General features: G+C 46.4%; 1 protein-coding gene across 6 annotated transcripts; it reads left to right on the forward strand.

The window, feature by feature from the left end:
* Positions 1–28,944: 28,944 nt before the first annotated feature.
* CNKSR3 (CNKSR family member 3) lies at positions 28,945–100,884 on the forward strand. Of its 6 annotated transcripts, none has more exons than XM_045573032.1 (13): positions 28,955–29,325; positions 54,758–55,059; positions 70,379–70,542; positions 77,920–78,122; positions 78,650–78,737; positions 82,065–82,106; positions 84,616–84,735; positions 87,611–87,670; positions 92,446–92,514; positions 92,789–92,935; positions 94,101–94,225; positions 95,773–95,981; positions 96,460–96,852. In XM_045573032.1, exons 2-13 carry the CDS (start codon positions 55,035–55,037, stop codon positions 96,840–96,842), a joined length of 1,635 nt encoding a protein of 544 aa, XP_045428988.1. In that variant the 5' UTR covers positions 28,955–29,325; positions 54,758–55,034; the 3' UTR covers positions 96,843–96,852. The 6 variants fall into 6 exon arrangements, with proteins under 6 accessions (XP_045428990.1, XP_036269736.1, XP_045428988.1 ...); XM_045573033.1 differs by lacking the exon at positions 54,758–55,059 and adding an exon at positions 60,387–60,622; XM_036413842.2 differs by lacking the exon at positions 54,758–55,059 and adding an exon at positions 99,661–100,884 and having other exon boundaries at positions 28,978–29,325; positions 96,460–96,549.
* Positions 100,885–144,179: the final 43,295 nt, after the last annotated feature.

Here is a 144,179-nt window from a genome sequence, read left to right on the forward strand (position 1 = left end):
ACCTCAATCAGAACAATAATTACACTTCTTTTTCTCTGATTTGCTAAACATATAGATGGTCAGGATATTTATAGGACATTTTCCCCCTACCCCCAAAAAATATATATCGTAATAAATATAGGCTCAGTTGCCAGTTTGAACCCTGGAAGAAATTTCCTAATGATACCTGTCCCTTCTCTTCTCCCAGAAAAATGCTTTTGGTGCAGCCCCAGGCCTAGGGATGCGCTGAGTCTCCCAGGGCATTCCAGCAGTAACTGGACTCAGGAGTGTCAGGTGCCCTCCGTTACTGAAACATTCTCTCGTCACCCAAGCCTGTTTGAGAGGCGGAAGCCTGTGTTTTGGGTTTCTCTCCCAACCCATTGGATTGCTCTCCCCACAGTAAGGAGGCCAAGTTCATGCTTGCTAGGGTGTTACAGCTCTTCAGGATTACACATTAATCCGCACAATTAACTTAAAGCGACTTCCTTCTTTTAATTGTGCTGAGGCATCTGAAGAATTTGATGGTAAGGCAGGCGTTATGTTTATTCTCAAAACAGACATGGCTAAGACGCTTATGTTAGCACAGGCTTAATAACTCCGAAAAGCCGTGGTTTAATATGAAATTATATCACCACGCACATCTTAACGCAGGTAGAAGCTCCGGCTTCTCACAAGGAGCGAAAGGAGTCATTCCCCTGGGGCGAGGGCATGGCTAAGATGAACACAGAAATGACATCATCGGACTTTGGGCAATTGACCCCATGCATAATGTATGCTGCATCCTTAATGAGGGGGAGAGTTATCTGGTGTCTTTCACCGTGGGAAGAAAAGACACAGGTTTAAGTAGAACTAAATGCAGATTAGGTTCCATCTTAGAACTTTGCCTTTTAGAACTGGACTCAAAGAAGCAGTAGTCTGCACATGAGTGGGCTCAGGGAAGATCTGAAACTGCCCACCTTTCCCCATTCTTTACCTCCACGTGATAATCTAGACATCACTAAATGTGTGGATGCTGGGACAAAGAGGGCTGCTGAGGTCGAGCACCCCAGAATCTCTGCAGAGAGAGTCAGCATGTAATACAGCAGAAATGGGGGAGGTTCTGCACGTGTACGGGCGGCTGTAAAGTTAAAATGTGGCTCACAAGCAAAGTGCAGCCTTGTTTTTCCCCAATATGCACTTCGCTCAGGAAGAGAAAGGCATAGGAGGGTGTGGGGAAAAAGTGGAAGGCGAGGCAGGAGCCGGGTCTAATCCCAGCTCACTGTTAACTGGCTCTATGACTTTGGGCATAAAATGGAAGCACTGTAGACATTTTAAAACTTACGTAGCTGTGGAACTTAAAGAAATAAATTGAATTCTCTTTAAAGAGGTGTAGGACAGTGGGAGAATCGCTGGTTTGGGCAGCAGAGAGGTTGGGATCTGAATCTTGGCTCTGTGCCTGGATTTCTGAGCTGTCCAGGCAAGTTAGTTATGTCTTAGAGATCCCATGTCTTCACTCATCAGTAATAACAGCCACCTCATAGCGTCACCTGCGAATTAATGATGTGATAGTTGTAGTGCAACCAGATCGTTGCCTGAACCAGTAAGATTGTCCTTATCTGTATAAAGGGCAGGCTGGGAAACATGATCGCCAAGGTCTTGTACAATTTAGACAAAATTCTCTGTAATGTTACCAGCAACTCTTTTGCCCCATCGTCATCTCTTCCTTACTTCAGACTTTGCAAGAACATCAACCTCTTTCCACTGCTTTGGAAACCTATTTCAGTCTCCATGAGCTGGGACCACCTTGTACCCAGCGGTCCAATCAAACGCAATGTCCTTCTAGTCCATTGGGGTCCTTCAACACATTCGTTTCTTTCCCATGTCCCCTTCCAGGAAGAACTACAGTTTAGACAACGATCGTCTCTTCATGGTATTGCAATGACCCTTTGAACTACTTCCTGACCTCCAGACTTGCACATCCTGCTTTATCAATGGGTAACCATGAATGCACTCCAGGTGTGTTCATCTCCTGGGTCGTCATGGAAGCTGGGCGGGGCCTGGGGCCCCCTCTCTCTGTTCCCCTTTGTGCCTGATAGTGTTACCATTTTCTGTGTGTGCTGCTGGTGCAACAATTCTCTGTACTGCAGCCAACGAGATCTTTTCAAGAAAATGTATAATAGGTTTACAGTGGTCAGCTTAGTTAGGATCAATCAACATTCCTAGCCAGCTGGGTCAAGTTCACTTTGGCAGCTTTAATTTATATGAGACTTGCCAGGGCTATCTTGAGAAAATATTTTCCAAATTCTTTTAATTCTTTTTTTTTTTTTTTTTGCATACCAGCAAGTTAGCTTAGAGAAGTGGGCTTATGGAATTCTTCCACGGTAAGAGGAGAGAGAGATTTCCCCCTCATTAGAGATGGAATCGGCAAAGAGCAGGGCAGGGCATGGGAAGAAAAGGGAAAGTCCACCTGCTTTCTGGTCCCGGGGCTGGTGGGGAGGGAGACACAGGGTGTTTGTGTGATGGGGAGGGAGAGGAAGAAGAGCCAAAAGTCCGCCCTGAGTATCAAGAGAGTGGGGGCCCACTCGATCAGTGAGATAGATCCATCCAAGAGCAAGGAGGGGAGCTATGACCACAGCATCCTGGGTGCAGCCTCAGAAAAACATGGCCGTGTGGATACTTTCTGGGGCTCAGCCTCAATCCCCGTGTGGAAACGAAGCTGTCAGCCGCGGGGCCTTCTGAGGCACTCGGTTCAGGGAAGAAGTGGGGGGAGACGGCACGGAGCCTGCTGGTCCTGACCCAGCCGAGAGGACCCGGTCACAGTCCCACCCACGCTGGTATGACCGGGATCTCTGGGCCATTCTGTGTTGATATGAGAGGCCCAGTGTCTCCCCCAAACCTCAAAACCCACCTATCCCATGGCTCTGGGGAATGAGGAAAGAGATTCTATGGACAGTAACCCCACAGGGTGATCTGATCATAAATGCCGAATTGGGCCGGTCATGGTGGGTTAGTTACCCCTTAGGCTTGTAACTTTTTAGCAAAAGGCTCATCTTTGCTTTAAGCAAGACCTGTCCATTATTTCTGTGCAATAACCACCCTCCAGAGGGCACGTGATCTTGTTAACTCTTGTAATTCAATTCCCACCTTGCTTTCTCCCTCCTCCTTGTAATCTTCCTTAATGCCTCTCCTTAATTTCAAATGTATAAAAGAAAGTGCAAACCTGTTATTCTCCAGAGCACTTGAGATCCTTCTTCCCAGCATAAGTTGCCAGTTTGGCCCAGGTAAACTCTTAGGAAAATCCTCCACAGGTTTGGACCATTTCTACATCGACAAGCTGGAGACGATTTTAAGAAAGAAGCAGGAGAGGGGAGGGCGGCGGAGAGGCTGAGCAGGTCTTTCCGAAAGGCACTTGGCGTTCCCTAACTGGTCTTTGTAAGTTATGGCCTGGACTATGCTTTCAACAGACTTGAACATTTAACTTAATTCATTTTTCTATTAACCAGACTTAGAGAAAAGACCAAAGGAAAGAAATGACATTTTCTGGCAGATCTCCGTTGGAGTGTGTGAAACATCTTTGCACACTAACCATGTTGGTAGTGGTGCAGAATACAAAATTCTCAGTTGCCCTTTTTCACCCTCCACCCTTTTTCGTCTGCCTCTAATGTTTCACAAAGTCAGTGGACCGCAGAAGACAATATTTTGAAGTTCCAAATTTGGGCAACTGATTGAATGAGCCTACAGTTAACCCCTGAGGTTGGAGAGCATTTGGAATTGGGAACATGATTATGAGCTATGTTTGGGCAAGTGTAACTTGATGTGACTGTGGATTATCAACATGAAGGTATGTTTGGGAAGTTGGGGATATATTCTTGGAGCTTAAGCAGGAGATTGGGATGGGTGGTGTAGACAGAAGTCTCCAAGGTCAGTGATACGTAAGTGAAGCTACTGAGTTGGTTAAGATCTCAGGGGATGAATAGTAAAAACATCTACTGAAGGAAAGGACCCATGAAAAAGACTGAGAAAATGGTGAAAGTGGACATCCTTGTCTTGCTTCTGATTGTAAGGAAAATGCTTTTAGCTTTTCACCATTGATTATGATGTTAGCTGTGGGTTTGTTGTATGCAGCCTTTATTATGTTGAGATATTTTCCCTTTATTTCTACTATACTGAGAGTTTTTATCATAAAGGATACTAGATTTTATCAAATTTTTTTTTCTTCTGCATGTATGTAAGTGATCATATGATTTTTATCTCTCATTATTGTTTATGTGGTATGTATGTCACATAAACAGATCTTAAACCAACTCTAATTGAAAAAAATCAACAACACCACAAAAACAAGAAATGGAAAAAACTGAGAAAGAAGAATATTAGTTGAGTGGCCAGTTGGGTTTGGCCACCAGGAAGACACAGTGAAGTTTTAATAAAGTGATGGGGGTCCGAGGTCAAGCTGTAGTCACCGAGGTGTGACTGGAAGAAAGGGAGAAACTTCTTTCAAGAAAATCCGTGGTGGAGTGCAGCTATGGAGCCAGAGGAGTTCACATGGGAAAGAAGGCATGTCTTAGGGAGAGAGACATGAGTTTGTATGTAAGCTGAGAGGAATAAGCCAATGGGTTAAATGCATTCCTCCAGAAAATATTTATTGGAAAACTCTTCTGTGCTAGACACCGTTCCTAGGGACTGTGGAAGGTGAGGGAACTGTGACTGAAACCCTGAGCCCTGGGGTGGGGTGGGAGACAGACATAAACTCTGAACATACCTAATATCGTCCTATGTTGGCAAATGCTATGCACAAAAGAGTTGGGTCACGTGGAGGGGCCACCTGACTAGAAGCTAGGCCTCTCTGTGTGGACACTTGCACTGAGGCCCACCTGGGGAGAAGGGAGTGGCCACACCAATGTGCCGGCGAGCAGCCATCCCTGCTGGTGTTTCGGGAAGAGATGAGCGTTTGAGTGAGTGGACTGAGGAAAGAGGTCCTCCCTGCCCAATGTGGGCAGACATCATCCAATCCATCGGGGACCAAGGGGACCAACGGGGAAGGGAGGGTGACTTTTTCCACTAGGTCTGAGCCCTGGTCTGAGTCCAAAGACCGCAGAACCAGAAACTCAAATGTCTGGTAGCTGGAAAAGATGGTGTCCCAGCTCAAGAAGAGAGAACAAGAATGCACTCTCACAGACACATCCAGAAATGTTTTACCCTAAAATGAACCATTGCAGGAGGGTTAAGGGAAGACTGGTTTGGAATAAAAGGGAAGTCATGGGGGTGGTTGATAAAGAAGCCACCGGAAGCGATGGCAGGATGGGAATAAGCACAGGTGTGTGTGTGTATATAAGATTGGATAGGGATGCTTTTATTTATTTTATTTTTCCAGCTTTATGGAGGTATAATTGACAAATGAAATTGTACTGTACTTAAGTGTACAAAGTGATATGCATACCTCATGAAAGGATCCTCATTGGAGCTAGTTAACACGTCACCTCACGTATTTACTTTTTCTGTTTTTCCTTCCCCTGCACCCAGAGAACATTTATGTTCTACTCAGCAGATTTCAATTTTAAACACGGTGTTGTCAACTGCGGGATGTTTCTTTTGAGACATGAGGAGGAACCTATCGTTGGAGACATGTTCCATGACTTTGGTGGATTTCTGAACCTCTCTGAGCCTTTTTTAAAGGTGGGATTAAATCAGCTCCTGGGCGATCAGGGCGGGAGGGATGCCTGGCACCGTGGCAGGTAGGTAGCGAGTAGGCTGTGCTATGGGGAGAGAGAAAGACTGCCCGGGGAAGAGGAAGCTGGAGCGATTCCCTCCCTCCTGAAGCTCTGTCTTGGTGCAGAGGAGAGGGAATTCTCAGAGAGCACTGCCTGTGGGGAGGAGTGGGTTCAGGGATAACAGCCTGCTCAGAGGAGAGGGATAATATTTAGAGAGCTGCCACTGAGGAGGCTGGGAGGGGTCGGGAACCATGGCTTCTAAGGTCCTTGCTAACTCTGCTCAGCGATAGTTTTCCCCCCTGAAGTATTTTTTTAAGCCAATGGTTCCATCCAGAACTGAAGTCTCTCTGTACTGAGTCCAAGAAAAACAGAAGTCGTATTACAATCACAATAAGACTGGACGGGAAGCGGTACCCAGGGGAGCCGTCCTGGCATATGCTGGGGAGGAGGCCTGGCTAAGTGATGCTGTCCTCCCCTGTCCCTCCCCCAAACTCACCTGGATCTGGTTCAGCCTGAAGACTCAAAAACTGATCTTACCTTGGGAGTGATAGCATGGGGGTGGGGGAGGGGGTGCAGGGTGGGAAGGGAGGTCAGCCTGTGCCCATTTACTTCCAGGTTCAATGCATATGTGGGTTTCCTTTACGGAGAACCATGGGCTCTGGTTACTTCCAATAAGAAAAGTGAGGAATAGTCACTATATACAATGTTTGATATAAAATTTATATGGCTCAGGGTCCAATTAGGTTATATTTTTATGGATTTAAATACCCAGTTCATTTTTTTTCATTTAAAAACATAGCTTGAAAGCCTATAATATTCTTACCCTAAAATATTACTTACAGTTTGTACTATTTTTTTAGCTCCCTTTGCTTGACAAATATATGAAATATTACCATTAAGATATTGTGCTTTTGTTTTTTTTAATGTCCACTATCTTTGGATGAAATCATTAAGTGAATTAAATATCTTTTGTACTTTTTGTTTTCTGTATATAATAAAATAAAATAAAATGTACAAATATTTTCATGGAACTATTAACATGAGAAGTTAATTTAATTCTTTGTGATCCTGATTTCACAGTCTTTCTTTTCTATAAATTGCTGTAGTTTGTTTTAATGAAACAACTTGTAAAATTTCCTGAAGTACTGTTATTTTTCCTTCCTTTCCTTTTTCTCACATACTTTCAAATTTAATTAAAAGCTTGCAACATTTTTATTTTGGTATCGAACTGTTAAGGTTCTTATCCTTTAAAAAGCTTTCTTTCACAGAAATGTGAAATCCAGAATGAATTTGTGGCCTGAGACTTGTGTTTAAATTAGAAGACAGAATTTATTGCTGATGGGTAAGAAAAAGATCTTCACCCATGTAGCTTTCTTTGGCCTTTCTTGAAAAATGACCTTTTCCTGTTTAAATAGCCATTATTGGGAGAGTCATAAGAAGAGACAAGACACTTTATGGGCCTTAACGATGCTGTCTCTCTGATTTAAGGTCCAAGAAACCCGTCAACACTCCGAATATTGATGTCCTAGACAGAATCTTGGTTTGCAATTAGGACCAGAGGTCAGTGTCCTGGTGGCCCTCGGCCTGTGTAGTCCCGCTCACTGGCACTGTGACTCTCCTGGAAGTCCAGGTGGTTTCACTTTCTGGACGGTTCCTCAGTTTCAGGGAGGCTGTAGGTAGATGTTTTGTGTAGTAGATGTCTAATGGCGCAAAGCATGGAATCCCATGTCTATAAACATATATCACCTGAGCACACCTTGAAAAGCAACTGAATTTTCCAATTGCCAATGCTCTAACCTACATTATAATACTATTTGCTTTAAGTGTATTCATTTTTTTTTTTCTTGCTATTTTTGGATTGTGGTCAAATCCACAGAGTAAACTATGCAAATATTAATTCAGATTGAACATGTATACATGTTAGAGTTCCAAACTATCCAGTGCGTTTGATCAATTTCCTTCTTTTGTTTAGTTTCGTGGTTTATTCTTTAAATTCTGCTTTAATGATCACAACTTAAATATAGTTTGACATTTGAACAAAGAAAGCAATTTGTTATTTTAAAGGACACTAGAGGACCGGTGCACAAAATTTGTGCTGGGTGGGGTGTCCCTCAACTCAGCCTGCACACTCTCCAATCTGGGACACCTTGAGCAGGCCTAAACAGGCAGTTGGACATCCCTTTCACAATCCAGAACTGCTGGCTCCCTACTGCTCGCCTGCCTGCCTACCTGATTGCCCCTAACCACTTCTGCCTGCCAGCCTGATCACCCCCTAACTACTCCCCTGCCAGTCTGATCAACACTTAACTGCTCCTCTGCTGGCCCAATTGCCCCTCACTGCTCTCCCTTGCCAGCCTGGTCACGCTTAACTGCCCCCTTCCCTGCTGCCAGCCTGATCACCCCTAACTGTCCTCCCTTGCAGGCCTGATCACCCCTAACTGAGCAATGACCTCTCAGTTTCCTTTAAGCCTTATGATGATGATTTAGTGCAGTGATTATCAAAGTGTGCTTTGGGAACAGGTCACGGTCCCTAACCGCCTCTCAGGTGCTCTACAATGTCAAAATTATTTTCAGGATAAAACAAAGATGTTATTTGTCTTCTTCACAGTGGAGTTTTCCAGAGGCTGCATGTGTGTGATGTAGCAACATACTGAATGCAGACACAGATAAGGAGCCAGCTGTCTTTGGCTAAGCCAGACATTGAGACATCTGCAAAAATGTAAAACAATGTCATTCTTCTTATAAAGTCTTTTTTTTTTTGGTATGGTTGCTTTTTTATTTAAAAATATGTTGTTTCATTTAACATTATTATTACTATTTTAAATGAATTTATAAAGAAATATTTCACAATTTTCTTAGTTTTAGTTTCTAGTATGGGTAAACAATGGTAGATACACCTCACACAAAACCATACGAGAGCCTTCTGGGGTTCTTGATCATTTTTAAGAGTATATAGAGGTCCTAAGACTAAAAAGTTTGAGAACCACTAAGTCACTTAGAAACATGTTCATTGTATTGTTAGAGTCTGGTGCACAAATGTGCGCACAGGTGGGGTCCCTTGACCTGCCTGGTAATTGGGGCCCATGGGAGCCAGCTGGCCAGGGATAGGGACCCTGGGAGGTTGGCTAGCCACAGGAGGTTGGCTGTGGGAGCACACTGACCACCAGGAGTAGTGTTGAGCATCTGCCCCCAGTGGTTAGTGTGCATGATAGCACTGGTGATTCGGTCATTTAGATTTTTATATATATAGATAAATAACATGAACCTGGTTCAGCTTGTAGACCTGAATGTGGACGGTCACAGGGCGAGAAAGTAAGAAGCAATGAGCAAGAAAAGTTCATGAGAAGAGCAACTACCTTCTGACTGCTAAGAGTGGGCCAAGAACATTGTGTCACCTACAAACAACAGGCTTTCTATCCCATTTGAAAACCGAATGAACCTTTTTTTGTTTGTTTGTTTGTTTTAAACTTAGAAAAGACCAGGATGAGCAGGGAAGCTGTTAGCGACTTAATCAGCTCTGTTAGAATACTTCACAGGTGACCCTGAGATAAAACAACAGAACTCACCCTCTCCAGGAGAAAGCAAGCCCCCTGAGCTTTCCCATAGACACAACATTTGATGCCAGATATCAGCATGGGTGAAGGGTTTGACATTCCATTGGGTAATATGACTAACATATCACATATCCAACCACCACGATGTATACTTTAAATATCTTACAATTTTATATGTCAGTTATACCCCAGGAAAGCTAAAAATTTTTAATTGTTTTTTAATATAGATGCTAATAATGTCTATCACACAGGATTATTAGGGTTAAAGGAGAACACTTGATCTCTAAACAAACCTAGCTTATTATTGTTATTAACCACCTACAAGTCACATCAGTGTAGAATATTCCTCCCGGGCATGCTCCATGCTAGGTGGGGGTGTCCAGGGTGGCCTTTGTCTCCTGTGTGTTGCGTTACAAGTCCATGGTTTTACATGGCTGGATGGAAATGCTGGCCGAGAGTCAACACGGCACTTAAGATGGGCTCTCTCATATCTTCCTCACTCCTCTCCTTCAACACACATGATCCATATGCAAGCATTCCGGGAAGCCTTAATCTCAATGGGTGCTTTTATTCCTATATGACTGTCCCTGAGCTTTGGCCTCCCTTCCCCTTCAATTGTTATCTCCTTACCCTCCCACCATTGGGACCCACAGCCCCCGACTTCCTGCTCACTATGTGGGACCTGGTGACTAGGAGGATGGGGAGAGGAATTGAGACAGGGTATGGATTGAAGGACATAGGGAGGACTTTGGTGTGGATATAGGAGGTATAGGAGGAATGCCATAGAAGGCAAAGGAATCCCAGGTACTTACACTACACGTGGCTAGATTTGGTGCTGATGGTTTCAGAAAGCAATGGTAAGTGTGCCAGGGAACATTCTGGACTGAGTACAAATAATCCAAAGCAAGAAATCAAGAAGCTGTGTTTTCTTTTTGGTAAAAAATATTATCATAATTATAGCAATTTATGTAAAATTTGTAAACATTTGTGCTTAGTTTCCATGCATCTCTGTGGTGATTGTGTTCATGACTGGGTCTGTGTGAGCTCACCTGTACTGTTTTCTTTGGCAATGCCGGCACGTAGCTAGGTGTTCATGTGTGACCATGCAGTGTGGTCCTTGTGGCTCTGCCCTAAGCAAGACCAACAAAGGCCACAGCACACAGCTGAGCCTGCAGGGCTGTCACAGAGGCAGCCCCTGGTCAACCTGCATGTGTGTGTATGTGCATGCGCGTGTGTGTGTGTGTGTGTGTGTGTGTGTGTTTCTCCTTCTCCGTGTCTCCCATCTCTCCCTTTTAATGCCCACTTCACTTTAAAGAAGAGCAAAGGTGGAAGTCTCGACTACTTGCCCACAACAACTGCATCTGGAGCAGTGACTGAAGAGTTACTTAATGGCAGTAGCAAACTAAAACATTCAAACAGAAGGCCCCGTGTGATGTTTAGCTATAAAGAAATCCAGAGAGATTGTCCTGATTTTACGTCTGTTTCCCCAATCTTTCATGCTATTGCAATAAACAACATTGGCATAAATTAAACTTTATTTCTTTTTGGAGGGTGTACAGAGACAATGACCTAATTTTTTATAAATCATCTTCCAGGAAAAAGAAAAACATGGAGAAATAATTTTCTCCTATTAATTTATGTGACAAGTTAAGAGCCAGGGGGAAATAGAAAAATAAATAAATCTAGCCTTTATTTCAAAGGCATTACCATATAGGACAAGGGTCAGGCGGCCGTGAGCCCTGTCATTATGATAGAAGGAGCTGGATGGCCTTTGACCATTAACAATGCACCAGGAAATTATAGGACACAATTTTATATTTTCATTAAGATGGTATGCTTAAAAGAAAGAAGAGGAGGGCAAAAATGTTTTTATTTCAAAATAGAGAGATGGCAAACACTAAAATTCCAGTTTTAACAGAATAGCAATGAAGATGCTTTTACTATTTGTTGAAAGAAGAATGCTGATACTTGGCCCCTTTACCCAATGTTAGGACTATAGGACTGTATATATTAGATGATAAAATCACACGCACAGTATGTTCTAGAGCCACATGTGTCAAACACAAGGCCTGCGGGCCAAATCTGTCCCGCCAGGCCTTGCAATGTGGCCCGCACCGCGCTGTCATCACTGCACTCCGCTGCGTTTCCATCACAATGACAGTTTATGACTGTTCAGTAAACCATTCAGCCTGCGATTTAGGCTGGATTTTAGATTTTGGCCCCTTCTCTGATTGAGTTCGACACCCCTATTCTAGACTTAGGTCTAGGAAGAATTTTAAGTCAAGAAGGCACAACCTCCTATAGTGATCACAACCTTCCAAAAGCACAAATATCTTAGAGTGAGCCCCATAATCATGGGACCTACCCGATTAATGACCCAGGGACAGAGAAATACTCCCACTAAATACATTTTCAATGAGGACTGGAAGACAAAAGCAAAGTTGTCTTTTTATAAATATGTCCTAATTTTCATTGTTTTTAAATAAACTGGCTAGAGATGAAATAAAAATTTCTCATGATGATATGAATCTGTCCACTTGAAACATACATAAATTAATATTTTTACATCTAACACAATATTTTAGGGAAAAAATAATTTCAAAATTGTTGTCTCCTTGTTGCTAAACACTGGGAACCAGGTTTGGCTCCTTGGTGATTCCTGATGCAGATGGCTGCTGTGGAAGTTCACTCTGATGTCTTTATTCCTCACAGACCTGGGCCTCTTCTTTGGCTTTTACAGTCCTTCCCTGTGAGGGTGAGAGTTTCTTATGCTCTTAAGGCCAAGGACTCCATCTTACTCATCTATAGAGGCGTTGCCCATATTACATGGCACACAGTGCTGTACTTTCAATTCTGAATAACAATTTGTTAAATGAATTTTCTTTCATAAGTTGTGTTGAGTGATTGTCACTCACAAATCTGATGTGCTAATAGTATCCTATACCGTTGATGAGGAAACTGAGGTTCAAAGAGATTGAGTCACAATGCAAGGTCTCAAAGGAGGAGCTGAAGCAACATTCACACCAAGGCAGGGTCACTCCAGAGCCTGTGCTCTTACTGACTTAACAATAGGCCTGTCGCACGGATTCATTCAACTGAAATACATGGAGTGCCTGCTGTGCGCCAAACTCCATTCCAGATGGTGGCGGTAGAGCCGAGACCAGACAGCCAGGCCTGGACACCCACGGAGCTTGCACTCTAGTGTGGAGAGTCTGGAAGTGTATGGGGTGCAGGGGGAGGGAGAGAAAGAGTGGAATTACCCAATTATTTGGTGGCTCTAGGTTTAACCAGTTAAGGAAGGGCCAACTGTTTTCCAAAACAGGCGCACACTTTCGCATTCCATTAATAAAACTCTACGTCTTTGTCAACCTTTGTTCTTATCCAACTTTTTAAAATTATTGTGATAGGTCTCATTTTTAACTCCTGAGAGTCTTACTGCTAAACCACAACCATTCTCTTATCAAAAATCAACCAAATTAAGAAAAAAAGAAAGAAAGTCCTGATGATGGAGCCCTAATTAAACTTAATGCAGCAGCAGGACTTCCCTGAGTTTCCATGGGGAAAGGGTTGCTCAGGCACGCAGTGCCCATGATGCCCACCGGCTATTTTGAGGCTAGTTCCCAGTGGGGGTTTGAGATTATCAATGGGGCAACTTTTCACTCCAAGACCCTCCCTCACGTATCTTCCTCCCTGTTCTGTCCGTGCAGGACCAAGTAAAACAGGAACTGTTACACAGTCAACAGAAAGCCAACTGAGAGGTATGAGTTTGTTTTCTTTCTTTTCTATAAGTTTACATTTTACAAGGGTCCTGTTTCATTAAGATGAAAGTAGATACCTGTGCCTTAGATCTTGGCCAGAAAAAGAAAGTCACCTTTTTTTTTTTTTTTTAAAGTGGCTTAAATCAGATTTGGGGTCATTTTTAAATGAAAGAAATGTAAAATAACACATTATTTTATGTTGGGAATATATTTTACATCATAAATGCAATTTTTACTCTTTAAAGGTCAAGTGCCAACTTTGGGGAATATTGAATATTTATTTTTAAAACCTGGCCTAAAACAAATAAACTGTGTAACAAGAAGGGGTGGATCCATTTAGCCATTAGATTGTGTACAGTACAAAATATAACTGTAATATCTAAAACCCCAGCATAGCAATATCAGCCAATACCGACTCCCTCAGAAAAAATTGCTCCAGGCAAAACTGTAGATCTGTCATAGAAACGAACTGACTATACATTTGGACTTGCCCGTTCTTCTTGGTTATGGTTAAAGAAGAGCCTTTAACTCAATAAAACACCAAGCATATTGTATTCGGGCTTAAGAAAAGAGCAAAGTGGGATTAAAACCATGGCTTCATGCCATTTAACTACGAAAGAGCATCAATAAAATGCAGCTGAAAAGCTCTTACCTGAAGAATTGTTTAGAGATAATGGTCATAATTTTTTTCCCCGTGATTTTTTTCACTCAGTGCTTCGATCATACAACTTTTTTTTTTCCCCCCCTCTTTGGAAGCTCTTTTTGTCTCCCAGTTAAATAAATAAGGTTTGTTTTGAGAATGGTTTCCCTGCGAAGGTACTACTGGGAAGCCTATATGCATTCAGCATAGTCAAGTTCCTCTACATTTTCCTTCAGCAAGATAGAATTGAGAGGGCAGGCGGGGCAAGAGGGCAGATGGGGTGAGAGGGCAGGGTGGGGCGGGTCCAGCTCCAGGTAACTGGACCCTAGGCCTAACCCAACCAATCAGGTCAGCCAAGGTAGCGGCACCACCCTCCCTATAAAACCCATTGATATGTTAAGTTCTTCCTCTTTCTTGCCCATGCCTCCTTGGTGTAGGTGAGACTGGGCTCGGACTAGTCTGAAATAAATACAGGCTTTCTACAATTGCATCGGATTCGGCTCCCTGGTAGTCTTTGGGGTTGATGACACTTGGGCACAACAGAATCTTACCTTCCTTTTCCAACAACACCTGTGAATTTCAACACGATACTACATTAATATCGTACTAAAATAAGTTTTGTCTTTCATTGAAGATCTTCCAAAACTTGGTTCCATTAGTGCAACACGTCCTGGCCTCATCCCTTCCAAGGTTGGGGAATATAAAGCATTGACTTTCACTTCCAAGAAGGTTAAAGTAAGAAGGCGCAGGATTTTCTTTGCAGAAAAGACCTTGGTGGTCTAGATCTCTAGTTCTCAAAATGTGGTGCGCAGACCACCTGCAGACTTATCAACAATGCAAACTAGCATTTGTTCAGAGGTCAGGGTCAGAGAATCATGAAGTTCCTGAGCTATGGATAATCTTAAATTCTAATTTAATCTAATAAACCCTTCTATTTTTGTAGAGAAGTAAGCAGAAGGGAAGAGAGGTGGTTTTCATTGCGTGATTCTAAAGTGTCATTAGATGACTATAGTAATGCAGTTACAACAGTGATCTGCTCATTGAGGGGCCATTTAAACGTTTAGATTGTTCTGTCAGCTTTTGAGTGCATCTTCTTATCTGTCTGTCCAACTTCGTGCCAGACTTCCATAATCATACTTCTGTGCCACACACCTGTCCTCGGCCGCTCCCCCCTGCACCCGGCTCAGAGGTCCATTGTTCCTGCAGCCTCCGGCAGAGTCCCCAGCTTGAGGCCAGCTGGTCTGATTGACCTTTTGCCCTTCTATGCTTGAATGGGCTTCATTAGGCCTTGTTGTTTCTGTATTGGGTTTGGAATCATCTATTTTTAGTAAACCTCTTGTTTGTCGATTATTGAGCTCCGCTAGGATGGATTTGTCAGTTCCGACTCCTCTGGTTTTGATTCTGTGTGTGTTCCAGTCCCAAATGCATGACACTTCCTGCTTAACCTAATGTGCATATGATTATTTCCTGCCTGCTTTCCATTCCATCATTTGGGTTTGGTCCTTGATGGCCACTTCACAGGTGTCCGTCAGAGCTTCAGCTGCTACTTCTTGGTGCCTAAGAAATCTGAAGACTCCTAACCTCAATAATGTAGGGTTTTTTGTTTGTTTTTTTTTTTTTAATAGATTTTATTGATTTTTTTACAGAGAGGAAGAGAGAGAGGGGGATAGAGAGTTAGAAACATCGATGAGAGAGAAACATCGATCAGCTGCCTCTTGCACACCCCCTACTGGGGATGTGCCCACAACCAAGGTACATGCCCTTGACTGGAATAGAACCCGGGATCTCTCAGTCTGCAGGCAGACACTCTATTCACTGAGCCAAACCGGTTTTGGCAATAATGTAGGGTTTTATACGAGAAGCAAATCACTTGGCTTGGTGAGTAGTGGACAACATAGAAATATCACTCTCTGGTCCGTGTGAGAAACACTGTCCTCTAGCAAAGATGGGTCTGGTCAAGACAGCATTCTTAAAGGGTGTCCTTCTTCTCCTTGAGTCTTTTCACATCACCTTCCCTCCACCTGTGTGTCTGCCTCAGTGTCCAAATGTATCCTCTTTATAAGAACACCAGCCATATTGGAGTAGTGCCTACTCTAATGACATAATTTAAGCTTGATTATGTCAAGCCCTGACATCCAAATAAGGTTACCTTCTGAGTTACTGGGGGCTAGAACTCCAGCATGTTTTCAGTTGTGGGTCACAATTCTCCCTTCCCAGGCAGGACTTCTGGGATCCCAGCTCCTTAGAATATGGTCTACAAGAGGCTATGTGGGTTCCAGATGGTTGTGTCCTCCTGGCTCCATAAATGCCTTCCTCTCATAGGGACAGCCAGACCCAGGGGAGGGCCACAGGGGCCTAGTCTGGCAGTATGGTACTCTATAATGGAACGCATGTAATTAGAAACTGCAACAAACTCTGCCCTGCCCTGTCCTCCAGCCTTCAGCACTTCAGAGTGAGCTGGGCTCTGACATACTGCCCAGCTTCTACAGCCATCTGCCCAAAGGCTTTCTTTGGCCCTAGCAGCCCGCCCTGTGCCAGGGAATTCACACACCCCTGGAAGCAGCTCTCAACACAGGCCTGAGGGCTGTCGGGACATAAATGGCTCAGGTCCCACCCTCTCTCCTTGTGAGAAATAATCCTGAAGGAAGGGTAAATGTGTTTGTCAATATCAAAGACTTTCCCCTCCATGTTTAAATTTCACTTAAGAGATATCTGTTTAATGTGAAAAAATTAGCACTGAATTGTCATATGCATTTTTTTCATTATGTGTTTTATGAATGGTCTGTCTCCGCCACCTTAAAAAGCAAGCTCCAAAAAGATAGACTTCGTGTCTCTTTGGTTGACTGCTGTATGCCCAAGTCAACACAGGGCCAGGTGTGCACACGTGAGCAGTGCTGTGGGGATGTGGAGTATGAGAGAGCAGAAAATGGCAGTGCTCATGGGGCATGCTTATCATCATCACCATCATCATCACCATCATCATCATCACCATCATCATCACCATCATCCCCATCATCATCATCACCATCATAATCGTCATCATCATCACCATCATTTTACATTTGTATTATTATTGTATGACTTCACATTTGTATTAGGAAGAGAAGTTCTAATTCCCTATGATGCTGCATTTTAGCATCTTGTTTTGCTTTACCATAATTTTCCTTCCCCTCTCCCCTCCACGCCCCCCCCCCCCCCCCCCCGCCCAGTATTATGATTATTTGAGAGCTGCTTGTACCTGAGTCATGATGTTTATTGGTATTTAAATTTCCAAGGGAGAAATGTGGTTGGTGCCTGCCTAGGCCACATCATAGTTACCACTGGCCGCACACACACACCTTAACCTCCTCTCCGCTGTCTTCTCTTTCAAACATAAACTCCCGCTGACGAGCAAACATAAGCTCATCCAACAACTCTAATTCTTTCCCCAGGCACCAATAATTCATAAAGAATCCATCATCACTTTTCTATTAAAGGTGGAATCCCCATCTGCAGTCTTTTTTTATGTAACTGACTTATTTATGTGCTATCGTTTTTCTCTGTTCATTCTCCTTTTCTCTTTTCATTTTCCAGGATTATTTCCTTCAGGACACGTAAACCAATCTGGTTTTAGCTCAAACACATGATACAAGAACTTTTCTCCTTCTGAAGTGCTTATCTACTTTCAATTTCACTGAACTCCCAGAGTTCCCATCTCTACACGATTCAGCCTGAAAGCTGAATTAATATACAATTCCCCCAATCTCCTAACGAAGGATGAGTGTGATGGATCTTTTCTGCTACAGTAGCATTTTATGGGGTGGGTTATATTTTCTTTTAGAAAATATCTAATGTTTAAACACAGAACTTCATTCACCTCACCTAAAACAATAGGAGCTTGTGGTGGACACTCAACTCCTCGTCGAATGGATAATCACAGGCGTTTTAAAGCTGTCTTGGCCCTGATGGTTAAAACACAGCCTAGTCATTTACTAAGCATTTCTTTAAAGTCCTGGGAGTGCAAAGAAAGTCCGAGGACACAATGACTGCCATGGAAAAGCACAGAGGAATTGTATCACTTGGACAAAGGGTCAGTTTAGCAGAGAAGGATGTAGCTGGACATGGGTGGAAAATAATTAGATTGATTATATGGATCCTTAGATGCAAACAGGAGAACTGCCAGAACAAAGAAGACCAGATCTCTCTCTCTGTGTTACACGGAGGACAGACAGCCCAGCTTGCGGTGTGGAAAGTGAACACTGGACTATTGATTTTGGCTCTCCGAAGACTTACCACATTGTACTCATGTTACAGCCTCTCAACATTTTCAAGTTATCAATCGAGTTAGTCACATGCTTGTGGGAACTCTTAGTCCACTCTCCCACACCAGATTCTGGGGTGTGTGTGTGTGTGTGTGTGTGTGTGTGTTGTTTGGTTATTATTTTGAATTTTGTTTAACTTTCCATAGAATTCTCTCTTCTCATTTGTTTATTGGTTAACACGATTTGGAAATTTTATCTTTAGCGGAGTCTTTTCCTTTTGCCAACAAATAGATTTCACAGCTACTGGGTCTACATGGTAAAATTATTTTAACATTACTATAAGCAGTATTAAGGTTTAGCCCCTTTTATGATGTTTATTTAGTTTACTACTAATGAAACAATAGTTGAAAGAGTTTTTTATCCTCCATTCTTTTGTTTGTTAATCTATGCCAGAAATGTTTTCCCATTGGTTTTTAGGGAGAGTGGAAGACAGAGGGAAAGACAGAGAGAAACATCAGTGTGAGAGAAACACAAGGACCTGAGCCAGGGAGGAGCCTGCAACTAAGGTACATGCCCTTGACTGGAATCAAACCCAGGACCCTTTGGTCCACAGGCCGACACTATCCACTGAGCCAAACTGGCTAGGCTATCCTCCACTCTTTATCTGATAGAGATTATGATAAATTCACAAAATGATTTGTACATTCAAAAAATGTTTATTTGAGCACCTACCCTGTGCCACGCATAGTTTTTGATGGTAAGTGCAAAACAACAAAAACACAAATATTTTTTTCTTGTAGTCCACACATTCTAATGGGATGTGATTGTCAACAGATAAATTAATAACATTTGAATAGTGACATATACATTTAGGTGATAGAAACCTTTTTATTTATTTTATTTTTAAAAATCTTTATTGTTGAAAGTATTATATATGTCCATTTCCCCCGTGCTGCGCCAGCACAGCCAAGGGTTCCTGAGGGAGAGCCGGTGAAGGATGAAGAAAAAACAGACAGAGAATAAGCGGGATCTAGGTGAATCTTCTATGCTTGGATGAGGCCACAGAACAGATCCTGACTGCAAAGCTGATGCTTTATTTATAGTCAGGGGTAAACAAGGTAATTTACAATGTTCTTATAAGTGTCACTTGTTTTACTTGCTGCACCTCCCACAGCCCATTAACTACCCAGGAAAAAATCTAGGAAGCAGTTACAAGATCAAGCTTAATTATGCTTAGAGGGCTGTGCCCTCCAAGCTGGGGCTTGTTTGCAACTTTGCCAGTAGGTCAGTCCAAGGGTTAACCCTATAACCGCTCCCTACACCCCACCTCCCCCCCGAAATCTTAATGTAGAAATGGTTCAAATTCCTATATTAGTTATCTATTGCTGTAGAACTTACCCACTCTCCCCCCCCCCTCCCCCCGCAAACCAATTTAGTAGCTAAAAACAGCTGATTATTATCTCACCCATTTCCCACAAGTCAGGATCCAGGATCAGTTTAGCTAACGGTCCGGCTCAGGGTCTCTCATGAGATTATACTTAAGATGCTGGCCAAGGCAGCAGTTATCTGAAGACTCCCCAGGACCGAAGCATTGCTTCCCAGGTGGCTGACTCCCATGGCTGGCAAATTGGCGCTGGTCTTTGGCTGAGGCCTCAATTCCTCAGACTTGGATGACTCTGCGGGGCTGCTTGAGTGTTCTCACAACATGGTGACTGGTCTCCTCCACAGGAAGTGATCCAAGAGAAACAGGCAAAAGCTGCATGTCCTTTAAAACATTGTCTCAAAGTCACACATCCCCACCTCTGCCATATTCTGTTAGAAGCAAGTCACTCAAGGGGAGGGAAATTAAGCTCTACTCTTATTTTCAAAAAATTATATTATTGTTGGGAGTATTACAGATATCCCTCATCTCCCCCTCCCCCCCTTTTTGCCCTTCCTCCATCTGGCTCCCACCCCACCTCATTCCTCGCCCTGTCTATTGTCTGTGTCCAAAGGTTATGCATATTTGCATAGAAATTCTTTGCTTAATCTCTGCCTGCAAGCTCTACTCTTGAAGGGGAGATATCAAAGAATTTGCAGATGTTTTGAAAAACCATTCTTATTACTCTCATACATTGAAAAACATATTGAACAAATAAAAGGGTGCATTTCAAAGATATTTCAAAATCAGTTATGCCATGTTTTATGTATATTGTTTGTTAATATATAATGCCTTATTTTACAGCTACTTTTTTATTGTTTATTAGCATTGTTTTTGAACGAAGAATCATTAAATATTAGGTTTCTTGAGCTTGTCTCTTTTCTTACTGCTCTGGTTTCTATGCTACTATGTTGTCAACACTGTTTAGGGTTCCATTCAAGAAAATATTTGATATTTAAAAACATTTTTTTGGGTATTAGTTGATGAATTTAAGATCACTTATTATTACTTTACTTTGGCAATGAACATGATTTGTCTAATGACAGGGAGACTTGAATTACATGGCTCATGGCTCAGAAGTAAAAGAAATTACACCCCCCCCCCCCTTTCTCAAATAAGTTCCTTTTGGTGGGCCACCTATAATCTATATAGGAACATAGTTCCTGTGGAAGTAGGCTTCTGTACACAAATGCTGTGTGATGGAATGAAAAGTTAACATCGTGGTCAGCTACATGTCAGCCGGGAAACGTGGTGAGAAATTGCATATGGCTACTCAGAGGACATCCATTCCATGCAGACATGTGAGTGAAGGAGTAATGCTTTGGCTCGTTGGCTATCCTATTTGTGTACTGGACTGGAACACGTGAGAAGTTCCCCCTTTGGGGCCTAGGTGTGATGAGCGTTCCAGGGCCTGCCTCTCAGTGACCAAAACGGTAAATGTGGAATTCATCCTGTTCAGCTTTCCTCCGCGACTGGACTTCCCCTCCGGGCAGTCTTCCATGGAAGCCTTCAGGGAGCTTTCAAGGTATGGCAGCCGGACTGGAGATGACAGTGATTTAGCCGCTGGACCCTTGATGATGAATGGTTCCTGTCAACTCTCAAGGCCCCCTTTTCCCAGAAGGGAGTGCTTTTAAGTTTCTTAGTAAATTAATTAGTAACTGGAGATGGCACCATTCTTTGAACTGTTCCCACTTTACAGCAAATAAAGTGCCAGCAGATGAAGAAATCAGCAAAAGGTATATACATGGAGTGGCCAGATTATTATGATTTCTGAACGCATAATTTGCCACTCAGTGTGTGTGTGTGTGTGTGTGTGTGTGTGTGTGTTAGAGGCCTGGTGCATGAATTTATGCATGGGTGGGGTCCAGCCAGCCTGGCCAGGGGGAGGGGACATGGGTGGTTGGCCAGCCTGCCTGCTAGTCGAACTCCTGGTAGAGGGGACAATTTGCATATTAGTCTTTTTTTTTTTATATAGGATATACACCGAGTGGCCAGATTATTATGTGTTCAGAGATCATCATCATCTGGCCACTCAGTGTATATAAGATAATCACTTAAATTTCAGGCCTTGTCAGTCATGTGGAGACTTCATCTCTACTCCTGGATGCTGAGCCTACAAAGAGCCGTTGGTGGAGCCAGCTGTTAAAGGGAAAAGGGGACTGGGAGAGGTGCTTTCTCTCCCATTGCATCGTGGGAAGGTCAGTGCCCAATACCTGAGACGTTTCGGCTCGCACGGAGAGGTGGACTGCAGGGGTGGAAAAAGACATCAGATTTTATCCAGTGGGTGCAAAATGAAAACAAAGCAACTAGTGCCGATTAGAGTCCGTTTGTATCTGAAAATTATTTTGGGCCGGAGGAGACAGACCTCAGATGTATTTATGCTGATTTTTTAAAAGTACATTTCTTTATTGTTTTCAGAGAGTAAGGGAGAAGGAGAGAGAGATAGAAACTTTAATGATGAGAGAGAATCATTGATTGGCTGCCTCCCACCTGCCCCCTACTGGGGATCAAGCCTATAACCCGGGCATGTGCCTTTGGCTAGAATCGACCCTGGGACCCTTCAGTCCGCAGGCTGACTCTCTATCCATCCAGCCAAGCCGGCTAGGGCTGTGCTGATTTTTAAACAACGGTAAGCAGCGTTGCAATAGTTAACTTGACAATGACATAGAGTTGGAAGAAACTTTATAGATTGTTTGTTTTTGACCCCAGAGACATGAAATGAATCCGTGAATCACTGCTTAGTGAAGGGATGTGGGCACAACGAGGACTAGACTTTCTGGAAAAACAAACCCACAAATTTTGGATTTTTACTCTTTGTATAATAGTCATTTAATTATAGGTCATTTTGTGGATATGTTTTCATTTGATGGGGTGGGGAGGAGAAACAAGAGTCACAGAACTAAAGAGAATATACTTGTAAAAACAATCCAGTGAAATTAACTTTCCAACAATGGTTGCCCGTGAGATCTTCTCCGTGGGGAAAGGCAAGGTGAAGGTTGTTGGAAGTGAGCTAGCAGCTTGGATTCAATGATCATGGGGCCCCTTACTTCCTCCAGGTGGCATTTCTTTCCTGGGGAGCCATGCCCTCAAGAAGGAGCCAGAGCTGGCTTCTGATGGCTGGTAATAGTAATGAGTAGCCCTAACCGGTATGGCTCAGTGGATAGAGCATCAGCTTGCAGACTGGAGAGTCCCGGGTTCAAATCCAGTCAAAGGCATGCACCTTGGTTGCGGGCACACCCCCAGTAGGAGGCGTGTAAGAGGCAGCTGATGGATGTTTCTCTCTCATGGATGTTTCTCACTCTGTATCCCTCTCCCTTCCTCTCTATAAAAATAATTAAAATATATTTTAAAAATAATAATAATGAGTGCTTCTCTGTGCATGTGATATTTTTATTTATTTTATGCTAACACTGCCCTACATGAAACCCTCAGATTGACAACCAAAGTCTGATTTGTGACCATTGCATAGTGATAGCCTCTGACAAGTGGAATAACGCCATTTTATATTAAAATCTATAAACAATGCACAGCCTTGGATCTTCTCCTTTTTTCTTTTCTTTTATTAAAATATATTTTTATTGATTTCAGAGAGGAAGGAAGAGGGAGAGAGAGAGACAGAAAGATCCATAATGAGAGAGAATCATGGGTCAGCTCTTCCTGCAAGTCCACCTCTGGGGGATCAAGCCCACAAACTCAGGCATGTGTCCTCAACGGACATCAAACCTGGGACCAATGCTCTATCCACTGAGCCAAACGAGCTAGGGCTCTTCTTTCTCTTCCCCAATTACTGTCCCATGTCCCGTTTTCAAATGCAATGTCAGCGAGTGAGGCTATACAACCATGGCGAACCCCATGGGCTCAGCAGACACAGAGAGGACTCCCTCACGTTCCTCAAGCAAAACTGCCTCCTCCCTCTTCTGCACTCAACAGCCGATGTCTCATGACCAGAAAGGGGAATTGTGAAGCTGGAAGGACTAGTAAAGTTCCTGTGAACCTGATTTTTGCGTAGATAGTCCCTCAGAGGCTGACTTGGTCAAGGTTACATGGCTCGCTAAGAGACTGTGACAGTACAGTTAGTGGGGCTCCAAGAGAACAGGAATTCTCTGAGCAAAGGACCTAGTGAACATGGAGTTGTCTAGCCACCAGACGTGGGCACACGTGGGGAGGGGGCGATACCGAAGATGATTCCTGGCTGCCCACCTGTTCAGGCTGGGTCCTCACAGGCGAGGCCAGCACCCCAAGTCTATTTCCCCTTGTTTCCTGCTCCGCAGGGCGTCCCTGTGTGGCAGCCCCAGGAGATGTCACGTGGAGCAGGACAGGCCTGAGGCCTGCCGGCTCCCCTCCCCAATGCTCTACGCGGGTACCCTCTGGCTTCACCATACCCAGCAGCAGGAATTTCCTGGGACTCGGGGATCACAGCTTAAGCACGGCAGGGCTTTCTGTTGGCCTCCAAATGGAGGTTCCTCAGCTTCTGGAACCTTCCTCACTACATCCCACAACTGCGCCTCTGGGACGAGGCTCAGGAGGAGAAAAAAGTGCAAAAGGAAAAAGGAATGGGTAGACCCCCCCCCCCCTTCCCCTTTCTCTGTAACTAAAAATAAAACTTATATGGAACTAAATGGAAACACGAGATTGGATCTGGGAGTTTTTTCCAGAGTGGAATGAACTCGGTAAAACAATGACCGTGACCATCATTGGTGAGCTGGTTGTGGGTTTCAACAGCCATTCTGCTGACTTTTTGGCAACAAGTGTGCGTTTTCCTGTTCCATGAGGCCTCTGGGAGTGCTCTTAGAGTCCTATGGAATCATCTAACTGCCTGCAGGAAAAGCCTGATTGGTATTAATTTTCGTCCCTTCCCTTTGATGTTGACGCGGACTGAAACGCTTCCTGCTTTTCTCATATGTTCGTTTTCTTACCACCTTTCCCTCCCACGCCAGATGATTGTAGCATTTCCAAGTACAAGGGTGTCGTGGAAAATGAAGGAATAGGGTCCCGTTACAGGCTCACATGTCTAAGGGTCCCAAGTGGGAGGCATAAATGTGCTTTTAGTGGAAAATCTGGATGTGTTGATTAGCAGGGGCTGGAGAATTAAAATACCCTCGATAGAATAAAACTAGAAGAACGTTCCTTCTCTGCGTGCAATTGCAGCTCAATAACGAAGAGCAAACTTTAAATGGAACCCCAAGTTCATTAATGGTGCTGAATTATAGTTTGGCGCATTTGTATGCCTTTATTGGATTTGATTTAAAGTGGCATTATAAAATATTTCTGTTGTGCCAAACTCAAATTCGAAAAACACAACATGATCTTGATGCTCTTCTTGTTAACGCTTTAGAGAATTCTGTAAAATTTGAGCTTGGTGTGTTCGCGATCTGCCTTTTACTTCTCCTGCTACAAGTGTGCTTTGCTAACGAAATGGTGGTTTTATGTTGAGATGTAGGATGACCTCCATCAATCCTCCCCTTTTTTTCCCCCCTGTCTGTTATCATCAGCCTGCAACTTGGGTCTGAAACAAAAGTCGTGGAGTCTGAAGCTCTCGGCATTACGTGTGCTTATTGGGAGCTGAGTCCCACAGAGTTAGGTGGGGGCCGCCAGAAGGACCAGCGGGATGGCCCGCTGTTTTCCTCGGACCCTCTGCAATGTGATAGTGGGAACAAACGTCTCCTGAGCTCCACTTGTTTGAGATTGCCTCGTAGGACGACTCTCCAAAAACACGGTGATACATCCTGGGAAATGGGATTCACTGGTGTCAAGGTTGCTCTTCCGTGTGAGAAGAGTTTAATCAACGTCTCTAAGTCTGACGTAAAAGAGGTGAGGTTTGTGCATGTTTACTACCCACTTGACATTGAACTCTTGAGTTACTGATAGGGTTCATAAAAAACAAAAAAAAAAGCCAAATATCAGCTTTCCAACTGTAGGATGACTTCATTAAAGGGACTGAATGATCAAAAGAAGCCGAATAAGCAGGGCAACGCCTGTGAGACTTAAGGAAACAAACAAACAAAAAATGAGGACTTACTGCCTTAATTATCTGATGGGAAGCCTGGCACGTTTAGGAAGGAAATTACATTACCACGGTGTGAAGAATTCAGACCAAACGGAATTAAGTGGAAGACAGGATCGTCAGCAGCCTGGATAACGTAGTTAGCCAGTGCCTTTGCAGTGAGGTGATGTCATAGATAAGAATGAGTATTTCTCAAGATAAAAGATAACACAAGAGACACGCATGAGGCAATGATATGGGAGGGGAATATTACATACCTTTGTATGTTCTGAAAATGGTAAAAAAACAACAACCATGTGATGGGAAGAAAATTATAATCTTAGATTGTGAGATATTTGGAGCACCTTGCTTAACTTGCTCATTTTTTTTCTTTCATTTTGGAAACCATTGTTTTGACTGGGGAAGGAGACTGGGTCTTTACAGATGACAAATTTATTTAAAAGTTTGCTCCTATGTTTATCAAACAAATTCATCATAACACGAATAAAAAAATGCTCCATCCCTAGTTCTCAAATAAACAAATAATTACATATGAACCGGCTTCGGACGAGAATATCATCCATCCTTAAATCCCCTTGTCTAGGTCAGAAAGCAAACACCCCATCACCCCTCCAAAACCACAGGGTGCCTTTTGGTTCCTAAGGGCTCCTTGTGTGTGTGTGCAGAATCCTCATTGGGCCTAGGTGAGTGTCTTACAAGGAAATCGTTCATGGATTGAATAAATGACCTAAACTAAGGTGACCAGACGTCCCGCTTTTGGCGGGACAGTCCCGATTCTTTCCAGAAATTGGGACTTTTTTTTTTAAAACGCCACGGGACGAGGGACAAATTGTTAGAAATTGGGACTGTCCCGCCAAAAGCAGGACGTCTGGTCACCTTATCTGAACACATCAGAAGACACAATGTCAGAAGAAAGCAGGATGTTGGCAAGAGAAATCCGGGAGGCCCAGGCTTAGTGTCAGCTCTTCTGCGAGGCCCGCCTGACTTACGAAAGGATTGGTGCCGCGCCTGGTGAAGTGCCAGGAACCGTGGTAAACACCCCGGTGCCACGGAGGTGTGCTCCTGAAGAAGAGGGCACAGCTGTGGTTTGGGAACGCGCTCCCAGATACAATAGAACCCCCTTGCCGCAGAGGACAGCTAGCTAGCAGAGAAGACGCAGCAAAGCTATAAAGGGTCGTTCTTTTTTTTCTTTTTCTTTTTTTTTTTTTTTAACATATTTTTATTGATTTTTTACAGATAGAAAGGGAGAGGGACAGAAAGTCAGAAACATCGATGAGAGAGAAACATCGACCAGCTGCCTCCTGCACATCCCCCACTGGGGATGTGCCCGCAACAACTGTACACGCCCTTGACCGGAACTGACCTTTGAGTCTGCAGACCGATGCTCTGCCAACCCGGTTCTGATCGTCTGTGTCCACATGAATGTCCTCAGATTCTGCCTTGACGCCCGCCGTGGCTTTGGACGCCTTCACGTTTGCCTCTCCGCCAAGAAGGCAGGCCTCCCTGCCACGTTCACAGGCTCACAGCTGTAATTAAGGAAGAAGGCCTCATTTAAATAGTCATCAGCCTCTAGGACTGGAAGTGTAAACAGCACGCTAATTCGTTTAGATGGTTAATTGGTGTTCGGTGAGAGATCTTAGCATGGCCTCCCTCTTCAGCTAGGCTGTGTTTGTGTCCTGAGCGCAGGCAGAGTGTATTGACCCAATGGGATGACAGTTAGCGAACTTTTGCTTGACTACCGGGAGTTTTAGCTGTAAATGCCCCAGGAATGACTAATGGAAATGCACTTAGAAACATTGTGAAAACATCAGGTAAAATTCTATGGCAAAGTCATTAACAGTTGACCCCTCTTCGTAATCACAGGGACCATATGGCCCAATTTATTCGTGTTTTTCCCAAAGTAAGTATTGCTAGATTTCCCTTTCATATTCAGTAATATCTTGATCTGGATAAATTATGTGGTTACTTGAATCCTCATCCTCATCACTGAGACACAACACATAGTGACTGCTGTAACTAAAAACGTTACCCCCCCCCACCCCCGTCGGGATCCAATGACAAGTGTCAAGATCCTTCTCCCTACTTATTGCCATAAAGATACCTAACAACTGATGCTATTAAGTTAAAAACAACAACACTTTTTTTTAAAGGACAACTGCTCTACCAGGAATTCTATCATCACCTTTGCCAAGTTTCTTGGTCTGCCAATAACTCTTGTTAAAAATAAAAATCATTGTATTCGATAGCTGCATACCTGTGTTGTTGTGGTTTCTCAGTCCTATAGATACGTTTCTGATATTTTACTTTTCAAAATGCTTCTTCTTCCTGTATAATGTATCTCACCACACCATACAGCGGCTGCGAGGCCTGCTGCTGGCCAGCTTTCCAGCATGTGCGTCCACACAGACCTGTACAAACAGTGCGTATCACACTAGTTCAACACACATTCAAGGAGAGCAGAGGTTGGCACATAGGAGGCCTTCACAGGTATTTATTGAATAAGAACCAGCCCCACCTTTCCGTTCGTACTAGGTGCTACCAGCTAGGTGGTGGGAGTGGGGGAGGAGAGGAAGCTCTGTATCAGGCAGGTCTGCCCTCCAAGGGTTAACAGGGGCCCGGTAAGGAGTGCACGGATTAGCCACAGTTGCATGTTAGAATCATTAAGCAGGAGGCAGAACTCACTGGGGCTGCAGAGGAGATTTGGGGGTGGGGGTGGGGGTGCAATTGAAGGAAGAAAAAGTAAACATGACACTTCAGGATTTTCCCTCAGATCAGGGCAGCTCTGGCCCCAGACTGAGACTCACAGATGTGGAAGGACCCTCCTCATGTCGGTCGCTGACACTGTGCACATGCTACTTTTTTTTTTTTTTTTTTTGAGGGGTGGGAGGAATTGGCTGACAAAGTCCCTTCATCATGCGTGACTAATCCAAAAGTGCATGAGCTCACTTTGCAAATACGAATATTATAATCCAGCAATCAATCTATAACCAGTAGCGTTCAAAGGGAAGTGAGTTGACACTGGCCGCTGCTATCCAAAACATAAAGCAAAAAATAACTTTACCGTAAGACATTTAAAACAAGGGAGGCCTCCTTGCAGAGCAATAGCCACACAAAGCTTTCCAAACGCGCGGGACGTGCGGATCCCGCTTCTGTTTGTGTTGCGTGTGTCGTTGCTCCCACCGAGGCAGATGGCGCAGCTGCCCGCGCACCGCGCCCCCCTGCAGCCCGCGCTCTCGGGGTGCCCGCCCCCCGCCCCCCGGAAAGGAAAGTTCCGGGACCCGGAGCGCCGGGCTGGAGAGGGAAAGTAACCGGAGCCGGCGTTTCGGGCGGGCCCTCCCCGCCCCCGAGTTTCGCTGGGCCGGGCCCCGCCTCCCCTTTTATTCCCGGGCCCGCGGCCGGAGCTGCAACTTTGTAACCCGAGCGCCGCTCCCATCGCTCCGGCCCGGGAGGTGGGACCGCGGCGGGCAGCGGGGACCGGGAGCGCATCGGGGGCCTGGGAGCACACCGGGGCCCGGGAGCACATCGGGGGCCGGGAGCACACCGGGGACCGGGGACCCGGAGCACACCGGGGCCCGGGGCCCGGGAGCACACCGGGGACCGGGGAGCACGCCGCCCGGAGGAGGAGGAGCCGGAGCGGAGCGGGAGCCCGGGCACCGCGGGGAGAGTCCAGCCGGCCGGGGGCGCGGAGGGGCGGCGGGCCGCGGCCCGGAGGGCCCCGCGCCGAGGAGGAGCGGCGATTGCCCGGGAGGGCTGTCCGGCGGGGCCGCGGAGGAGGAGGAGGAGGAGGCGGAGGAGGCGTCCGGCCGGGGCAGCGGGAGCGCCGGGCTCGGTCCCGGGGCGGGGAGGCCGCGGCCGGCGGGGCGGCGCCGGGATGGACCGCTGACCGGCCATGCAGCCCTGACCGCGGGCTCCGCGGGCGCCTCCCGGGACCGCGGGCGCGGGCGGCGGCAGCACTTCCCCCGACTCCGGCCCCGCGGGGAGCGGCTGGCCATGGAGCCCGTGACCAAGTGGAGCCCCAAGCAGGTGGTGGACTGGACGAGAGGTGAGTTCGGGGGGACACCGGGGTCTCGGCCGCGGGGACGGGGTGCGCGGCCCGTCTTGCCAGCGAGACGCGCGGGGACGAGCCAACTTCTCTCCCCAGAGCGGCCGGCGCCCGGCTCTGGGGTGGGGGCTGCGGCCGTGGCCGCCGGGGGAGCCCCGCTGGAGCCCCGCTGGCGCCGGGAGGGGGCGGCCTTTCCCGGAGGGGAGCACGGGCGCCTGGCTGCCCTGCCGGGTGCGGTGCCCGCGGCCCCGGAGCGGGCACAGGCCCTTTGTGTGGCGGCGCCGGCCCCGGCCCGGCCCCCGCTCCGCTCGGTGTGGCGGAGGAGCCCGGGCGGCGCGGGAGCCACACCGGGGCGCCCCGGACCGGTGACTTTGGCCCCGGGCGCGCTCAGGCCGCACTGAGACCCGGGAAGGAGAGATGGGGCTGAGCTGTGCTGGGTGGGATGGGGGATGGGACAGGGGAGACGCCTGCACTCGGAGTTTGTCGCGCGTACTTTTGACTTTCCCAAGGTTTCGAGGAAAAGGGGGTGGAGGTGGCTCAGGCCTCTGCTCTTCCCAGAGAACCAAGCTCAACCAGTGTTTTCATGGGTCCCTTTCGGCTCTGCTCTCCTGCGTCCCCATTACCCCTTCCCCCTCCCTTCCCACCTCCCCCAGCTCAGCATCTCTGTTTCAGGCCACTGCCTTTTCTTCTGTCTGTTCTTCCCGGCCGGGAGTGATGGCTGTCCTTTCTCCATGCTAATAACCAAGTGCAAACTGCAAAGCCCTCCTCTGATAACTACTCCTAACGACTCCTGGCAGACTCTCTGCTCTTCCTCCTGGCATGGCAGTGAGCCTGGGGGTGGTAACCTGGTAAGAGGAGGTCCTCTTTCCCACCGACGCTGGGGCGGGAGGGACAGCCTGTCCGCATCCCGTTCCTCCTGCCCCCGGGGGAGGGTGCATGGAGACCACGTGGGGTGGTGTATGGGGGGGGGGATGGAAACCACGTGGAATGGGGTGGATGGGAGGTGTCCGCGCGGATGTCTGCCCGTTGGCGCTCCTGTGGGAAAGGGGAGGGATATACTCTCCCCTGAGAAGAGGTTTGTCCGGCGGCCAAACGCACCTGGGCTCTCACTGAAAGGGATGAAGACAGCAAATACTTGTGCATTGGGTAAAAAGTAAATAGCAGTTGTCCGCGCTGGGTACCAACCATTCACTTAAAATACCCAGAGCCTGTTTTGAATTGGGGTTTATTACCCATCCAGCGACTTGCCCAGACTGAGTTGGCCGATTTTTTAAAAAAAAAAAAAAAAAAAAAAAAAAAAAAAAAATATATATATATATATATATATATATATATATATATATATTTTATTGACACTTTTACAGAGAGGATGGGAGAGGAATAGAGAGAAACATCCATGAGAGAGAAACATTGACCAGCTGCCTCCTGCACACCTCCTCCTGGGGATGTGCCCGCAACCAAGTAACATACCCTTAACCGGAATCGAACCTGGGACCTTACAGTCCACAGGCCGATGCTCTATCCACTGAGCCAAACCGGTTAGGGCTGGTCTATCTCTTTTACCTGTAAGTCTGCCCTGGAGGCAGCCTGGGAAACTGGCGACTTCGGCAGTCTCTGGGTCTGAGAACTGTTCTATCCAATATGGTCGCCACACCTGGCTGTTGAGCCCTTGACGCAAGGCTGGTGTGCGCTGTGACATGCTGTAATCATAAAGAGCACATGGCATGGGCATGTAGACTGTCCCGTTGGCAGTTCTGGATAGTTACTACATGTGGAAGGGACAGTCTTTTCGAAACATTGGCTTCCATGCCATGCATTACTGAAAGGAAGGTCACCTGCTCATTTTTACCTTCTGAAATGGGGCGTCTAACCAGGTACCCAGGCGGCTCCCCTTTGTGGCTCCCCTTTGTGGCTCCCATTCTGCTGCCCGGCACTGGTCCCCGGGGGAGGAAGGGTTACAGCTGACCACGCTGGCTTCTCGGATCCGCCAGCCTTCTTGATAATGTGCAGCCAGGAAAATGCTCGCAGGCACACAGGAAGATTACAGAGTCAGATCTTCACACTCTCAAGATTTGTCTTCTTGTTGTTGTTGTTCCTCTTGGGTTTGGGAGAGAAGTGTGAATCCACAGCCCGTTGTGTGTGTTCAGCATCTGGAAGGGATAGCCCGTTACAGTGGGCTTGGGGTCCGGCTGCCTTGCCGTTGGGACGTGGTGGGGATCGCTTCCATCCGGGGAAAGTTTCCCGCTGGTCCGGGAGCACTGTGGGTGCCCGGAGCCCTGGGGGCCGATGCGGTTACATACCTGTGGTGAGCACGTGGCAGCGCGATATGGAATGCCTGTGCCCTTTTGGACCCGAAAGCAGCGCCTTACAGAATGACCTCCAGACTTTCTGGGACAGGCTCTAGGGAAGGGAAAAGGAGCAGGTATGTGGCTGACTCTCAGATGGCAAGAGGCTGCCTGCTCCCCCGTTGCGCGGCACACATCTCGAATATATTTCCCTGTCGGTGATGGGAAGTATTGGCTTTCTCATGGACTATGGATGTCTGCAAAACGCGTTTGCGTGGGGGACTATTTTTAGCTGTCTTTGCCAACCTCTCTCCGCACCCCCCCGTTTTATAAATACCTGCTGCCGATAAGCGGCTCCTCCCGTAGACTTTGCCACTCCCGGTATCGCAGGATCCCGTGGCTGTGGCCGTTCTGAGGTCGTAGAAGGCTTTGGATTCAAAACTACCCACACCCCACCGCAGCCTGCGGCCTGCGCGCACATGGAGGTCGCTAGGCGGGTACGTGCGTTAGGAAGAAGGTTGATGTCGCAGAATGAATTAAGGCGTCTGTTTTTTTGTGCTTGTTATTATCTGTAGTGTTATTATCTGTAGTAATCTTAGCCACACTGCACCCACTTGTCATCACAGTGTATCCTCAGGAAATATTAGAATGTGTCAGGCCCAGGTCTGAGCACTGTAAGGGTTCGTTCATCTGGTGCACAACCACTCAGGCTAGGTCGGTGATTTCCATTTTGCAGTTGAGGAGACTGAGGCACAGAACGGTTAAATCCCTCTGCCGATGTCACGTAGCTGGGGAGCGACAGAGCAGAGTTTGACCCTGGGCGGTCTGGCCAGGGGACTCTGGATCTTCCCCTGCTGATGACTAGACCTCCAGGATTCCCACGATGGGAGGCACTGATACTGTGTGTTAGGAGGAGAGTTGTCCGGTGTGTGTGTGTGTGTGTGTGTGTGTGTGTGTTCCACATATTTTGTATATGTCAGGAAAACTAGTTGTAAATCAAATTAATTCATCGTTCATGGCACCTTGCCTTTCAGATAATTCAGTAAAGTTCTCTTCATCGTAATAATTGGATAACATTCCCTGGAGCATTTATTATGTGTCAGACAGTGGGTGAAGTGCTTTATTTAGACTTCGTTTAATCCTCAGAAAACCCAGCGAGGTGCACGAACCGTTATGTGCCCACACTAAAGACGAAGAGATGGGGGGGGGGGGGGAGAATTTGCTCAGGCCCCATAGTTACACTAGTAAGTGCCATGGCTCTGAAATACCCTCCTCCCTCGTCACGGCATCGCATGGCCTGTACCGGGCAGTGGTTTGGTGGTGAGAGTGTGGACTCTGGAATGAGACTGGGTTCTTACCCCAGTTCCACTCCTCACTGGGCTCTCAATGAACCACCACTCCTTGTTCTCACTGCTCCCTCTCCGCTTTGCCCGGTAGCCAGGTCTGCCATAAGGTTGGCACCAGGGGCACAGTCAGTGCCCCTCAGAGGACCCAGGCCAGCACTTGTGCCAGTCAGGAGGGGTCTTGGTTAGCTGCGTGATCGATGCCTCTCGCCAATCTCATGAACTCGCAAAGTGTATTTTCTTAACTTTATTATTTTTTTTAAATACGTTTTTATTGTTTTTTATTTTTCTTTATTTATTTTTAAATATATTTTTATTGATTTCAGAGAGAAGGGAGAGAGAGAGAAATATCAATGATGAGAGAGAATCACTGATGGGCTGCCTTCTGCACACCTCCTACTGGGGGTGAAACATAGGCATGCGCCCTGACCAAGAATTGAACCGTGACCTCCTGGTTCATAGGTCAACGCTCAACCACTGAGCCACACTGGCCAGCCTGATTTTTTAAGAGAGAGAGGAAGGGAAAGGGAGATATAGAAACATCAATGAGAGTGAAACGTGGGTTCACTGCTTCCTGCATGCCCCCTCCTGGGGAGCCTGCAACCCGGGCATGTGCCCTGACCAGGAATTGAACCAGCGACCTCTTGGTGAATGGGACGATGCTCATTCCACTGAGCCACATGGGCCAGGGCTCAACTTTTTTTTCCTTATAGTCCCTGGACTTGCAGTGAGCGTAGCATTAGGATTGGCTTTCGCTGTTGACAGCGAAACATGGGGCACCTGGTCCATGGCTGGGCACCTGCGTCCCTGCAGGATTGCCAGAGACGCAGAATCGCAGGCCAGGCCATGGGACTGCATGCTCACCAGGTCCCGGAGCCGTGAGCTCGTTGCACTTCGGGACACTCGGCTTCAACACGCGGCCGAACACGTCTCAGCCTTCATTGGTGGGTCCTCTGTCGGATCTGACATGGGCTCAGCCTCCCTCATTTAAGTTCTCCAGCGGTGCTTGACGTGGCCACTAATGAAAGCAAAAGACGGTTTTCGGGTTAGAGAGGGATCACCAGGGAAACACACACACACACCACACACCACACACCACACACACCACACACACACACACACACACACACACACACACACACCTTTATAAGCATCACCTCCCAACAGCCTCAGGAGATTCTCAGCGACTCTGTGAGCTGGTTCCCCTGAGCCTTCTTGCATGTTTCTTGGGATTTGAAGAGTTCTCATCATTTTTTTTATTTTATTTTATTTTTATTTTTTTTTTAAGACAAGCAGTAGGAAGGGCGTTGTGGAGTGGCCGGTGGACACTGTGGCTGAAATTTGTTTCCAGGATCCTCTGCTGGCCAGTCATGCTCTCTGTCTTCTGTAGCTGATTCCGGGGGAGAGGTCGTTGATGGGAAATGACACTGGATGTCCTTTGGGGAACAAACAGCCAGGAGCGTTTGGGGTGTCCCGAGCCGGTGTCCCCGTCCTGTGTCCTCGGAGCTCTGTGCCGGGCTCCCCCCACGCCTCTCTCGGGGTTCACATCACTGTGTACAGCCGGGGGTCCCTCTTCCCCGCTCCCCTCTTCCGTGTCACTGCCTCCACTCGGGACCCTTCTGGCTCCGGGACATTCATGCTCCCTCTCGGCTTGCTTTCCGCTCTCCTCTGTTTCTGGAGTTTTCATCACGGGGTAGCCCGGTCCAGGCTCTGGGGAAGAAAGCCGGTGTGACTTTCATGACCCTGGCCGCGTTTTCCCGTATTTGTGCCCGTTCAGCTTCTCACAAGCCCAAGGGGTGCACAGCGAAGGCACATCGCTGCCGCAGAGGCTTTGGGACGGGAAGCCGGGAGCTGGTCCTGCTGTCCGTCCAGCCACTTCCTCCGGCCCAGGGGCTGCCCTCAGCTCTTCCAGGCTCCACGGGTGGGGCAGGGCGGCTTCCAAGAGCTCCTGTTTTTGTGTTTCCTGGGGACCCCTTCAGGATTCACACTCCTCGGACGCATACTTCTTCTTAAGTTCTCTTTTTTATTTATTCTTTTATTAAAAGAATTCCACAGCATAGGCAGAGTTTTTTTTTTTTTTTTTTTTTTTTTTTTTTTTTTTTAATTCTCTGCATATTTTGGGTCTGATAGTTTTGCATTTGTGATCCAGCCAGTTTCTTGTTTTTATTGGAGTTGGTTGTGTTATAGTGTTCTAGAATGCAACTCAGTAATGAATTGGATCCTTTGATTCTCGTTTTATTTTGAGTGCTCGATTACAATTTTTTTGTCCGATACAATGAACATTTCTAGTTGGTGGAGCCATACACAGACGCATGCACGCACGCACATAATACATTTAACCTCCTTTAGCCACATCTACAACTTTTATGGCCCCACTTCCCGCCTGCCTTTGAGCCTTCACAGCTTCTTCACTTTAACTGCCTTCAGAGAGACTGTCAGGCACTCATAGAACAAAACATAGGCTTTGAAATACAATAGAGCTGGATTCGAATTCTCTATCTGGCACTGACCGGTTTGGAAGCTTAGGTGAGTAAATTATCTCCTCCAAGCCTTCAGGGGCTCCTCCTCTGTAAAACTGGACTGATAGTAACCAGCCCACAGGGCTTTAGTTAGCATTAAAAGAGGGAAAATGGGGACAGCACTTTACATAACGGCTGCTGTGTCTGAGTGTTACCTTTCACAGGCTTACTCAAATGTGCGACAGTTCCATCCTCCCTCTGTCGGTGTATGGGCCAGCTCCATCTTTGGTCTTCCCCTTGGTTGATACTTTCCTTGAGGACCTTGTGTGTCTTAGAGCTGTGGTCGGCAAACCGCGGCTCGCAAGCCACTTGCTGCTCTTTGGCCCCTTGAGTGTGGCTCTTCCACAAAATACCACGTGCGGGCGTGCACGTACGTACAGTGCGATTGAAACTTCGTGGCCCATGCGCAGAAGTCGGTTTTCGGTTGAAACTTCGTGGCCCATGCGCAGAAGTCGGTTTTCGGTTGAAACTTCGTGGCCCATGCGCAGAAGTCGGTTTTCGGCTCTCAAAAGAAATGTCAATCGTTGTACTGTTGTGGCTCTATTGACTAAGGAGTTTGCAGACCACTGTCTTAGAGGAAGGTGGGGCCACGGGAAGGTTTAGTGCTGGCTCCCTCGGAAAAGGCTTGCGAGGCACACTCAATGTTGAGGACAGCTTCCACCCTGGAGGGAAACAAGGGTATCGTAAAACTCAGATCATCCCTGAGGTCACACTGAGCCCAGGCACTGTGCCAGGCGCAGGGGTCCAGCTGGCCCTGCTGTTACGTGGTAGCTGGCAAACAACAACAACAAAACAACAACAAAACGGATGAGCAAGAAAATACCAGCTGTTGACAAACTCAACATAGAGCAGAGACGTGAAGGCGAGCGATTGGGATGAGGGAGGTCCCAGGGATGCCTCTCTGAGGTGGTGACACGGAGGCCTGATGACAAGGCGGCCGTGGGAACATTAGCGGGGAAAGCACTGTCGGCAGAAAAGCAGGGAGTGCCAAGGCCCAGAGGGGCGAATGAGCTCGGAGTGTTGGAGGAAAGGAAGGGGGATGGGGGTCATGGAGAGTGAGGATGGTGGGTGGGGTGGGGGTGGGGTTGGAGACGCACAGAGGGTCTTGCAGAGCCTTATCTTGGTGAGGGCCTTATCATGTAGGCTCTTATCTTGCTCAGGCCTTTGTGATTTTGCTCTGGTTGTTTTGGAAAGCAGGGGCGTGACTTGGTCCGAGTTGCACTTGGGGGCAGACATGAATCCGGGAGCCAGAGCTGGAGGCACTGTGGGATTCTGGAGATGGTGGTATCCTGGTGGCTCCGGCATTTGAGAATCCAAGGTTTAGGTACAGTTGGTTCATTGATAGCTTCCCATGCCGGCGATTTAGAAATGGTATTTGAAACGGGGAGTGATCGATCGCTCTATAGATGTTTTCTTTCCCCACCAGTGTGACGAGAGCGCCCTGTGCTCCCCGCATCCCTGTTCCTCTCTGGTCGTTGGAAACTGGGAGCAGCAGATCTGTCTCTTCGCATTCACATGCTCTGTTCACGTCCCTGTTCTTCGCTGGCACATTTTGCCGGGAGCTACGGTTTCCGAGGCTGTTTATTCATCTATGAATGGGGTTTTTGTGAGAGTGGACTTAGCCTAGTTTGTTTTCTTTGACATCAAATGGCTGATGGAACAGTTTTTTTAACCTGGGGATCACGAGGGCCAATGCAGTTGTGCTTATTAGACCAAAGCTGTTCCTTAGAATGCAGATCAGTCACTTGGAAAAATAAGGAGGCTTTTTCTATAGGAACACGTAAAGAATGTTGGAGTCAAAGGAAGTGGTAGAGAGATCTGATTTTAAATATGTGGCTCCACTGATAGACTGCTATATATATATATATATATATATATATATATATATATATATATATAATTTTTTATTTATTTATTTATTTTTATTTATTTATTTATTTATTTTCAGAGTGGAAAAGAGAGAGAGATAGGAACATCAATGATGAGAGAAAATCATTGATGGGCTGCCTCCTGCACACCTCCTACTGGGGACGGAGCCCACAACCTGGGCATGTGCCCTGACCGGGAATCGAACCATGACCCCCTTGCTCATAGGTCAACACTCAACCACTGAGCCACACCGGCTGGGCAGATCGTCATCATTTTGCTTTAGAAAGTAGAGCCACCATACTTTCGGTTGAATAGACGGTATTTTGGGACATTTTCAACAGGTAGGAGGAGTTGGGCACACTGTTAAACAATGTGTCCCCTTTCCGAAGGGGAGGAGGAGGCATGGCCTGCAGGGAGGCGGGCTTGGGAGAACCTGGAAGGGTCCACCCTGCATGCCTCATTCCGCCCCCGCCGTGTGGGTGACCTGTCCCCTAGGAAAACCCCCTGAGTTCTCCGTCAGCAAAGGCCCCGGTTATCACCCTCTGAGTCACGCTTTCCTGAGAGAACCCTCGTTGGTCCAAAGGAAACATTCTATTTCCTATTTTCAGAGATTGGCAGCGGAGGGGAAATCCAGCGCTTTTGGGTTCAGGCGAAGATGTGTGCGTGCATCTGTTCCTCTGTGTTTCCAACTTTAACTTTAAAAAAAAAACAACAACATATATTTTATTGATTTTTTTTACAGAAAGGAAGGGAGAGGGATAGAGAGTTAGAAACATTGATGAGGGAGAAACGTCCATCAGCTGCCTCTTGCGCAACCCCCACTGGGGATATGCCCGCAATCAAGGTATATGCCCTTGACTGAAATCGAACCTGGGACCCTGCAGTCCGCAGGCCAACTCTCTAACCACTGAGCCACACCGGTTAGGGCATCCAACTTTAACTTGTGCTCACGGGCCAGTCTCTCATGTCCTCAGAGTAATCTTATATCACGTCTTAAGGACTGCCCGGAGTACGGTCCTTATCCATTTCCATCTTGAGAAACTTTCTTTTAGATCAGTGATTAACATAGAGGAAAACCAGTTTAATGCGGGGGGGCGGGCCAGCCTTCCCGGGATGTCACACCTGCCGGAGTTGTCAGCACCGTCTTACCATGGATTCCAGCTGGAGTCTGACACTAACCGAGAGCAGCTGACACCGCGGGAGCAGCGCTGGGAAAGTGCCTGACTGCACCAGGGCCTGAGATTGTTTGGAATAAGTGGTTGAAAAAACATACATATTCCTTGCAAGGGAGGCGTCTGAAGGCATACTGTAGGAAGGGGTTTGGTTACAAGCAGCCCTAGGCCAAGTGGAAGAATCCTCTGAACAGCTGATTCCAAAGGAAGACCCTTTTGGAGGCGGAGACGTTTTCATTCTCTTTGGGCGCTGTCTGATGGGGACGCCGTCTGATGGGGACGCCGAATGAGCACCTGTGAGTGTACACACGCCTGTTGTCCCTGCCTCCTGCTGTCAGCTGTGACCCTCTTCCAGCCCCTGCAGTACACGTGGTGCCGCCCAACACCTTGTCCCTGTTGTGCCTGAGTTTGCTTTTTCAGCATCAGCATCACTGGGGACCTTAGACATGGAAATTCCCCCCCCCCCCCCAGACCCACAGAGTCGGAAACCCTGCTGTCTCCCCAACCCAGGATGCTGTGTTTGACGGCGGCCGCCAGCCTTTCGGACCTCATGGACCATCAGGCAATTCATGGACCTCATGGATCGCATGGACCACCAGGCAATTCATGGACCACCAAGCAATTCTGGTGCTGGGCAAAATGTATTTATTTACTTATTTCAAAAGTATTACCTCTGTTGCTTTCAGAGAGGAAGGGAGAGGGAGAGAGAGAGAGATTAATGATGAGAGAGAACCCATTGATTGGCTGCCTCCAACTGGGGATGGAGCCACATCTCTGGTGTGGGCCCTGACTGGGCATCGAAACGTGACCTCCTGGCTCATGGGTCAATGCCGAACCACTGAGCCACACTGGCCAGGCAAACATGTAGAGCCACTGGTCTATACCACTCCTGTGAAGTGTACAAAAGCAAACGGTGTGGGTTACACTGGCCCCCAAGTTCCCGCCTGCAGTTGGCTTTCAGCTGATATGTAATGACGGGCCAGGAAGAAGTTTTCGGGAGGGATGGTGGTTGTTTGTTTCAGTGGGTGAGTTAATGTCCCCGGGTCTGTAAGTGCCCTTCCCTGGATGGGCAGGGAAGAGTTAAAGCTGTTATCCTCTGGGGCAGATGGAGTTTGGCGGAGCTGTCTGCCGTTGGACAAAGGCGAGGGGAGTCAGACTAAAGTAAAAAGAGATGCTTACAGGAGTGAAGGCTGGAGACCAGGAATGGCCCTGAGACTTGCCACAGGAGTTGCAAACTCAGATGCCCACAGGGGCCAGGCCGGCAATGTCAGGAACTGAACTGTGCGGGGTGTGAGACAAGGAGTGGCGGAGACAGTGGCAAATACAAAGACACATTTATTGCTCATTTTCTGCTGACTATGCACCTGAAATCTTTCCCGGTATCTAGGTCTCCTGATTTATGTTTTCAAATAAAGCTGGAAATCTGGATTTTTATGTAACACTTTCCAGTTTTTAGAAAAGTGTTCGTTTTTTGTTTTTTGTTTTTGTTTTTTTGGCATAGGAAAAACAAAATATATCTTTTGGCCAGTTCTCTCTGGACAGCTGTGATCAGATGTTAATTGTCCAAGCGAGAAACATACCTATAAGATACGAATACAATGAATTGTATAGTCATTCATCCACTATTTAGTAAATCTGTTTATTACTATCATTTTATTTTGCTGCTTAACTAATTCCGTTATTTCTAAAATTGCCAGATGTAACTCCATGCAGGTATTGTTGAGCTAGAAATACACATCCTCATTGATGAACACAGCAGAGCATTGCAGGTTACTCTTCATCGTAAAAACAGGAGTCTTCAGCTGAAACCGGTGTGGCTCAGTGGATAGAGCGTCGGCCTGCGGACTGAAGGGTCCCGGGTTCGATTCCAGTCAAGGGCATGTACCTTGGTTGCAGGCACTTCCCCAGTAGGGGGTGTGCAAGAGGCAGCTGGTCGATGATTCTCTTTCATTAACTCTCTATCCCTCTCCCTTCCTCTCTGTAAAAAATCAATAAAATGTATTTTTAAAAAACAAAACAAAAAAACAAACAAACAAAACAGGAGTCTTCACATGGTCTGGGAACCACAATTTGAGAGCCATTGTGGGGAGTGGGGCAGGGTGCGTAGAGGCTGAAAAACCAGCTCTAGGAGGCATTTGGGGTGGACTCTGGGTGGGAGTTGAAGAGGTCTGAGCTACTGCAGAGGCCTTGAGAAGGAGAGGCGGGAGGAAGTGCTGCGAGAGGCATGGCCGGGAGCAGACCGGAAGCCTGCGCAGGTCTGAATGTAGGAGTGGTGAGAAGGCCTGGTGTCCAGGATTTGTGCCCCAGGGCCTTAGCACGGCAGTAGCATTAACAAATGTGTTGACTTCTGAGAGGAGCTGCTTTGTGGGCTCAAGAGTGGGCACACGACCCCAACCTCAGGGGCCATTCTGGTTGAGAGATGATACATCTCGCATGGTCCCAGCATCTCGCCTGGTTTACACACCTTAAAAATACAACAGCCTTGTTAGAGAGTGCCCGCTTTCATGGCAGCACCAGAATAGTCTCATGTTAATGAAGTGCAAATATCATGCAGTTTCGCACGTGAAATGTGTTAGAACAGGGCAGTGCTAGCTGACATCCAGGTCCTCACACTCGGGTGTGAAATGATGCAGTCTACCAGAATATGACAGTATTTGTGCGGCGCTGTGTAAGCTGCAGAACACGGAGCAAACGAGAGAGGATTAGGACGGCCTATCCCGGGGATCGCAGACCAGTGCTACCAGTGCGCCCTGCACCCCGGAGTCATCGCCCAGGTCTCAGCGGGACGAGCCGTCCGGCTGCAGGTGCTGTGTGGGTGGCGGAGCCGGTCCCTGGGCTGAGCGCCTCCTTGGGGATCCAAAGCAAGCAGAAGGCCTGGCCAGACTAGTGCCAAGGACGTGCAGGGCTCACTGAGGGCCTGACAGGACATTCCATACTGGAGCCATGTACGTGGAAAAGACGTGTTTTGCCTGAGTCCAAGACCTTGGAAGGATTCCTGGGTGCTGTTGATTTACTTTCCTTGTTGAGATTTATCTGAAATATTTATGGCGCCATGAAGTCACATATAAACAATGTCTGGGATAGCCCAGAGGTGGAAGCCAGTTGATAGCAGGAGAATGGATGCAAATAGAGATAAACCGATCAACTCTAAACATAAGTCATCAAAATGTCTTTGTTGAGCCCTAACCCATTTGGCTCAGTGGATAAAGCATCGGCCTGCGGACTCAAGGGTCCGAAGTTCTATTCCGATCAAGGGCATGTACGTTGGTTGCAGGCACATCCCCTGTTGGGGGTGTGCAGGAGGCAGCTGATCGATGTTTCTCTCTCATGGAGATTTCTAACTCTCTACGCCTCTCCCTTCTCTGTAAAAAGTCAATAAAATATATTAAAAAAGTATTTGTTGAGCACCTGTCACTTGTAATGTCCCTTCCAGGTGCAGTGCACTGAAGGGTCCCTGTGCCTTCTGTCGACTGGAGTGCACCCACAAGGCCAAGGTCATTTAAGCTACAAGGCATCCTTGGAGTGCGGAGGAGGAGTACTGAACTCTGATGTGGAGGAGCACAGCCTGGAGGGCTTCCTGAAGGAAGTGCCATCCAAACAGAGACCTCCAGGACGAGCAGGAGGTGGTCAGGTGTAGAGTGGGGGAAATAGAACATTGGTCAGAAAACCGGCAGGCGAGGGAGAGCATGGCATTGAGGAGCAACCGAACCAAGCTGATGGTGTAGACCACATGTGTCAAACACAAGGCCCGCGGGCCAAATCCGTCCCGCCAGGCCTTGCAATGTGGCCCGCACCACGCTGTCATCACTGCACTCCGCTGTGTTTCCATCACAATGACAGTTTATGACTGTTCAGTAAACCATTCGGCCCGCAATTTAGGCTGGATTTTAGATTTTGGTCCCTTCTCTGATTGAGTTCGACACCCTTAGTGTAGACCTACGGGGAAGTAACGTGGGCAGAGAGGAGGCCGGCGGAGCTGGGAGCGGGGAGCGGGGAAGAGGCCAGAAGCCTCTCTTTACAGCACATTGCGTTGTCCTGGGTTTGAGACCCCGAGTGGACTGGTCACGTGGAGGCAGGGGCACCTCTGCGTCTCAAGGAGATGCGTCCGTGACAGGCTCTGTGCACACGTGAACCTGACTTCCTGAGCACGTGCTTCCTTTGATCTGTGAGATGTGACCCTGATTGGACTTCCCGCATCAGGAAACATAAAAACTTCATTTAAAAAAAAAGAGAGAGAGAGGGAAAGACTGAAATGTGGACTGGAGTCAGAAAGGAGGTGAGCGTGGGGCTGCCTGGCGGTGGGGGAGAGCGTGGGCAGTGAGGGGTGGAGAGGAACAGCCGGATGGACGGAGGCAGGGGTGTTGCGGGTGTGCCTGGAGGTCACACCTGGAGCTGTGGGTGTTCCCTGTGTTATCGCCGTGATCTGCAGCCGGTGGCTGATTAATGATTAATCACTGTTTCCAGCTCAGCTAGAATGCCGTCTTTATGTGCCGAGAGCCGTCCCTCCGCGGGGTGAGCCAGAGAGGAGCACAGTGGGCAGAATGACCGTGCTAGGCAGGCTCCCCCCAGCCCCACCTTCACACGGACGCCCCAGCTTGGAAGACATATGCCCCCGCTCCTGCATTTGTGCTTTTAGCTTGGTGCAGGTCATACTCAGTTCCTGAAAACACATGGACATGTTAGACCCGGGCCCAGCTGAATCCTACTTGCTCTACCAGCTCCGAAGCAGCCACGTGGGCATTTGTCTCTGAGGCCCTGCCCTCGGAAAGCGCCACAGATTATACTTCACACTAATGGGCTTCATTATGGCCGGGTGGAAACCAGCGAAGCCCGCACCCCCTCCGCAGGGCGTGGCTGCCCTCCCCTCCCTGGCACTGGGTCCCAGCCCGTGGGGGTGGTGAGTGTGGCCTCATCATTGCAGGCTGGGAAAGCTGCCCTCTCCAGCAGTCCACGTCACAGCTCCCTGGAATGCGGCATCTAAAGTAATGGAACAAGGTGGAATTTTAGATTTAATAGTTACCATTTAAAAAACGGTCCATTTTTCTTCCCCCGTGTGTGTGTGTGTGTGTGTGTGTGTGTCCCCTGCTCCAATGATTTGGGAGTATGTGGTCCCTTGGGGGGACATTTATAGTATTACTTTAATCAATTGAACATCCTTCTCTGTATGTTGTAGCGACTGGAAATTCTGTTTTATGATTTCTTTTTGCACCACTAGGCTTGTTTCACACCCCGAGGGTGCTTTTATTTACCTTCATCTTTTCTTAAAAAGCCCCAGAAGGGATATGGCATAAATATTGTATTAAGATAGCATGCACATTGGTTTTTTTTTTTTTTTTGTTTTTTTTTTTACTATTTTCTGACTAAAATTTACTTTAACTTGAGATCAAATGTCATGGACCAGTTCTGCTGTAGAGATTCCATCCCCTAAAATAGAGTTCTAATGAGCCAAACAGCAACAGCTCGTTGTCTGAGACTAGTACACGAGGGGAAAAGAAGCATAAATGCTTATAAGCAATCTTAGAAATTCAGGGAGCAATCTAAGGGTCTAAGAAAAATCTATCTTATAAATGCAATTGTAGGAGACTTCCTGGAAGTGATAAAAGCAGGAACCCAGTCGTTTACAATGACTTTAATTGTCATGAGGAGATCTGAAAAACAATTTTGTGGGGTAAGGTAGGTAATTGTCATCTCTGGAGATAGCCATAAAACTATTTCTTTCTTATAAAAGTAGGCTGCATACTGTAGGTCTTATGGCTGTAATTGTTGGTTTTATTTGCTTTTTACAAATCCAAAGTTACAGTGAAAGTGACATATTGCAATGAGATGTAAGAAACTGAGTTATTTAAAAAATATATATTTTTATTGATTCCAGAGAGGAAGGGAGAGAGAGAAACATCAGTGATGACACCCATCGGCTGCTTCCTGCACGCCCTCCATTCGGGATCAAGCCCACAGTCTGGGCATACTCTCTTGACCGGAATCGAACCCAGGATCCTTCAGACCTCAAGCTGATGCTCTGTCCACTGAGCCACACCTGCCATGGCCAGAGATCTTTTTTTTGTTGTTGTTCCATTTAGTTAACTTTTTCTTAAAAATTTTCTTTTTAAAAGAACATTTCATCCCATAGCCAAATGATAGGATGAACATTTGCATTTGAGATGGCCGGGGATGGCTTCTGTGTATCTACTCAAATTAGGTTTGGGCTGTGCCATGAAGTAACACTTGATGGGCAGGAAGGTGAAATGGGGCTCTCGGGAATGTATCTGCTCCGATGAAGGGTGGAGCATATGCTTGTAGTTAATTGCCAGGATGGAGGATAACTGTTTTCTCTTAAAGATTTTGCCTGGGAAAAATATGTATTCAAGAATTCATAACCATTACCACCCCCTCTCTTGTATATTCTGTGTGTGTGGGCCATTCCTCATTCTATTTATTTTTCAGTATATTTTTATTGATTTCAGAGAGGAAGGAAGAGAGAGACAGAAACATAACTGATGAGAGGGAATCATTGATTGGCTGTCTTCTGCCCACCCCACACTGGGGATCAAGCCCGAAACCAGGGCATGTGCCCTGACTGGGAATTGAACTGGTGACCTGGTTCACAGGTCGATGATCAACCACTGAGCCATGTCGGCCGGCCCAGTCCTCATTCTAAACATTTGTGGCTACTGTCGTATACACGGTGGTTAAGACCAGGGTTGGCTGCCTAAGTTTGGATTCTTTGTCATCTTTATAGATGTGTGATGTTGGCCAATATGTGTGCATCGTGTAGTCAACTAGCTTATTTTCAAATCTGGGGCCTTACTAGTACAAAACCTTCAGGGTTTGTGTTGTGGATGAAGTGAGAGAATTCTGGTGAGACATTTACCACAATACCTGTCAGTGCTTAATAAAACTCCAGCTATGGCTCAGTTGCATAGACTATGGGGATATCGTGGGTGAGAAAATTCACATTTCCAACGGAATCGTTTCAGATGAAACAAAGACACCCTGCCCTTTACAACTGGTAGTAAATTACAAGTTGGCGAGAAGAAAGGTCGAGAGACGATTGGGTGACATCCCCTTTGGGGAGTATGCTGATATCAAATGACTTTGAAAAGAGATGCCAGTTCCATCTCTTAAGCTTCAAGCTGCGGATGATTTCTTAAGCCTCTCTCCCTGGTTATGTCCCTAAGGTAGTGTTCGGGTTCCTGGCAGATGCTAGTGTGATCTGTAGAGTGAAGTCAAGAGGAAGGTTGTCACCAGCTCAGGCTCTTCAGAATTCACATTCCTTGCTTTATCACGATCAGTGATCCACGGCTTACTACATTTCCTGCCTCACACTGGCTGCTGATAACTGGTGAGGGTGGCTGTTGTCCTTGGGTGTGTCCACGGTGTAGTACATACTCCACTGACTAATGGTCCTCTGTCATCCTCTGGCCTGTAGCCCCACACGGAAGGCGCTCCTCCTCGCCAAGCCCAATTAAGGAAACCCGCCTGGTTTCTTCTCGGAGCCAAAAAGTTCTTTCGTAAGATCTGCTTCTGTGCGGACTGTGGGAATGGCTTTCAGCACCGGGATTATTTCTGTGCTTCGGTTACCAGAGTGGCTTCCCTCCGTTTCAAAATCTCGGAATGTCGCAAACTTCTCCAGGGACGTTTGGGTGACAGGTGCAGAGGGGAGGGAGAAGGGTCCCCGCAGGTTTGAGGAGGCACCTGCAGTGCTGTGACACCCGCTGTCAGTGCTCACGGTGGACCTGGGTTATGAGCATGCCCACACCTGCTGTTTGCTCTGGGAGGAGTAGGGAGTTAAAGCAAAAGCTTAAGGACTTGCCTGGTTTGCTTTTCTGTACGTGGAATAGACCATGGGGCACCTGGCACGGCTGACAGAGGTTTGGGGACGTTTGTGTACCTAAGTCCGTGTGTGCCTGCTTCCTGAACAGGATTGCAGCAATGACTGGTACAGAGAAGTTGCCTGAGAACGGGATAAATCGGTATTAGCCAAAGAACACCATTTCCCCCTTGAGAAACTTGCTTCTAGATCAGTGATGTTCAACCTTTCTCACCTCGTGGCACACGTAAACTCATTTCTAAAATTTTGTAGCACACCAAAAAAACGTAGGTTTTGTAGATCTGACAAACAGGCCTAATGTTGGCTCGTTCACACTGGATGGTTATTGTTGTGTTGCCTGTTGTCATTTTTTTTTTTTTTTTTTATCTGACAACCTAAGGGGGAAAGGTCAGTGCCCCTGACTAAATAGTCAGGTAGTGCTTTTATTTTATCTTCACCCAAAGGATATGTTTATTGATTTTAGAGAGAGAGAGAGAGAGAAACATGGATCATCTGCCTCTGGTATGTGCCCCGACCAGGAATGTGACCCTAAACTTAGGTATATGCCCTGATGAGGAATTGAACCAGCAACCTTTTGGTTCAATGGACGATGCTCCAGCTAACTGCGCCACCCGGCCAGGGTGCACGGCATGTTTTAAAAATTCCTGTGGCACAACCGTGTACTGTGACACACCGGTTGAAAATCGACTGTTCTAGATCAACTTCCAACTTAATGTATTTGCCTAATTGTTTTATGTTTACGCTTACCTTAAAAATATATATGTATTTGTAAGCTATCTATACCTTCCCCTCAACAATATTATAGCTTTAGAACTCTGTGTAGATCCGTAATGAATGGTTTAATGCACAGTGATTTTAGATGCCATTCATTTCCAAACTTGTCCACGGAACTTAAAAGCTGCAAAAATCCATGGAAACTTCCATAAAAGAGAGCTAATACCTAAGCTGACGGGCAGTTCTGTCTTCCGTGGAACCGGCCACGGAGCTTTCTAAGAAAGTGGGGCTGATGAGTCAAGCTGACCCCCCTGGAGGGCCTGGGACAGCCAGGCCAGGGGCAGCCGCCAGCCGTGGCCTGGGTGGCTGATGTACGGTCTGTTTGCAAGCCTGGGAGGGAGACCCTGGGTTTGCTCTCCGTGGCGTTGGCTGCTTACATTTGCAGCAGAGGCCTTTGCCTCCGTCATGATAACAGCAGTTTTTCATTTTCATATTTTCCCTCATTTTATTGGGGGGAAGGGAGAGGGGAAATCATGATAGGTTTGAGATCAGGGAGACCAGGAGGACTCTTACAGGGCAGAACTATTAGGACTAATCCTGGGTAGGTTTGTAACGGAAGATGGCCTGTGTATCAGGAAAAGGGGGGTGTTTCTGGTCCCCTCCTGGGACTGTGGTTCCAGCACTGTGAGTTCCATGAGTTTTTCCCTCAGAACTTTGAGGGTTGGTGAGAACCCTAGATCCCTGGTCTGCAAACCGCGGCTAACGCGCCACATGTGGCTCTTTGGCCCCTGGAGTGTGGCTCTTCCACAAAATACCACAGCCTGGGCGAGTCTATTTTGAAGAAGTGGCGTTAGAAGAAGTTGAAGTTTTAAAAATGTGGCTCTCCAAAGAAATTCCAATCGTTGTACTGTTGCCATTTGGCTCTGTTGACTAATGAGTTTGCCGACCACTGCCCTAGATCATCAAGTGCCAGTACGTGTGCTTTTGCATGAATAAATTGTTCCATTTTGTAACGAAACTGGCCCAGAGATCCTCATGGCTGAGACGTAGTGGCAGGAGCTAGACTGGAACTGAATTTGCCCGACTCCCAGTTCCAGATGATTCTATTTTCCCAACCTCGCCCTAACGGCCCCCACCCCCAAATCCTATGTAATTTACGGCCTTGTAAATTTACAGCAGGAGCCTGTGCTCTCCGATCCATAATCCTGTGAACTGTCCATGTACTGGACGTGGTGTCGGCTTTTGCGGTCTGGTGGTCAGGAGCTCTCAGGCTGGCAGGGAGATGCCAACATGAATTGGTACACGATGAGGTGTGGCACATCTATGAGGGACATATCTGCCGGTCCAGGAGGTGCTCAGAGGAGCACGGAATGCTGTGTGTGTGTGTGTGTGTGTGTGTGTGTGGTGTGTGTGTGTATGTGTGTGTGTGTGGCGTGTAGCTTAGCTTAGGGTCAGTTGTGTGAGGATGGTTTTAAAGGATCAAGAATGGGGTTGAGGGTGGGTTCTTTTGGGTGAAGAGATTTGATCACAGCCAGTGGCAGAGGTCCCTGGGTTGTATTCACACTGTCCACCCTCCTCCCCAGCCTTCCTCGGATGGGAAGAGGCTCCGAAAGTTCACCCGCAATCCTCTCTTTTCTCGCTGGGCTGCTTGTGAGAAGCCTGTGACCGTGAGGGCTGGTGTCGGGATGAGTGTGTGTGTCAGGGGCCGGAGGCTCCGGGGCCGAGATGGGATCGGGGAATCGTGCTTTGCCTGGAGCTCAGACATCTAGAGGCAGAGAGAGATCCTGTCTGGAGCCCTCCTGCCCCCTCTGGAGGCTGTTGGGGTGAAGGTGTGGATGCAGGTTTGCAGGTTGGGCTTCCGGAACCAGACAGAACTTCCCTCCAGTGTTCTCGGCCTTGGAGGAAGCAGATAAGCCGCGGTAGGAAGCAGCTGCCTCTCACGTGGCCGGCACAATGCAGCCTCACGGAGCAGCTTGCTCATCTCAGGAAGATGAATGGGAAGTCCTCGCTGATCCAGCCTGTGGGGGCCCGGAGTGCGGTTTGCTCTCATGTGTTTACCCCTTTCTCCATGGCCTTTCTGCTGCCTGCCGACGTTACTGTTATTTGTTCAGTAATACAGAATTTACTTTTAAAAATATTGAACCATTATGAACTCTACATAGTTAAAAAAATATCTAATTTCCCCCCTCCCTGGTGGACCCTGCCCGTTTCTCAGAGTTGGGTGTGAGCACCTAATAGAACCCTTTCTGGGCATTTGCATAAATGTTTATACATATTCACGTTTAATTATTTCCATGTATATAAATAGATTCAGGCATAGTTTGAACCTGATCCATACATATACATACATATACATACATACATACACACACACACACACACACACACACACATATATATATATATTTTTTTTTTACATTTAATGCCATCTTAAAGATCTTTCCACCTCCATTTAGTTAAACCTGGAACATTTTAGAAGTGACTTTTAGACAATCAAACTTCATGGACTTTACCAGTAATTTAGGAGTGGTTGGATGAATCCCAGCACCTCTAAGAACAGGAACGGGTCCCGGCCCCCTCCTTTCTCCCTGCCCACTGAGCGCAGACGGAGGCTGCTTTGTGGGGGGCTGGCGGGCCCCCGGCAGAACACCTCGGGCCAGCCTGACGAGAGGGGACTGACTGATGGCTTGCTCCGGGAGTTTATGACTCAGCTCTGCTTCGACAGATAGCTAGCCTTTTCTTATGCCAGGATCGTATCAGTGAGAGGGGATCGGCCCCAAGGACAATGGTGAGAACTCTGACCGCGAAATAGGCAGGATGCGGGACGTGTATCTCTCTCCAAAGCTTGCTTCCCAGTTTTGCAAAGCCCAGGAGAGGTGGATCAGTTTTTGACCCAAAGGAGTTTTTATGCTGGGAAGTGGGACCCAGCCTTGATAAGGGAAACCCTTTGGAAGAGGAAACGGTCAGGCCAGTGCCTTGATGGCATCTGTGGCTGCTGACACCATGGGAAGCATTTGATGGCCACTTGGCACAATTGCCTTGGACATTTGAGTTTGCCAGACCCCGTAGCCCATGGGCATAGGGGCGGCTCCCTGAAGGGCAATAGCAGTTGTCCCAGGAGCAGAGGTGGCTGCTGGAATGCTGTCATCCTGACCCCAGTGCTGCTTGTTTAGACAAAGGGGGAAGCGCCTTCCCGGCTGGACAATTTGCCAGCCACCTGCCGCCATTCTTTTTCCTCAGCGCTCTCAAAGTCGCCACAGCCTGGTCTTCATTCACTTTTAAAAGTAACACAGGATGGCTCAGTGGGTGAGCGTCGACCTCTGAACCAGGAGGTCACACTTTGATTCCTGGACAGGGCACAGGCCTGGGTTACAGACTCCATCCCCCAGTGTGGGCCGTGCAGGAGGCAGCTGATCAATGACTCTTCCTCATTGATGTTTCTCTCTCTCTCTCTCTCTCTGAAGTCAATATCCCTTCCTCTCTGAAATCAATAAAAATACATTTTTAAAAAACGCAGGCATGCATACAATTATAAAAGCTTAAAAATACTGTAATCATGAAAGACACTTGGCAAAATGGGCTAGTTTTCCTAATCTCCATTCTTAAAGGCAACGCATTTCTCATATGTCAACTAGGGGCCCAGTGTACAATGAATTTGTGTGCCTTGAAAGGAACTGTGGGTCGCCAGGCTGCGGTAGGCACAGGGGCGGGTCTTGGCCCAAACTCTGTGCCCCTGCCCGGCCCCTCCTGCTGCGGCCCCAGTCCCCTGTCTGCTGGCAGCCAGAAGCTTGTGCGAGCAGTGACTGCTGGCCCTGCTCGCACCCGCTGAAAGCACAGAGCAATTGGGGCCTGCATTGGCAGCGGGTGCGAGTGGCGGCTGCTGCCCTGATCACCCCCCAGGATCAGGGAAGGTGAAGAAGCCCTCAGGGGCAAGCCTTCTGGCGCCGAGCGATTGCACCTGGTGCCGGGGACCAACAGCGGGTATGAGTGGTGGCTCCAGGCTGGCTGTGGGTGTGAGCAGGGCTGGTGCTGGCAGCAGGTACAAGCTCCGGGCAGGACCATGCGCATGGGAGCAAAGAATTTTCAGTGACCACCAGAGGCTCACTCTGATGACAGTTGGCCTTGGTCTGGTGCCCCTGACCACCTGTTCCACCATCCTGCCACTGCCAACGCCTGCTACATTCTGCACACACTCCCTGGTGGTCAGCGCATGCCATAGCGACTGGTTGCTTGGTTGTTCCGGTTGTTCCACCGTTCGGTCTATTTGCATATTAGCCTTTTATTATGCAGGACTTCCAGCTGCTGCCTTAAAGAGGGACATTCCAGAGGGCAAGTGGATGTTCTTGGTCAGTTACTTATATTGGAATTAACTCTTACCAATTAAGCATTAGAAGGACCTTCACATTTTGTGAGGATGTGGGCCTATGTCACGGCCTTCTGAAGAAATCACCCTCTCTAGACAGGATGGCACCTTCTCAGTTCATCGCTGTAACCTAGGACTTTGGGGGACTTGAAGAAATTAGAACATGGTGTCTCTTCTGTGGGATGGAAATTGCTAGTTGTAGTTCAGTTGTGCCACCTCTTAGACAGTGGATGACAGGGACGTGCCCACCCAATGGTGAGCATGGGCTTACATCTGCATCTGTTCAGTCTGATCACACAGAGGACAAATGGGGGAGAAGCTGTTTCCCATCTCCATCCTGCTCTTGGGGGAACCCCCCCCCCCCATACGCACAGTCAGAGGCTTGGCTTTCCCGGGGAGATCACCCTCCAGGACCGGAGCGGCTCCTGCAGTCGAGGGGAGGCAGAGCCGCTGGGAGAAAAGCCTCACCCCCGTGTTTACTGGCGCCGTGACCTTGAGCACAGCGGTTCAGAGCCCCATCTGCAAAACGGGGCAACTAAGGCGTCCTCTGGTGCTTGTGAGGGAGATGGAGACACGGAGGGAAGGCCCGGGAAACGTACTTGTGATTGTTCTCTCTTCCCTTTTGTGCCCTTTGCCATGAGGTGAGATGGGCCTAGCCCTAGACGTTCCGGTGCTCGGTGCTCAGCATTGTTCATCAGGGGCAACTTTCTGAGGCTGACAGTCAACAAAGAGAACGTTTCCTTCTCCCCAAATTATTTCCCTCCCGGAGCTGCAGCCATGCTGTGATGTCGTTGTCCCCCACAGCCCTCATCCCCCCCATACCCCCCCTCCCCCCATCACTGCCCTGCATGAAACCAGAGCTGGGGTGGGGGGCAGGCACTAGACAGTTACAGTAAGTTACGAGTCCAAAGTCTCAAATTACTTTGGCCCAAGTCTGACACTTGAAAGCCGCCTCCAGGTGCTTCCTCTTGGACCAAAGAACGTGGAATCCCACGGGGAAGGACGCGTCCTTTTCTCAAAGGCCGTTTGGAAATCCGGGAACGCCGGGCGTCCATCTCCGAGCTGCACGGAGCACACTCTCCCCGGTTTTCTCCGGGGCTCGATCTGGGCGGTAATCATTGTCAGCCCTGCTTTGACTCATGCATTCCTCGCGGCTGCAGTCAGACGTGTGTTTATGTGAAATATGGAAACCATTTCCCCCTCCCCTCCCCTTTGTGCTGGCGTTGGGATGGAGCCGCTGAAGTTCGCCTTTGTTGTTGTGGAAGGTCCGCTTTGGGGCTGGAGGGGGGCCAGCCAGTGGCCCGGGCTGGTCCCCCGGGTCCTTGCTGCCGTCCCCGCAGCTGAAGCCTGACTGTGAGTCCAGCATCCTGATTGTGAGTCCAGCACCCCAACTGTGAGTCCAGCACCCCGACTGTGAACCCAGCACCCCGACTGTGAACCCAGCACCCCCACCCTGCGCCCGGGGGCCCTCCCCTCTGGAACTTGGAGTTGCCAACATTGAAAACAAGATGGAAATCAAACCACAGGGAGGAATGGGCACCAGAGAAAGGATTTCTTTTTTTGTTTTTTTTTTGTTTATTTTTTTTATTTCTTATAAAATATATTTTTTTATTTTTTACAGAGAGGAAGGGAGAGGGATAGAGTTAGAAACATTGATGAGAGAGAAACATTGATCAGCTGCCTCCTGCACCACCACCCCCCTCCCACTGGGGATGTGCCCACAACCAAGGTACATGCCCTTGACAGGAATCGAACCTGGGACCCTTCAGTCGGCAGGCCGACGCTCTATCCACTGAGCCACACTGGTTTCGGCAGGAGGAAGGATTCCTTACCCTGCATGTGTCTCGTTTATCAGAGCCGGATGTCTTGTGTCCTGGTCTGGCTTAAAGCATTATTTTTCTTCTCTTCACCTGCTCTTCCGCTGGGGTCCCAAGAGGCTGGGGAAGGTATAGGCTGCATTTTCAAGGTCCAGAATTCAGAGGGAAAAAAAAGCTGGACCAGAGTGTGTGATCTTCCCCCGCTGAGACCATGTATCCTCCCGAAAAGGAACGTTTTGGGAAAACGATCCCCGGCCCTGAAAGAGACCAGAAGGCGCGGGCATTGGTCCCGCCCAGAGCAGCCCTCGGAGCCCTTTGCAGCATCGTGTTTTCCCAACCGCGGGGTGATAGCCGCTTCATGGGCCGTGGCGCATGGCCAGGGGCCAAGGTCATTCCATAGGGGAAGAAACTCAGAAAAACTTTTCAGACAAGCAGCTTTCAGGGAAAGGAAAAAGCAGAAGTCAGCTTTGCAAAGAGTTTAAATAAAAGGGCATCTGTGAGTTTATGCTTCCTTCGTGGGCAGAGCTCAGAGACCCCTAAAAGAGGACATGCACTGTAGTCACTCCTTCCTCGTCCCTCAGGGGGCGGCTGTGTGGAGGGGCTTGGAAGCAGCTCCGGTTTGCTCAGGAGCAGAGACAGGAATCAAAATACTGGTCCAGGGTGCAGGGCGGGAGCCCGCTGGGTGGAGGTGGCGTGGCCGACGCCCAGGAGGCCTCCTCGGAGGAGAAGCTTCAGGTGAGTCTGGAGGAGCACAAGGCCTCTGCCAGATCAGATAGGAGCGGGAGCCTGCAGAGGCTTGCAAGCGGGAAGCGGTGAGGTGTGTTGGGAGAAAGAATCCTAACGCAGAGAGGCTGCAGCTGTAGGTGCAAGAGGGAGAAAGAGGGGTGTGGAAGCAGGCCAGGAGCCTCGCCCCCCCCCCCCCCCCGGGAGGCCTTGGCATGTCCTGTGGTCATGCCGGTGCCTTGAGGACTTGGCCCCGCTCACTGGCGAGGCCCTCCTCTGATAAGGTGATACTTGATCAACTCCTTTCCCTGCTTTCCCCTTCTTCCTGGCACCGAGCCCTGAGCTGTGGCCGGGTAGGGCTGGTGTGTTTGCTGCTGGGGTCCAGTCCCTGGGATGGAAGCCCCACCAGAGCACGGACTTCCTTCCGGTCTGAACAGTACCCAGTGCCTTCAGGTGCCAGCCGCTGAGTGTTGGACCCCATCCTCTGAATGTTGGAGAGGCATTTGAGGGATCAGTGGGTCGCATGAGCCTATCTGGGTGCCAGGAAGAGTAGAATGAATGACGCATCAAGCCAATGCCACGTATTTTGGGAGGGAGCTCCTTGCACATGGAGGGCCCGGGAGCAAGCATGTCAGAGGTTCTGCTCCCCGGGCCACCTTGGATGGCCCCAAGCTTTGCCCACCTGGTTGATTATCAATAGCTGGCATCAGTCTCATTTTACTGGAGATGTTTTTAAAACTCGACTCAAAATTGTAGAGGAGTTTTGAGACTTGTTTTTCCTATTCTGCAAAGCCAGTAGCTGCCCAAGGATTCCAACAGAGGTCATGATGTCATCATGTTCCATAGTCGCGCGAAGTATGACGATGTTTTGGTCAACAGCAGGCCACATCTACTATGGCGGTCCCTCGAGATTATAACGGAGCTGGAAAATTCCTATAGTCTAGTGACATCGCCATTGCAGTGTTCTAGTGCAAGGCATTCCTCACGTGTGCGTGGTGATGCTGCGGTAAACAGACCTGTAGCTGCTACCTGGCAGCATAGCACAGACAACTATTCACAGAACGCAATACTTGGTAATGGTAATACATGACTATGTTACAGGTTTGTGTATTTACTCTACTGTATGTTTCATCATTATTTTGGAGTGCACTCTTTATACTTATATATAAAAAAGAGTTTCCAGCCGAAACCAGTTTGGCTCAATGGATAGAGTGTCGGCTTGGGGACTGAAAGGTCCCGGGGTCGATTCCGGTCAAGGGCATGTACCTTGGTTGCGGGCATATCCCCAATAGGGGGTGTGCAAGAGGCAGCTGATCGATGACTCTCTTTCATTGATATTTCTAACTATCTCTCTCCCTTCCTCTCTGTACAAAATCAATAAAATATATTTTTAAAAAAATAAAAAAAAAAATAAAAAAAAGTTTCCTGTAAAAGTGCTATACCAGTAGCAACCTCATAGAACTCATGTTTACTGTGTCTCTTGGAAGAAGCATGTTTTCTTGTGCCTGATTCCATCTCATGTCATTTTCCACAGTGATATGGTCTATGGGCTGTCCCATTCAGCCTACGTTTACCATCTAGGTTTGTGTGAAGGCACTCAGTGATTTTTCACACAAGAATAAATTGCCTCATGATGAATTTCTTGAACTACATTCCTGTGAAGTGGCACATGATTGTGATCATTTTTTTCCATTTATTGATAATTCAATGATAGAAAGATTTGATCTCAATGTAATGATCTTCCTTTGAAGTGCATTGAATATGCTGATAACAAAATGAGTTCCTTGTGTTAAAAATGGGTTTTAATGGACTTTATGATAGCCGATCTCTCATACCTGTTTGTGTCTTGCAGTTAGGTTGTCTGTAAAGTGAGAAAAGATAAGAAAGTGCACATTGTGCAGATTTTCAGAGATAACTGCTGTGATTTACCAGCCTGTTGACTGGGCTTGGAGGAGTTCCACGTGCATGAATGTTCCTGATAACTAACTGAACGTTATCACTTTAAGACCTGGGTATTTCTTATTTTCCACTTGTTTTGGCTAGAAACCTTTCTAAAACCAATGATTTACTTTCTTGTGTTCAGACACAGAGTGCATCCAGCATTCCATGAATTCTGCGTAATTACTGAAGCGTTTGTTTACCGCACGAATAATGTAGTGACACTTGTGACTGTCTTGGTGAGCGACTCTGGAATGCCATCTTTTCAACTGCCCCCGGTTTTTAGGGAGCAGATGCCCCTGCCAGCACACCGCGTGTGCCTCTCTTGAATGGACTCAACTTGTCTCTTAGAAGGTTGGAAAACAGGATCACTCACTCACTTTCTAAAATGAGATTAAGTAGCTTTGGGTGAGGCCCTGTGTGAGAAGTCCTGGGTGAGTCCTGGGAATGTACTTATCATCTAGGCTTAGCAGTTCAAAGAACAAAGGACTCATATTTTTCAATTCTTCCTAACATTAAACCGCCCATACCTGAACAGAATTTTACTGTTATTTCTAGTGGCTATGCTGCTGGATTTGCAGAATGAAAAAAAAATCCCCAGGCCTTTTACCCTGCTTGTCTAGAGGGCTCCTGGCTTACCCTTGGTTTCCAAGGTGTGTGAGGTGAGGTGGCTGGAGCTGTTACTATACTAAAGGTTTGTTTTTTTATCTTCAATAACAATGATAACTTATTGGGCATCTACTAAGTGTAAGGCAATTGTGAGCAATGTGGGGAAATGACTTCTTCCTAGAAATTCAAATTCTAGTTTGGAAGAGGAAGGGATGGAAGAGAATCAGTTAAAGGTTGACCTTGAACGGAGGAGGGGACAGCTTCCGAGATAACTCAGACCGAGCTGACGGGAAGAAGCCCCAGGGGAAGTACAGCCGTGGGATGGGCCCTGTTTGTCAGAAGTGTTGCACATGGTGTCCAGGTTAGCGTACCTGAGTTCAAGACTGTCTGTACACGCCAGGTGGGTGGGGTGGACAGCAGCACCTACAAGAGGTGAGCCCGGTGATCGCTTCCACGTGGGGAGGGGGCGGTTCACGGAGAGGGGAGGATTAGTGGTGGATCTTGACTGAGGAGTACAATCGCTGTGTTTCAGAAAGTGAGGGAGGGCTGGCCAAGAGGAGCAGAATGCCCAGGCTGGGAGGAGGAAAGGGGCCAGCTGTGTGTTGCAACTCCGATTTGTTCTGTTCTCAAGAGAGCTTGTTCACTCTCCGGCTTCTCTCTCTGAGCCTCCGGATGGAAAGACAATGGGTTCTGGGCTTGGATGAACTTGGAGCTCAAGACCAGTTCTACCACTTTCCAGGGGTGTCATCTTCAGCAATTTTTCTGAGTCCTTCTGACATCTGCTCCCTCATAAAGGCAGGGAGATAATCAGACTGATCTTGTTGACTCTTTAGAAAGGTAAATGAGACTTGCATTTGACCAAGTATTAGAGACACCTAGACCATGCTCAGTAGATGGTATAATTTTCTTGGACCAGCCCTTACTCAGAGCCTTGTCTGGAGCCTCTTGGTGCCCACAGGCTGTGCCCACTTACTGACTCACTGACAGTCAGCGCAGCAGGTGCAGGAGGAAATGCATTACCTCATCTTCTTTCTACACTTCTCCCCCTTTTCAGATCTGTGCGCCCTCTTATGCTGCCATTTTCAGTCTGGGTAGAGTTTGAATTCTTACAGTTAACCTAGTTCAAACTCTTGGGTCCATCTTTGGTTAATTTTTGCCTTTTGTATGCTTTCTCTAGTCTGTCATCTGATCCTGTCCATTTTCCTCTTGTGATGCCCTCATTCCCATGTGCGCTGGGCTCCCATCACTTCAATTGCTCAGAGGCTTGTCTGAGGGAGTCTCTGACTTTATCCAGCCTCTGGCCATCTAGCACATTCTTCAGATAATTTGATTTGGCCACTCCTGTTCCATCTAACCTTGTTTTTCATTAGTTCTGCATATGATAGCATGTAATATTTACGTGTGCTTTTTGTGTGCCAGGTATGCGTTAAGGCTTTTATTTATGTTCACCCAGATTTCTTTATAATAGCCCCATCGGGTACTGTTATCCTTGCCATTTTGTAGTGGAGGAAACCAAGTCACGGGGGAATTAATGATTGTCCAAGGTTGAATAACTAGTCGCTGTGTGAATGCAGGTGACCTGGCTCCAGACCCTACATTCTTTCTTAAAAAAATACATATTTTATTGGTTTTTACAGAGGGGAAGGGAGAAGGACAGAGAGCTAGAAACAATGATGAGAGAGAAACACTAATCAGCTGCCTCCTACACACCTCCTTCTGGGGATGTGCCCACAACCAAGGCACATGCCCTGGACCGGAATCGAACCTGGGACCCTTCAGTCTTCAGGCCGACACGCCATCCACTGAGCCAAACCAGATAGAGCCAGACCCTAAATTCTTAAGACCTGCTTTGTTTTCCTTCTCTTTGACCCATATAGACTCCTAGACAGCAGGGGGCTCAGTCATTCCCCTCTGCTCACCACACCCCATGCACCTTCTTAATACACAATAGGCACTTACTAAATGCATGCACCGCCTAATTTCCTCCTTCCTCCTCTGAGACCTGGTTCAGCTGCTCTCTCCCAGCACCATGGTGAGAGATGGAGGCAGGGGAAGTGCTCTCCTACAACCTCATACAGTTTGGGGTTCAGACCTCAGACACGTACCAGTGATCTGATCTTTGTCAGGCCGTGTTTCTTGAGCCACTGTCTAAAATGGGGATATGGGAATGCTGCCTCAGAGAGTTCATAGGAAGTGTGTCAGATGCTTTGATTCTGTTTCTAGCGTGTGGGAAATGGTCAATAAGCATTAGCCTCTACAAGTAGTTGTATTATAATGCCCTCCCCTCCCACTTTCAGCTAACTTTTGTGTGTTCTTTTAGGCCTATTCCAACTCCTGTGTTCTCTATGTTTCTTGTGTAACTTCTTCAACTTATCGATACCAAGAACTGGATACTTGTTCCTGTTTGACAAGGTATTAGTTGTGTGACTTTGAGCCACTCACTAAATTTTGCAAGTCTAAGTTGGATCATGGTGGTAACAAGGGTTTTTGTGGATTAAATAAGGATTATGTGGCTGATTCTAAGCACTCAGCAAGTTTCATTTACTTGCCTTTTTCCCTTCCTTGTCACCAACTCCTTCTCCACTGACCAGCAGAAACTTCATAGCAGCTCATCGATAGACTCCAGAATCTAGCTTAGTTGTTTGGAAATTACATGGAAGCAAGGGGGGCTTCTGCGGCGTGGGAGGGACTGAACTGTGGTCCATCAGCAGGAAGCTCATGAAGTTGAAGAGCTCCTGCCTGTGTCCTTTTGCCTTTTTGAAAGGGATTCAGTGTAATACATTTCAAATAGGCAAGTGTAATCCTTACAATGAATAACAACTTTGACGTCCTTTGAATTCATTCATTCAACAAAGAACTCTTGGGTAGCTACTCTGTGCCAAGAACGGTCCTAGATATTGAGGGTATGATGATAGACAAAACCAACCTGGTTCTGGTTTCCGTGGAGCTTGTCAATCAATGTTGGTGAGACAGACACCAGCCATGCAAAAGCTATAATAATAAAAGCGTAATATGCTAATTAGACTGGATAGCCGAATGACCTTCCGGACGTCCTTCTGGACAATCTTCCAGATGAAGCTGGGCCTATGAGGGCCGAGGCAAGCCGCCTTGACGGTGGGGGCTGATCCCTTTGCAGAAATTTCGTGCATTGGGCCTCTCATTAATTTATAAAGTGAGATGTGTTATGAAGAGAAAGCAAAGGTGTCGTGATTCATAATAAGCAAGATTTAGTGTTGAGAGCCAGGGAGGTATTCCCATTGGAAGGGATGTTTGAGCTGAGGGCTCAGTTGGAAAGTCCAACCAAGGAGTCAGTGGGATATCTTTAAATGTAACACTCACTCTTTTTTCTTTAATGCATGATGCTATTTAGTATTTTACTAAGCTTGAATGATGACAGATGATAATTAGTCTTCGAATCTGGAGGTGCCCAATTATGCTGTCCCTGAATGTTTTTTTATCTAACTTGTGTGTGCGTCAGGCTGGGGGAGGGAGGCTGAAAGAATGTGATCACAATCAGGCATTGTGCTTTTATTACACTCGGGGCCAGTGCTGTCAGTCAAGCCCACTTTGTCGCGTTGTAGGTCGCGTTGTCTGGGCTTGCCTACCAATGGCAGGTGCTCTTTATTTTCATCTGTATCGTGTGTATTTGCTCTGAAAGTTGTTTTTGTTGAAACTTGAAGAGCCAGGTGCTTGCAGCGAGAGCATGGTCAGACTTACCGGAAATGTGAACACAAAGAAGGGACACCTCTCAGCCAAGTGTAACGGGCTACCCAAATATGACAGTTGTTTGGGGCATTGTTCTGTCAAACCCCCCCCCCCCCCGCCCCCAGTAAAATTATCACCACAGAACGCATTTTTTTTTTCTTCAGGAAATATGAAAGGTATTTCTTGAAATGTTACAGCCATCTTCCAAGTTGAGGAGCCTGTGATAGTCCTAGAGATGATCTTAGATTGTCTGACTAGGCCAAAGGAAGACTGCAGCTAGCATTTCTTCAACACCTGTCACTTGCAATTTCCCTTTTATAATAACATGAAGAAGCAGGACCTGGGAGACAATTATAGCCAGCTAATTATTTTTTCTTAATCATATTTATGTGTGTGGTACTTTCTATTTATGGCAAGTGATGCCAATTTATAACAGTGATTTAAAGGCTAAAAATGATGTTTAAATAATAATTTTTTTAAAAAAGTACGTAGCCCAACCAGTATGGCTCAGCGGTTGAGCATCAACACAGGAACCAAGAGGTCGCTGGTTTGATTCTTGGTTAGGGCACATGCCTGGGTTGTGTGCTTGATTCCCAGTAGGGGTCATGCGAGAGGCAGCATATTGATGATATTCCTCTCTCATTGATGGTTCTATCTCTCTATTCTTCTTCCTCCCCCCACTTCTAAAAAATCAATAAACACATTAAAAAAAGAAACAACTAAATACATAATAGTAGAAATGACACTGAAGTTTGGCAAAATCAGAAAGTTGGTTCTTGAATGACTGAAGATTGGGAATACTGCCTTGGTGTAATCTGGATTTTTCCCCCTGCTCTCTGGCATTTGGTTTCTATTTCTAAGGGCTTATTTTAAATTTGGATGTTAAAATCTGATGACACCATAAAGTATTACTTCATACCCACTAGTATGGCTCTAATAAAAAAGATATATAATAACAAGTGTTGGTGAAGATATGAAGAAATTGAAACCCTCATAAATTGTTAGTAGGAATGAAAAATGGTGCAGTCCCTTTGGGATATAGTTTGGCAAATCCTCAAAAAGTTAAACATAGAGTTTCCATATGACTCAATTATTCTACTTCTAGGTAGGTATATATATTTGAGAGAATTGAAAACATATGTTCCCATAAAAATCAATACAAGAATGCTCATAGCATCATTATTTATAATAGCCAAAAGTAGAAACAACCTAAGTGTCTATCAGCTGATGAATGGATTAAACATTATGGTATAGCCATACAATGGGACAGCCATAAAAAAGGAATGAAGTATTGAACATGCTAAAATATGGATACACTGAAGAGATGGTGCTAAGTGAAATAAGCCAGACTTGAAGGCTCCATGCAAAAATGCCCATTATAGGCAAACCCATTGAGCTAGAAAGAAGGTTAATGATTCCAGAGCTTGGGTGGAAGAGGGAATGGAGAGTGTCTGCTAATGGGTAAGGGTTTCTTTTTGGGATGATGGAAATAGTTTCCAATTAGAGAGTGGTCACACAACACTGAATATATGAAAAATCCCGGAATTGTGCACTTAAAAGGGTGAATTTTATGGGATGTGAAAATTTTTTTATTTTTAATATAAAAATCAGGTAGCATAAAAATGTGTGACTGGTCATAGAAGCCTTTATGCTGTCACCATTGCCAGTGGGATGGGGCTCCTGCCATTACGTGGTCCACTGGTGCCCATGTGGCCTTAGAGCCAGAATTCTAACATAGACTTACATGAGTGGGTTATACCCTGCTGTGCGATGCATAGCATTCTGTTTTTATCTTCACTGTAGTCCTCTAAGATACGTGGGTTATTCATATATAATAGAGGAGGTCAGTACTTAAGGAAATTGAATGGTAAAGTAGGAACTTGAACCTGGGTCTTTACATTATACTTTCTACTATAATTTGTAAACAAATTGTCCCACACTTGAGCAGTAGCTGGCAAAAGTAGTTGCAAAATGTGGCGAAAGATGAGAATGTTTACACTTGCAAGATCAACTCACTTATTTGTATTCTAATTCACCCTTTCCTTCATGCTACTTATAAATATATTGACTCAAGATGTCTTTAATAACAATATCAGAGTACTTCATAAGTTGCAAAGCACTCTTAAGCAAAATACTTTTTATTATTTTAGTTTGAAGCTAAGGAAAGTGAGGTGTCAACGTAAGTAGCTGTCCTAGACACACAGGAGGTTAAGAAATCAAGCTGGGTTTTGAGTCAAGTTGTCTGACACCACACCCATTGTATTTTCTGGTTGTTTTGGAGTGTGTGGATCCATTCCTTCTTCATTAATTCAACAGTTACTTTCTGAATGTCTATTATGAGCAAGAGTCTATGCACGGAGCTGGAGACATGTAGACAAAGACACTCACTTAAGGGCAGTTTAGAGGGAGGAGACAAACAGAAGACTGTTAGCCTCATGAGCATGGTAATTTCAAGTAGTGGTGCTTTAAGAAGAAAATAAAAAGTTCGTATGACAGAAGTGATTTTGATGCATATGGGAAAGAAGAAGGTTCCTGGTGGCTGACTGGGCTCCAGTGTAAGAACAGAGCCTACCAGCTGTTTTCAAATGGGCCTCTCGTGCAAGCTGCATTTCAGAGAGCAACCTGCACTAAAGTGCCTGCCAGCTGAGCCAGTCCCTTCTTGGGAAGGAGTTTCTGGAATTGTATTTCAACCAATAGGACTGAGACTTTCCCTGTCCAATCAGAGCTGTACGGCTATATTCCCATTAGCACCTTTACAACCAATCCGAGTGGCTCCATTCAAACCAATCAGGACATGGCTTTGGGACTGACTAATCAAAATGGGAGGGTTAGGAATCCACATATGCAAGAGAACGGGCCAATTAGGGACCAGGAGCGGAAATATTGTGTGTGTGTGTGTGTGTGTGTGTGTGTGTGTGTGTGTGTGTAAGTCAGCTGTCCTCTGGCACTTTCCACTGAAGGCTGAAGACTGCATTTCCCCAGCTGCAGCTGAAACATGGAAGACTTCTTGCAGAGCTGGGGCCTTGTCTGAGAGCCACCTCCTACCTTCGCTGTCCCCCAGCCCTGCTGTTTGACACTTGAGCTGTACTACTATGGAGCAGTTCCATGGCTGTGCTGTTCTCATAGACATGCTGTGTCACTGCTGAGCTGATTGTTCGGAATAGTTTCCTTCTTCACCGCACCCAAACGGGGGATTTCTGTTAGTGCTGAGTTCGTGACAACAATCATCGGTAGGCACGTAGATGGACTTTTTTTAGATTGAATGGCCAGGGAGTGTTTCTCTGAGAGGTGGTATTTCAGTTGAGACAATAAGCACCTAAGAAAGTCAGCCAGGCAAAGTTCTGGCTGAAGACTGTTCTAGAGAGATGAACATTTAGTATAGTGCATATCCTCAGCATTTCCTGTGTTTCTTAACTAATTTTTGAGACTTGAATTTAAACCATTTTCTAGTCTTCTGTATACTCATGCCATTCTCTACTTTTTTTGGTGGAATGTATATATACTGTAAATAAATAATATAAAAATAAATTTCAAATGAAATGGCTGCTTTTTAATAGAAAAATATCATCCCAGGTGTGTGATGTTCTATCAGGCATACGACTCATGCGAAATCCCCTCTTAGGAATATGAGCCATGGTTTTTGCTTGGATGACTAAAGGGATGTAGTGAAGCTCATGAGAAGAGAATGTCATTCTGTCAGTGGGCCCGCATCAGGACCACCTACTGACCATACTTTTCTTTTCTTTTTTTTCTTTTTTTAAAATATATTTTATTGATTTTTTACAGAGAGGAAGGGAGAGAGATAGAGAGCTAGAAACGTCGACGAGAGAGAAACATCGACCAGCTGCCCCCTGCACACCTCCCACCGGGGATGTGCCCGCAACCAAGGTACATGCCCTTGACCGGAATCGAACCCGGGACCTCTCAGTCCGCAGACCGACGCTCTACCACTGAGCCAAACCAGTTTTGGCCTGACCATAGTTTTCATGGGACTCCCCGAAAGAGTTCATAGGTCCCCCTCCCACAAGTGCTGGAGGGTAGTGTCTTGTTGATGCTAAATATGTATATATCTCGAAGCTGACTCAGATGGAAATAAACCTTTGTTCTGGGGAAATCTCATTTTTTTTAGAACTCCCAAGCAGAAAGCTTTTGTTTGGTTGGTGTTGCCATGCCTCTCTAAAACAAGAAACAGGGAAGTGAGAGGATGGAGGTGGTTGGAGTGAAATATCCTTGAGTTTTGGGTGGTGGTGGTGGTGGTGGTGGTGAGGGTGGGGTGGGACGTTCATGGAAAAGGTCTCGGTGCCTGTTGTTTCGCCTAAGGACTGGTCTTGGTAATGATTGTCCAGGCCCTTTGAGCTCTCAGTGGAAGCAGAGGAGCCCTCTAACCTGCATTTACTCTCCAAGCTTCACCTCCCTCCTTGCTGTCCTGCACCTGCTTCCCACCCCGTTCTCTTTGGTTCACTCCTTTTCATGGAGCAGCACTCCAGACTTTCTAACCCTCTGTGAAAGAAACAATGAAAAAAATGGAGGGGAATAGCTCCATAATACATCTTCCTTCCTTCCTCGTCGTCCCTTCCCGCCACAAGTTTTCCTTCATGGCGTTCTCAGTTCACTGTCTCGGGGCAAAGCCAGAGGCCCGGGCTGTGGAGCGTGGGCCCTCCAGTCTCCTGGTATTTCCCGGTGTGGCCGCATCCGTGCTGGAGCGTGCTCTCGTGGGGCAGGTGCTGTGTTCGTCTTTGTTGGTGGGAGGATGCAAGTCGGTACATGAGCCGAGTGAGTGGACTGCTCTGTACTTTGGGAGCGGATCGCAGGCAGGGTTTGTTTTTTCTTTTTGTGTAGCCTCGGGACATACAGGTAGGTGTGCACCTGCACTGACAGTGACTTCTCTCTCTCTCTCTCTCTCTCTCTCTCTCTCTCTCTCTCTCTCTCTCTCTCTCGTTCAGAGTACTGCTTCTCTCTGCCTTTGTCATTTTCTGGGTTGCAAATGGCATACAGAAAACGTGTTTTTTTTCTAAATTCAGGCTTTTGGAAAATAACTTTGGGAACTATAGGCGGAGAGGCTTGTGAATTCCACAGATAATTAATCCTTTAAAGGCTGCCAATTTTATTGGTGTATCACTACCCTGGCTGTTCACCTCTGGCCTAAAGCACCGGTTTCTAGGGCCACATTCAAGAGTGAAGAGGCTACAAGAGAATTCCATCCAGATTTCCTGGGGGGAAAGCAGAGTCCCTCAGTCTCCCCTGTGTTTGAGAGAGTGCCTGAGGAGTGTGGTACACCGAAAGCTGCAGACTGTTTGTTGATAACATGCTCCCCATGTAGGAGCTGGTATCCCCAGTTTCTTAATGTTCTCATTTGACCCAGTGGTGTTCACATGGCCATTAAAATTTCTGATGGCCATGATGGGCAGTAAACAAAGTCAGCTTATTGATTTGTGCGATTTCCTGGTACATAAAACTCTACTTTCCTTGGGTCAGTTAAGGGGACATCTGTGAACTCCTGCATTGGAGGATGTTCGGGCAGTGTCTGGAGGTGAAGAGCAGAGACCCCGGTGCCAGTCCCCGTGGGTGTGAGCCCTGGTCCTGTGTGGCTCTGGGCAGGTCACCTCCCCTCTCTGTGCCTCAGCCCCTCATCTCCAAAGTGGGACACTGATGTGGGGACATTAGGGAGGTGACGGGATTTATTTACATCGGTTCTGGAAAGGTATCTGCCACGCAGTAAGTGACATTTCACCTTTCGCTGCTATAATAGCTCTCATTTTGTATGCTTAGCTTCCCTCTTAATTCTACATCTCAGAACACCTGATCCCTTCTCACTCACAGTATTTGGTACGCTCTATCAATCCCATCGGATTTTGCATGAAAGACGTTGGAAGTTGTTTGGACATCAGTTTTGCAGGGCTGAGGCGAAAGTCCCCCGTTTCCACCAGATGCAGGCCGCTGCGTCCTTCGCCTGCCTTTGCTCCAGGCTGGTGCCCTGGAGAGGACGCGGCACCTTAGGCTGCGGGGGTCACTCCGGCCTTCGGCTCTTTGGTGTACGTTTTATTTATTCATTTTTAAATATTTTTTTACTGATTTCAAAGAGGAAGGAGAGGGAGAGAGAGATTGAAACGTCAGTGACAGAGAGAGAATCATTGATCGGCTGCCTCCTGCATGCCTCCCATCGGGGATCAAGCCTGCAGCCCTGGCCTGTGCCCTGCCTGGGAATCGAACTGTGAGCCACGCCCCTCAGGCTCACCATTTGATTTTTGTTACAGATCCATGTGAGCAGGTGGTGTTATTGCCCCTCTTTTACAAAGGAGGCCGTTGAGGGAATCCTGTTAGCAAGACGTGGGGCTGAGGTTGGTATTCAGGCTCTTGGTTGCTGCCCTGCCATTTTCTGATATAAATCAGAAGACGGTGTCTTTCATAATCATAAGCATTGTTTTCCTTTCTGCATTTGGGAGGGCTTTGGGAGTGGAGGGTTATGTGCAGCCAGGCTGTGGCAGTGGAGGAAGTCCGGGCCCTCTCACTGGCTCCCGTTCTGTGGGAGCCTCTACGTCATGATTCTTTTCACATGGAATTATCTGCTTAACTACATGTGTGTCAATGGAATGTGTTCAATTTCCTTTTATTTAATTATGTGTTTCTCCCTGTCCTGCTGGGCTTTCTGTACGTTCCCTTTACAGAAAGCAAAAGAACTGGCCAATAGGCCAATAGGTAAGGTGTCGGGTTTATTGTAGATGCTAAAACCCAGTTTACTTGAAATTGGGGTTTAGTTTCCCTTCTTTGTGGGACTGCATAATAGTTTGATTCAGTTATTTATAAATGTTTAATTGTATTTTAAACAATAGGATAACCGAACAATAGGCCATAACATATTGGAATAATGAAACCAGGGGCGATACTCTTTAAAAGCTAGTGTATTCATCTATGTGTCCCGGGAGAGGAAAGTCTTAGCTCACCCTGGATTCTGTTTTTGGGTGGGAAGCAAAGGGTGGTTTCTGCTTGGTAATTCTCCTGCATGTCGGAGAGGGTTTGGTTAGTTGAGAAGAGATCATATTCCCTCAGAGCCCTTGAAGAGAGTCTGGCCCCCTTTGGGGGAAATGTTCTGTATCTGTCGGTTCTCAACCTCTGATCCTTTGCACCCTTCATCCTATTTGGAATCCTCATCCCTTCTCCCATCTCAACCTCTCTTCTGTGTCTACACTATTTCCTTCATTGCTCTAAAGCTACATCTGAAATGCTGCCTCTTCAGTGAAACTTTTCACAATGAGTAGAAAGAGAAATCTGGCCTTATCTTTATTTCTACTTCTTATTATTCAGGGGTGAAGTTTAATGAACTCCCATTGTACATGGTTTCTTCCGTTTAATTATAACGGGCTAATTTATTCTGCACATGAAAGTTGTTTGGCACAGTGAACACAAGTTGCAATTCAGTTGGCCATTGGACCTTGTTTATTTCGTTTAGGGAAGAGCTGATCACATGTGGGTGGATAGGAATGAAAATGTTCCTGGGTTTATGTTGGCTTGCTAGGGCTGCCATAACAAAGCCCCACAGACCGGGTAGGTGACACAGTAGAAATTTGTTTTCTTGTTGTTCTGGAGGCCGGAAGTCAGAGATCAAGGAGTCAGCAGGGCTGGTTTCTTCTGAGGCCTCTTTCCTTGGCTTGCAGACGACCGTCTTCTCCCTGTGTCCCCGCATGGTCTTCACTCTGTGTGTCTCCTCTTTTTATAAGAATGCCAGTCATATTGGATTCGGGTCCATCCATAAGACTTCTTTTTAATGTAGTTTCCTCTCTAAAGATGCTATCTCCAAATAGTCATGTTCTGAGTTCCTGGGGGTTAGGACTTCAGCATCAGAATATTGGGGAGGCACAATTCAGCCATCACAATAGGCAAAGGAAGAGAACATCTTGACTCAGATGAGTGTGGGATATTGGTCATGATCTGGCTTAGAACTGGCTAAGTGATTTAGGATAAAACTCAAAAGAATTAGTCTATGGTCCATACTTTCTCAGCTTTTTAGACTCATTGAGCTCTGAAGTACCTTCTAAGTGACTCTAAGATACTGTGATTCTTACTGCTTATTTAGGAAGATGGTTGGAGAGGAGTTTTTATAACCCTGTCTGGGTAGAATGCAAAAAGGCTTTGACCTTGCCGAATAGACCTTGATTTGAAGTCAGTCTCTTTTCTTCTGCATGAAGCTGAAGAAAACTTGGCTATAAAAATCCTTCTCTTGGCATCTAGTAAGCTCTGTGACTGTGGATAGGTTATACAGCATCCATGAACCCTACTTCAGACGTCTGTGTGTGGCCATAGAGTTCTCGGGAGGCTCTCCTTTCCCCTCGGTCATTGTCACAGCTGCTTGCTGCTGATGGATGCTGCCCCTCTGTCCACGCCCTGGATGGCCCCAGATGCTGAGACCCAGCCCCTGCGGCCCAGGTGGAGTATCGTCATAAATGCCTGCTGACTTGCGTGGCCTCCACAACTGCTCCATTCACATGTCATGGAGACCACTTGTGGCTCAAGGTGGTCCCAGTGGAGCAAAGTTTATATCAATGTCTCCAACCTCGCTTGCAGTGTGATGGAGTCCTAGACCAGTGGTCTGCAAACTCATTAGTCAACAGAGCCAAATACCAACGGTACAATGATTGAAATTTCTTTTGAGAGACACATTTCTTAAACTTAAACTTTTTCTAACGCCACTTCTTCAAAATAGACTTGCCCGGGCTGTGGTATTTTGTGGAAGAGCCACACTCAAAGGGCCAAAGAGCCGCATATGGCTTGTGAGCCACAGTTTGCTGACCACGGTGCTAGACAGATGTCATTTCAGAGAGGAATGACAACTCATCTGGTTACCATAAAATTCATTGTTTCTTACCTCTTCTTTCTATATTTAATAGCCCCAAAGGGTTATCAGGAAATTGTTCCTCTTCCTTTATCTTATCAGGTGGCAGTTGGGGAAAGTTTGTGGGGCAGAGAGGCCTGTTTAGAGGCACATTAGATTTTAAGACCCACAAACTTTGGACACAGACAACAGGGGGGTAAGGGCATTAGTTGGGGTGGGAGGTGGAGGACAATAGGTTGATAAGAGCACATATGTAATACCTTAATCAATAAAGAAAAGAAAAGACAGCAAACTTTAGTATTGCCCGAAGTAAGTGCTAGATTTTTGTCTACCTTTCTAGTCCAGAGAGGACACACATAGCAGAGCGTGTGTGTGTGTGTGTGTGTGGCAGGGAGGGGACAGCAGCATGCCTTTCATATTCATTGTTCTAGTTAAATTGAGTTTTTATCCTTTGTGTTGGGATAAAACACTAGATGGCTTTTGTTATTAGTTCAGCCAATTTTGGTAAAATTTTATTTCAGCAAAACCATTAACACAAGTTGAGCAGAGAGTTTTCTGTCCAGGAATAAAGATTCCCAAGTTCTACTTGGCTTACGTATTTTAATCATTATATAAGAACATTGGAATGCAACCCTGTTGGCAGTATTATTTGGCCTGGAGAATCCCCCTAAGCTAACCCATTTACCATTGCCTTTCTTTGGTGTCACTGCTGGATTCTGTTTTCATCAGAAGTTTTTCAGTTGTAAGGCACAGGCATGTATCTCTCTCTCTCACACATGGATTTATTTCTAGAAAATACCAGTATCCCCAAGGTTGTGTCCTTATGGCTTCCATTTGGAAAGGAAGAAAGAGCCTCTATCATCAGATATATCAAATATCAAGGAAGATTTTCATTGGTTCCTATTGAGTCATATAGTCATCCCAGAACCCAATCCTGGCTGGTAGATGAAATACTGTGGCAAAACATCTTGATTGGCAGGCCCGCTGGGATCGCATGGGCCGGGAGAGAGAGGGAGTCCCCAAAGTAGAGTTGCTTAGCGAACAGTCACACACGTGTCTAATGCAGGTAACTGGCACTGTGCGTCCTCAGGGGGTGAGTGTTTATTCTTTTAGTTGAAAGGGGATGGAAAGGTAACCGTCATATAACTGAACTGGATTTCTTTGGAAACTTGAAGCTGTACCTTTAAAATCTGTCTGAGATGAGAAAGTGAGGCCACACTTGGTATGTGTCCCTCAGGTGGCACACATGGTATATGGGCAGTGGAATAGTGGAGCATGATGGGTGACTTCTTGGAGAAAAGGCTCACCTGACCCTGATGACCTCCTCTGCTTTCCCGGCAGGCTTAGATGACTGCCTGCAGCAGTACGTCCACAAGTTTGAGCGAGAGAAGATCAACGGCGAGCAGCTGCTGCGGATCGCCCATCAGGATCTCGAGGAGCTGGGTGTCACTCGGATTGGACACCAGGAGCTGGTGTTGGAGGCGGTGGACCTTCTCTGTGCACTGGTTAGTTCAGGAAAAGGTGATCTGTACTGGAGTGATATTCTATAGAACTTTGTTCTCTTACATCTCCATTGTTTGCCATTGAGCTTATCATCATCTGTAAAAAATTATATATTTTTTTATTGATTTCAGAGAGGTAGGGAGAGGGAGATAGAAACATCAATGATGAGAGAGAATCACTGATCGGCTGCCTTTTGCACACCCCCTGTTGGGGATTGAGCCTGTAACCCGGGCATGTGCCCTGATGGAGAATGGAACTGTGACTTCCTGGTTCATAGGTCGAAGCTCAACCACTGAACCACACCTGTCAGGCCGTTATCTTCTTAATGATTCATTGATGTGAGTTGGAAGAAAAGAAATCATTTTCCAGATTAAGAGTTGGAAAATTGGGGCCTGAGAGTTAAATCTGGTCCATGTCTGTTTTTGTAAATAAAGTTTTATTGGGACACAGCCATGCCTGTTCACTTAAGTATAATATGTGCCTGCTTTTATGTCATAAGGGCAGTTGAGTATTTATAACAGGGACCATGGATCCCCCAAAGCCTAAAAGACTACCTTGTCCTTTATAGGAAAACTGTGCCTGTTACTGAAAAACTCCTTTAGTCTGATTTTTTAAATCTTTTATAAGAATAAAAAGAGAGATGGTCCTGAAAGAAAATGTCTACTAAATTGCAATGACAAGGCTTCTGATTTCCATGTCTGTTTTTGTTCCCCTAGAAGGCATTTTTATTCCGCACAGGCATTTGTGATATTTAAGTAACTGATGCCTGTGGGTGTAATAATCACTATGAAATGGCAGCTAAATTTCCCAGATCAGTGGTGGGCAAACCATGGCTTGCGAGCCACAGGTGGCTCTTTGGCCCCTTGAGTGTGGCCCTTCCACAAAACACGACGGCCTGGGCGAGTCTATTTTGAAGAAGTGGTGTTAGAAGAAGTTTTAAGTTTAAAAAATGTGACTCTCCAAAGAAATTTTCATCGCTGTGCTGCGGATATTTGGCTCTGCGGACTGATGAGTTTGCCGGCCACTGTCCCAGATGACTGGGCTCTGGCTAGACCGTCTGTGCCTGAGTTCTGTCCTGCCAGGATCTGACTCCTCATCACACCTGTGGCCGTGGGAGTGGCTCCGTGGTGTGGGCTGCGGACACCTGCAAGGGCGTTGGGTTTGCAGACGGGCTCCCACGGGCTGGGGTCCAGGTCTATCTGTCCTGGTGCCACCTAAGAATGCAGGGTTTACACAGGCCGGCCGCATGCAGGCGTGGGTAGCAGGGCTCGGAGCCGGGCCAGGGGGATATACAATGACATCACCGAGGGAAAGAATGTGCTGCCCGGGCCGTGGCCAGCCGGGCCTGCGCTCCGCTGATTATATAACACGCGCTGCCTCGGCGTCTTCTTTGGCTTAAAATGGACAGAGCCCTGTCTCCTGCTGGGAGATGCGCTGCTCTTGTTTAGAGAAGTAACGGGGAAGTTATCTGATAAATGAGCCGCCACGAGGGAGACGCCGCGGCCAAGCGGGCGAGAGCTGGCCTGGGGGCGGGCTCCCTGCCCTCTGATCCTGGCCCTGCTGCTCCCCCTCACGCTGGGGTCTCCAGGGAAACGGGGTGTCTTCTCTCCCTGCCCCCCTGGATGGGCCGTGGATAGTGTGTTTTTGCACTGCCCAGAAGACGTCTAAGAGTCCTAAAACTGCATTTTTTATATTAACACAGTGAAACATGCTTGAGTTCACTTTGATTATGCTTTCCTGGAACAGCGCATTTCAGTCTTCTCTGCTCTCTTATTTTTATTGATTTCAGAGAGGAAGGGAGAGGGAGAGAGAGACAGAAACACCAATGATGAGAGAGAATCATTGATCAGCTGCCTCCTGCGTGCCCCACACTGGGGATTGAGCTCACAACCCGGGCATGTGGCCTGACTGGGAATTGAACCCATGACCTCCCAATTCATAGGTCGATGCTCAACCACTGAGCCACGTCAGCCGGGCTTGCTCTTTTGAACCATCTTTCTCTGCCTTGCGGTGGGGCCCGCGGGCCAGGGAAACTACCGCGGACTCTGCAGTGAGAAAAGGAAGGAGGACGGGGACTGAGGCCCAGAAAGGGCGATAATCAACAAAACAGCTGCCTCCCCGCTGTTCCCCTTCCCCTACCCCTTCAGCCGTTGGACTGGAAGGAACAAAGCTGGCCACCCGCCAGAACCTAAAGCTGTGTTTTATCTCCTACAATTTCCTTCTCATTTCCTTTGTAGACAAATTTCTGGCCTCAGACTCCTTCTGGCCATGCTTGGTGTGCCGGGCGCCAGGGATGCGTCTGACCGAGGCTCAGGGAGGCCTCCCGTGGATGGGTCATTTCTGGGCTGGGGAGAGGGTTTTAGAGAGTTTGACTCAACTATCATTTCTTCTTGAGATCATCTCCTTTTCAAATATCCTCATGGCAGTGAATATATTCCTTATATCATCTATTTAATCCATTTACACCGTGAATCCATTCACAACCTTAATCCACTTAAAATCTATACATTGGCGATCATTTTTTTGCCTTGAATCATTCCTCCCTCGGCCAGTTAGTTCATGTGTACTTACACTTGGCTCTGGTGTCATAAAAGGGGTTTTTATGTAAACGTGGTTTGGCGGATGTTGATGTTATGATGGACAGGAAATGAATAGAATTAGAGTAAGGAAAGGGGGGGGGGATGGGAAGAAAAAACAAAGCCGTTAGAAAGTTTTGGAGAGAAAAGGGCATATAAAATGGATAGGAACCTAGAATAGGGACCAGCTACTGGTTAGGATTCCAACACCAGTGAATACACGGCCCACAAATAGCTGGTCCTGGGGGGAGAGCGAGGAGAGAAACCGCCTTTGTGAGCGTTGACCTTGGTGGGCTGGAGGGACTTGGGGGAGAGACTTGGATTATGAGACAGAATCAGGGCCACAACCTAGGGTTGAACTAGAGTTTGAGCCCAGTTCCTCCTTCTATCCCAGGGCAGTGGGCAGCGGGGACAGGCTGCTCTTTCCAGTAGGGTAGCTGTTCGCCACATGACTCTCAATTAAAATGAAATGAAATGCAGTTCCTCCGTCGCACTAGCTACACGCCAAGTGCTCGGTAGCTCATGTGGCCACTGGCTGCCGTGCTTGGTCAGTGCAGAGAGAGAACTGAGATTGCTGGAGATTGTTCTGTGGAATAGCGTTGATCTGGAGGGTGTGATGGAGAATAAATGATGTGCAATTGTACCCCATTTTCTTTCCCAATCAACCAGACCCTAGTTGCCTGAACACCAAGGCAGGGATAGATGTATCTTTTTTGTTGTTGATGTAGCTGAGAAAGTGGACAAAGTTGGAATTAGTGCATTTGTTAAGTGATGCCACCTACATGTGTGATTAAATGAAACAGCTGTAATGCATCTCCTCGCTCAGGGTGCGTCTGCGCGCTCTGTACCCTTAAGATTATTTATTGGTCATCATTGACTCAAATCGTTAAAAGACAGTACCTCTTTCTCTGGGGAGAAATCATGCAGGAGGAGTAATCTTTGCTCGCAGTTGGTTTTAACTTGATCTTTCTTGTGAGCTTATTAAAGTATATTTCTTAGTTTGTAATTTAATTAGCTCAACTCAATAAGATGGTTTTGATTGGATGTTTCTGACACTCCTTAATCAAGAATGTTAGATCATGGACAGAACAAGTGGGAATAGGAAAAGAAGGTACAAGTTGTGTTAACATCTCCCTTCCTGCCCTAGTTGGTTTGACTCAGTGAATAGAGCATTGGCCTGCGAACTGAAGGGTCATAGGTTCGATTCCAGTCAAGGGCATATGCCTGGGTTTCGGGCTCCATTCCTAGTAGTAGGCGTGCAGGGGGCAGCTGACTAATGATTATCCTCATTGATGTTTCTATCTCTCTCTCTCCCTTCCTCTCTAAAATCAATAAAAATATATTTTAAATAAAATATTTCTCTTCCCTGGAATGTATACAATCTAAGGCACCAGCAGAGTGAGCATCTGTCTGTTTTGTTTTATCTGCCTTGTGTGTCTCTGCCAGACCAGGAAATGGCCCCGAACGCCAACTTCAGATGAAGTGACAACTCGGGAGAGTTTTTAGTACGTGTGTAGACTTTGGGAGGCTTATTTCCTCTCCTGCCTCGTTTGTATTTTCTTGACACCTTATCTTCAAGCAGTTTCTGAAGGAGACAGGTTTTAGGGAAAAGATTAGTGAAAATAATCAAGTCTGTTCTGAGAAATTGTTCCTTTTCTGCCTCTCATTGTGGGGCACTTTAGTCAATACCCCTTTCCCGGTCCTGCCTCTACAGCAGAAGTTCTGTTGAACTGATACCATCAGTGTGTTTTCTTGTTATGGTGGGAAGGGGTGGTGGGGGAGGAATTTCCCTGCCTAACTTAGCCCCTCCTTCCTCCCTTCTTTTAAAAAATATTTTTTATTATAGCACATGGATTCATCCTTCCAGTCTCATTGCTTGTTTTTTTGTTTGTTTTTTTTTTTTTGAAAAATAGAAAGAACCAGCAAATGGAGTGGCAATGAGAAGAACAGTTAATAAGAAGCAGCTATTTTAATATTATATGTGGCGGGTTTGTAGGAGGTGGAGGTTTAAAGCTTCTTGCAGCACCCACATGCATTTAATCCCCTGAGAGTTCAAGAAGTAACGGTTGTGTTGGTAGTGAACGTTCCCAGGAATTGAGGGTCACCAGAAAGCAGGCTTTCCTGCTTTTAGTTCCGAAGGCTTGCTGTGAGATGGCAGCTGAGTAATTGACTGAACGAGGGACAGTTCCCTTCAGTGATCCTCTCCTGCCCTCTGGGACCAGCTGTGTCCGGCGGCCCTTTATCCATTCGCCGGTGAGCCTGATTCTCTGAATTGAAAAGCCACGTGCAAGTCCATCTTTTCATTTCTGTCTTCTCTGTCCAAGGACAATTTCATGTGCGAGTCTCTAGAGAAGGATAGTGAGGGGGAAATGAATGAATGGAAAGTTCTGGTAGAACATTACTGTTAATGCAGAGCACTCATTTTTATTGTGACATTTATGGTGTATTTTTAAGGTTTGCAAAATAGTTTTTTAATTCATGGATCTGGGAGTTTTGTGTGTGTGTGTGTGTGTGTGTGTGTTTCTTTCTTTGCATTGGTACTTAACCCTTTTTCAAGATTTTTATCTAAATAAAAAATACTTTTTATTCGACTAGGAAGCAACATATATTGAAACATTAAATAAAAGCTAGTTCAAGTTTTCATTAAGGTAAAGCCTTGCTGTTATTGTTATTACCATTGTTCATCCTGAAAAAAGAAAAAAGAAGAAAAAGAAAAAGAGCTCCCCGGTATATTATGCTTTGTTTATCGTGATCTTAAGACATGGCTCTCCTGGAGCGGAAGGGGTTGGGGCTGCGAGAGAGGAGAGGCTAAGGGACAGTCTGATCGGGGGACAAAAGCATTGCTCAGATCCAGAGCGTGCCTGCTGGCTTCCAGAAGGCTGAGGCCTGGCTGCCTAAAGGAAGCCTCTGACACAGTAGAGGGGGTGGGGCAGGGCAGGAGAGAATGGGTGAGTTCACCAGCTCATTGGTTAGAGCTGGATCTAGGATCACTGGCACTGTCCCTTTTTTCTTTCTTTTCTTTAAAAAAAAAATAAAAATATATGTGTGTGTGTGTGTGTGTGTGTGTATAAAATTGATTTTTTTTTTTTTTTTTTACAGAGAGGAAGAGAGAGGGATAGAGAGTTAGAAAAACATCAGTGAGAGAGTAATATCCACCAACTGCCTCATGCACACCCTCTACTGGGATGTGCCTGCAACCAAGGTACCTGCCTTTGACTGGAATCGAACCCGGGACCCTTGAGTCCACAGGCCAACGCTCTATCCACTGAGCCAAACCGGTTTCGGCTGTCCTTTTTTCTTGTCCAGTTTTCTGTGTGATCGCTTTGCTCTTCCTTGGACAGGAGTGTGAAAGGGGGGCAAACAGCATCGCGACCAGAAGCTCGTCCCCTCAGCCCGGATTGCGCGGGTTCGAACCCCACCCCTACCACTGGTTAGCAGTGTAACTGCCCAACTTATTTAATGTCTCTGTCCCCCAGAGAAAACATCATTTCCACTGGCACAGCCTGTGTACCTCGGATTATTCTTGTCCAACGCTTAGCCCGGTTCCTGGCACAGGAGGTCCCGTCCCGTGGGCCATGGTATTGGTCCCGATGGTGAAACAGCACCGGCTCTTGCCTTGGGCTGCGGTTGACACAGTGTTATGTACCCCAGAAAGGTCTCCACTTTTTCGTTAAAATGATTAAACAGATGATAATACAGAAGCTCCTCTCCCCACTCCTGCTGGAGCCGTATCGGATGGATATGGTGTTTTCCTGGAATTTGCTTTTTATCAGCCAGGGAGTCTAGGCAATATTGTCCTATGAAATTGATTTTTTTTTTTTAAAGCACCCAAGTCAGTGGGGCATCGTTCAGAAAGAACAGAGGCTCCCGGGACGGAAATTGCATTTCAGGCGAATTGACATTCAGTTAGTGCTGCTCTGCTCCTGGGAGAGTGTCCTCTGGTGGAAATGCATCTACGGGCCCTGCTTTCCTGGCTGCTGGGCTGGGGAGCCCTGGGGAGCTGCACACAGCCCTGCCCTCAGGGATCCTGCCTCCCTGAGGATGGCGCAGCCAATCAGAGGGTTCAGAGAAGGGAGAGGGGAGGCGCTATCCCCTATCTGAGGGGTATTTGGCAGTGTCTGCAGACATTTTTGGTTGTTACAACTGGGGACCAGGTTGCTGCTGCTATGTAGTGAGTATAGGACAGCTAAACATCCTGCTGTGGACAGAATCCTCCTCCCAGTCATCGGACTCCCAATGGCAGTAGGTTGGGAGGTCTGCTCTAGATAGTCCTGGGAGCCTCAAAGAAGAGCGGGGATGTTAGGGCTAATTTAAAAATATATATATATTTTTATTGATTTTTTACAGAAAGGAAGGGAGAGAGATAGAGAGTTAGAAACATCGATGAGAGTCATCAATCAGCTGCCTCTTGCACACCCCCTACTGGAGATGTGCCGGCAACAAGGGAAATGCCCTTGACCGGAATCGAACCCTGGACCCTTCAGTCTGCAGGCCGATGCTCTATCCACTGAGCCAAACCGACTTTGGCTGGGCTAATCTGGATGTTAGTGAGAGGGGCCTGTCCCTGCCGAGATTTGTCCAAAGAGCATTTTGAGAGAGGAACTAGCAAGAACAAAGTCCCCGAGGCAAGAGCAGGCTGTGGGAGGGACCGTGTGGCCATTGCAGGTGAGGTCAGCGCTGTGGGTAAACGACGGAGGGCTCTGTGGCCATTGTAGGAGTGATCCGGGTCACTCCGTGCGCTTTCGCGCTATGATGGCATGGCTCATTGTCTTGCATCAACCTGTCTGGTTTTATTTCCCACAGAATTACGGCCTTGAAACCGACAACATGAAGAACCTGGTTCTGAAACTGCGCGCGTCCTCCCACAACTTGCAGAATTACATCAGCAGCCGGCGGAAAAGCCCCGCGTACGACGGGAACACGTCCCGCAAGCCCCCCAACGAGTTCCTGACGTCCGTGGTGGAGCTCATCGGCGCGGCCAAGGCCTTGCTGTCCTGGCTGGACCGGTGAGTTGTGGCTGCTTGACGTCCTGTGAGAGGAGGGCCCGAGGGGACAGGCCTGTGCTTCGTCTTAGGAGCATGAGCCACCGTCCCTGCCCCTGGCCTTCCACGTGCAGGAGGGGCCTCTGCAGGCCTGCGGGGTCAGTGGGGGTCTCCAGCCCCCCTTTGGAAGTTACTGGGAAGTGACTGGGAGGGACAAATTAACCCAGCTTACAGAAGAGCGAAACTGTGCTAACGGTGTGTTTCACAGACGTTAAACATTAATGATTATTCGGTCATGTGAAGGCTGTTGGTTGACTTCTGAAGGGACATTTATTCTCTTGGCTCATTTTTAATTTTTTTTTTTTTTGTCTAGCACTTCTCTGTTTCCTATTCAGAGAACTGATTGTGTGTTACGTGAGAGGAATGGTTACACAACACACAATTTAAGCCAGCTTGTTGAGGCTCTCTGCTTGTCGGCATAGTGCGGGATCCCAGTGGGGCCCCCCCCCCCCCCCCTCACTTTTTAAAAGGGAATATTTTTTGCTTTCTAGGGCCCCATTTACAGGGATCACTGACTTGTCAGTCACGAAGAACAAAATCATTCAGCTGTGCTTGGACCTGACCACCACAGTCCAGAAGGTCAGTGCCTGGCTGGGGCCTCCTAACCAGCTTTTCCTCCCCTGTCCCTTTCCCTCTTCTTCAGAGGGTTCCGTGCAGGTATGAGGTATCATGCTTTCTCTCTCTCCATTTCCCCCGTCAGAATTGGGGAGAGATGAAGGCCTTTCCATTAGAGGCATTGAGTAGATGGTTTCTGAAAATGTAACCAAACCAGCGGTTTTTACCTCAAAGATTACCTTCTCTTCTTTCCAAATAGTTGAGCAAATGGTCCTGTACTTTCTCTAAAATGTTTGAGCACTTAATTTTTTTTCCCAGATAGAAATTCTGGAGTCATTACATTTCACAATAATCTTTGTTCTGAGTCTTCTTTTCGTTTTGACCCCTGATGGTTGGGTTTACCAGTCAGGATGGATGAGCTAGGTTAGGATGCAGTAACAAAGAATCCCCAACCTCAGCATGTATTTCCCGATTATCCAGATCCAAAGGGGTCAGTTTGGGGAGCTGCTCCGATGCTCTTCACTTGAGGACGTAGGCTGGCAGAATAACCAGCATCTCATGTTCCTGGTCCCCGGGCAGAGAGACAGTGGCCCTTGGAGGATTGTACACTGACGAATGTTCTGGTTTGGAAATGACACGTGTCCATTTCACTCACAACTCATTGGCCAGGCCTAGGGCCAGGGAGATTGGTATCAACCTATAACTTAACTAGTTTCTGTGACCCAAACTTTAAAAAAAAATCTCATGAGACCATCAGCTCGCAAGGTCACTTGTTGTTGTTTAAATATATTTTACTGACTTTTTACAGAGAGGGATAGAGAGTTAGAAACATCAATGAGAGAGAAACATCGATCACCTAACTTTTGCACACCCCCCACTGGGGATGTGCCCGCAGCCAAGGTACATGCCCTTTGATTGGAATCGAACCCGGGGCTCTTCAGTCTGCAGGCCGACGCTCCATCCACTGAACCAAACCGGCCAGGGCATAAGGTCACTTCTTGTGCTTTTCCCTGGCACCTAGCAGACACCATAAAATATTTTTGAATGGAATGGAGGCTATAAAATGTAAGAAGAGATTGTTCTTTTTTTTCGCGTTTCATTTGTTTCCAAAATTCTGATCCCACACTAGTTCCCACCGCTGATTTGGCAAAGAGTAAAGAATGTCCTTTCCCCCCCCGCTGCCTGTGTCATGTGACAGGTGCAGTTCTGAAGGGCCAGGCGCTTCCTTTTTGTTCCTGGAACATGGAGAGTGAAGTCTGGCTTTGCACGGGCAGCTGTTTGAGGTCCAGTCCTGGCAGCCATTGAACTTAAGGCACATGTGGCTTCACTTTTCATTGAGGCCATGTTCTTTGACAGGAGCTCAGCACTGTAGAAGGAGCTCTGAGTCTCGGCTCTGTTTTATGATGTGGAAAGTCATCTTGACAAAACCAGTCTGATACCACTTGTGGTGCATTAGGCACTCCGTCCTGGCATTCGTGGTGTGGAAGACATTTATTTCTCTGACACCTTCAGCTTTCTTTTTCTTCTCTGCTTCCCTCTCCCCCTATATTCTGTCTCCTATTTTGATTTTTTAAAGAATTTACCTGTGATCAATGAAAATGACCGTGTAAGAGTCAAAGTTAAACATAGTAATTAGCAAAGGGGAACGTTTTGCTCACGAGTGTGTCAAACGATGATTGTTGGTGACAATTCATTGCCAATAGGGATCCCCGAATTGGGTTTGATGAAGAAGGAAAACTATTTAGTGTAAAACAGCTCAATTGTGATACAGCAGGGCCGTGAGGCAGCCTTGGGGCCAGGGCCCTATCTGGCTAGACAGCTCAGCTTTGTGCCCTGCCGAGCTGCTGCATTCTGTGCCAGTCTACTCTGCTGTGGCCTGCTCCCCTCCTGTCCATGGAGACATCTTTGGTGTTTCAGCTCAGCGAGGGAAGAGCGTGCAGTCATTGGTGGAAAGGAAAGTACACTCTCCTGAGCCAGAGAGGAGCTGGCTTATATAGACAGAAGTCCCTGTCCCTGGTCTCTGATTGGTCTGTCTTCATGCAAATGAGGACTCCATATTCTCACAGTTTGATCAGTTTGCACTGTCCTGATTGGTCAGAGTAAAGCTGCTCTGGTTGGTCAGAGTTGTGCAGCTCCAATTGGATGGGGAAAGCCTCAGTCCTATTGGTTGAAATAGGATTCTAGGGGAACTCCTTTATTAGGGTTGGCTCAGATGGCGTGAACACAGTGCAGGCAGGCTTCTCCCTGAAGTGCCGCTTCACAATAGACTTACCCAGGCTGTGGTATCTTGTGGAAGAGCCACACTCAAGGGGCCAAAGAGCCGCATGTGGCTTGCGAGCCGCAGTTTGCTGACCACTGACCTAGTGCAGACACTGCTAGCTCTTTCCATCCCTACTCCCGCCTGACCCAAAATGACTTTGTGATTGAAGGAAGTTGATGATCCCCTCAGAGGTGATTGATATCCTCCGTGCACAGGAGGCAGCCAGCATGTGCCCTGGAAGGCCCAGCCCGGGGTTATACTCACGGCGCTGAGAGCAGGAAGGACGGCTGGTCTCCCTTTCCTCGGCGTGCACGGGCCTCCTAGCCGGAGTCCTGGGCCGCAGCGGGTTGTAGCCGTGGAGAGCGTTTCGCTTTGGCTGCTTCTGGACGGGACAGCGGCGGTTCCTACAATCAGCTCACCCGGTCCATGCCGCTTCAGGTCTTTTGTTCTAAAGCTGAGTAAACAATGCCTGGCGTTCCGGCTCTCGATTGAACGTCATTAGTAGCATACCTCCAGACCACATTTTTGGCACCGGGGTACATGAATGCTTTGTTGAACCCTTCGCATCTGTTGAGGGACAGAACCATCTGATGTCATCTCAGTGGCGCTTAAAATAAACTGGGGTGGCTGAGCCCTTACTTGAAAGCTGTTCTCGTAGGCAGGCCCAGCGCTAAGGACGCCTGGCTGTTGGCCCTGTGCTAGCTGAGCCCCAGGGTCACATCGGGGAGTCTTCGTCAGGTTTTGTGGACCTTGGCTTCTGGCCTACTCTCCGCCTGGCCTGGCCAGCAGGTGGGTCTCAGCCCAGTGATTTTGTAGGTTTTCAGGTTAATTCACCAGTCAGATGGGTCCTCGGGTTGATAAGGCCGCTGGGTCAGGATGGAGCAGAGCCTTAGGAGAAGTCGAATGGCCACTCCATCCAGGTCTGTCCTCCGTTCGGCCTCCTGTCCATTCAGGATTGCTCAGGCTGCAGGGTGGGGGACATTGCGGGGACAGTCTTGAGACCAAAAAATATCTAGATCGCTTAAGCCAACAGATTTAGTCAAATTTTAATTCTTGTATTTAGTTTTCATTTTTCTTCTTCTCTTCTTTAGGATTGTCTCGTAGCAGAAATGGAGGATAAAGTTCTATCCGTGGTAAGTATATGTTCTCAAAGTTACTGGAACATTCTCTTTCCCCAAACAGTGAGAACTACAGGAATTAAAGCAAGTGCATTGTGGTCCGTTACTTCAGGATATACTTTGAAATACTGGCTCTCGGGATATGGGTCTATTCATGTAGATGGAAAGGGAAGAATAAAAGTTACTTAACAACCAGACCAACTACTGTGCAAATTCCTGTGCTGCACTTGGATATATTGGGGTCGCTCTTCTGCTTTTTGTTTTTTCCCCATGAGCATTTCATGCGTGTGAGGTTTAATTAAACTGATGGCTAGTCTGTTAATCAGGGCGAAACCGATCTGCCAATTTTACTTGAGGACGGTTTTGATTAAAACAAACAAAAAAAATTCTTGGCACAAGCCTTCCGAACGGGGGATGTGCCGTGGCTGTTTAATGGCATTTCGTAACTATTCATCATCGTTTCCTCCTTTTGACATGAGCTGGCCTGTGCTCTTTTGATAAGGAATTGCTCCTACTGATGTTGAGGAATTCAGCAATGAAGCTGCTATAAATATATTCTTCATAAATAGGGAGGCTAAACAAATTGGAGGAATTAAAAAAGTGTCAGTTGTTGGATTCTCCCCCGTGGAAAAAAACGAATCACTCTTTGGAATTTCCTGATTGTTTTGGTTGCTTGATTTTGAAAGGATAGATGGATCTGATTGGGGGGGAGTGCCCACACGTGCCCGCTGTGATTTCTGCCTGGAGACTGTTGACTAGGGATCCGCCCATTGTCTCCAGAATGTCACCTTGTCAGTGTTTGGCATTCAAAGAATGCGAGCACCGCCACCGTCAAAAAAGATCGTAGACCTGATTTTAAAACCCAAAACTATAAAATTCCTGGAAAAGGAACAGGAGACATTCTAGGTGACCTGAGGTTTGGCGATGAAGCTTTAAGGTACGACACCAAATGCATGAACCAAATTGACGAGGTTAGACTTCATCAACATTTAAGACTCTTGTCCATGAAATGCAACAAGAGAAGGAAAAGATAGGTAAGTGCCAGGCCGGAAAAAATATTTTAAAAATCAGATATACACAAAGAATCCTCAAAACTCAATAATAAGAAAACAAACGATGCAGTTAAAAAGTGAGCAAAAGATCTGAGCAGACACCTCATCAGAAAAGATATATGGCTGGCAAAGAAGTATTGGGAGAGATGTCCAACATTAGGGAACTGAGAATTAAAACAAGACACCACCATATACGGAGTAGAGTAGCTAAAGTTCAAAACACGACACCACCAAATGCTGGCAACCATGAGGAACAACAGCAACCCTCCCCCGTAGCTGCTGGGAATGCAAAGGGCTCCAGCCACTTTGGCAATCAGCCTGGCAGTTTCTTACAAAACTAAACATACTCTTAACCCTGTGATCTAGGTATTTATCTGAAAGAATGAAACACATCTACGAAAAATTGCACAGAATGTGGTGATAGCAGCTTTGTTCAGAATTGCCCAAGCTTGGAGGCAACCGAGATGTCCTGCAGTAGCTAAAGGGATAAACAAAGTGTCCAGTGGTCCATCCGGGCAATTTATTGCTGAAGAGTATTCGGCAATAAAGAGAAATGAGCTCCCAAACCATGAAGAGAGATGGGAGAGACCTTAAATGCATGTTCCTAAGTGCAAGAAGCCAGTCTGAGAAGGCCACAGGCTGTGCAATTCTATTTGACATCCTGGAAATGACAAAATCATGGAAACTGAAAAAAACTAGGGATTGCCAGGGATTCGTGATGGGGGGGAGGGAGAGAGATGATGAGGTGGAGCACAGGGAATTTTTTGGGCAGAGAAACTATTCTGTATGATACCGTCATGGTGGGTACAGGATGCTATACAGTTGTCAAAACCCGCAGACCTGTACAGCACAAAAGAGAACCTCGTGTCAACTATGGACTTGAGCTCATCATAATCTCTCCATATTGGATAATAACCTTCAAGAAATGTAACACACTAATGCAAGATGTTAATAATATCTTATTATTATTTATACTAGAGTAATAGAACTATTGGAAGCTGGGTGGAAAAGGAAATATGGGGGAACTCTGCACTTTCTGTTCAGTTTTTTCTGTAAACCGAGAACTGCTTTGAAAAACAAAACTGATGAAAATAAAACAGGTGCAGGTAAAGCGACTTGGGCCTTGTCAATATGTGGAATGCAAAGAATGCGAATGATCACTAAAAAGTTACAGAGGGCTGGGAATCGATGATTCTCAGCCAGCAACAGGGGGCTCCTGCCAGCTGCTGCCTGAGTGGTTGTAAATGAGACAGCATGAAAGCTGCCCCCGCGAGGCAGAGCTGAGAGGGGCACATTCCCACAGAGGGTGACACACAGGGAGTTAAAGGGCCATGCGTTCGTGGAGCGGTTGTCGAAATGATTGCCAACCAGAGCTAAGGATTGTAGGTGGAGCTCGTTGCTTTAAAATTCAGCTCCAGGCGAACCTGGTTAACGATTGAGCCTTTCCTGACGCTTTGCCTCTCCAATTCCAGGTCAAGGTTTTAAATGGCATCTGTGACAAAACAATCCGCTCGACCACGGACCCTGTCATGAGCCAGTGTGCGTGCCTGGAGGAAGTCCACCTGCCGAACATCAGGCCCGGGGAAGGCCTGGTAAGCACGCCGACCGCAGTCACGCCATCACGTTAAAGCCTTTCATGGTGCCCCCGGCGCTCACTATCAATAGAGTCCAACTAGACCTGTGGTCGGCAAACTGCGGCTCACAAGCCACATGCGGCTCTTTGGCCCCTTGAGTGTGGCTCTCCCACAAAATACCACCGCCCGGGCGAGTCTATTTTGAAGAAGTGGCGTTAGAAAAAGTTTAAGTTTAAAAAATTTGGCTCTCCAAAGAAATTTCAATCGTCGTGCTGTTGATATTTGGCCCTGTTGACTAATGAGTTTGCCGACCACTGGGCAAGACTGTCTTCCATCATGTTGCTAGGCATTTGCCTTCTTGACCTGTTGGGTAGGTTTTGTGTCTTCAGAGTATAAAATAAGATCTGGCTTTGGGAGGTGAGCACATGGTGCAATATACAGACTTATAGCGTCGAAATCCACACGTGTTCATCTGGGCCAGTCTCACTGCAATCAATGTAATAAGTAAAAATTTAGAAGTAAATAAAAGTGAATCAAGTTTAAAACTGCCCACTCAGACCTTGGAAGAATTGTCTCCGCAGCTTTATGTTCAGGACTTAGCAATGCAAGGACATAGACAGCAGCAGTCACAGAGGAAAGATGGTCTCTGGGTGCAAAGCAGACGGAGGAGCGGGGAGGCTGCGTGGAAGGAATGACTCTTAAAAAACACTCATAAGTACAACCAATGGACATAAAACTCTGGGGAGGGAGGGGATGTGTGGGAGGGAGGGGGGCAAAAAAAAATCAATAAAATATGTAAAAATAAATAAATAAATAAATAAATAAATAAATGCTTAAAAAAAAAAACACTCAGAGCCCTCGCCAGTTTGGCTCAGTGGATAGAGCATTGGCCTGTGAACTGAAAGGTCCCTAGTTCGATTCTGGCCAAGGGTACATGCCTGGGTTGCGGGCTTGATTTCCATTGGGGGACTTGCAGGAGGCAGCCGACCCATGATTCTCTGTCATGGATGTTTCTATCTCTCTCTCCCTCTTCCTTCCTATCTAAAATCAATAATAATATATTTAAAAACACACACACACACACACACAAAACAACACTCAGAAATGCTTCACCAGTCCTGTCTGAGCTCTACAACACCAGGCCCCAAGAAGACACACAGGCTCACACCTGGCTACCTAGCTCAGTGCCTGGACACCAGATTGCCCTGTCCCTGGTGTGCAGCCCATGTGATTAGTGTGCTGAAGTTAAGTGAAGAAGTTGTGAGGCCCATTGGTGAGCTTAGAGCTTTCAGTCAGGGTCTAACACGAACCCTCAAATGATGTGGATCTCTTTATATGGCGGTGTCCTCATCGGTCTAAAGAGAATAATAATAATAACGGGGTTGTTGAAGGCATTAAGTCAGATGATGGCTGCTGAGTGCCAGGCACTTGGTACAGGTGCCGTGGTGGGTGGCTATGGCTACTGTAGCTGCTGTGGAGGGGGAGAGGGAGGAGGAGGAGAATGGGGAGGAGCAGGAGGAGGAGGAGAGTAGGAGGAGGAGGGAGAGTGCCTAGCAGCTGTGTAGAGATATCAAGGCAGTCTCTGCTCTCAGACAAAAAACCAAAGGCAGCCCAGCATGGACAAGCGCTCATTTTCAGTAAGTAGAGCTGGGTATACGGAGACTGCTCGGCCTCCAGAGTGAGGGGTGGTTTGTAACAGACGGCAGGGAAGGCTTCTCAGGGGGCAGTTCATAGGCACATGAAACAGTCATGGCCCGAGTGGGCAGAAATGGAGTGGCCATTTCAGATGGTTCAGTTACAGCATGTGCCCTGGGCAGAGGAGTACCGCATGTAGGGAGAAGCTGCTCACTCTGAGGATGAAAGCAACCAGAAGGAGGAGTGGGGAGAACCCTGAAGGTGTCATATTTGCGGAGGTTCTCATTGGAGAGGGTGTGGGTGAGTTCAGGGTCCAAATGATTTCTTGGCAGGATCTACGCTGTGGTGGTATTGATACCAGCGTGAGCCAGTACTCTTTGTCCAATCAGCTTTCTGCTCTCTTTCCCCACCTTATAAAAGCTCAGTAGCCCAACCTACTGAGTGGCTCAGTGGCTGAGCATCAACTTAAGAACCAGAAGGTCACGGTTCGATTCCTGAGTCAGGGCACATGCCTGGGTTGCAGGCTCCATCCTCAGTCGGGGGCATGCAGCCAACCAATGATTCTCTGTCATCATTGATGTTTCTGTCTCTCTCTCTGTCTCCCTCTCCCTTCCTCTTTGAAATCAGTGTAATCAATAGGAGTATACATTTTTAAAAAGTTTAACGAACATTTTTATAATGGACATGTCAAACTGCAGCAATGTGGCCTCCTCAATGACATGGCAAATTATTTCTGAGAGTGCCTAGCAGGCCCTTGAGGGAGGAGAATATGCATCTTAAAAACGAAGGGTGCCTGCTTCTCGTTTACTCCCCCTGAAGTGTTAGTGACCATCTTCGTTCATAATCCTGGTCTGGGCTGTGAGTGGCATGAGCAGTCCCCTGCCACGACTGCTGATCTCCGGTGTAACCGGCTATATTGTGTCGCTGACAAAGGTGGTCAGGAGGGAACCGTCCTCATCTGAAAAGCCTTATTCACGCTGCGGGGCTGAGAAGATTCCTTCCAAGTCCCCAGAGTCACGGCAGAATTCGGGGTGCCTGGGACCCAAGCCACCACATCAGAGAGATGCCGCTTCCGATTGCTTTAATGGTGTCTTGGTTGGCGGAGCGGTCCCCACGGCTCTCAGGGTCGTGTTTCACAATGTTCCAGGAGGCCGGACAATGAGCATTGTTCTGCAGGGCCTGCCTTCAATGTTGGATAAGTTCAAGTCCCACTTGCGGCTGCGTTTCTGAATGCTCATGTGTTTGTGACTCCCTCCAGGGCATGTACATCAAGTCGACCTACGATGGGCTGCACGTGATCACCGGGACCACGGAGAATGTGAGTGCCTGTCCGTTCCGTGTAAGAGCTGTTGGGTGCTTAAACCGATGAGACACAGAGACCCACGCTTCTCGTTCGGATGCGGGCCTGCTGTTTTGTTGTCTGTAGTGAGGGTGTGGGTGCCGTGTGGCTTATGTCTGTGGCTAGTGCACGCGGCTCATCGCCAGCTGCTGCCAATGTATTATTTAAATTGCCCTTCGCTGCTCGTGCTCATGTGCCTTGCCCAGCTTTTACCCCCACCTCCTTGTGTTCAGTGTTCCTTTTGCTCTCCGGAAGTGTTCATGCGTGAATACAAAAACAATGCTCTCTTTGCTGTTGAGAACCACTCAACAGAATTGGTAAGCATATGTGTAAAATGTGGTGTGTTTTTTTGGTTCAGTGAAATTTATGAGTCATCAAAGCAACTATTTTGGGATGTTGGCATAACAGATCCCTTTTATAGAGTTGTATCTATACTAATAAAAGGGCAATATGCTAATTAGACTGGATGTCTTCCTGACAAAGCCATGGTGGCAGGGGCCGAGACAGAGGCGGTTAGGGGCCATCAGGCTGGCAGGCAGAGGTAGTTAGGGGCGATCAGGCAGCCAGGCAGTTGAGTGGTTAGGAGCCACTGGATTGTGAGAGGGATGTCAGACTGCTGGTTTAGGCCTGATTCCTCTAGGTCCCAGATTGGAGAGAGTGAGGGCCAGGCTAAGGGCCCCCCCACCCCCATGTGTGAATTTTGTGCACCAGGCCTCTAGTTTCATAATATTTGGCTTGATAATGAAATTTAGGTCACCCCCCTATCCTTTGAATAGGGAAGAGCAAGGCTATTTCTACTGCAAGAGACTTTGTACACTGTCACCTTTCTTTTGGAAATTTGGCTACATGCATGGTATTTTTTGTATAGCTCTTCAAACATTTTGAATTTGTGAGTAGAGTTAAGTGAATGCTTTTTTTTTTTTTTTTTTTTTTTTTTTTGGCAACCTATAATATGGCTAGCTTTTAAGTGACATTGATATGAAACTTAGAGTGTTTGACTAGCTTCCAGGATCTGTGTAAAGGAAGCCTGTGTCTGTGGAATTAATCTACCGTTTAATCAACTAAGACAAGAGGAAATAATTTCTTAAAATAGAAGAAGTTTGGTATGGACTTTCTAATCTGGTGGAAATATGTGTTGAATTTTGAGCTTCAGCTGTAGGTCTTTTGATAAAATAAAATGGCGTGAACTTTTATGAGAGTTTGTGACACACGGTTGATTTTTGTGGTAAGAAAATGACATTGCTTTAGGCCAGTGTTTTTCAACCTTTTTTGGGCAAAGGCACACTTGTTTCATGAAAAAAATCACGAGGCACACCACCATTAGAAAATGTTAAAAAATTTAACTCTGTGCCTATATTGACTATATATAAAGTAATTCTCTTGAATAGGAATCAAATAAACACAAAGAAAGTATTTTATAATTACTTTATTATGAAATATTAAGTAAACAAAATAGTGAAAAATTATAAAATTCTTGTCTTGTCTGCACCTACGGCACACCAGGCAACATCTCGCGGCACACTAGTGTGCCGCGGAACAGCGGTTGAAAAACGCTGCTTTAGGCAGTCAATGAATTATAGATAAACTATGTGGTTCTGGCAGATGGAAAAGTAGAAGATGGTAGTGTCTTTAAGCATTCTCTGTTGAGCTACACTGAGAACCACTGGGAGGTTTTTTGTTTTGTTTGTTTGTTTTTTAATTGAATAAGAGACATGGGAGGGGGAAGAGAGAGAGAGAGAGATTGATTTGTTACTCCACCTATCATTGATTCACTCTTGTATGTGCCCTCATCAGGGATCTAACTTGAAACATTGGCATATCGGAACAACACTCTTACAGGCGTCTTCAAACTACGGCCCGCGGGCCACATGCGGCCCGCAGAGGAGTCTGATCCGGCCCGCCAGGTTTTTTGGGCAGTGAGCGCAGCCGAGGTGTTACAGTAGGAATTAGTAGTTCATATAGTCCGGCCCTCCAGCTCTCTGAGGGACCGTGATCTGGCCCCCACTTTAAAAAGTTTGAGGACCCCTGCTAGCCGGCCAGGGCATCACTAGGAAGTTTAAACTACCTCACCTGATAGGCAATAACAGTACTGCTTTTAGGCTGGGGATGGTGCCAAAAAATGCATAAAGATTACATAGTTCATCTCTTATCTTTATCTGGTATTTTGTATATTTCAGCTGCACCATGACAAGAATATATTTGTGTACTGCTCATGCATTGTTTTAGGGTTGGATGGATTCAGAAGGATGGTGAATGATATTTCAGTTTTGTGGGTTTTTTTTAAACATATTTTATTGATTTTGTACAGAGAGGAAGGGGGAGAGATAGAGAGCCAGAAACATCGATGAGAGAGAGTCATCGATCAGCTGCCTCTTGCACACCTCCTACTGGGGATATGCCCGCAACCAAGGTACATGCCCTTGACCGGAATCGAACCCGGGACCTTTCAGTCCCCAAGCCGACGCTGTATCCATTGAGCCAAACCAGTCTCGGCGAGGTGAAGTTTTTCACTGGCGATCTGGTGATTGAACTAACAACCAGACCTGTGTGGTTCCAAATTCTCTCTGGTCTTGAAGCCATTTCAACCTTAGCTATAAGTGTAGAACACTATAATTTTTCAGGAGGCACACAGATTTTTTTATCTTCAAAATGCACCCCCCCTTTTGTTTTAAGGATGAGAGTTGAATGAGAGACTAAATAAGTTGCTTTTGAATCAAAAGCAACATCAAATGTCATGATTCATTTCCTAGAATTTCTACCAGACTCCTAAGACCGTGTGACTGATTCAGGGTGGTTGATCCTAGTGAGAGATGGTACCCAAGTCATCCAGAGAGAGGTGGTTTCCAACCAGCTAAAGGCAAAATAGATGAACACCCATCTTATCCTGTTTGGGAATCCATTTGAGAATGGCCCTCATTCTTTCAGACATTCAGCCGCATTCGCCGAGTGCCTGGAATGTGCTGAGCACTTGCTGAGACTTGTAGGTGAGGGTGGGAGGTTGGGGAAGAGTCCACTGCTCATGGGCTTCCTCTGGACATCTTACCGTTCATGCTGATGACAATGCCAGCCCCGGGGCAGCTTTCCAGCTGTAAGCGCTCTCTCTGACTTCACCGTCTTCAGGGAAGCCTGTGGTGGGTGGGAGTGGACAGGAATCAGCCACTGCATTGCCAAACCCGTGGTTTCCATAGTCCTCTATCTTGGATTCCAGGCTGAAGCAATGCCAGGGGCCATCTCAGTCCTCCAGTCCCTATTTTTTTTTTTTTTTTTTTTTTTTTAGGTTATTTGAGAAGCCACAATCATTTTTCCAAGGTCAGACTAACCAATATCCAGTGATTCTCTATCAGGCTTTTTTTTTTTTTTTTCCCTATGTTGGTCAAAACCTTTACAGGAGTCTTGACATACTCCTGTGTCCCCTGACCCCCGAGATGAGGTGGGCATCAGATTAGCTTCTGAAGAATGGACACATTCTTCTTCAGGTCATCACCCTTCTGCTGCAAACCAGAACAAGCATCGTTTTTGAAGATAGGCACGGGCCGTGGCCCTGGGGAGACTTTTGGTATCGGGCTCTCTCTTTACCAGTGTTCTGCCAAGCACAGCTCCTAATCACTTGGTTGGTCACTTGAGAAATGAATGCATGCAGATCCTTAGCAGGGGGAGTCAGTTCAGGACACTGGCTTGTTGTGTAAGATTGCACATCTGTAATCAGGGACTCCCTGGCCTTTGAGACCATCTCTGAGAATGTGACACTTACCTTTAAAAGCATCCTTAGCCTGGGAAGATGAACTGGAAAAGTTGGTCTGTCGCTGTGGGTTAAGCACCTGACACGCAGGGCAGGAAGGAGCAGTGACACGTGCATCTATTTTTAAGTGCCTCTGGAGGGAGATGGGAGTTAGGCCAACTCCCTCCGCTCTCCACGATGCTCGGCTCCCAGGTGAGGCACTGCTGGTTGTTATGGTAGCATGTGGCATGTTTTTTACAAACAGCAGTCACACCCGGGCTCGGTGTTGGACCTAGATAAACCGGAGGGAAAGTTTCCTCAGTTTCAGGCTGCTTTTGCTCCTTTCTTGCTGAGCCTGTCACAACGGTTGAGTGAGAAAATTAAGCCAAGTGTGTTTTGAGCTTAGATGAGAACCCCCATCCCCACCATGTTCACAGGTGCTATTTATTTTTTTAAAGGAGAGTTGTCAATTGTTGGGGATTCAGCCAGTTACATAATTTACCAAATAAAATACTCTGGCTTAGGTGACATTTGACTATCATTTGAAATCAAAGGCTTATCTTTCCTGCGAAGCAAGGTTGAGTAACAATAAGCTTTAGCTTTAGCAATCACTTAATGGGAGGTAGAATGGCGCAGTGATGGTCTTCACATGTTATACAGTGGGCCAGCTTTCACAAGATTAACTTTGCACAGAGGAAAGGTAAAATGTCTTTTAGATGAACCAATGGCTTTGGTCAACTCATCATGTGTCCAATGTGCCCCACTTCTGGTAGGTGACGTGACCCGGCTCTTGTAACTGGCAGGTTATCTGTTATAACGGACCCCTGATAAAAGATAACACAGCTACTCATTTGCCTGGTGTTACAGACAATGTAGTTGCAGGGAACGCAGTATATTGTGTAATTTTTCTTGAGAAAATTATATTTTTATTGTTCATGGTCTACAGAAGAAAGGAGGAAGAAGTAAAATCAGAAAGAAATATAAAGTTTAAAAAATAAGACGTCCCCTCCTCTCTCTCTCTCTCTCTCTCTAATAGTCTCCTGCAGACAGATCCCAGAAGATTCATGCTGGCGATGAAGTCATCCAGGTTAACCGGCAGACTGTGGTGAGTTTTTCGTTGTGAATTCAGACTAAATATTCCCCCTCTAGAACTTCTCATTAAATCCAAAGCCATTGTGCTTGAATTTTTAAAAATTTCACTTTATATCCCCTTTTCCATAACGTTAAGTAGGGCCCAGATGGACATATTGGTATCAGCCTGTTGGTATCTATTTGCTCACCAGCGTGTCTCTCTCCTTGAGACACATCCATGGGTTTTATTTTGATTTCTTTGCCTTATTGGTGAGTGAGTCCCCTCTCTCCATGTTCTCTGTGTGCAGGTGGGGTGGCAGCTCAAGAACCTGGTGAAGAAGCTGCGGGAGAATCCCACGGGAGTCGTGCTGCTGCTGAAGAAGCGCCCCTCGGGTTCCTTCAACTTCACCCCTGCGCCCCTGAGAAACCTGCGCTGGAAGCCGCCGCTCATGCAGGTGCCCGGTCCCTCCCAGCTGGCGGGGGCGGGGGGAGAGGGGGCCTAAGCCTTCCCTGGGGGCAGGGCCTGGGCAGTGCGAAGGGTCCGAGTTGTCCCCAAAAAGCAAGATGGAAGTTGGGAGGAGATTGTCAGGGACCTGAGCACACGTAATCCCCCTGTGACCCTCCTTGTATGAGAATGCACGGTCTGGATTCGCACCGAGCAGTGTAGTAACCGCTCACCACGGGTGGCTGTTTAGAGACAGTTAACAGTCCGGCGCCTCCGTCTCACTGGCCACGTTGCAGATGTTGGGGAGCACCTGTGGCTGGGGCTGCCCTCGCTGCGCCAAGTTCATTCTCATCCCTCTCTCTCACTGGCAGGGCACACTGACAGAAGGCTTCCAGGTTCAAGGCTAACTTTAGAGAGACCACGTGGGGCTGAGTTGGGGGTCAGGGAGGGGGCAGTGGGAATAATCCACAGGGTGCGAGCAGCCATCCATGATTTAGATGTTGTTTAGAATTGCCAGTCTTGGGGGATAGCAAGAAGCAAACTGACTTTTAGTGAGTTTTGTTATTTACATCAGTCCTTAGCATTTGCTTCCTAAACCATGGTGAAAAGCAATGCATTGGAATACTCTTTATCCTTTCTTAGATTAGGATTGCAATTTGTATGTAACTGATTTTTTTTTTTTTTGCCAAATATTCAACTGGAAGGTACGGCAGTAATCTCAAGCCATCCATTTGGGTACTTGGGGATGCACAGAGCTCTGGGTGTGCATTTACTGTGTTTCATGTGTGTGTGTGTGTGTGTGTGTGTGTGTGTGTGTAGGGGGGTTGTATTCACTCACTCATCCCATCCTCACTGCCACCCTGTGCAAGAGGTGCTGTCAGGATGGCCGTTTCAGGAGGCACACGTTTACATTATCCTCTCAGAGCTAAGATTTTACCCCAGGCACCCGGTTTCCTTCCCAGATGCTCACTAAGCATCTAGTCGCTCGGGACTCCCAGTTAGTGCTGAGGGTCTCAGAGAGAAACACACGCTGAATGCTGCCCACAGCTGTCAGCACCCACCGACCTTGTGGCCTCATTCCCCGGGGTGGGGCTCGGAGAAGGTGGCGTTGGCTTCGGGGAGGGGAGACGTGGGCCTGGAGGTGACCCCACCCTGTGCACCTGCTCCTGTTCCAGACCTCGCCGCCGCCCACCACGTCGCAGTCCCCCGAGAGCACCATGGACGCCTCACTGAAGAAGGAGAAGCCGGCCATCCTGGACCTGTACATCCCGCCCCCGCCCGCCGTGCCCTACTCTCCCAGGCAGGTCCCTTCCGCTTGGTCAATAGGACTCTTCCTTGTAGTCAGAGATGAGTCCTATGGCCATGGGACCCTGAGTGTGCTTAAAGCAACAGGTGGTTTTGCATATGCAACACACAGGCGTTTCACTGATGGTTAGTGTGTGGGCTGTTGAAACTGTAGGAAGGACACCCCCCGCCCGCCCCCCCAACTCCCAACCCTGAGTGTTCTTGTTTCAGTGACGGGTACAGGGCAGTGGTAAGGCAGAGGGTGATGCATGTAGTGAGCAGGAAGAGGAGCTAGGGCTTTAATCTACACGGTGAGACACATATACATGTGTGCTCCTCCCCCCCCCCCCAATGCGTCATTAATGAGGATAGTGTCTGAGGCACGGAGGATGCCGATGGGTGCAGAGCAGGAGTGGTGTGTCAGGGAGCTTTGTGGGGGGAAGTTCTAGTCCAGGCTGCAGAGGGCGGAAGGAGACAGACTCCTGGGGGAAGGGGCGCCTAGGCAGCCGGCCCCCGGGGGACACCGCTCCGGCGAGGCTGGTCTTCGGACGGTTTTGGACTCGGTCGAATCTGTGTTTTGTCTGGTAACTTTACGAGGATCACCTGGCGGAATTCCCTGAATGCAAAACATGTAACCAGCTGGTCGCTTGGACCCATTAAAATTCATTTCAACGTTTAGTACAAGCTGACTTTCAGAAAGGATGGAGTTGCAACTGAAGAGCCAGCGCTTGCCAGTGTCTGTGCTTGGTTCAGAACATGGACACTCTCCGCCGGGACTAGACAGGGCCCTTCGTGGGTTTTGACATAATTTTCACAACTCACGGCTCCATTGCACATCAGGGGTCTTTTTATCTGGGTCTTGGCAAAGACGCCCGCCGGGCCTGAGAGAAATGGCTCCCCGGGTCCCAGCTGAACCCCAGATTCCTGCACCCATGCACGTAGGTGACCAAGTGGTAGGACAGATGCTCACGGAAGCCAGTGCCCTCTTTTCGAAGGTACATGTGTGCCATTTGAGCACACAGGAAAGACGCGTGTTTTCCCCTACTTCAGTGTTTCCCAAACTTCTCTCAGGATGAGAATCACCCGGTGGAGTTGTTAAACTACAGATTCCTGAATCCCAACTAAGAAGTGCTAAACTAGAATTTTTGGGACCACATAGGTAACTTCACTAGTGCTCTAAGCTTAGTTAAGTATCCAATTTTACTTAGTTAAGTATAAAATTTTAGTTAAGTATACTAGTTAAGTATACAATTTTACCTGTATGTTCCCAAAAATTCTAGTTTAGCACTTCTTAGTTGGGATTCAGGAATCTGTAGTTTAACAACTCCACCGGGTGATTCTCATCATGAGAGAAGTTTGGGAAACACCACCCTACTAACATAGTAGGATCCTGGCCTTTGCCTTTACTTCCTAGGCCCTCTGTGTATTTGAGAAACAAGGGGGATGGAAAAGGCCACGCTTTGCTTAGGGGGGAGGTGGTCTGCACTTCCTATGTGCCCTCCCGCAGCTGTCCCTCGGGGGAGGGCCTTCGTGGGCAATGACATGACCGCCCGCTCCTTCCAGGAATGAGAACGGGAGCTTCCTGTACGGGGGACCCAGCAAATGCCACCGGCCAGCACCCGGCCCCAAGGGCTCGGAGTCCCCAAACTCCTTCCTGGACCAGGAGAGCAGGCGACGGAGGTTCACCATCGCCGACTCGGACCAGCTGCCCGGGTATTCGGTTGAAACCAACGTTCTGCCCACGAAGATGAGGCAGAAGACGCCGTCCTACGGTACTTGTCCGGGTGCTGGTTGTGTGCTACCCCTCTCCTCCCCGCCCCGGCCTAGGTGGCACCGCCGGGTGGGTTTGGCAGGTGCTGAGGGTGAGCCGAGGAAAACAGACCCTCAGTGACATTCCGAGTGTGAGACCCTTATCCTGCCTCTGGAGCGCAGCCATGCTGAGTCACCACTCCGCCTGGCATCAGAGCCCGGGGGGTGAGATCATGTCCCGCTTTTAAACCTCGGAGCCTGGCTTTTAGCTTCGGGTGACTCCGCTCTGGGCACCCACAGCCTCCAGTTCAGCACGCCCCGTCCCCAGGGCTCGCTACAGAGACGCGATGCCTTCAGATATGCTCCTTATTTAAGCCAGTTACTGTTCCTGCTGGAGTGAGGGTGGTCCTGCAGGGGTGGCAGTCTAGATTCCAAATAAAGGGGATGATGATTGTCTGAGCCACCCAGTTACCCCCTGTCTCACTCCCTTCCGCTCCCCAGGCAAGCCCCGGCCGCTGTCCATGCCCGCGGACGGGAGCTGGATGGGGATCGTGGACCCTTTCGCCAGGCCTCGCGGTCACGGGAGGAAAGGTAAGTTGAAGCAGATCCCATCCCACTGGGAGCCAGAAGACCCAGGCCCAGATCTCAGGCCCGGTCCCGAAGGAGCTGGGATAACGGGTAGAGGACTTAGCCTTTCTGAGCCGCATCGTCATATCTGTGAAAGCAGGAATGCTGAAGGCCTCCGACCCTGCGTATTTCTGGAGTGGCAGGATTATGCAGCCCTGTTAGGGGTTGTACATCTCCTCCTCAGCAGTGTGCGCTTTGAAAAGGCTGGAGACATGAACGGTCCAGTTTCTAAACAAGTAGAAGTAAATTATTCATGATGCAATCTCATCCTAAATTTTATGATTATTGGAGTCTGTTTGGTTTTTCATGAACAAACATGGATTACCTCCCCTCCCCCCCAAATCCTTCTTGTGCTAGAGAGTCCTTACAGTTAGAAAAGAAATTGTGTTCAGTCCTCCCCTTAGTGAGCTGCTGATTGTTGCACTCGTCTTGAGACAAAGGCTTGTAAATATTCTTATTTTTTGCGAGTTCTGTTTGATCGTATCAGCACGGGCAGGGCATTCTAACATGGCTTTTGCAGGGCTAAAACAAGCAGGTGGCAGGTTCGAATCCACAGGCGTTAGATGGCGAAGGGAAGGAGAAAAACATTCTAGAAGCCCAACTTTCAGAGTAATCACCCCCTGACGCCTCCCCGGGACTTGGGAAAGCTTGTCACCCACGTGCCCTTATCGCCGGGGTTTTGCTAACGTGGACAAGCAGGAGACACTGCCTAAAGTCAGACCACCATGGCTGACAGGGAAAGTCTGTGGAGCAGTCAGCAGGTGGCAGGCTGTCCTTTTGTGTGGATTTTAAAGTGTCAGCATCTTCTCTCCGCCTTTGAAGCTCAGACGTAGCCTTTTATTGCCTTCACATCCTGAGCGATGGGTGAGAGGCGGGGTGGGGAGCGTGAAATCAGTAAACGGAAACCTACCTGACCGCCTGTCCCCACCCACATGTTCCCCGTATGATCCTGTTAGAATGAAAGGGAAAGGAGACAGCTTTACTGAGAGGGAACTCACATACACCACAGCACTCCCCCTGTGGCAGGGAACACCTGCGTGCTCTCTGGTAGCGTCTTAGCGTGGTGCGTCCGTCACCATCTCTGATTCCAGCACCTTTATCCTGTGGAAAAGAAGCCCCAGGCCTGTGGGCAGCCACGCCTCGAGCCTTCCTCCCTCAGCTCCTGGCAACCACTCAGCTACTTTCTGCCTCTGCATTTGCTTATTCTGGATGTTTTATATCCAGCGACTCATCCGCCAAGTGGCTTTTTGACAATGGGCACTTTTTAAGAGTAACTTCGGCCCTTTGGTGACAAAAGCAAATCAAGTCCTGGAGGAACATCTGGGAGGTGTGAGAGAGTAAAACTCCCTGCATTCTGCTTCCCCAACCTACCGTGTTTCCCCGAAAATAAGACATCCTCCGAAAATAAGACCGAGCGCATGGAAAGATAAGACATCCCCTGAAAATAAGACCCAGCGCAACTTTGGGAGAAAAAAATTAATATAAGACACTGTCTTATTTTCGGGGAAACAGGGTAGAAGCAGTCTGGGTGAAGGTGTTGTGTCTCTCCCAGTTGTTTTCGTAGATACAGTTATACACTTTGGAAAAGCGCGCAGGGTAGAAGGAAGAGTTGTTCACTAATACTGTGTGAGCTGAATATTACCTTTTAATAGCTGCGTTAGTATTCCATCTTACGGCTGTAGCACCTGTTTATTTAGTATTTGTTGGACATTTAGGTTTTTTCTGTTTTTAGTCACTCCCCGTCCCTATCGTCAATGATGCTTCAGTAAGCACCTTTGGATGTAGATGTTTGAATGTTTTTGGAGGTGGAATGTTATGGTCAAAAGAATGCCGAAGTGGCCTGCGTTGTAGGTTTCTATTCAGTTTCATAATCGCCCGTCACCAATCCCGGGGTTCTGCTGGCATCCCGGGCGGGGCCAGTCTTTCTCGCTGGGAAATGTCCCGAGTGGCAGAGCGAGAACATTTAGGACCCGCCATGGATGTGAACAGTGCCCGCCCTGCATTCAGGGCACAACTGTTAGCGAAAAGGAAAGACAACAAACGTTCTACCCCGCAGGGAGTTTTTGTGAGTTTATTTGAGCCAGACTGTCCACAGCTGCTGGGAAGCAGTATCTCAACTTATTGGGATAGTGCTCTGGAGAGGGGCGGGTTTTCCTCTGTTTTTATACATTGCAGCAAGGAGGAAGGAAGGCGGGTTCCATGGAATCCATTGGTGACAGACTAGAGAGGAGGCAGAAAGCAGAGCGGGGAGGGTGGGGTCTTTGGGGTTGGATAAAAAGTAAAATGATAGACACCTACTTAGGTGGGTGCAGGAACAGTGAACATGATAACAGTGAAGGAATTTGAGGGCTCTGTCCTGGCGCCCAGCAGATTAGGTTGTGCCCCAGGGGCTCCAGAAAAAGGGAAGTTACAAGTTACCCAGACGTTACAAGGATATGCTCTTATAGATGTAAAAAGACAGACAGGCTCAGTTCAGGTAAAGGTGGACCTTGTCAGGGAAGATTCCGGCCTCGGACGTTAACTACCCACCATCACTGCTTCTAGTTAAAGTTTAACTTCAGACCATCCTTTGTGGTGACTTTAGGCCTCTGAGTTTGCACGACGGCCATGCAGGCCTCCCCTGAGCGGGTCAGGTCAGCATGTGGCCCCTTCCGTCCACACACCCCCTTTCCTGAATGCTCCTTAGGGGGGCTGCAGCATATGAGCATGCACTGCATGCTGCAGGCACCGGGGAAGGGCGATGGGGGAGGAGCATGGAGTTGGCAGCTTCCTTTCTTGGTTTCAAGAGAAACCAAGTAACGGAGGGCGGGCTCTGTGTCTCTGTTCTGCCCACCTGTCACCGCCCGCTCAGGCGGGAAAGCGGCCCTAACTGTGAGGGCCCTCCACCATTTCTACTTTCCACACCCCCAGCGAGGGCGGGGGAGGGCTGGCCCCTGGCCCCTCAGCGGGGCCTCCTAGCCCCTCCCCGGGGGAGGGCAGGCGGCCGTGCCCGCCATCACAGGGCCTCAGCAGGCTGGGCGGGCTGTGGGCCCCTTAGGCCGTTCTAACGGACTTGCGGTCTCTGTCTGACCCCAGGTGAGGATGCCCTCTGCCGCTACTTCAGCAACGAACGCATCCCCCCGATCATCGAGGAGAGCGCCTCGCCCCCCTACCGGTTCTCCAGGCCCCACGCGGAGCGGCAGCTGGTCCGGGGCGCGGACTACATCCGCGGCAGCCGCTGCCACCTGGGCGCGGACCTCCACAGCAGCGCTACCATCCCGTTCCCGGAGGAGGGGCCCAAGAAGAAGGCCGCCAAGGCCTCGGCCCCCGAGCCCTCCCTGCTGGTCAGCTGGCTCACGCGTCTCAAGCTATTGACTCACTGAGCCCGGCCCCCGGGGGTGCCCCCCCGCTCACCAAGTGCCTTCCTCCAGCGGGCTGCCGTCCGACCGTCACGCACAGTATTATGTAGACGCCTTTCGCAGTCTGTTTTGTGCTTTTTTTGTTTGGAGAATTGGGCGCCGCCCTTCCTGATGATGGGAGCAGGTGGGTGGGAGCGGGTCCAGGGGCCTCGGTGCCGGCTGGGGGAGGCGGGAGGAGGAGATGGCCTTTCTGGCCTCCTTCGGGTTGGCACACAGAGACGCACTCTGCAGCCCAGCCCGCAGCCTCTGCCGGGGTCGGGGTGACCGGGAGGCACGGGGCATCGCTGGTTTAGGGGGTGGGATCCAGGGGGTGGCTGTGGTCGCACACATGTATCGGTTCGTGGTCCAGCATCTTGGCCCCAGAAGCCAGTGGGGAGGACACTTGGGTTTTGCTCGTTCACGGGAAGCACCGCCAGTGTCAGGGCGGCGGCTTTGACTTTGAGGTCACGTGCCTCGGAAGTGGGGGCCGCAGAGAAGAGGGGTGCGTGCAGACGGTCCCCCCGGCTCATCTCCTTCTCGTCACGGTCTCCCTTCGGGGCGACGGGCACAGGGACCCACCGAGAGGGCCTCTTCCCGGCTCCGACGGCGGCCCCGCTGTGTGTTCCTGATCGGAAGGAAGAGAAGCTACGATTTGCTGACAGCCAAAGTCTCCTTGGGAAAAAGGAAGCAGCAGGACTGACGTTTGGGAAAGAGACCTTGGATCTGCCTCGCTTTGCTCACCAGAGAAACCCGGGCACGTCTCAGTGAGGTCACAGAGTTTCAAGTAGCGTCAGGTATCTTGGAAAAGCCTGTCTGGGTATTAACTCCCATTTAAACCGAATGTATGATATTTTGTTAGAATGGAAAAGTCCTATCTTGTTAATTTAAGCGTTTGAAATACAGTTGTATATTTTTCCTACTCTTAGCCACGCGGACTGGAGGTATTTATGTCTGGCGCCGTACACAGAGCTGGCCAGAGAGAGAGGGTGAGGCCGTGTCTGATGTACAGGTGGCTACTGCGGCCACGGATGTTCCTGTGAGAAGAGAGAGTGAGCTCTCTCAAGAATGTGGGGTTTTCTGGCTTAGACATGGGGGTGTAGAGGAAGCGTGTGTAACGTCACATGACATCTGGGGGGTGTTCTGAGGTATTTGTAGGCAGAGCTGGTGTCCCCCCATCAGAAATCCAACCCCCACCAGATCCCTGAATAGTTCATTTTGCCAAACTTCCAGAAACTCAGGGCCTTGGAGATTGCCTGACGTTGGTAAGCATCTTCCCTGTAGAACGGCCTTGGTGGGGGAGGGGAGAACAGCCCTCACCCATTAGAGTGATTGGATTCAAAGGGGCGGCCTGGCCGGCGCCTCAGGGAGCTGCAGCCATAAAGCCTGCTGCCTGGGGGTGAGGAGGAATTTGGCAAATCCGGGCCAGGAGAGGCTGCGAGTGTGCTTCCCCGGCAGGCAGCTTCTGGCACACTGAGGACCAAGCTTCTGGCAGCTTCTGCACACTGTGAGGGCCCGGCGTGGGGGCAGCTGCTCCTGGGCCCGGTGGCCAGGAGGGAGCTGTGGGAAAGCCTTGTCCGCATCACTGAGGGGGAGCTGGCGTCCTGCCCAGGAAGGGGGTGGCAGCACTTCCGCCTGCTCCCTGGGTGTTGGGCAGACTCTCAGTGCTGCAGCTCAGCTCAGTAACAAGGAAAACAGCTTGGAGGGCTTCGCTGGGGAGAAAATGCCACTGTGATCTCTTGACTGTTCTTGAAATGAATGTGCCCAACCTCAAGTTCGGAATGTCCCCCAGAGGCCCAAGGGCAGGTCAGGGAAGCTTCTGGGTTCTCTACCCTCGGTCAGCCTCCGCAGATGCATTTTTATTTTCACTTAGGGTTTTCTCCTGAATTGTGTTTAGGAGGCAGATGGCTGCTTCAAAAAAGTTTGTATGTATCTCTACTGTGGACATATGTAAGCAATAGTTTAATAGTAATTTCTTAGCCATGAAGGGATGGAACCGGCTAACCTCAATAGTAACGGTTTATGGGGACAGGTGTTATCCCATGAAGATGCAGAATGACCCTTTTTGACATGATACTTTCAAATAGTGATATTTTAAAAACACTACCAAACCAAATTCCACACATGCCTCTTTTTATAGTAAATATTTTACAACATCACCACAATCATTAAATAAAAACCAAAGACGGTAAAACCTGTCTTTGCACATAAAAACATCACCCCATTTAATATTCTGAAGTGAAAAGAGCAGGCACTATAACTGGCCTCTGTACACACACATCCATTTAATGTCCTGACATAAGTATAAGCGTAGGAAACATTTATAATGAGATAATCATTTTAATATGTATATGCTCCAGCGCAATTATGCCACAAAGTGCGGTGAAATCATGGGACCGGGGCATGGTTGGGTCTACACATAAAACCCCCAGGGATGTGGCATCCACACATACTGACAGGCCAGGCCTGTTGTGCTGGCAGCTCCGGACCAGGAACAGATGGATATCAGCAACCATTCTCTAAGACGTGGCCAAGTCTTGCTAAAGCTCTAGACAAGACAGAAGTCTGCAGTAGCGACACCCACAGAGCGCCTCCTGGTGGCTGTTCTCAGTCCTCTCTGCTTTATCAGGTGGAAGCCAGTGGCTTCCCCCTTTCACGTGCCAGGAGTTACCCGAGGGAACCCAGCCCACACAGGGGAGCTGGCATGGACTCTGAAGCAATCTGGTGCTGGTCCACGCGCACATTCTCTTGGCTCTTCAGGCTTCCCTCATCCTACAGAATATTCTGATTACGTTCCTGGAAAATCCAACACATACTGAAACTGGACTGAGAATTCCCTGTGTGTGTATATAGATAAAATCAGATTATAGTCTCATATAATTCTAAGCTGGGTTTCCGGCCACATTGATATTTGGTGGGGCAGTTGAATGTTGTGCTGATGGGGGACAGGTCTTTGTTGTGAGTGTCTCGCCCGCAGGGCTGGTGCAGAAACGATGCTCCATCTGTCACCCAGCTTGAGGCTCTCCCTATACCATGTGGCGAGTCAAGCCTAGCAGGACCATAGCACATATTTGGTGATACCCAAAGGGACTGCCACATAGATTTCATAACCTTGTAGGATATGGGATATAAAATTCACCTTATCATTTTCTAGGTTTTGTGTTAGGGGTTTTATTTATTCTAGGTCAGGATTATTGCTGGCAGTGTGCTGGACTGACAAAATTTTGACACCAGTGAGGTTCAACGTAAGTAAAGGAAAAAGAAAGAACATCAAATTCTGATTTGCTGCAGGGCCATGTAGTTTTTGTTTTGGGTATGTGAAGTCTGTCCTAAACTGTGTGTGTGTAGAAGAGAATTTTTTTTTACTACAAAATTCCTCCTGCAATCTGGCCTATGTCTTACTGATTTGGAAAGAGGACAGAGAAGATTTTGTCGATAATCAAAATAACGTCCCTGGGCCAGGAGGCTGTGATACCGTCTTGTAGCATCTTGAGGGCCCCTACTCTGCTCCCCTTTCATAGGAATGCATGTGGTGTCGGGTTCTTGGGAACAGAATCCTGGCTGTGACCGCCCCGAGGCCGATTCTGACATTGCATGGCCGTGTTTAAGAAGCTTCTCTTCTTCTTTTTTTTTTTTTCTTAAATAAATTTTATTGATTTTGTACAGAGAGGAAGGGAGAAAGATAGAGTTAGAAACATCAATGAGAGAGAGTCATCGATCAGCTGCCTCTTGCACACCCCCTACTGGGGATGTGCCCACAACCAAGGTACATGCCCTTGACCGGAATCGAACTCAGGACCCTTCAGTCCCCAAGCCGACGCTCTATCCACTGAGCCAAACCGGTTTCGGCAAGAAGCTTCTCTTCTGATTGCTCTTCTGTTCATGCATGCTGCCAATTTGCAACAGACCTCAGGGATTAGATGTGCGAGGCAACCACTGCAGAGGCGGGTTTCCATCCTACGTCCTCTTCCTCCGAGGAAGACAGTTTGCAGCCTGAGGGTCCAGGCAGGCTATCAGCGAGGTATTGCACACCCTCCTTCCCTGAGCGGCTGATGGCGCTGAGAAGCTGTGAACCGGAGGCTGTCGGGGACGGTGAGGACGTACACCGCTGAGGGACTGGAAGAAGGGATACAGCCCTCCTGAAACCCCGGCCGCCCAAGATGTGAAGGTTCTCATCATTTCCTGTCCCCTGTCCTGGAGCGAATGTTTCTGCAGGGATTAAAAGAAAACATCGAGGGGAAAATTATTTCCCTTTGTTTTTTCCACTGACTAGACCAATTATCAGGGACTTATGACAGCTGTATTTTCAGGGTGACAAAGACTGGATTTTATGAAATTCCTTCACCATGTTGACAGATCTTGGTCTGAACATTTTGATTAATCTTAACCATGAAAGAGCTTTAATGAAGTTTAATATTAAGTAATGTTGTCTTTGAAGTAAAAGGTCATGCTTTTACTTTGTGGGGGTTGGGCTCTCTTTTCATATATACCGTGTTTCCCTGAAAATAAGACATCCTCCGAAAATGAGACCTAGCGCATGGAAAGATAAGACATCCCCTGAAAATAAGACCTAGCGCAACTTTGGGAGAAAAAATTAATATAAGACACTGTCTTATTTTCGGGGAAACAGAGTATATCTATAATAATAAAATTATAATATGCTAATTAGACCAGATGACCTTCCAGACAAAGCCGAGCAGTGGGGGCCACGGTGGGGGTCAAGCCCCTTGCACAAATTTCGTGTGTCAGACCTCTAGTTCTCTCTCTCTTTCTCTCTCTCTCTTTCTCTCTCTCTCTCTCTCTCTCTCTCTCTCTCTCTCTCTTTCACACACATACACACACAGACACACACACATATACATACATACAGCTGAGGCCATGCCAGGATAAGAGTGGATGGATTTCAGGAATTAGGACCAACGTAGAAGTCTTTGATTTTTGGAGTTGGTCTTTAAGAAGTTAGAAGCAGTTGAGGGCTTAGCTTTTGAAGTCTGACAATGCAGCTGTCTCACTCTACCACTCACAAGCTCTGGGACTTGAAGCTGGTTACTTATCTCTGCTCCCCAGCTATCTATGCAATGGGGATAAAAATAGCATCTACTTCAAAGACTCGTAGGATTAGAGTTAATGTCGGTAAGTTAATTAAGGGCACACGGCCCTTAATAAATAGATGCTGATTATAGATGTGGTGTTTATGCCTCTCCACTGCTGGTGAATAAGGCATTCAGAACCACTCAACAGGGAATTTGTTCATTCCCCTGTCTGTAACCAGCAAAACAATGCCATTGTCATGCTGTCAGAACCCTGCTATGTAGTCTGTGGCCTGGACGGGTGGATTTTAGTGTACAAATCTGAGTTACTCAGAAACTATGGCTGAGTCAGAACTCAAGAAACCACATTAAGTTTACGATTGGACACACTGGGAATAATAGAGTATGATTTTAACATTGGTTTGATTGATCACTAGTGTTTCCCCTCTTTAATCACCCCAACTTTCTTCAGCAAGATGATGTAGGAAAACCAGGGACATCAACATCTCCCCCATCTCCTCAGTGGCTAAATGACATTCGCCTCCTATCTGCTGCTTAAACTTCTGTTTCATACGGTTAGAAAAAAGGAATCATGTAGGATAGTACTTCTTTTGATGTTCTCATGAAAAAGAACTGACATAAATATAAAACAAGTAGATTGTGCTGCCCTTGTGGAAGCTGCCCAAGATTGTCCAACATATGCTTTGGTAGGTCCAGGGAGAAATAGGGAGAGGAGCTCTGGGGGGGACAAAGGGAACTGAAAATGGTTGTTAGGCTTAGCTTTCATTTATCTGATTGGTTGTTTCTGGAAAGACTTTCATGAACGGTCAGGTTCTGGTTGCCCGTGAGTTGAGGTGCATTTATCTGTTCCACTGGAATAGGGTGGAGCTGTGGCCGCACTTTCTGAGACGGATTTCCCAGCCTCTTCCCTGCTGGAGCTCTTGTGTCTGTCTCTCTCCTCTGGTAGGTAGAACCATACAAACATGTGCATGTTCAGCCGCAGTGAAATAAAAGCCTACCCAGTCAGTAGTCCATATAATCCAACCAGCCGATCACAAATGCCAGGAGATCCAGTTTTTCCTTCCTTCTTCTTTCTGACAAAACTCAGTTCTGTTCTGAGTCTTGGGTCCCAGTTGCGTTTTGTACTAATTGTCTCCCTCCCTGTACCTCTCACCTTCACTTCCCTGACCACCTGATGATAAACCCCCATGTTGTTGTTCTAAAATGTGTATTCCCTAGGAAATAGTCTGCTTTATTCCAGGAGAAGGGAGAACAATTATGATGGATTGACTGAATTGGCATTTTCTATTTTTTAGTGCTTGTGGCAATGCCAAGGATAGACAGTCAGAACAGATGAGGAATTTTTTAAAAAAAGAAAAAAAATAACCCAATTTTTGGAGAAGAAAATAATTCAACCAAAGCCTTTCAAAATTTGCTCCCTCTTTTGCTCTTGGGCATTTAACTAAGTGGAAGAACATTCAATCTAATCCAGTGGTGGGCAAACTCATTAGTCAACAGAGCCAAATATCAACAATATAATGATTGAAATTTCTTTTGAGAGCCACGTTTTTTAAACTTAAACTTCTTCTAACGCCACTTCTTCACAATAGACTCGCCCAGGCCATGGTTTTTTGTGGAAGAGCCACACTCAAGGGGCCAAAGAGCCGCATGTGGCTCTCGAGCCGCAGTTTGCTGACCACGGATCTGGTCTGTTTAGAGGACTGTTTTACTTGGAAGTGTCACCGTTTCAGTTTCTCTTCATTGGAGGAAGTCCGCTGAAGCCTGTTTCAAGACTATTGTATTCCATGATGTTAACTGAATTATCATCTTTAGACAGTATAAAACACAAATGCTAGGGTGCACGATTCAGTTTGTGCGATAGTTTTAACTGACACATAACAAGGCAATTTTAGTTAATGCTCTTCCTTGAACCCTTTACTTGGCACTTAGTTCTGTATTCTTAAATCCTGAGGCTGGATCCCTCTTTTTATCTCCCATCACCTAGGTCAGAGGTCGCCAACCTTTCGGACCTCAGGGACCACCAGTTGGTGACAGCTAACCTAGGTGACTTCCAGGTCATCCCCACGCGGCTCTCCTTGACCTGCTCTGGATGGAATTAATCTGGTGTTTTCTATGGCATTGACTCCTGTTTTCCTATGGCATGGATTCATTCTGTGAGTTAGATCTTTGCCTCTCCGGCTTGGGGTATGAGCCTTTCTAAAGCGTTTCTGTGTAGCTCACATGGTAGGTAGAGCAATATTATTGAAGTAGCTAGATGGTAAAATTAATGACTGTACAGTCAGAAAAAAATTAGAAAAAATATTAAAGCTTTCTGTGAGAGAGAGAAAGAAAGAAAAAAAAAGACTATATTAACAAATTTTTTTTTTCCAGACTACTACATCTAGAATTTCATTGCCTTGGCTCTCATTCTAAAGAAAAACATCATACCAGGTGTCAGAACTCAATCTTATTTATAGGAAGAATAAACCTTGGCCATCAACAACAGCTTCTCTGGTTACCGGATTACAGTAACTGCTGGGAATGTAAGCTCTTTCAGAAGTCTACAGAAGACTCATTTAAGACCTACATAGGCAGTTTCCAATTAGGCATAGAAAAAGGACCGTGGGGGAGAGGGGTGAAGACTTTCTACACATTTAGACACGATGGAGGACCATTCCAGTTGTGTGATATTTGGTTGAAGGAGAGGGATTTGTACCTGAGGGAATCAAGTGCATAATTACTGAGGCTGTTGACTAGACAGTGAAATAGTGCTAAGCACCCCCATCCCAAGGGGGTGAGTGAGGGAGCCATTGGGAATATGGTTGCTGTGTTTTTGAGACAACAAACGGATGCCGTCAGAGACTTGAGAGCCTGGCTTTAAAAGCATGTTGGCCTTTGCTCGCTGCTAAGTTGTCCTTTGCTCACCTGAGCCTGTGGGATTCTCCCTTGTTGATGTATAAACACAAGCAGAGATCCCGCTGCCCCGGGCACCCTGCACTCAAAAAATATGACAGGTAGCAGGAGACATTCCACTATGATGCAGTTCAACAGAGAAAAAGAGAGAGCCCTAACCGGTTTGGCTCAGATAGACGTCGGCCTGTGGACTGAAAGGTCTCAGGTTCGATTCTAGTCAAGGGCATGCACCTAGGTTGCGGGCATATCCCCAGTGGGGTTTGTGCAGGAGGCAGCTGATCGATGATTCTCTCTCATCGATGTTTCTAACTCTCTCTCTCTTTCCCTTACTCTCTGTAAATAAAAAATCAATAAAATATATTTAAAAACAAACAAACAAACGAAACACACACACAAAAAGAGAGAGTACAAGGGAGAAATATCAGATGATTAAATAAAGACGCTCTTTACAGTTGTTTTTTCCTGATGAATGCATCCGGGTACTTTTACCAAAAGCACTCTTGCAGAATTAACTGAAAATGGGACCTACACTGGCTGGTGGGAGATGGGATGGAACCCTGCCCTTGGCAATGGAGAATACATGGTGCACGTACGACAATACCCTGCTGCTGTCGTGTCTCCTTGTGCTGGTAGCACGGGTCCTGACCGTCCCAGGATCCCCTGCTGCTCTGCGTGCCTTTCTTCATCTTGCCTTTTTGCTTTTTCTTTTTTAAATTCTTTATTGTTTTTAAAAATATGTATTTTATTGATTTTTCTTTACAGAGAGGAAGAGAGAGGGATAGGGAGTTAGAAACATCAATGAGAGAGGATCATTGATCTGCTGCCTCTTGCACACCCCCTACTGGGGATGTGCCTGCAACCAAGGTACGTGCCCTTGACTGGAATCGAACCCTGGACCCTTCAGTCCGCAGGCTGATGTTCTATCTACTGAGTCAAACTGGTTTTGGCTAACTTCTTTATTGTTGAAAGTGTTACATATGCCTCCTTTTTCTCCCATTGATCTCTCCCAACCCACTTCTGCCTTTCAGCACAGGCCCTCCACCCCCCCTACTGTGTGTGTCCATTGGCCATGCTTATATGCAAGCATACAAGTCCTTTAGTTGATCCCCTACATCCCCCCACCTCCCGGCCCCCCGGCCTTTCCTCTGTGGTGTGACAGTCTGTTTGATGCTTCTGTGTCTCTTGCCTTTTTCCACATGTGCCCTGACTTTGGGCCCTTGGTCTGCTCTTTTACCTTCGTCTTTTCCTGATGCAGCTCAAACCACAGTCACCCCGGTTCCCCAGATTTGCTCTCTATGCCAGGCCTTCTCCCACCCTGTGGTTCCTGCGCCAGGAGAAGATCCGGCATAATTATTCAGCAATTGGAGAATAAACAACAACGAGTCCAGCCCATACAGCTCCCACAGACGTGCCCTCAATGGGCTCTTCTTTCGAGCAGCGCGGGGAGATGAAAACACATTGCCAAGGAGACCAAGAACAGAGAGGGGCAGTTATCTGATGGCTTTTCAAAAGTTCAGGAGGGAACAGCTGCCCGTTGTTGAGAATTTTACTGCTTCTTTGTTTTCTGGTTCATTGACTTCTGCTCTTTTATTCCCTCCTTCCTTTTCTTTCATTTGGGTTTATTCTGTGTGTGTGTGTGTGTGTGTGTGTGTGTGTGTGTGTGTGTGTGTTTAGACTTGTTCTAGGCTCATGCTGTAACAACCCCAGTAGCTTAGTGAGAGAACACAGTAAGAGTATGTTTTTCTAGTGCAGCGAAGTCCAGTGTGTGTGTTCCTGACTGGGCAAGGCTCTGTGACAGCTGCCCTCCAGCTAGTGCCCCTGGGACTCAGGATACTCCTTCCTTACAGTTTCTCCAGCATGAGGCTCCAGGCTTCCCCTGGCATTTTCCGTCTAGTTGAATGGAATGTGGGGCATGGGAAAGTGCAGAGCAAAGTGGGCCTAGGAAGGACCGCCATGGCACCTTCATTGCAAGTGAGGGTGGGAAAGGGAGATCTGTGGGACTAATGGCCTCTGGTGCCTTTAGTTTTTAAATGAAAAAGCTTGTTGTTTTCTTTTCAAAAAATTTCAAATGCAGTTAACATTCAATATCATTTTATCTTAGTGTCTTGTCTACAGCATAATGGTTAGACATTGATATAGTTTACGAAGTGATCCCCCAGTAATTCCTGTATGACCTGGCACCATACATAATTATCACAATACTTTTGACTATATCTATCATGTTTTTTAAGTGGATACTTAGCTTATTAATTTACAACTTTTCTTTTTTAATATTAACACTTAGACTACACATTTCCCTTAATACATTTTGCTATATTTCACAAAGCTTGATATACAGTGTTTTCATTATCCTTTAATTTCAACTAATTTTTAATTTCCATTGTGATGTATTCTTTGGTCCATGCCTCATTTCGAAGTTTATTTGTTTTTATGACTTCCGGATAAGAGAGGGTTTCTCACACAAGACAATAAGAGGGCCCACTGTAAAAGGAAAAATTGACAAATTCAACTACATTAAAGTTAAGAACTGTTCATCAAAAGACATGGTAAAGATAATTTTAAAAAGGCTGCAGATTGAGAACTAGAGAACAAATCAGTACAAAAATGAGCCAAAGCCTTTTACCAAAGGGAATGAAATGGCCCATATGCCCAGGGGAAGATCATCGTTAGTCACCATGGGAATCTAACTCAGAATCACAGGAGACATTCTCCCAAACTGAGTTGACTGGCCAAAATGAGGCACTAGTGACTGGAGAATACTAGGAAGAAGTGATAGAAGGGCCAGTGGGACCTCACATGCATTGCACATGTGAAATTAAAATTGAATATTCATAAATCATAGGACCCAGCAGTTTCGCTTCCGGGTATGTACTCTGTAGAATAAAACTACTTGAGAGGTAAATGCTCAGCTGAAGGACATTGATGCCTTACAGGATGATGTCCCAGAAAAAGAGATGGGCTCCCGCAAAGCTCCATGGAAATTGGCTATGGCCCCTTACGTAGGGTAATAAAATCTGACTGAATGCAAGGCTTACAGCTTATCTTCCTGAGGCTACCTGCGGGAGTGGGGAGCTGCTCGGGCCTCACTGTGGGTGCTGCTGCTCTTGGCAGTGTCACTCAGCTGCAAACTGGCCATCTGCTGGTCATGCCAGGGGAGGGCCTGGCTCTCCCTTAATCTTGCAGCGTGAAAGCCCCACAAGGCGTAGGGACTCTCCTGGAGTCTGACGTTGGGCTCTGGTAGACCTTTGTCTACTGCCGACATGAGATAACCAGGACCTCCATTTCCTCTGCTGCCTTTTTCCCTGGCTGTCCCCAACAAATGGTCTGGAGATGGCCTATTTGTGCAGCTTGCCCTTCTGCCTTTGTTTGCACACCACACCCTCAGGTCCATCAACAAAATAACGTATCCATTGTGGCTTATTCTGTCAATGGAATGATCTGCAGCAAGTGCAAAAGGATGAATTACGGCTGTTCACAGCAAAGAGCTGAATTTTATTAACATAGTGTTGAGTGACAAAAACACCAGAATTGAACCTGCAGCGCAACGCTCTTTATAACTTTCCAAAACAGGAAACATCGAAGAAAATCTTAGCGCCACGCCCTATTAGTAAAAAATGGAGGAAGAGGGAATGGTAATCACCAAGTTCAGGATCTTGGTTCCATCGGGTGGGATGGCAAAAGGCCAGGAAGGAAGGGACCTACAGGTGGATGTATGTAACAGATTGTTGTATGAGCTCGATCTTGCTCGAGTCAAGGATAAAAGTGTTGGTGCTTTACTTGTGAGGTAAGCACCCAGGGCGCCTGGAGAGAGAAAAAAAGATGTGAAGCGATATCAAGTGTGATGGGATGAACTGTGTCCCACCTACCCTCACTCCTCTCAAATTCACACGGTGAGGTCCTGACCCGTTACCTGGGAATGCGGTCATATTTGGAGATGAGGTCTGTAAAGAAGCAATGAGGTCTTCAGGATGGGCCTTGTTCAGTATGACTGGTATCCTTACAAGGGGTCATTTGGATACAGATGTGTGTGGACATATGTGAAGGTACAGGGAGAAGACGGTCCTCTTCAAGCCTAGGAGGGAAGCCTCAGAAAAAACTAACCCTACCGACCCCTTGACCTCAGACTTCTGGTCTCCAGGACTGTGAGGATGTCCATTCCTGCTGTGTAAGCTCCCGCCTGCGGTCCTTTGTTGGGCAGCCTGAGCAGACCAGGACACAAAGTGACGCCCAGCCTCACTGGCCTCCACTTCCAGACGAGCCACAAGGAGACACCGTGGACGGTTGTGTCCTGCTCAGGGGGGGCTTCTCTGGAAAGCTGAACAGAGGGAGGATGAAGAGAGAATTTATCTTCTGGAGCCATCCATCTCCACTGGGCCCATGGGAAGTTAAAGTCCTCGCGGTTTCGAGGGGTGTCACTTCCCCTCTTTGGTGGCTGCTCAAATTGTTAGAGCCCGTGTTGTATAGTGTGACCTTTCACCTGAGTCCATGAAGGACAGGGGGAGCGAGAACCTGGGTGTGCAGGGGGTTGGCTTGGCTGCAGGGTGGTTCATCCAGGGGACTCCTGGCCCTGATCATCCCTGACTGGGAACCAGTAGCCCAGGTGACTTGGTCAGTTGAGGGGCTGAGGCAGAGCAAGTGGTGAAGGTGAAAAACCTGGGGGATGCTGAGCAGATGGGAGGAGGTGCATGAAATTCATGATGGGCCAGTCACTAATATTCTAGTTCTTGGTTAGGACACTGGGTCCATAGGTATTTGTTTCATTATGTTTAAAACAAACAAACAAACAACATAAAAGAAGGACAAGCATGTCCGGTGATGATGATGATGGTGATGATGCTTAAAGAATAAAAATTCAATTGTGATTCATTCGATTCTGGTTTCCTGAGTCTGTTAGTTTTTCTACTAAAGAGAATAGCAAGCAGCTGCTTTTCAATTCCGAGAACTTACTCTTCCTTATGCCCAGGACATCAATTGGGTATTTTGAAAAGCTCATTTAAACACGTCTGGGAGAGAGAAAGAATAAAATCTCCTGTAAAAATTCAACAATCACTCCTCAAAACAGATTTATTCATAAGCCATTATTTCAGTGATTGACAAAACAATGTACAATACATTTGATTCTAGAAAACTTTCTTTTCAAATCAGGCCTAATGAAGTAATTGCAAATGTGTGTTTTTAATTCCCAAGGCTCGCCAGTTTCTTGTGTTTTATTAAAAGCAGAATAGTTGCATATGCACGTTTATATCCACTGTGACTTGCTCACATGGCTACAACATACAGCAATCTGTGGTTATCGTGGACCCTGGACTTGACAAGCATTCTTGATTTCTACATTCCTTTCCTATTTCCTCAATAAATAATGTTCCCAATAAAACACCTGTCTTTCATTTTCTTTGCAGCAGTGCCTGTGTTATTTTCTTAGTTATGTAACGTGCACCCGGCAGTTGGCCTTGCTTTTATCTGGTAGTTGACTTCTCAGTTGGAAAAGAGTGAGTGAAAATGCATGATGCATTGATATGGCGACTGAAAACGTCAGTCATGGTCACTGCAGGAAGCAGATGGCATCCTCCAAAGGGGTCACAGATGAGAGTCACATGAATGGGTAATTCACAAAAGTGCCGCAGATGCAGAGACTCCAGAAGGATTGGAGAAGCATCACAGGATGCGCAAGAAGGACTGAAGACCAGTGGACCGAGAAGTTCCTGTAACCCAAAGAAGATGCGGTAGTGGGAGAGGGGTGGGGACACCCATTAGGAGCTGTGATTTTTGGTAGAAGATCATACCAATGTCTAGAGGAGGAAGGGAGGAAGAGAGAGAGGAGAATGGGTGCCTGACTCTTCTCACTTTCTGCCACTACCTGCCCTCACGCCCCTCCCCTCCCCCCAATTGGCAGGACTCAGCCAGAAGCCTGAGGGCAGGAGAGCCCCTGAATGGCATGTCCATGGGGACCACTTCCCAAAGCAGGGGGTGTGGTGGTGAAGGAATGACAAGCACATTTGAAGGGACAAACAGAAAACATCTGGCACAGTGACAGAGCCATTGCTACAATGGTAAGCACGTTTTAAGTCATTGTTTTTCAAAGGGGATAAGGACCTTACTCTCCATGTTCTGATCATTGCCATACAGGGTGGGGCAAAAGTAGGTTTGCAGTTATTCATGTGGCATGTAATGCAATGGTTAATAAATAATAATACAAGAATAAACTCTGTTTCATTTCACATATTCACAACTGTACACCTACTTTTGCCCCTCCCTGTGTTTGTTCAGACTTTCCTCTTTTCCTTTAGAATGTTAGGTTGTGATGACTTAGTCCCATTGGAACAGTGAAGAGCGGCCCAGGCAAAGCTGCCTTTGTCCCTCAGGGGGCGACTGTTGTCATTTTTTATTCCAGGGACTGACAGGTGGAAGGGTGCTGTCGGAACGTGAGCCCCTTGGTAGGAAACAGGGACGAAGGCTAATACTTTTGTATGAACCCTTACATGTATACAATTCAGACATGATTTAAAATTGCTTTTAAGTGGAAGGTTTTAAGATTGCTAATCCAAAATGTAGAAAGATGCCTTCAGCAAATACTGTATGATCTCACTAGGATATGGAATCTTAAAAAAATAAAACAAAGCAAACCCCACAAAACTGTGCTCATGGATACAAAGACCAGATTGCTGGTCTCCAGAGGTGGGCGTGGGGTGGGTGAAGTGGGTGAAGGGAGTCAAAAGTGCAAACTTCCAGTTATAAATAACTAGTTAATAATACTGTAGGGTAGGGGTGTCGAACTCAATCAGAGAAGGGGCCAAAATCTAAAATCGAGCCTAAATCACGGGCCGAATGGTTTACTGAACAGTCATAAACTGTCATTGTGATGGAAATGCAGCGGAGTGCAGTGATGACAGCGCAGTGCGGGCCACATTGCAAGGCCTGGCGGGACGGATTTGGCCCGCAGGCCTTGTGTTTGACACATGTGCTGTAGGGTATATTTGATAGTTGCTAGGACAGGAGATCTGAAAAGTTCTCATCACAAGAAAAAAAATGTATCTATGTATGGTGATGGGTATTAACTAGACTTATTGTGGTAATGACTTCCCAATTCATACAAATGTGGAATCATAATGTTGTATGCCTGAAACGAATGCAATGTTTTCTGTCAATTAAAAGTAGAAAGATGTCTTTAGGAAACTTAACTATTTCAAAATGGAACAGACTAAGTACTCTACTTTAAAAAATGAGCTGTTGTGCCTTGTTCTTTAAAAAAAAATCTGAGTGTGTTGAGGGCTGAATAAGAGAAGGAGAAGGGAAGTTCATGCATATGAATAGACAGAAAACTTCAGGGAGGCTTCTGTTCGGATGGGGAAGGATTCCTTGTTTCTTCCTCAGGAAAGAAGAGAGTCTCTAGGAGGTATGTCAGCTCAGAGCTGCCACTGCTGCTCTCCTTTCCTGGGAAGGTTGTCCTTTTTTGTCCCCAGGGAAGATACACCCCTTTTGCATGAATCACCAGGGGCTGAGATTTGCTTCTGGTTGCTATTATATCATACTAGAGGCCTGATGCATGAAATTCATGCAAGAGTGGGCCTTCCTTCCCCCAGCTGCCAGCACCGGCTCCCCTCTGGCATCAGGGATTAGCTTCTTGCTCTGGCACTCCACCTCCGTGCAGAAGGTTGTCTGGAAGGACTTTCTAATTAGCATATCATGCTTTTAGAGATAACTGCAACATCTACAGGGTAGAGGGTCTACGTAGGAAAGTAATGCTTGAGCAGGCTCACAAAACATGTTGAGTAGATTTGGGAAAGAATTAGACAAAATGAGACTTTGGAGAGAGAAATATTCCTGGAACCTGGTACTTGCCCTCCAAAAGTATGCTTTTCCCAGAGAGTAGGGAGAGAGAATAGAAAGAGTAAGGAAGAGGCCTCCTGGTTCAAGTCCTGTATCACTAAGTTTTATTAAAAGTTGATGTAACAGTGGAAAATTGTAACCCACCCACCATTCTTTTGACACTGTTTCTGTAAATGCTGACTGTGACTAGTATGTAGCTTGTAGATAAATAGCATGTCTGTATAAGAACCCTAGGAACTAACTTCAGAAGGTACAGACGCTGACCTCCAGTCATCCCAATTCTAGAAGATTTGCTGACCTTCAACTGTAGAACCAGGATGACAAAGACCAGGATAACACACAGCAGACCATCACCAGACCAGTTTGGAGGTCCTATTTGATTGGAGTGTGCTGTCCTGGAACTCCCCTCCCCTCAACTTTTTTATTCTCCTTTGCCTCTCTCTTCCTGTAAGATTTTCTGCTTGAACTGAGATGTTGAGATGGGCTTAGCGACAAGAGTCCCCATCTCCTCAGGTGACTGGCACTTGAATAAACTCCTTTCCCTTTTCACCAGCATCTGTCCAGAGTTTTGTTTTTGTAGTTACAGGCAGCAGAATGTGAGTTTTAGTTACAGTGATAAAGGGGAAAGGGTGCCATGAAAATCCACCACTAGACCTAAGAGGTTTCCCACACTGAGCAGAGATCTGCCTGCTCCTGAGGGCTGGATCCTCGCTTTCTTGATATCTCCTGGAAGCCTAGAAAAATGTCTGGCACAGTCTGGTGAAAGATTCAGTCATAATTGTCTCTTGAATTTGATTATTCAAGAGAGGGAAAGGGTTTAGAAAATATTACTTGGCGATGTTGATGAACCTTGTGGAAAAATCCACCCGTTCCTCAGGTGTTTGGCAACTAAACAAAGTTTTACTGTATATAAATATTTTTAAACCACTGCTTTGTTGAACTTTCCCAGATTTTTGGCTTGCTCACCTATCAATGACAAGGCTAGCATTGTTTTATAATTAGACATATGGCTTTCTACCTCCTTAGAAGATTGTAAGGAAATTCCAGACACTCTATGCTATCATATCAAGCATTCCAGAAAGCAAACAAAACAAAATAAAAATGTAGCCTACCCTTGTTTTATGATGACAGTTACTGTCAGCTATAGAAGGGCAAGAAAATTTTTCGTTGAATGGAGCTTATTATTTTTTTGGAAAAGAACTAACCCTAATGACTCTCAAGAGGATTGGTTAGGGACTTCTGAGTAACAACTTTCTGCCACAGCCCATTGTTTTGGAGACTCTGCTGCTTCTCACTCTTGAGTCATGAAGTGTAATTTCATCTTTGGAATCTCAAAAGAGGCGTAAAGTGGTACACCCCAAAGCCATGAGATTCCTTACAAAAATGTGAAATTATTTTCTTTTGCCCAGGAAACTAAAATGCTCACTTTGGCTCTTTACAATGTGCTCTTTGCTCAGCAGCACATTGGGGTAGTTTACAAACTCTCACGTTTTGGGGAGCTTTGGCTTTCTACCCCTTTCAAAGGAAAACATGTACTAAGTATAGTAGTCAGCCTACAGAAAGACCTCCAATGCTCTGTCACCACGTGTTCATCCCTGTGTGATTTCCTCCACACTGAACAGACATGACCTTTGATACCATTAGTGATATTGTGGAAATGACAGTATGTGACTTTTGAGGCAGGTCATAGGGGATATCAAGGCCTCTCTTGGATCATGTAATCTGGAGGAAGATAGCTGCCATGTGTGAGAACACTCGGGCAGTCCCATGCAGAGGTCCATGTGCCAAGACATGGAGGTTTCCTGCAGCACTCAACATTGACTTGCTGTCCATGGGAATGAGCCAACATGGAAGTGGATCCTCTACTAAGGACTGCAGCCTTAGCCAACATCCTGACATAAGACCCTGACCCAACCAACAGACCACCTATCCCCTATTTATTTTTTTCTGGGGCACCATTTTATTTTATTTATTTATTTTGGAGGAACTCAATGAATTGTATTCTTCTTCTAAGTTTAAGAATTTAATAATGCATATTCATCATTTTATCCACTTTGTAATTTGACTATTTGTTGAGTTCTTTACATAATTTATGTATTCACATTTAATTTTTCTATCATTTTCTCTTTTTCCACAGATACTATTCTTTCACCTTTATATAAATTGATTTTTCTTGCTTTGTTTTCCCAAATGTCTTTTTTTTTCTTTTTCTTAAAAAAAAATTACAGTTTACTTTCAATATTATTATTTTGTATTTGTTTCAGGCATAAAACATAATTGTTAGATAATCATATACTTTATAAAGTGTTCCCCCCAATACTTCCCGTACCTGACTGGCACCATAGAGAATTATTATAATTCTATTGACTATATTTCCTACTCTGTACTTTACATCCTTATGAATATTTTGTAGCGACCAATCTGTACTTTTCAATCCCTTCATCTTTTATCCCCAGTCCCCCAAGCCCTCTCAGCTCTAGCAACCACCAGACTGTTCTCTGTATCTATGAGACTGTTCCTGCTGGATTGCTTGCTTCCATTTCATTGAGTTCTTTTTCTTTTCTTTCTTTTTTTTTTTTTTGATACTTTTTCTGTTCTTTCAATTGGGGCATATTTTTTGTCTCCCCATTTTGGCTGCCTGTGTTTGTTTCTGTGTAGTTGGTAGATTTTCTATGTCTCCCAATCTTAGTAGGATGGCCTTTTATAGTAAATTTCCTGTAGGACCCAGTGGTATAGTCTTCTTGATCACCTGAGCTGGGTGCTCCAGGCAATGCCCTTTGTGTGAGTTACATGAGCCCTCTTATTGTTATTGGGTCTGGGTTGCTGTTGGCCTTTCAGTACGTGGAGCTAACCCCCAGGCTGGTTAACTGTGAGGTTCAATCCTGACCACAAGCTGTTATGCCGGTGCTGAGCTCATCAGGTGGGATTTGCCTCAGCAGGGTCTGGTGCCTGCTGAGAGCTCCCTTAGGATGTCTGCTTGTGATGTTGACTGGATCCTGCCCGGATGCTGTGAGTGTATTAACTGGGTGTGTTGGTTCTGGGGCCTCTTCAGAGGGACTCTGGTGAAGGCCAATTTCAGGTGCTGCTTGTGAGCCCTGGGAAATCTGTTTGGAGCTACAAAGTGGTCCTAGTTTGTGGCTGCCTCTGCTGGCCTGGGAGTGTGTGGGCAGGGCCAAGCTGTGCACCAAGGCTGTCTTCCCCCAGCACCGAGCCAGGGGCAGGTCAGAAAAAGCCCCAGGCACCCTGAGATCTGCTCCCACATGCCGCCGTGTGCTGGCTGCCTGGTAGGCTCAGGCACGGAAAGAACTCTGGCGGTTTGTGAGTACGTGAGGTAGGTTCTCAGTGAGTCACCAGGGAGGGGCAAGTGGTGGTCCCAGAATGATACAGATTTAAACTCGGTGCCAGTGGTGGGCCTGAGGTCACTCAGCCTAAGTCCCAGGGCACACCAGGGCTAGCTGCCACTCTCTGAGTGCCCTTAGACCTTTGTTGTGGGCTGATGAGCTGTCAGGAGTCATTGGGTGGGGGGAGAGGGGAGAGACAGCAGAATGTATCAGGCCCAAATTTGGCTGTGCAAAGGGATAACTCTGTACTTATCTGGTGTGCAATTAAAAAATGGCCCCTGTCATACAACCACACAACTCAGTTTGTCCTGGATTCTGCCCAGATCTCCTGGAGATCGCAAGCTGCTGGGAGTCAGGAGGGTGGGGCTAGTGGCTCTCCCATGGTGGGGAGGCACCAATCAGGCTCAGGGAGGGCAGGAGGGCGGGGGGAATGGCCTCCACCCCAGAGCCGCCCAACTCAGCCTCTGACATTCCCAGGGTCTGCCCATACCTCCATACCCCAGGCCCAGGCAGCTGACTGATCCTCCGGGCTTGAGCGCTGCAGGGCAGACCGACAGGGAGTGGGGAGGGTGGGACTATTGCAGTCCCCCAGGCCGATGCCACATGGAGAGGAACAATCAACCCAAGAAAGGTGGCATCTGCGGTGTGGGAGAGGGACTTAGCACAGGAACGCTGATGGCTGTTCCTTCGGCTCTCTCCCCGGAGTCACCGACCCCAGTCTCTCCACACCGGACTCTACACTGCTCTGCCCTCTCTCTACCGAAGCCCAGGGTGAGTGGCTGTGAACAAAGTTTTGTGTGTTGACCCTTTAAGATGGTGCCTGGGTTTCTAGCAAGTTCCTGTCTCTCCAGGGCAGGCGCATAGAATCCCTACTGATTTTCACAACCAGGTATTATGTGGGCGCCTCTTCCCTGACCGGGCGCTCTGGGCTGGGGAGACTGGCATGGGGTTGAGACCCCCACACTACTCAGAGGGAAACTGCAGCTGAGATACCCCTTTAGATTCTCAGCTGCCGCATTTGGGTACGGAGCCAGCAGGCCTTCTCGTGTCTCTGCCCTTCCTGGCAGTCTTGATGTGGCTGCTTCTGTAGATCCTTGGTTCTAAGACTTCTGTTCAGCTAGTTTTCAGATAGTTATTCAAGTCAATTGTTTTATATTTAATTTAAATTCCAGTGTGGTCCTGGGAGGAGGTGAGTGTAACTTCCACCTATTCTACCGCCATCTTGGATCCCTCCCCAAGTTTCTGACTAATAGAAACAAGGCAAGGAAATCAATGTTTATTTATTAAATTTTAGAGGACTTGTTACACAACTGCTACTAATATACCAAGAGATGGTTATTAAGTAGGACTACGAATTAGTCATTAAGAACCATCAGAATAGGAGATGAGATGGGACTCAGGTTCAAAGAATAAAGTGTTCCTTTACTATGTAATTTTTGCTAGGATTTAGGAAATCAAGGCAACTCAAGGAGGCTGAGTTTGGGGAAGCTGATTTGTAAGCAGCGCATGACTTACAGTAGAGTGCGAATAAATAAAGGGTGAGATAAGAAATGGGATAGGAAAAGAAAATGTTTGTTTTTAAAATTTCTACAACTTTATCAGTGGCTGAGGCTCAGAAGGTAGATGCAACGAATCCTCGAAGAGGAAGATACCAAGCAATATACATTCACCTGAAAATGCAGAGGTTGGTCTCAGGCTGTCAAGGCTAAATTCTTGGTAGGCTGTCACTCATCACACGTCTTCTCATGGTAGAAACTGAGCATGCATTCCTGAAGAGTTTAGAAAAAAGGTCTCATCTTCTTCAAGACAGAATTTCAGGGCACCGCTACAACTATTTGAAACTGTCATGGGTAGAAGCACTTGAAATAGGATCTGTTGTAATCCTTCGTTAGACTATAGCAAGGAAGGGAGATGCTATTGCAAGACCAGAGGCAAGAATTAGGAAACCACAGACTTCTGCTCCCAGTGGTTTGGACTACTAGGTGCAATGAAGAACCCTCCTGCAGCACTACAATGAAATCCCACATTAATCACAGTGGAGATGTCTACAGGGCATTGCTGGATTTCTTAGGATGTAAGGAACTTCCATCAGGGAGTCAAAAATGGACAGGCTTCTGGCTGGGTGGCTCAATTCATTGGAGCATCATCCCATACACCAAACGTTGTTGGTTTGATTCTCAGTCAGGGTATATCTAGATTGCAGGGTCGATCTGGGAGGATTGATCAATATTTCTCTCTCTCTCCCTCTCTCTCTAAAATCAATAAAAACATATCTTGGGTAAAGATTAAAAAAAAAGAAATAAGAAAAAAAAAAAAAAAAGGAAGGAAAGTGTTTCTGAGGGCAAATTTTTCTGTTGGCCCTGGGATGTGGAGCCTAGGTCTTGCCCAGGGAAGACAAAGTCTCCCTCATTAGGACTCAGAGGAGGTGAAAGTGGTCGAAGGAGTCACCTAACTCTCAGCGAATGCAAACACACACCATCTTCGGAAGAGGCTGGAGGGGTGGAGGTGGGGAAGGGAGGAGGTGGGACCAAGCAGGAACTCCCTGCAGCTTCAAGGATATTGTGATAGTCCAGTTCTTACTCTGCAGGGCAGATTGTGTTGGTATCATTGCTTACAAGTAGTTTGCTTATATTTTAGCAGTTTTATTTAGAGCAAAATGGAAAAATAGATAAGATAACACAATCTGTTTTCCTTGCTGGGTAGATTCTTACTCCTCCTTGAGATAGTATAAGCTGTAGCCTTCTCAGGGAAAACTTTTCTTTCCCTTCATTCTCCAGATGGATTAGGGGCCTCCCTCTTCTGCTATCAAAATACACCATGCCCATCTCTGTCACTGCACTCCTTGAATTGTGTCCTAATGAGCGGTGGGTGTCTTGTCAGCTGGTCTTTGAGAGTAGGGCCACCAACTTGTTCACAGCATGCTTGATGAGCGATACATCACCATGGAATAAAGAAATGATAAACAAAGAAAGCTAACTGAGGAATTAAAACTTTATTAAGGATCCAGTAGAGGATTTATTTTTTTTAAAGAAGAGTAATGATTTCAGCTTACTTTTGAAAGATAACCAAGTGCTGATCAGAACAAAGATACAGAGGTACAAGTTGCTAAGGAGAGAGTGTCTGGTCCACGGCCCAGTTGGTGGAGTTGCTGGAGGTGATGCGGAAGATTCACTCATTTACTCAGTTATTCAAAACAGCCTACCGAGCATGTGCTGTTTGATAGGCCCTGTGGCAAAGACTGAGGGTAGAGAGATAGACAGGGCTCTGAGTTAGGAATCTGATCATGGTGTGGGGAAGCATTCTGAGGGGGGAAGTGACCAAGTAGGGTGGGCTGTGAGAGAGCAAGGCTTTTGAGTGTGTAGCTAGTTATTCGGCATAGACGTGGCACAAGTTCAAAATGTAATATGTGATACTAGACTGAGGGAAGACATTCTGCATATTCTTTATTCTGAGGTTGAAAACTGGCATGAAAAAGAGCAGCTACATTCTCTGTATATTCAGCTTGCTGTGGGGAAAGGTACTTGCTGTAGTTCCCAGAGTTTTAGAAATTTTTTTTTTAATATATATTTTATTGATTTTTTACAGAGAGGAAGGGAGAGAGAAAGAGAGTTAGAAACATCAACGAGAGAGAAACATCAATCAGCTGCCTTCTGCACACCTACTGGGGATGTGTCAGTAACCAAGGTACATGCTCTGGAATTGAACCTGGGACCCTTGAGTCCACAGGCGGACACTCTATCCACTGAACCAAACCGGTTAGGGCAATTTTTTTTTTTTTAAAATCTCAATCCGATGATATTTTCCCATTGATTTTTAAATTTTTTATATTTTTTAGAGAGAGTGGAGGGAGATAAACAGAGAGAAACATTGATGTGAGAGAGACATATTGATTGGTTGCCTCCCACACGCATCCCAACCAGGGCCAGGGGATTAAGCCTGCAACCAAGGATCAGGCCCTTGACCAGAATCAAACCCAGGACCCTCAGTCCTTGGGCTGATGCTCTATTCACAGAGCCAAACAAGCTAGGGCCAGAAATCATTTTTGAATTGCAGGTAATCCCGATGGGGTGGCTACTAAAAGTTTCCCTTATATGATCCCTGAAAAAGAGGTATTCATCTTCATTTAACAGTGTGAATGTATGTGCTGTTCAAACCAAAGGGTGATGATACTAGACCCATTTATTTTTATTCTTTTCGGGGGACACAGGGCAATGGAAGGCAGGCAGGATGTCACCTTGGGAATTCTCATTAAGAGTACACATATTAGGGCTTTGAGCCAAAAAGCGATCCAAACCCTGTGTACATGAAAAAGGGCTCTACCTCACAGGAGGATCTGATCATACATTCCTAACTGGCCACTCCTGGTGGTAGAAATGCCCCAGGCATATAACCTTTTTAGTAAAAGGTTTATGTTTGCCTTCAGCAAGCCCTCGCCATTGTTTCTGTGCCTCTAGGCCTACGTTAACACACCTTTGCACTAAGCATAACCACCCTCATCGGAGCACGTGATCTTGTTAGCTATCCTGTAATCCATCCCCACCTTGCTTTCTCCTACCTCCATGTAATGGTCCTCACATTCCCCCTTTAAATTCAAATGCAGAAAAGCAAATGCATACCGATTAGTCTCAGAGCATTTGAGATCTTGCTTCCCAGCGACTGCCATCAGTTTCAGCTCAAATAAAATCTTATAAAAGTTCTATGCAGGTTTGGATGTGTCTTGCGTTGACACCTAGAACTCATGTTCCCATTGAAAATAGAGTCGACAGGCCTCTCTTTGTTCATATATGTGACCATGTAAGCTGGCACTTTGTAAAGTGGCCTTCATCATCAGTGGGAGGTGGGGATTGGTAAGGTAGGTACACATATAATACCTTAATTTAAAAAATGAGGAAAAAAAAAATCAGTGGGAAAAATTACCATTTTGTGAAATTGGAAAACTTCTGTCAAAACATTGAATGCTCTATCAGATAAGTGTACAGGGAAAGAAAAAAACCCACAGACTGATATATACGCAGTACCAGGGCTTACTTAGGACGAGTCAGCATCCCTGCGGGGAGAAAGAACCCCAAGGCAGGAGCAGAATGGGATTTCTGTGCCTGCAAGGCTGGGCCTGACCCTGGACGGGGTGAATTTCCCCACGGATCCAGCATGAGCCGGTCTCTCGGCACCCAGACAGACAGGCACATCATTTCGTTCTAACTTCTATTGCACCTGGACATGCCCATTATATATGGTTAAATTGTAAAAATTAGTGTTAATCCTTAAGGACACAGGCTTGAGTTGTCTTGAAAATCACCTTCCAGTTGGTCATAGTCCCTTTAATGTCAAGTGTACAAGGTCTCATTGTGTTTTGCAAAGTTGAATATGGGAAGTAGAAGGGGAAGAAATTGCAATTTCTATAGTGAAGCTTACAACTATTCCTCCCCCCACTCCGCCCCCCTCTACCCGCCCTTTATTTGAGACCGATTTTGTGGCCTGCCCTCCGCTTCTGAGGCTGTACCAGAGGGAATGAAGGAAGAGGCTGCTGTGCCATGGGCTTGCTGCTCCAATGACAGCGTTCGCCACTTGGGGGCAGAGATCAGTTTAGTCCAGACCGAGAAGTCAATGACAAGCTCCCCGTGATTTACCTTCTGAATTGTGGCAACCTGATGTCATCAACATGGCTCGTGGGGATTACCAGTGAACTAACTGACCAGGGAGATGGGCTTTCTTGCAAAACTGACACTTGTGGTGGGAGCAGGTGAAGTCCAATCACCATAATGCTTGGTAAACAAGGACTGGGGTAGCAGATCCCAGACTTTAGAATCTGTTGTCTAAACAATTTTTTTCTCCTCCACATTCAATATTTATCTATCATTAAAGGTTCTTCTCAACAAATATTTCAGCAAATGTTCTGGAGCAGTGGTCCTCAACCTTTCTAATGCCAAGACCCTTTAATACACTTCCTAGTGTTGCGGTGACCCCCAACCACAAAATTATTTTCGTTGCTACTTTGTAATGTAAATATCTGTGTTTTCCAATAGTCTTAGGTGACCCTGCTAGCAGTTTTCAACCTGTAATATTTATATTACGATTCATTAACATTAGCAAAATTAGAAGGTTGAGGACCACTGCTGTAGAGGCTCCCTGTGCAGGTCACTTAGAATCTCGGAGGATGGCCTGGGGAGATTCACTCCGGGGTCAGGGGACTGGTAAGAAAGGTCTCGCCACTCTGCTGAGGGTGAGTTCTGAAGATGGAGGGAGCTGGCAGGATTGGAAGGAGGACATGGGTCTGAGGAATATTAGATGTAAGGCTAAAGCGATAAAATTCAGTGACTTACCTGTGAGGGTAGAGAAGGTTCTAGAAAATCTAATCTCCCCCTCCTCCCCCCACTTTGGCTCACTCAGCTGTCCTTAACTGAACTAAGGATGTGGAGGGCATATCATAGTTTACATTCTGGATGAGATCAAGCTACTCATGGAATATACAAGCAGGTGTGTATTACACACCATTATTATCATCAGGTGAGAAGAAAGTCTATCCCAGTGTATTGCTGGTTAAGCTGAGTAGTGCCCTCCTAAAGATGTCCATGGTCTAATCCCTGGAACCTGTGACTATGTTATTTTACATGGCAGGGAGACTTGGAAGATGCCAAGTTCCGGATTTTGAAATGGGGGGATTATTTTGGATTATTCTGGTGGGCGCAATGCAATCACAAGGGTCCAACAGGGAGGTAGAAAGTCAGAGTCAGTATCTTCAAAATGTCCCTTAGAGGGCGGTACGAGCTCAGGGAGAACCACTGAGCTGCTCACCCACTGGCTGATCTCGTGAACCATCTCTCATGGTGGGGATTGCCATCCCCTGCCTCCCCTCTCCTGTCAATATTTCACGTGTGCTTCCAGGGCCGGAGAATATGTTATCTTCTCTGTGGGGCTGGTCCAAGCAGATGCAACCAGCTTCTTCCCTTCCTCCCCTGACCTCTCACAGCCCTGTTTGGCGTCAGACCCACGTCATCTACCCTGTGCTGCCTCCTGTTCTCCTTGTCCCTTGGGTTTTGAGCTCTCCTCCCATCCCAACTACACAGCCCTCAGGTTCTGGCACAGCGCCCTGCCCATCACCACTCAGGAAATACGTTCCATAAATACATTGAATAGCAGAGAAGCAGGTAGGGGATTTTTATGGATTAGTGGTCCAGGTGAAAAATGTTTCAGGCATAAATTAGAGATGATGGATGTTCCATGTGCTGGAGACAATATACACTGAGTGGCCAGATTATGATAATCTCTGGACACATAATAATCTGGCCACTCAGTGTATATCCTATATAATAAAAGGCTAATATGCAAATTGTCCCCTTGACGAGGAGTTCGATCAACAGGCAGGCCGGCCAACCGCACATGTCCTCTTCCATTGGCCAGGCTGGCCAGACCCCACCCATGCATGAATTCATGCACCGGGACTCTAATACATATAATACATATGTATATGTATATATATATATATATATGTATGTATATATATACATATACACATATATACACACATATATATACACATATATACACACACATATATAAATATATATGTATATATATATATGTGTGTGTGTATATATATATATATATATATATATATATATATATGCAAATACTGAGTGGCCAGATTATTATGCATTCAGAGGTCACAATAATTTGGCCACTCAGTGTATATTTTTCAAGAAAAAATCTTGAGTATTGATATATTTTCATGTATAACATTAAAATTTTAACGTCACTGATTTTCACTGGCTGAGGCTCAGAAAATGACTTGAGTTCCTTGTACCCATGTTTTGCTGACATAGTCCCAAATCCGTAGTGTGGTACATGTTCAGAGTATGAACTTAAAATGAATCTCTTGCTTCTGAGAGGGTTAGTTCTGTCTGAGTTTAAGGGATCTGACAAATTCATCTGAGCTAAGGTTCACTAGTGAAGCTTAAAGTCTTTCTCTTTTAGGAAAAAAATGACAATGAAAAACAATAAAACACCTTAAAAATAGGAATAAACTGTAATGATGGTTTGGCAGGTGTTGAAGAAAGAATCAGAGATGTCATATGGATGGTATTGAGGGGCTCCTGGCATGCCCCAAATCATAGCTTTCCTGGAGGATGAATTATGTTCCTGGATCTTAGAGCATAAAATTATAGCTTTCACAAGTAAAATATATGTAAGTATCAGTTAGGCAAAGGATCATTTCCTGAGGGCCTTGTACCAGTTCATCAGGGTACAAATTTAGAAAATGACTTATCCCTGCTTTCCCAGAGCTGATAGTCCAGTTAGGAGCCAAACGTACAAGCAGGGCAGCTGCCTAGATTGCAGGGCCCAGTTCAAAATGCAAATATGGGGCACTCCTCCACACATTCAACGTTTCAGAAAGGTAATATCAGAGTCTTAAACCAAGCAGGGATCCTTATAAGGTCAGGATCTTGAGAAGGCCCAAGAGGCCTGTGCTTATAATTATAATAGAACTAGAGGCCCAGTGCATGAAATTTGTGCACAGGGTGGGGGGTGTCTCTCAGCCCAGCCTGTACCCTCTCCGATCTGGGACTTCCGAAGGGATGTCCCTGCTTGGTTTAAGACTTTGATATTACCTTTCTGAGGGACACCCCTCTACCCCATGCATGAATTTCATGCACCGGGCCTCTAGTTCTAATATAATTATAAGCACAGGCCTCTTGTGCCTTCTCAAGTCCCTGACCTTAGAAGGGGCTGGACCAGGTTCTCCACCAAGGTGTCCTTCTCACTGACAAAATGCTGTGGCTCTCTGCTGTCCTTCATCTCTTACTCCTTCTCGGTAAACCATCTTCCAGAATCCTATCAATATCTCTCAAGCTCTAATTTTCTCCTTCCAACTTTACTTCTGTTATTGTGGTTTATATAGTTTCTATACTTTTCTATCATTTCAATGGAGTCTTGGGAGAGAGTAGGGAGAAAAAAAAAAAAAAAAAGAATCTGTGATCAGTTCATCTTGAACTGCAAGTCCAGACACCTTGAGGATTATTCCGCTTCTATAAATCAGGTGATGATGCTCGGAGAATTTAAGTGGCTCCAATCCTGGCCCCATCATTGTAAATTACATGCCCTCTGGGGATGTCTTTGAAGATGGCATCTAAAAGCCTGATGAGAAACTAGGCCCTGTGATTAATGTCACAGAATATCTTTGATACCATCTAGGACTTTGGGATGACTCCATGTGGGGACAAGAGGAGGCAGCCCTTCCCAGAGACAGAAGTTGACCCAATCAAGAAGCCACTGAGGGAACTTGCATCTTATTCCTCGTCAAAATGCCTAGCATCTTCTTTTAACCTTTTACTCGACCATGGATTTAATTTAATTCTTATCTTTTCATGAAATGAATCTAAAGGCAATAAGAGGAAGTATGGGACCAGAGACTGAAACTGTTTTTAAATTATTATCTATTCTCTAAAGGAAAGCTTTTACCAAACAGGAACTTCATTATGTAGTCTCTTTCTCTGCTCCCCAGTGGCATTATTTTTAGCACACTCGTCATTGACACAGGGATGGTGAAGTATGTATGGAGTATGTTGGGAGGGAGGCTATGTTTAATCTGTAAATTTCAAAATTTCTGGAAGACCAGAGGCACAAAACATGGCCTACAAAGGATTTTCCCTTTGCTTTTGAAAATGCTGCCCTTACATCTATTGCCAGTTAAACCGCCAATCAAGTGCCACTGGTTTCTGTCAGCTGTTGTCAGCACATCTTCAAATTAGGAAGATCTAAAGTCAACTGAGCTGTTTATTTCTCTACCCAGAATGATCCTTTCTCTTTACCTTCAGTAGTTGGAGACCAGGAAACACACCTCCCATTTGCCCTGGCCCAAGCTGTTCATTTTACAAAGGAGGGATCTGCTTTTCTACTGGGTGGGATTGGTGGGGGCTACAGGCAAGGAAGCTCTGTCTGGTCATTCTTAGGAAAGAGCAGACTCATTGAGCATTAAGAGGAAAAAGCCGGGACTGGGAATTCTGATCCCAATGGGATAATGATTAACGTGATGAAACTCCTTGAGAAAAGTCTACCTCGGATTGTTTTGAGACGTTCCCATGCTTGTTGTTGGCTGAAAACTTGTTCTTTTTATTGAAATGGCTTCAGCCACCTCCCAGATTCTAGGCTTAAAAGAGGTTCATGATAAAAAGGTGGCATTTCAACAAACACACTGAGAACAGCTCTGCAAATGACTCACCCTCTGTGGCTGGGAGTGAACACCTTTGCCTGCAAGACAGGAAAGCAAAACCATGCAACACTCCATACAGGTGTCCTGGTAAAGAACACACACTGGGTCCAAGGCAGTCAGACAGAGGGACGTGCCTGCTTTGCTTGGATTACGTCCTGCATCTTGGAATCAAGGTCAGGTTCAGTAAGAATAAGAGGGAAGAACAATACAATTGGGGAAGTGGGGATGACACTTCCCCTTCTTTCGAAAGAGCTCTACTCTCTGGTCCGCTTCCAATGGCCGGCCTGTGTGCTCGGAGCCTCTAGAGGTGTGGCTGCTCAGAGTGGAACCCTCAGCCTTGGCCTCGGAGCATTATGAGTTTTCTGACTCCAGGGAGCAAGAGCCAGCTCTGGGACTTACTGTCTTTGTCTTGCTTGTAAGTAAAATCACTTCTTGGCCGGTGTAGGAGAGGTCACTGCTTGGCATTTCAGGATGACAAGACAGTTGACAGCCTCGCACTGTGCAGAGCAGTGAGTTCTACAGTGACTCCGGGGATGGGATGGGGGAGTGGCTCTTTATAAACCTGCTGCTGCAGAGTCGAGGGTGGGGGGCATGCTTCCAGTCCCTGAGGGGCCCGAAGGAGAGAGCTGTGTGCTCACCCTGCTTTCCTCTGTTTCTTAAAAGGATGCTATGTCCGTGGACTGCAGACCCTGGGTTTGATTTAGAAAGAACAATGCAGCGTCTGTCTGGGTCCCGGGGAGTTCATTTGGGGTGACACTCTATGGCTGCCCGCCTTTGAGAAAGTGTCCTCGTTGGGGAGAATCCCCCTTTGTCTGTAGGCAGCTGGCGGGGATTTTCACTTTCAGATAAAAGTCACAGGCTTGGCAAAGTGTCTCTTGATGAAAATAAAACTTAGGTGATGTTGGCTTTTGTTTGTCTAGGGTACCTGGAGTGTTGTTTGTTTTGCTTGAGTACTTGGGACAAAAATTTAACTGTGGGAGTCAGGGTTATAACCCATGAAGGCATGCATCCTTTACAATAGCAGTGGATTTTATTAATTTCTGTGTGTTCCTAATACTGTGCTAGACATTGTACCATCATGCATAGTGTCTGATTTCTCTATAGCTGTTTATTTTACACAGAAAACAAACAAAGAACACAGGTCCCCTCCTGCTCACATCAGGCAAGGGATGAAGAAAAGGAACTCAGTTTGTGCATTTGTTGATGTGCTCATTCTTTAATGTATTTTTAAAGTATCCATCTCTTCTTCCTTTATACCCCAGTGTCTTTTCTGGAGAGGGTTCCTGTACAAACCATTGCAGGCAAAGCTACAATAAGCAAATACTCATCATCTGGGTATGAAAACAGGAAGCTCTCTCCTGCGGTGGCTCGCTGTGGCAATGAGCGATAAGAAATTACTCCATGACTATTGCCTGAGACTTTCTTTTTGACTTGTGCATCCTTCTTGAACAGCTCACTTCTGCTTTCCATCCAGTGTGGAGGCGAGGCAGTACGAACTGGCCACCCAAGCACAGGCTGACAGTTTGCAAGTAGGGTACTATGGCAAGTGGTGTGTGAGAGCAAATGCTAAAATAATAAGTTTTTTGGGGGTTGGAAAAGATCTTTCACGTTGGGACATTATTGTACTCTCAGCCCTCAGAACAGTGCCTGCCACAGTGTATGCTCTCAGTTGGTGTTTGTTGAATGAATGAATGAATGAATGAATGATCGAGATTGTTCATGAAATGAGTGTGGTAGGATAGCCTTTGCTTCATCTCTGGGGCCTAGGCACTTCAGGAAATGCAGGTTGAAGAAGGTCAGAGTGAAGCAGGAGAGGAGGAGAATATGAAAGTGGGAAGAGATGAAAAAAGATGATGGGAGTATGGTGGTGAAGGTGGAAGTGTAGGTTGTGATTTTTTATTAATGGAGCTTATCTGGGCTACCTTAATAATATAAGAAATGTTGAATTAAGATAAGGGAACAAAAATTCAACCATCTTTTAATTGACCACCAAAAATATAACAAATGTAGCTTTTCAGTTACACAGTGCTAAAGTTTGTGGTTCATTGCAATCTAAAAGATGACACTTATAACTTATGTTACAATCGTTATGAGGGATACCCTTTGAGAGTAAGTCAGGTGCAAAATGATGTGATAGCTCTGAAGTAAGGGGATGCAAACAAGGTCCCATCTGGGCTGACTGGTCTACTTAGTTCCTAGAATCACACCAAAATGGATGATTTGTAACTGTCTGTAAACCTGTACTGAATGACTTTCTAGCAAGACCAATAGTCAATTCAATAGTTAGGAGAGCTAAATTAAATTTAGATTTGCCAACATAAGAGTAATTAGCTTTTCAGGGAATGTTGACTTATCTTTATCATCTTGGTATAGATGGGGAGAGATGAGAAAACCATTTTTCTGGAGTTGAGAAAGAATTCTTGTTGGTAGGAGCCTGGACGTCCTGCCTCACCGTGCAGCCTGTTACTATGATGGAGTCCCTTATCAGACCTTTAACCGAAATCAAACATGTCAGCTTGAAGGTATTGAAACATATCTCCTATCTTTGTCTCAGAGAGATAATTGATAGACAAAGTGGCAAAGAGATGTGAGCAAAAATCAGGACTCCTAAACTGACACAGATGTTAACATAGAAGTAGTCAAAAGTAGAACGTTAGCTAATTTAAACTCACCCAAATTACTAGAGTAGATGAACTCTATCAAAAACATCTGAATAGTCATCATCATCATCTATAATAATAATAACAGCATATTATGCTAATTAGACTGGACATCTTTCCTGATGACCTTCTGGATGATGCTGGGGCTTCCTGGGTCTCGGGTGCCAGAGGGAAGCCGGTGTCGGCAGCTGGGGGAAGGAAGGCCTACTCTTGCATGAATTTCGTGCATTGGGCCTCTAGTAATAATAATAAGAGATCAGATCTTCAGTGAAAATTAGTTAAGATTAGAAATGAAAGAATTAAACAGAACCAATCTTATGCCCAGTGGTAAAACCCAAATAACCCAGTGTGGAATATGAATTAAAATAGAAATAGTTGCCAAAACCAGTTTGGCTCAGTGGATAGAGCGTCAGCCTGAGGACTGATGGGTCCTGGGTTCCATTCCGGTCAAGGGCATGTACCTTGGTTGCGGACACATCCCCAGTAGGGGGTGTGCAAGAGGCAGCTGATCGATGATTCTCTCTCATCGATGTTTCTAACTCTCTATCCCTCTCTCTTCCTCTCTGTAAAAAAAATCAATAAAATATATTTAAAAAAATAAATAAAATAGAAATAGCAGTACAGTAGACTTTGAGTAGCTAATCCGTAGCATTTTCTGAATATTTCATGTGTGGAGCACTGAATAAAAACCAGTGACACTATGAATACTTGCTGTGTTCCAGGCACTGTAATCAGCACTTTTATTTTTACTTGAACAGTTCTCAAAGCACTCACTTCTCAAAACAGCCCTGCGAAAAAGCACTGTTGTTATTTCCATGAAGCTAAAGCCCAGGAGGTCAAGTACTCTGAAACCACCCTGCTAGGCAGAGACAGAGATGGGATTCAACCTTAGGTCTTTGTGTGTCTCCCAGCCTCGGGCCTTAACGACAATCCTACACAACAGACTTTCTTATATAAACAAGGGATTTGAGGCCAAGGAGTGGGAGACCAAGGGTGAGTCTGAGCAGAATCACTTTCTACTCAGAAATCTTAAGTGACATTCCTTTCTATTTCCTTGTTGAAGAGGTGGTGGGAAGGAATTCTTCCTTCTTCTCAGGGAACTTTCTGTGTCCTCAGATGATTGCACATATGTGGTTGTCAGTGTGGCCAACTTCTTAGGTGGCTCAGTGGTGTAATGTGGCGAGTGCTTCTCAACCAGCAGGAACAAAGGGGCTGGGAGGGGCCGTGGCCTTCATGTCTCTGAACCATCCCTAGAGAGTCCACAGCTCAGTCAAAATACGTCACCACCAGGATCCCTCCTGGTGCCCTTTTATAACAAGGCCTATTGAGTTTGAAGACATCCAGGTTCTAGGATGAGAGTCAATGGACCCACATTGACACTCATTATACAATAGGCTCTAGTTATTCATGGGAGCAGCACAGATCTAGGCATGCAGACCTGAGGGCTCTGTCTGGAACACATAACAGCTGTGTGTCATCAAGCAAGGCACTTACCGTCGCCACACTTAAGGTTTCTCATCTCTAAAAGCTGAGGCTAAATATGCCTAACCGATATGGTTTGCTGTGTGGACCCACTGAGATTAGGTGAAAATGCTTTGAAGAAGGTAAAAACAATGCAAACCATGGGCCTTCTGCCTTTGCACATGCTCCAGTTTCATTCCAGGAAGAGACTCAGTTGGCAAATAAGAGCTTTCCTGGCAGAGGAGGATTCGATTAAACATAGTAGGGGTGATGTGGGTTGACTTGTCTCCTGCCCCAAATGCTGAAGTCTTAACCCCGAGGACTTCAGATTGTGACCTTGTTTAAAAACAGAGTTCTTGTGGATGCAGTTAAGATGAGGTCACCACGGCGTGGGCTCTCACCCAATGACTGGTGTCCCTGCGAGAAGTCAGGCCTGTACAGGCAGAAACAGTTGGGAGAACACCAAGTGATGAGGATGGAGACAGAGATGGGAGTTAGACAGCTGCAGGCTGACTAACGCCAAGGAATTGGCGATGGTCACCGGAAGTGTAAGAAAAGGAAGAAAGGATTCTCCCCCACAGGTTTCAGAGGGAGAAGCCACCCCACAAGACCTCGATTTCAGATCTCTCGTCTCCAGAACTGTGACAGAGTACATTTCTGTGGTTTTAAGCCACGAAGCCACCAAGTCGGTGGTATTTTGTTACTGCAGTCCTAGGAAACGAACACAGGGGCAAAAAAAATAAAAATAAAAATAGTCATTCTAGCCGGGACCGGTTTGGCTCAATGGATAGAGAGAGCGTCGGCTTGGGGACTGAAGGGCCCCGGGTTCGATTCCGGTCAAGGGCATGTACCTTGGTTGCGGGCATATCCCCAGTAGGGGGCGTGCAAGAGGCAGCTGATTGATGACTCTCATTGATGTTTCGAACTCTCTATCTCTCTCCCTTCCACTCTGTACAAAAATCAATAAAATATATTTAAAAAAAATAGTCATTCTAAAATGCTAGTGATAGACTCATCTCTATGGCTGGCAAGCACTCGTAGGGACCAAATCCAACATGACTCACTGCTCTCGCTGTAACCTGTGGCATTGGGCCACCAACAGTAGAGTCACTTCATTGAATGGGGATGAATAATGGCAGGAAACAAGGAAACACATTTACAAAATGAAAATCAGGCTATTGCGAAATCTATAAAAGGGCATCCTTTCATAAAATGAGTCTAGCTAGGGATTTCCAGATTATTATGCCAATGTGGTCATGTGCTAGATATGGAACATTAGTGTCTATTGGCAGAGGTGGGGGAGAGGGTGGGGAGTATAGTCTCCCTTAAGTTGTATGTTGAAAGAAAAGTTTAAATATTCTGAATTGGAAAATGATGTGCTGTAATGGCATTCGGTTCACACATAAAAGCTGACTCCAGTTGAAGCATACAGCAAGTGGAAACTCCTCGGCTAATGGAAACTGGGGTTATGCTACTGGTTTCAGTTATATAACTGTTGATTCCTTTGATGCATAAAGTTAGCCTGGTACCTGCATAGCTGTTTTAATGGCAGCGTAAGTAGCCAGCATTTCAATCACACTCTTAGGTTTCTCCGCAACAAAAGAATCTCTTAAATCCCTCTTTTAGCGGAGTTTAAATTACCCTAATTCTTATCGCCACCATTATCCCTAGCAGAACAACATTCTTTTTAGCATGAGAACATCTTTGCAGCAAAGACAATTCATTTACTCTGCCCAAAACGAAAAACATCTTTTTGCTCCCGCTCTTCATTTCAATTTTCTTTTAGACTCGTTATTGATTTTATTGCATCCCTTTCAAAATCACAATAGAAGTGTGTGATCAGATAGATTCTTTCAAGTTGGAACAGGGTACAATTTCCTTTTTCACAGGCCATCATGAAAGAAACTAATTTCTTTGGAATCTTGTGCAATACCATTGAATATCAGAGAGGAGAGAGCATTTAACCATTTGTATATATGCAAATTTACATATATATATATTTAATATATCTTATTGATTTTACACAGAGAGGAATTGAGAGGGACAGAGAGTTAGAAACGTCGGTGAGAGAGAAACATTGACCAGCTGCCTCTTGCACACCCCCCACTGGGGATGTGCCCGCAACCAAGGCACATGCCCTTGACCGGGATCGAACCCAGGACCTTTCAGTCCGCAGGCCGATGTTCTATCCACTGAGCCAAACCGGTCCCGGCAAATTTACATATATTGATATCGAACTTGGGCCTGAAGTACAGACCTCTCAGAAGGAAAGAAATAGGCTCGACTCAATTTGTTCCCAGGAGCCTCTGTTGCACATGGTTCTCTCCTAGAGAATACAGCTTGGTGTAAGGTGTCTCCACTCGCCCAGAAGACACTGGGCGTTTTAAGGAGGAAACTTAAACTAAGTCACGTTTTAAGGAGGAAACCTTTCTTTCTTTTCAAAACCGAGCCCATGGCTATGAACCTGTAAACCATACATTTGGGGCTGTGAGTTTACGGTGATTCTGTTTGCAGAGCTCAGAGCACAGCGCAGGGTGGGGGAGGTGTGCCGTCATCCTTACGGTCTGGTGATCACACTGAGTGTCATTACTTTCATGAACATGTTTGAAGATCTGACTTTAGTAAATTACTGGTTGCCACGGGAACATTTTCTGCATTTGCCCGAAGGGCAGCGCAGTGATAGCAACCTTGCTCTTTACCACCTCTTCCAAGCCTGAAGCAAAATACGCTCAAGTTCCTTATTCTCTGCTTTCTTGCTAGATCACACATCCCTGCCTCTCTTATCATCCTACCCAAACAGGCACAGGATTGCCCTCAGTCCGGGAAGGGGAGTGAATGTTCATCATATGATGAGTGCCCAGTTTTGAATATTTAAACATTCAACAGATGCCTATTGAATACCAAATATTGTCCAGGTATCTCACTGCGAGAGAACAGACAAGATCATCCTTACAGGTCCCTTGTAATCATGTGAATTACTAGCACCTTTCCTTGCTTAGACTCGGTCACAGCCAATCCCTCAGAGAGGAGGCTCTGAACTGGAAATCTTGGTCACATACAGCCAAGGTTTTTCCAGCTGGAGCTGGATTTCCCCCAGCACACAGCTGCCGAGATGGCCTGCGCCTGGATTTTCAACTTGATTAACCAACTAGAGCCGCTTTTGCGTAGGCAACGGGGCCTTAAGAGGGAATGGCCGAGCAGGGTTTGAGCGAGGCACTAGAGCACCGTGGAGCTTTCTTTTGTGAACACTCACAGCATTCCACGGGTTCGTGCAAATCAGGGGCCTTGGCGGGCACGCCAGCTATTCTGAGCCAGACGCCAGGACAAGAAGACAGAGGCCAGGACCTCCGTCAAAGCCGGTGAGTGAGCAGAGCATCAGGGCTCAGAGTCCCTCCAAAGTCCCTTTGCTTTCGAGTGGCAGTGTTTCCTGTCATAGCAGAGTCCCAGACACAGGTGATAGTCACTTCCACTTTGCATTCAGTACTTACCCCGGTGTGCTTTGTGTGGGGAGCAAATTAGCACGTGATTTCTCTCTGGATCCTGGGCTGAGTTCAGGCGTTGAGCACCTCTGTCTACTCCCCTCGGCCTCCTGTTTCTTACCATGTGGGTGTGAGCCTCGTGCCGATGGAGGGAGGCCCTGGGCCAGTGAGGAATCCTCAACAATGCTTGGAACTTCCTAGGCAAGCTTGAGGAGGAGAACACAGGGCCCACGAGGGCTCCTTGTTTCTGATGAGTTTCTCAAACAGGCTGCATAGAGAAGTTTCACCTGTCAGCATTTTGGTGCCTGCCTCTTAGGAAGGGGCAAGTAGAAGGTCGTGTTCTCAAAAGTCTTTCTCTAGACTTTGTTTGTGTTTGTTTTATTCTTTTGAGAAGGAGACCTCTTCTAAATCCTGTTCACATGGAACCTCTGAGCTACGACCGCTTTACAACCTTTCAAGGGCGTGGGTGCATGTTCTCCTACATCGATGCAAAGATCCTGTGCCGTCTGTGGGGCAGACAGGAAGGCACCCACTGAGGAAGCTCAGAATGGGAAGTGGCTTGTCCAAGGCAATAATACTAGTGAAAGGCTCAGCTGAAGCTTGGCTCCAGTTTACTGTTTCTTGCAGAAAGTTTGCCCCCTTTGCAGCATTCTAGTTCCCGGCCTTCATTACTAAATCGTCTCTACTGATTTACCACCTGGTAACGTCTGAATTCCAGTCTAATCATCTGCTCCTCAGTGTCTCCCATCCCAGTTCATCCCATCAGGCACGTGTTCTGAGCCTTCCAACTGGGTGTTCGAAGGCTCCTACTCACCCGTCTTGGATGCCTGATGCCAGAGCTTTCTCCTTAGACTCAGATACCAAACCCGTTTTAGTGAGGAGGGCCTTTAGACTCCACTGCCTCTAACCCTGCTACTTTCTGGATAGGGAGCTGAGGTCGAAGAGGTTTTGTGATTCCCCAAATGTGTACAGCTTGTTAGAGGTAATGCTTGGTTCACTGCCTAGATCAGTAGTCGGCAAACTCATTAGTAAACAGAACCAAATATCAACAGTACAACGATTGAAATTTGTTTTGAGAGCCAAATTTTTTAAACTTAAACTTCTAACGGCACTTCTTCAAAATAGACTCGCCCAGGCCATGGTATTTTGTGGAAGAGCCACACTTAAGGGGCCAAAGAGCCACATGTGGCTTGTGAGCTGCAGTTTGCTGATGATGGGCCTAGATTATTGGACTCCTAGCCCCCTCCACTGTAAAATCTGGGTTAAATAAGCACATTCTTGGGAGGGAAAGGTCTTTCAGTTGCACCCGTGTGTGGTTTAGCCAATCAAATCTTTCCAGCAGAGAGCTAATCTGGATTCCCAGATCATCTGGCTTACTTATCCCAACGCTTTGATCCAAGAAGTACCTAATCTAGATCCTCCGAATGTTAACTGCCCAACAACAAAGCCTGCATGTATCTTTCTGAAGATTCTTTCAGCTTTTCTCCTGTAAAAGGTCCTTCTCTATAACGAGGTATTGTTCTCTGTAGGAAGATGGTAGTAATTTACTTTATTTCACCCTTCTTCTCTCCTAATTAACACTTTCTTTTGTGAAGGCTTTGCATATACAGCATGCTGGGGTTGAGGGGGAGGTCTGTGACTGAGGACAAAACCTAAATGAATTGGCTTGTTTGAGGCTCCAACCCATGACTTAGTCTCAGTTGCATTCGGAAGACCACCAGGAAATGAAGCTGATCTAGTTTTGGGGGCTCTGAATAAGAGAAAGGCCTGTCTTTCTGCAAGACAGGAGTTAATGCTGGCTTTCCCATGAGATCATATTTACTTCAAGTCTTTCTAACCACAGTTCCCTCCAGGGTCCCCATCAGGCCTTCTTCAAGGTCAGTTGAGCTTGGCTCTCAAAAGAAATGTCAATAGTTGTACTGCTGATATTTGGCTCTGTTGACTAATGAGTTTGCCGACCACTGGGCTAGATTATTGGACTCCTAGACGCCCTCCACTGTAAAATCTGGGTTAAATAAGCACATTCTTGGGAGGGAAAGGTCTTTCAGTTGTTACAAACCAATAGCACCCATGTGTGGTTTGAGATGTTGTAAGACATTTCGGGGACCTTGTGGTCACACAGCTTTACTGACGACTTTTCTGACCCTTTAAGACACCTGTTTTACAACAGAGCTCCTCCCTCATTCAGGGACAACTTCTCTGAGGCTCAGATGGTATTTGTACTGACTTTCTGCCTGGTGGTTTTTCCAGTGATTTAAAAGTCTCTGCAAGATCCAGGGCGAGAGGGCACTCCTAATTGGCATAGAAGACACGAAAGTTCAAGCAGAACCTCTACAAAATGCTTGAGTCTCCAGTCCCATTTACCAAAGGAGAGAATCTCTCCGAAGTTTTTCAAGATTTTTTTAAATCAAAAAGTTTTAAATACACATTCACACAAATGACCAATTTTAGCTTCTTGATGTACTGCGTTTAGACTGCCAGATAAAGAGCTGTCATTCACAGGCTTTCCCCAGATGGTGAGTTTGACTCATACAAAGTTATCAATAGGTCAAGTCTCACAGGGCATGAAGCATGAAAATGTCATGGTCCTTGATTTTTCAATTGCATTTGACCTACATATGAATTGGTGAATTCGTAGCAGGGTTTTCTTGGTGGGAACTGCATCCTGTACATGTGGAAACAAAGGATTCCTTGATGAAGGTTCACCAGTAGCTAGTAGACTATAGAAATGTGGTGTCAAACTTCAGGACTAAACCAGGCCCTTTGTGACTCCGGGAGCCTTGAAAATAGGGATAGTGATAAAATCCAAAGACCCAGTTCCATGGCTGAACATGTTTATGAAGGGCACTAGAAGAGAAAATTATTGGATTGCCTTTCAAGTTGCATCCAATCAAACTTCCTTGGACAGAGTGTTAGTTGAAAGAGGCTATAGTTTTATTCTTTATATTTTTATTGATTTCAGAGAGAAGGGAGAGGGAGAAAGAGATAGAAACATCAATAATGAGAGAGAATCATTGAGTGGCTGCCTTCTTCATGACCCCCATTGGGAATTGAGCCTGCAACTCAGACACATGCCCTGACTGGGAATCCTAACTGTGATCTCCTGGTGCATAGGTCAGTGTTCAACCATTGAGCCGTGCTGGCTGAACCAGAGGCTATAATTTTAAAAGTCCTGTAGGACAGGTATTCTGCTAAAAGCAAGGTTGTTTCCTATCACATCCTGATTTGGGGGAGTGGTTTGAATTGGATCCCTTTGTCCCATTCTTCAAACAACAACAGCCGGATTTTGCGTTTGTTGTTATTGGTTATAGCTGTTCTGTCACAGAGGATTATCCTCATGAGGGAGTGATTTGGTGAGTAATATTGAATTTCAATTGTTCAAAACTCACACATACGTAGTCTTTTCACTTTCATCTTGCCAGGGGACCAAGAGTGTGCTCCTTGTGACAGAGGTATGTTGAGCTGTATACTTGCATGTGGAAGCTTCATGTCAGCCGGTAGCTAATTAGAAGTTTTTACAGCCGGGACCGGTTTGGCTCAAGAGCGTTGGCTTGGGGACTGAAGGGTCCTGGGTTCGATTCCAGTCAAGGGCATGTACCTTGGTTGTGGGCAAATCCCCAGTGGGGGGTGTGCAAAAGGCAGCTGATCGATGACTCTCTCTCATCGATGTTTCTAACTCTCTATCTCTCTCCTTTCCTCTCTGTACAAAATCAATATAATATATATATATATTTTTTTTTTTAAAAAAAAAGAAGTTTTTACAGCACAAATTTCAGAATGGGGCCAGGAAGTCCTCTGGAGTTTGAGAGGAAAACAAAGATTCAAAGCTCAGATTATAATTTCTCCTGATGTCAGGAGAGTAATTCTTTTTTGTCACTTGCTTCTTCAGTCTTCCTTAACACAAGATTGACTACTTTCTTAACACATGCTGATACAAATGTTTGACAGTAAAATGAGTAGGAGCTCCATGAGAAAATAGGCTATTTTCTTACTTGCATGCCTGAGTTAGGAAGTCATGTCAGAGCTCTTAATGTGAAAAGTTACTTAAAAATATTACTCTTAGTTGATTTTTAAAATAATAATTTTTAACTTTTTTTCCTGTTTCCCAGAAAAATTGGAACCAAGATTTGTGTGTGTTTGTGTGTCTAGGATTATTTCTTTGTGCCATTTTATAAGACTGATGCATTGAGGCCTTGAAAAAGAATTAAAAATATTACTTATTTCTATTCATAAGGCACCAGTCAGTGTTTTAGGTTGAATAGCACTTCATATCACATTAATTAATCATAGGACATACACTGGAATTCAGTAATAGCTGATTATTATTTATTTGGCTGTGTTTCGAAGCAGTAACATTGAATACTTTCATTGCTTAATTTTTCTAACATGAGAACACAAATCTAGAACAACAAAGAAGAATGCAACCCTATAACGTCATCTGGTCTCAATGCTTAGATTTTAGACACAAGAACACTAAAGCTGGAGAGAAGCTAAGTCTTACGTGAGGTCACAGGCTGATTTGCAGCAGAGGGTCGAAAGAAAGATTTCTTCAAGAGTTAAGCAAACTTCCTCATCTAACACGCTAACATGATGTTATATTGTAATATTACAATGCTAATGTGCATTGCTCATCCCAAACGTAGGGAAGTTTTTAACTGTGGAGAAACTCAATAAGCAGCATTTCCCAATTCACTCGCCGAGTAACCCCTTTCTGACAGAGCATTGAGCAAGCCTGGTGTTCATCAACCATACTTGAGAAACATTGTTCTTTAGCTTACCCAATCCTTTAACTAAACTATTGTATTTTTTATAAGCAAAACAAAGTCTTAACACTGTGATTTTACATTTTGTTGGCATAGTTGCTCTAAAGCCACAATAGAAATGAGAACTGAGGACACTCTGGAAATCATATGCATACCGTAAAAGACTTTGGGATTGCTTTTTGTCCTAAATCTTCAGGACATAGGTTAGATTTGAATCCTAAAATAATGAAGTAAGTGGAAAGGGAGAGGCTTGTCATTCAATAAGTAGGCCATAAAATGAAGGCATAGAGATTATAAATATTTTGTTGCAAGGAGAAAAATATTATTAAATTATATGGATACATATGGAGGCATGAACCACAAACCTCTTTTTGCTTCTTCTCACTCAACAAGGCCCATCCTAATTATGATGAAGATAATTGTGTCAGTTCCAAAGAATGTGTTTCTATAGTTACCATTTTCTGTAAAACTAAATATATTCACTTATATATTTTAAAAAATCACAGCCAAAGAAAACATTGTTGTTGCAGTCAAGATGGTGCAGATTGAATTCATTTGAAACTTTTGTTTTTCCTCCCCCAGGGGCATGTCAGAGGACAGAGATTTACGTTGGTCACCCAAACTGTGTGCCCAGCACTCACAATTGTGATTGGCACAAAGTAAATGCTCAGTAAATATTTCTTGACTAAAATAATTTAGTTTATTTGATCAAGTAGTTATGTTTTATTGAAAAGGTAAAGCAGACATACATTTAAAATTTTAAACATTGTAAAAGAACATGCAATGAAAAGTCAGGTTCCCACCATAGAATAACCACTGTAAGCAGCGTGTACAATGTTCTTCTAGAATGTTCTAAAACTACTTAAGCATGTAAACATATGTGTATATATATATATATAGATATACACATACATGATTATTTTTATAGAGGTAAAGATGACAATCTACAGTGTAGATTACTCAACATCTTGATATTTGCCCCACTTAGATGTCTATCTTAATAACATATATCTTGAGAATTGCTTTCTGATAAATGAAATTTATCTCATTGACATTTTCCTTTTCATCTCTTTAGGACTGAGGTTGACATTTTATATGTTCTAAACTATTTGAGTTTCATTTTTATAAACTGCCTCTAAGTTCTTTGTTGACTTTTATATTGGTTTAATGGTCTTTTATAATGGATTTGTAAGAGGTCTTTATATATTAAGGAAATGAGCTCATTGTCATATCATATGTGTTGAAATATTTTTCTCAGTTGATCATTTTGTCTTTTGATTTTGTATGGTATTTTTCTTGTGCAGAAAAAAAAACCTTTTTTATGTAGTCACATGCACTCATCTTTTTGGAATTTGTGTTTGTATATTGCTTCTAAGAACCCTTTTTATTCCATCAAAGAAATAATTTTTTCTATAATTACTGCTAATGGTTTTATTATTTTACTTTACATATTACAATATTTGCTTCACTTGAAACTTAATTTAATGAAAGATAGTTTTCTTAGATGTTTTCCACATGGTTAGTTAGTTGAATAAGCCACATTGCTCCTACTGATTTGAAATGCTGTTTCATAAACTAAATTTCAATGTATTTAAGCATTCATTTAAATAAAATTAAAAAAAGTTTAACCTTGTTAGTATGGGAAATTTCAAACTTATAAAAGTAGATAACAAATATCAGTGAGGACGATGACTTGATAGGCAAGATTTTTACATTTTTGGCCTTACCTAAGCCTAAAAACTTTTATTTCTTTCAATCTAGCAACTTCACCTGTATAACTTGGAAATAGCAAGGGTGTGTGCGTGGGTAGCAGGTAGATGGGTACTCTCTGTACTTTCTGCTAAATTTTTCTGTGAACCTAAAATTTCTCTAAAAAAACAAACAAACCAAACACAACAACACCAAGTCTATTCAAATATAATCAGGGAGATTTGCATTGGTCTGATATTATGACCATCTTATAGGCAAAATTATTTTTATGAGAAATCAGGAAATTTAGTACCTGTCCCATAGTATCGATAGTTATTCAATAAAGATTACTGTATGACATATTTCAAATAGAATATGTCGGAAATGTACTCAGTTCTTCATAAAATTCTATATGAAATTGGAGAACCCATTTCGTGACAGAAATTGCTACAGGGATCCCTCTATACTCAGTATTAGTAAGTACTATTGAAATCACCTGACATAGCCACCTGACCAGAGGGCTGACTCAGCTGTTTTACCCTGCTCAGTCAGCATTTCACATAAATGAGATCTTGTTTCTGCTCTGTTTATCATCCTCCACTTAGATATGTTGTTTCAGATACTTAGCCTGAGCCTATAAAGACACATGTGGTCTGGCCCCAGCCTACCTCTGACTTTGAATTCTCTCTCACTCACCTTCTTCTAGCCACACTGATCTTCCTTCTGTTTCTCAAACTTATCTAGATTAATCCCATACTGAGATGTTACTACCCCCCCACACACACAAAAAGCCAATTTTATTGAGGTATAGTTGATGTAAGTAAAACATTTAAAAGTTAGATAAATTTGA

This window comes from Pipistrellus kuhlii, unplaced genomic scaffold (assembly GCF_014108245.1).
Source record: "Pipistrellus kuhlii isolate mPipKuh1 unplaced genomic scaffold, mPipKuh1.p scaffold_m20_p_5, whole genome shotgun sequence".
Taxonomy (NCBI): domain Eukaryota; kingdom Metazoa; phylum Chordata; class Mammalia; order Chiroptera; family Vespertilionidae; genus Pipistrellus; species Pipistrellus kuhlii.

What these genes read in the sequence shown, in the direction of transcription:
- CNKSR3 (XM_036413841.2), top strand. Translation starts at nt 29,274, where the DNA reads ATGGAGCCCGTGACCAAGTGGAGCCCCAAGCAGGTGGTGGACTGGACG. An exon ending in GGTGGTGGACTGGACGAGAG is followed by an intron (nt 29,326 to 70,378) that starts GTGAGTTCGGGG and finishes CTTTCCCGGCAG; the next exon opens with GCTTAGATGACTGCCTGCAG. An exon ending in GCAGAAGACGCCGTCCTACG is followed by an intron (nt 95,982 to 96,459) that starts GTACTTGTCCGG and finishes TCCGCTCCCCAG; the next exon opens with GCAAGCCCCGGCCGCTGTCC.